The 144,179-nt window shown below is 42.9% G+C and overlaps 5 protein-coding genes and 1 pseudogene across 11 annotated transcripts in view; 2 read left to right on the forward strand and 4 right to left on the reverse strand.

The window, feature by feature from the left end:
* The first annotated feature begins 7,855 nt into the window (after nt 1-7,855).
* Nucleotides 7,856-21,286, forward strand: LOC124045249 (annotated as a pseudogene).
* A 3,878-nt stretch (nt 21,287-25,164) lies between these two features.
* Nucleotides 25,165-38,395, reverse strand: LOC124046409 (signal recognition particle 14 kDa protein-like). Of its 2 annotated transcripts, none has more exons than XM_046366751.1 (5): nt 38,266-38,395; nt 37,760-37,832; nt 28,181-28,293; nt 26,643-26,675; nt 25,165-26,483 (listed from the first exon to the last, which is right to left on the reverse strand). In XM_046366751.1, the coding sequence occupies exons 1-5, from the start codon at nt 38,287-38,289 to the stop codon at nt 26,394-26,396; spliced, it is 333 nt and encodes a 110-aa protein (XP_046222707.1). In that variant the 5' UTR covers nt 38,290-38,395; the 3' UTR covers nt 25,165-26,393. The 2 variants fall into 2 exon arrangements, with proteins under 2 accessions (XP_046222707.1, XP_046222708.1); XM_046366752.1 differs by having other exon boundaries at nt 38,287-38,347.
* A 74-nt stretch (nt 38,396-38,469) lies between these two features.
* On the reverse strand, nt 38,470-44,692 carry LOC124046408 (5'-3' exonuclease PLD4-like). Of its 3 annotated transcripts, none has more exons than XM_046366749.1 (11): nt 44,620-44,692; nt 44,454-44,529; nt 44,113-44,285; nt 43,776-43,959; nt 43,575-43,695; nt 40,290-40,417; nt 40,006-40,206; nt 39,644-39,783; nt 39,357-39,522; nt 39,167-39,263; nt 38,470-39,012 (listed from the first exon to the last, which is right to left on the reverse strand). In XM_046366749.1, exons 2-11 carry the CDS (start codon nt 44,526-44,528, stop codon nt 38,807-38,809), a joined length of 1,491 nt encoding a protein of 496 aa, XP_046222705.1. In that variant the 5' UTR covers nt 44,529; nt 44,620-44,692; the 3' UTR covers nt 38,470-38,806. The 3 variants fall into 3 exon arrangements, with proteins under 3 accessions (XP_046222705.1, XP_046222706.1, XP_046222704.1); XM_046366750.1 differs by having other exon boundaries at nt 44,454-44,545; nt 44,620-44,684; XM_046366748.1 differs by lacking the exon at nt 44,620-44,692 and having other exon boundaries at nt 44,454-44,611.
* Nucleotides 44,693-48,151: 3,459 nt separating this feature from the next.
* LOC124046410 (centrosomal protein of 170 kDa protein B-like) lies at nt 48,152-87,574 on the reverse strand. 4 transcript variants are annotated; one of them, XM_046366754.1, is made up of 19 exons: nt 87,318-87,573; nt 82,608-82,745; nt 70,958-71,047; nt 69,993-70,071; nt 69,355-69,413; nt 67,986-68,136; nt 58,237-58,350; nt 56,654-57,139; nt 55,562-56,574; nt 55,184-55,333; nt 54,539-54,656; nt 52,743-54,437; nt 51,247-51,475; nt 50,427-50,562; nt 49,732-49,869; nt 49,487-49,575; nt 49,074-49,167; nt 48,919-48,970; nt 48,152-48,775 (listed from the first exon to the last, which is right to left on the reverse strand). In XM_046366754.1, exons 2-19 carry the CDS (start codon nt 82,710-82,712, stop codon nt 48,549-48,551), a joined length of 5,025 nt encoding a protein of 1,674 aa, XP_046222710.1. In that variant the 5' UTR covers nt 82,713-82,745; nt 87,318-87,573; the 3' UTR covers nt 48,152-48,548. The 4 variants fall into 4 exon arrangements, with proteins under 4 accessions (XP_046222710.1, XP_046222709.1, XP_046222711.1 ...); XM_046366753.1 differs by having other exon boundaries at nt 87,212-87,573; XM_046366755.1 differs by lacking the exon at nt 55,184-55,333 and having other exon boundaries at nt 87,212-87,574.
* A 9,544-nt stretch (nt 87,575-97,118) lies between these two features.
* On the reverse strand, nt 97,119-140,810 carry LOC124046412 (RAC-alpha serine/threonine-protein kinase-like). Its single transcript, XM_046366757.1, has 14 exons — nt 140,619-140,810; nt 129,126-129,293; nt 109,123-109,251; nt 107,756-107,867; nt 107,515-107,641; nt 106,289-106,420; nt 106,097-106,162; nt 105,595-105,663; nt 105,310-105,435; nt 104,384-104,512; nt 100,607-100,821; nt 100,437-100,524; nt 100,204-100,306; nt 97,119-99,062 (listed from the first exon to the last, which is right to left on the reverse strand). The coding sequence occupies exons 2-14, from the start codon at nt 129,169-129,171 to the stop codon at nt 98,983-98,985; spliced, it is 1,422 nt and encodes a 473-aa protein (XP_046222713.1). The 5' UTR covers nt 129,172-129,293; nt 140,619-140,810; the 3' UTR covers nt 97,119-98,982.
* A 2,614-nt stretch (nt 140,811-143,424) lies between these two features.
* Nucleotides 143,425-144,179, forward strand: part of LOC124046413 (zinc finger and BTB domain-containing protein 18.2-like) — a 6,991-nt gene continuing 6,236 nt past the window's right edge. Inside the window, exon 1 of the mRNA XM_046366758.1 lies at nt 143,425-143,579. The gene's annotated coding sequence lies outside the window, so the exon portion shown is untranslated. The remainder of the gene's footprint in view (nt 143,580-144,179) is intronic.

Genomic DNA, 144,179 nt, shown 5'->3' on the forward strand with positions numbered 1-144,179 from the left:
CTGGCCAGGCCACTCAAGGACATTGAGACTTGTCCCGAAGCCACTCCTGTGTTGTCTTGACGGTGTGCTAAGGGTCATTGTCCTGCTGGAAGGTGAACATTCGCCCCAGACTGAGCACTCTGGAGCAAGATTTCAATCAAGGATCTCTCTGTACTTTGCTCCATTAATCTTTCCCTGACTAGTCTCCCAGCCGCTGAAAAATATCCCCACAGCATGATGCTGCCACCACCATGCTTCACCATAGGGAGTGTGCCATGTTTCCTCCAGATGCTTGGCTTGCAGGCCAAAGAGTTCAATCTTGGTTTCATCAGACCATATAATCTTGTTTCTCATGGTCTGAGAGTCCTTTAGGTGCCTTTGGCAAACTCCAAACAGGCTGTCATGTGCCTTTTACTGAGGAGTGGCTTCCGTCTGGCCACTCTATCATAAAGGTTTGATTGGTGGAGTGCTGCGGAGATAGTTGTCCTTCTGGAAGGTTCTCCCATCTCCACAGAGGAACTCTGGAGCTCTGTCAGAGTGACCAATGGTTTCTTAGTCACCTCTCTGACCAAGGCCCTTCTCCGCCGATTGCTCAGTTTGGCTGGGCGGCCAGCTCTAGGAAGAGTCTTGGTGGTTCTAAACTTCTTCCATTTAAGAATGATGGAAGCCACTGTGTTTTTAGGGACCTTCAATGCTGCAGACATTTCTTGGTACCCTTTCCCAGATCTGTGCCTGGACACAATCTGGTCTCTGAGCTCTACGGACAATTCCTTCGACCTCATGGCTTGGTTTTTGCTCTGACATGCACTGTCAACTGTGGGACCTTTTTATATAGACAGTTGTGTACCTTTCCAAATCATGTCCAATCAATTGATCTTCTCAAGGATGATTTAATGGAAACAGGATGCACCTGAGCTCAAATTCCAGTCTTATAGCAAAGGGTCAGAATACTTATGTAAATAAGGTATTAATGTTTCTTAATTTTGAATACATTTGCAAAAAAATTCTAAAAAACTGTTTACGCTTTGTCATTATGGGGTATTGTGTGTAGATTGCTGAGGCTGTAACAACAAAATGTGGAAAATGTCAAGAGGTCTGAATACTTCCTGAAGGCGCTGTATATCTTGATTAGATAAGCATGCTTTACGGTGGAGTTTACATGCGGAGTTCAGCGGGTGTCATGAGGACCGCCACAGGAAAGGAAGACCCAGAGTTACCTCTGCTGCAGAGGATATATTTATTAGAGTTACCAGCCTCAGAAATGGCAGCCCAAGTAAATGCTTCACAAAGTTAAAGTAACAGACACAGCTCAACAACTGTTCAGAGAAGACTCCATGAATCAGGCCTTCATGGTCAAATTACTGCAAAGAAACCAATACTAAAGGACACCAAAAGAAGAAGAGACTAGCTTGGGCCAAGAAGCACGAGCAATGGACATCAGACCGGTGGAAATTTGTCATTTGGTTTGGAGTCCAAATTTGATCATTTTGGTTCCAACCGCAGTGTCTTTGTGAGACGCAGAGTAGGTGAACGGATGATCTCCGCATGTGTGGTTCCCACCATGAAGCATTGAGGAGGAGGTGTGATGGTGCTTTGCTGGTGAAGCTGTTGGTTATTTATTTAGAATTCAAGGCACACTTAACCAGCATGGCTACCACAGCATTCTGCAGCGATATGCCATCTGATTTATGCTTAGTGGGACTATCATTTGTTTTTCAACAGGACAATGACCCAACACACATCCAGGCTGTGTAAGGGCTATTTTACCAAGAAGGAGAGTGATGGAGTGCTGCATCAGATGACCTGGCCTTCACAATCACCCGACCTCAACACAATTGAGATGGTATGGGATGAGTTGGCCCGCAAAGTGAAGGAAAAGCAGCCAACAAGTGCTCATCATATGTGGGAACTCCAACAAGACTGTTGGAAAAGCATTCCTCATGAAGCTGGTTGAGAGAATGCCAAGAGTGTGCAAAGCTGTCATCAATGCAAAGGGTGGCTACTTTGAAGAATATAAATTATATTTGGATTTTAACACTTTTTTTGGTTACTACATTATTCCATGTGTTATTTCATAGTTTTGATGTCTTCACTATTATTCTATAGCAGTAAAACAAAACAAAAATCCTTGAATGAGTATATGTGTCCAAAGTTTTGACTGGCACTGTATATATATACAGTGGGGCAAAAAAAGTATTTAGTCAGACACCAATTGTGCAAGTTCTCACACTTAAAAAGATGAGAGAGGCCTGTAATTTTCATCATAGGTAGACTTCAACTATGACAGACAAAATGAGAAAAAAAATCCAGAAAATCACATTGTAGGATTTTTAATGAATTGATTTGCAAATTATGGTGGAAAATAAGTTTGGTCACCTACAAACAAGCAAGATTTCTGGCTCTCACAGACCTGTAACTTCTTCTTTAAGAGGCTCCTCTGTCCTCCACTCGTTACCTGTATTAGTGGCACCTGTTTGAACTTGTTATCAGTATAAAAGACACCTGTCCCCAACCTCAAACAGTCACACTCCAAACTCCACTATGGCCAAGACCAAAGAGCTGTAAAAGGACACCAGAAACAGACTACGATTTAAAACTGCACATGGAGACAAAGATTGTACTTTTTGGAGAACTGTCCTCTGGTCTGATGAAACAAAAATAGAACTGTTTGGCCATAATGACCATCTTTATGTTTGGAGGAAAAAGGGGGAGGCTTGCAAGCCAAAGAACACCATCCCAACCATGATGCACGATGGTGGCAGCATCATGTTGTGGGGGTGCTTTGCTGCAGGAGGGACTGGTGCACTTCACAAAATAGATGGCATCACGAGAGAGGAAAATTATGTGGATATATTGAAGCAACATCTCAAGACATCAGTCAGGAAGTTAAAGCTTGGTCGCAAATGGGTCTTCCAAATGGGTAATGACCCCAAGCATACTTCCAAAGTTGTGGCAAAATGGCTTAAGGACAACAAAGTCAAGTTATTGGAGTGGCCATCACAAAGCCCTGACCTCAATCCTATTGAAAATGTGTGGGCAGAACTGAAAAAGTGTGTGAGCAAGGAGGCCTACAAACCTGACTCAGTTTCACCATCTCTGTCAGGAGGAATGGGTCAAAATTCACCCAACTTACTGTGCCAAGCTTGTGGAAGTCTACCCAAAACGTTTCACCCAAGTTCAACAATATAAAGGCAATAATACCAAGTACTTATTGAGTGTATGTAAACTTCTGACCCACTGGGAATGTGATGAAAGAAATAAAAGCTGAAATTCTGACATTTTTCATTAAAATAAAGTGGTGATCCTAAGACAAGGAATTTTTACTTGGATTAAATTGAAATTGTGAAAAACTGAGTTAGAATGTATTTTGCTAAGGTGTACGTTAACTTCCGACTTCAACTGTATATATACACACACACACATTCTTCACGCCCCTTGACTTTTTCCACATTTTGTTGTGTTAAAGCCTGAATATAAAATGGATTGTGGCCTGCATACAATACCCCATAATGTAAAAGTGGAATTGTTTTTCGAAATGTTTACAAATGAATTAAAAGCTGAAATGTCATGAGTCAAGAAGTATTCATCCCTTTTATGGCAAGCCTAAATAATGTGGTTAATTTGCATGGACTCACTATGTGTGCAATAATAGTGTTTAACATGATTTTGAATGTCTTCCTCATCTCTGTACACACTGTAAGGTCCCTCAATTGAGCAATGAATTTCAAACACAGATTCAACCACATAGACCAGGGAGGATTTCCAATGCCTCGACAAAGGGCACCTATTAGTAGATGGGTAAACATAAAAAGCAGACATTGATTATCCTTTTGAGTATGGTGAAATTATTCATTACAATTTGGATGGTGTGTCAATACACCCAGCCACTCCAAAGATACAGGTGTCCTTCCTAACTCAGTTGCTGGGGAGGAGGGAAAACGCTCAGGGATTTCACCATGAGGTCAATGGTGACTTTAAAACATGGCTGTGATAGGAGAAAATGAGGATGGATCAACTACATTGCAGTTACTCCACAATACGAACCTAACGGACAGAGGGAAAAGAAGGAAGCCCGTACAGAATAAAAAATATTTCAAAACATGCATCCTGTTTGCAAAAAAGCACTAAAGTAATACTGCAACAGATTTGGCAAAGCAATTAACTTTTTATCCTGAATACAAAGTGTTGTGTTTGGGCAAATCCAACGCAACATTTTTCTGAGTACCACTCTCCATATTTTCAAGCATAGTGGTGACTGCATCATGTTAGGGATAGGCTTGTAATCATTAAAGACTGGGACATTTTTCAGGATAAAAGAGAAACGGGATGGAGCTAAGCAAAGGCAAAATCCCAGAGGAGAATCGGGTTCAGTCTGCTTTCCACCAGACACTGGGAGATGAATTCACCTTTCAGCATGACAATAACTTGAAACAGCTACCCTGGAGTTGCTTACCAAGAAGACAGTGAATTTTCCTGAGTGGTGAAGTTACAGTTTGACTAAAATCTACTTGAAAATCTATGGTAAGACCTGGAAATGGTTGTATAGCAATGATCAACAACCAATATGACTGAGTTTTATGAAAATAATAATGGCAAATGTTGCACAATACAGGTATCGAAATCATGGGTTTGAATACTTATGTAAATTAGATCATTCTGTATTTCATGTTCAATACATTTGTAAAAATGTCTAAAAACATTATTTTCACTTTGTCAGTATGGGGGTATTGTGTGTAGATGGGTGAGAAAATATATTTAATACCTTTTCTATTCAGGCTGTAACACAACAAAATTTGGAATAAATCAAGGGGTATGAATACCTTTAGAAGGCACTGTATATATAATAATTAGTGTGCTTGTCAGCAAGAACAGTAGGCTGGGTTATTGTTATTTCTCATCCTTTTTTATTATTCCACTTCATCCCAAATTTGCTGGTGGAAATACAGTGCCTTGCAGAAGTATTCATCCCTCTTGGCGTTTTTCCTATTTTGTTGTATTACAACCTGTAATTTAAATGGATTTTTAATTGAATTTCCTAAAATGGACATACACAAAATAGTCCAAATTGGTGAAGTGAAATGGTAAAAATACCTTGTTTCAAAGAAAAATTCAAAAAATGATAAACTGAAAAGTGGTGCATGCATATGTGTTCACACCTTTTGCTTGGAAGCCGAAATAAGATCTGGTGCAACCAAGTACCTTCAGAAGTCACATAATTAGTTAGATTGCACACGGCTGGACTTTATTTAAGTGTCACATGATCTGTCACATGATCTCAGTAAATATACACCTGTTCTGAAAGGCCCCAGAGCAACATCACTAAGCAAGAGGCACCACCAAACAAGCGGCACCATGAAAACCAAGGAGCACACCAAACAAGTCAGGGAGTTGTGGAGTTGTGGAGAAGTACAGATTAGGGTTGGGTTATAAAAAAATATCAAAAACTTTGAACATCCCACGGAGCACCATTAAATCCATGATTAAAAAATGTAAAGAATATGGCACCACAACAAACCTGCCAAGAGAGGGCCGCCCACCAAATTTCACGGACCAGGCAATGAATGCATTAAATCAGAGAGGCAACAAAGAGACCAAAGATAACCCTGAAGGAGCTGCAAAGCTCCACAGCGGAGATTGGAGTATCTGTCCATAGGACCACTTTAAGCCGTACACTCCACAGAGCTAGGTTTTATGGAAGAGTTGCCAGAACAAAAGCAATTGCTTAAAGAAAAAAATAAGCAAACACATTTGGTGTTCACCAAAAGACATGTGGGAGACTCCCCAAATATATGGAAGAAGGTACTCTGATCAGATGAGACTAAAATTGAGCTTTTTGGCCATCAAGGAACATGCTATTTCTGGTGCAAACCCAACACTTCCAATACCCCGAGAACACCAGAGCAGCATCATGCTGTGGGGATGTTTTTCATCGGCAGGGACTGGGAAACTGGTCAGAATTTAAGGAATGATGGATGGCGCTAAACACAGAGAAATTCTTGAGGGAAACCTGTTTCAATCTTCCAGAGATTTTAGCCTGGGACAGAGGTTCACCTTCCAGCAGGATAATGACCCTAAGCATACTGCTAAATCAACACTCGAGTAGTTTAAGGGGAAACATTTAAATGTCTTGGAATGGCCTAGTCGAAGCTCAGACCTCAATCAAATTGAGAATCTGTGGTATGGCTTAATAAAGATTGCTGTACACCAGCAGGAACCCATCCAACTTGAAGGAGCTGGAGTAGTTTTGCCTCTTCAAAGTGGTAGGCATGTTGAGTAAAACAAATGATACACCCCCCCCCCAAAAACATATTTTAATTCCAGGTTGGAAGACAACAAAATAGGAAACATGGCAAGGGGAGTGAATACTTTTACAAGCCACTGTACGTATTTGAAATCAAATATACCTACTGTAACAACGTGTGTCGGTGGCAGGTAAGTCAGGCACAGGAGAATCGGACTTGGTATAAATGGAGCCGGTTAATAAACTTTAATAAACTCCAAAACCAAAAATACAACATAAATAAAAGTGGGTACAAGAACCCGTCGCGCACCAATACATAATACTCAAACATACAAACAAACAATCTCCGACAAAGACATGATGGGAACCAGAGGGTTAAATACACCACATGTAATTGATGGGATTGGAACCAGGTGTGAAGGAAGACAAGACAAAACCAATGGAAAATGAGAAGTGGATCAGTGATGGTTAGAAGGTCGGTGACGTCGACCGCCGAACACCGGAGAGGGACAGACTTCGGCCCAAGTCGTGACACCTACTTGTCTTTAAAAATAAATTACAAGAGGCTATTCATTTTTGTCGGCATTCATGTGTTACGTTCTATGTTGATTGTCAGTTATAAAAGTGAGACTAGACTATATTGAAATGTCTGTTACCTTAATTATTTATTAATTTTAGTAGTGTGCATAAGCAGCTAGGAAGAGATGGTAAGGGGACTCTCATTAGCCCTTAAACGTAAAATATCTTGCCTATGTATTGCATGATGACAAGTGTCAGCAACAAGTGTCAGCCTCAACCACCTTTAGATCTGTATTCAAGGTGGGGTACCTTGGAGAAATGAATGGTTATAGTTAACATTTTCAAACCCCCTGCACTTGGGAAACATACCCCCCTGCAAGTCTTTCTTCAAGTCCTATTTTAAAGGCATTGTTCATCCACATTAATGAATGTTATTTTATATTTTTCTTTACAAAATTCTTAGTGCTCTAATCTCTCAATGTTCATCTCAAAGTACACCAGATTAATGCATGTAGCTGCTGAAATTAAATTGTTCTTCTCCGGGGGAGGATTCCCCCATACACCTCTACTACAGTTCCACCTCTGGCTTTGGGCTAAGCCTCCAATGTCTTCAAATCTTGGAAACGCCCCTGGAAATATGATAGAAATATTATAAACCATGGTCATATTTACCTATATGAAGCCTATAAAATGCATACATAAAATGCATAGACTACTACAGTATTCATCGTTGTGCTTTTGGCAGTAGTTATGGGAACATTTTTTTACCCCTCCCCTCAAGATGACAGAAAATGAACTCTTACTACGAAGCACTCCTGCGCTCTGGATATCACTGAATCCTATTAATGCTGGATGGTGTAGCCCAGTTGTTTCCAATCTGTGTTCCGGGCTATTGTAGGTCGTCTGTGACTATTTTAGATGTTTTATAATAAATAAGTGAATTCTAATAACAGTTGGGATTATTAATGTTATAAGAAATTGTATTTTACTTTTCACAATCAAAATTGTTTATAATAATAAAAATAGCCTTTTAATGTGTTACATTCATTTCAAAAAAATTAACTGCTAAGATATTTTATGTAAAAAAAAAAAGGAATACACGAATCCCGGATCTTTTGATAGCGATTTGGTGGTTCCCGGAACGGGACATTTTGGGAACCTCTGGTGTAGCCTAGATTTACAGCCATACGCGCAAGAGGAGTATACGTGAACCATATGCCCGGGGAGCAGACCTTTCTCTCGGCAGTAATTCGGTTATTTTTGCGTCTGTTGTGTTATTACTAAAGTAGGTTACCTACATTTAAGTTAATTGTACTGTAGCAAGAAGAATGGGCTGCGCAATATCAGGACTGGCACCGAAAACACTTGGAGAGACAAAAACGGAAGAAGATGTTGCGCATCTCAACGAGAAACAAATCCAGATGATCAAGGAGTCCTGGACAGTTATCCAGGAGGACATTGCGAAAGTTGGAATTATTATGTTCGTCAGGTGAGATGTTTTGAATAGTTTTGTTTTAGTTATTTGTAAGCAAGTTAGATATTCGCTTTATCAAGACTGAACATTTTCATAATACACATCTCGCACATAGAAAGGCAAAACTCTTCAACACTATTGCTCTCAACTTCAAATAACAGAGATAAATACATTCCAGAAATGATTGAATAAATTGGCTGGAACAAAGACAGTTTGACCGCAGGGACTGCATGATACTGTAAGTGACTAATGCTACGTTTATTAACATTTATGACGTATTTGTATTTAATATGGATCCCCATTACAGCTACTCTACATTGTTTCCAGCAAAATTAAGGCAGTTATACGAAATTAAAAACATGACAATAAATACATTTATAACACACTATCTGTGTGGCCTCAGGCCCATACATGACTATAAATGAAAGAATATGCCAACTTCACATTACTAAAACTGTTATTACACAGTAGTTATTTGTCTGTGTGTGTTAATTATAGCTGCAATACATATGACTTTGTGGAAACAGTAGGATCAAAATGTAGGATCAACACATTATAATTGTTATATTGTATGAGAATTAAGCCCCATCATCTTAATAAAATTATGTCTCTCCTTGTGCTGCCAAAAAGCTCTCAAGGCATTTTAGGGAGAGACATTATTTGGTCCACAACAGAGAGGAGTCTCGGGGCTCAATGATTGAATGTGACTGTGACATTGTGCCTAACCTCTGCTCACAAGCAAGCAACTGTACATAGTCATATTCTTTAACCTCTGCCACATCCTTCTGCCTTGGGGCTTGGAGACTTTCATGAAGGGGTTGGAGGGTGTTGCCTCCCTCCCTCCCATCATCCAACATTACATCTCAATGTTGCATAACAAATATACAGCACCAGTCCTCTTCCCATCTACTGACCAAGACATTCACAGCAAAGAAAATACATTGCATCGAGCACAATGGCCAGCCTTTGAAATGTAATAGCTCGCAGACAGAGAAAAAAAACATGAATATTGAGTGCACAATGCATTCCTAGTTTGGTGCTAATGTAGTCAGACATTATGGCTGTTAGTGGAGAGAGATGGAGAGAGAGAGAGAGAGAGACCACCAGGCTCAGCACAGCAGATGGCTTCAAGCCCAATCAGGGCAACGTGTCCCTGGCCTGGAGGAGATCCAGAGAGTTGAAGAGATTGACCTTAGCGTGTTGGCCTGGGACCACTGGGACCTTCCTTTGTTTAAGGTCACTTCAAGGCCCCTAGAAACAAAGGCTGACCTTGGGTTATCAGCAAGGCTGTCCTCGGGTTAACAGCATGCACATTCAATTAGACCAGCAGCACTGTGAAGACTCCACCTTGTTGCCCTCCTCTTGGTCTCGTAGTACACAGAGCAGTGTCTCACCAGGGAATGTATTTTCTATAAGCTGACAGTGGAAATGTGATTGATGGACTGTACAGATCATGCTGTGTGTATGCTATGTGAGGAAATGTAAACTCTTCTATCAAAGGCGAGCCTTTGAAATACCTACTGCATACGAGAGAGCAGGAATTAGAATTCCACTTCCACTTCAAACCCCTCAAGTACAGGGAATACACTGCAGATCAAAGTGTCGAGCTCTTGAACCGTGGTTTTCTGTGTGTGGGAGAAAACGAGACCAGGGTCATTTCCCCTGTGCTCTCACATCAGCGAGGTGTGGTATGAATTACATTGTGCCTATAAAGTGAGAATGACATTCACAGTAAAGAATATGTCCTCTAACAGCTTTGCCCGGAATAGGACTCATCTCGAAATCCACTTATCTTGACATCCATTTCACCTAACCACAGAATTGTACAATTTATTCAGGTCTGCATTCAGTGCAGCATATGTCCAGAAAATGATTTTTTTCTTCAGCATGTATTACTTTGCTTCCCTGTTCATACTTTGTCATTCACTGTTGTTCTTTGACGGTTCTAGTAATTGTGGCATAATTCCATATCATTCATGTGTGAACTTAAGTCCCCTGAGACGTATCACTTATAGTACAAGGTTTATTGTCAGCCAAAATGCATTTAAAAAAAACATTCATTTTTAATGCAAGAACATAGCCACCATTCAGAGAGACCTATTCTGAAATCACCCCACACACACCTCTTCTCTGCTCCTATTCATTTATTTCAAGGGCCTTGTGTTTCTGACAGTAGCAATGGACTGAGATACAACTCTAAGTGTTAAATAAGGTTCTCTCACACACAGAGGCAGCAAAAGGTGCAAATCAAAGTGTATGTGCAAAGCTCTTATACCTCACTTCATAAAATGACTGACTAGACGGATGAGGGAAAACACAAAAAAAGAGGAGATGATTGGTTGATTACTATGAACATAATTAGCATTATAAAGCCAAGTAATTCATGCATGGTTCCTTTAGATCCTACAGAGCTTTAATGGAACTCACAGCAGGGTTTACTGATTTCGTGACTATATTTAAGGTAGACACCTCTGCTGGAAATGCTCACTGATAGTATTGCACCATGAGTTAAATCTCTTGTTAAAGGACCAATGAAGCCATTTTTATCTCAATATAAAATAACTTCTGGGTAACAATTAAGTACCTTACTGTGATTGTTTTCAATTAAAATGGTCAAAAATAAACAAAAATGTCTATTTAATTTCTCAAGCAAGACTTTTTATAGGACTTTCTGGGAGTGGTCTGAGTGGGGAAGGGGAAACTGAAAACTATCTGTCATTAGCAGAGAAGTTTGGAACTTTCTTTCTTATTGCTCTATTAAATAAGTTACCGCATGGTGATGTCACCAGACAGACCAAAACCTCAGCCCATCAAAACAGGCAACTATTTCCGGTGGTCATTTCAAACAGCTCTTACACTAAACAGACATGATCATAATTTTCACAATTTGATAGTAACCTCAGTGTGGAAATATATAAAACAGAGGAAAATCACGTTTTTGACTGCAGCGTAAAAAATGAAACGATTTACTAAGTCTGAATCAGGCCCAAAATGCATAAAATAAAATAGAAAATAGAAAAATTGTTTAAAAAAAACAATATATAGAACCATATCATGAAAGCGACAAAGTCTATGAGAAAGGCCATACATGAATGGGTCTGAAAGGGCAGGGGAACTCTTACGGCCAGATCACCACATCTGGGAACCGAATTATGACTCCTTAAATGGCAGGGGAACTCAATACAGGCAGCTCTATGAGGAGACGGACAAGTGGGTTTTACACCCCCTGGCACTGAGTGTGTTGATGTTGTGATTGCAGCCCATAGTAGGCCCAGAGCAAAGCAGGCAAGGACTGAGGGTTAGAGAGCAGCCACGACTGATAGCTGCAAGGGGATCAAAACGAACAATCAGATCTCAGAGATTCTTAAAATCACTGTGTGGATGAGATGTGATGACTTTAAACGCCACCTTGAAGATATTGACAAGGATAGAGACAGGCATGGCTTAACTAGAGGGCCATATTAACACTTACATTATTTTTTAAAAAGTGGATGACTTAAGAATTTTTTACTTGCTTGAACTCTGTTACGTAGTCAGTGGGAGAATTTGGAGGACGGAGGGATGTTTGTGTGTGGGCATGAATATGTCAGTTTGGTTAGGGCAGGCTTAATGAAGCTGGCACTTGTAGGCTCATGTCTGTTGTCTTGGTAACAGGTTATTTGAGACCCATCCAGAATGCAAGGATGTATTCTTTCTGTTCCGAGACGTGGAGGACCTTGAGATGTTACGAACCAGCCGGGAGCTCAGGTCACATGGCCTACGGTCAGTCGCCACACCACACCACTACAACTCTTAAGTTCAATACACTACAGCTGGGGTACCACAGACGGAATGGTATTTTTATATATATTTTTTTTTACATACATCTCACAATGTACCATCACTGATTACATTGAAGCAAACTAATGTATGACATACCGTAGAGATTAAGTTTCCTATTTCAAAGATCTGTCAACACTGTTTGTGTCCCTATATGAGATTATCATTATCTGGCTAGCTATTATCAGGTCTGCTGCCTGTGAAGAAAACACTTATCCTCCACATGCAGCTCCCAATGGTGTGTTTTCTCCATTCTGTTGTGTCACTGAGGTATGCTGAGCCTCTGTGTTTCTCCCCACAAAAGGCCAATAAACCTAATTAAGCCTGAGGACTCCACTTAATCAAAGGTATGAAGGCTACAGTGGCATTACAGGAGACAGACATGGATATGTACACTACATCTCCACACGGCCCTTTCGAGCTTATACTCCCAGGAAAAGGCCAAGTGCCCCTCAAATCACTTGCACAGGCATTAGTGCCAAATGTCCTCACCGGCCCACAGAGGGAGTACACCCATTTATTATTATTGTGCATATTTATCTTTCTGCATAAACTCTCCCTAACATGCTCTTCGGTGTAAAATACAGGCCTACGGGCAACAACGGAACCATGTTCAGTTTCAGCGTTTAATGTCGGAGAACAATTGTTGAAAGAGAGGATAAACTATGACTAAATGAATTGGATCACATTAAGTGCCCGCTGTATGATCAAATGATGGTGATAATCAAGGTGTGCCTGTGGGTCCTAATATCCAGGCCTGTGTTTCCTCTCAGAGTAATGTCCTTCATTGAGAAAAGTGTGGCCAGACTGGACCAGCTGGAGAGACTAGATGTTCTGGCTGTGGAGCTAGGGATGAGCCACTACCATTACAACGCCCCACCCAAATACTACAGCGTAAGACACGCACACTGACGATGCATCTTAAGCAAAGTTAGAGTTTGCATTTTGGGGGGAATACATGTATAAATCCCTATTCTGGTGTGATTTCTTTCCAGTATGTAGGAGCAGAATTCATCTGTGCTGTCCAACCCATTCTCAAAGAGAGATGGACCTGAGCTTGAGGAGGCATGGAAGGTACAGATGGGTTCAGTCTGGTTTCAGTATAAATGTTCAGGCACATTACATACCATTTGTAATTTGATTTAGGGATACAAATTGGTGCATTCACCTTATGACATCCAGTGTAACAATAATGTCCTTCATTGAGCGGGAGCTGACTTCCTCAGTGGTAGGGAGGCGAGCAGGCCAGAGGTGGATGAAGTGCCCTTGTTTGGGTGTAGGGCCTGAAATGGTGCCAGACTGGAAGCCAGTGGAGGCCAGATGGTTCCAGCGGATGTTGTAGAGCATGAACCTACAGGAACGGGCCACCGCCTTGATGTTGGTTGAGAGAGGGTGTTGTCCAGGATCACAGGGTGTTTCCTCTCCCGGGAGGAGGACACAATGGAGTTGTTGAGGTGGTGATCCGTCATCCACACTGATATGTCTGCCAGATGCAGAGATGCAGAGACTAGTCCCTTCCTGTGGAGCTAGGGATTGAGAGCCATTACCATGCCAGAACAGAGCCCTGGGGGACACCAGTGGTGAGAGCGCGTGGTGAGGAGACAGATTCTCGCCCACGCCACCTGGTAGGAGCGACCTGTTAGGACGCAATCCAACTCGGAGAGGGTGGAGAGGAGGATCTGATGGTTCACAGTATCGAAGGCAGCCGATAGATCTAGAAGGATGAGAGCAGCTTTCGTGATAGAGCAGTCTCAAGTCTTGAAACCTGACTGATTTGGATCAGGTCATTCAGAGAGAGCGGGAGAGCTGGAGGACGGGGTTTTGAAGGGATACTGGTCATTGTTGACATCCAGGAGATCCGGAAATGGTCTGGAGAAGAGAGGAGGGGGAGCGGGCAGGTTGTTGGGGACGCCGCCAAGGCGAGATTTACAGCGACCTTCTTTAAGACATCTGCAGGGGGGGGGGAGGGGCAGGATTCAGGAGGGAGGAGAAGGTGGCAAAGAGCTTCCTAGGGAGGCAGATGCTTGGAATTTAGCGTAGAAAGTGGCTTTAGCAGAGTAAAGGATGCATTGGAGACTTGGAGGGAGTTGCAATGAGGTTAGTGGAAGAACAGCATCTAGTAAAGATGAGGTCGAGCGTATTGCCTGCCTTGTGAGTAGGGGTGGAAGGTGAGAGTTGAGGTCAAAGGAGAGAGTGGAAAGAAGGAGGCAGAGAGGGAAAGAGTGCATAGACAGTTGGGAGGTTAATGTACCCACATCCCTATTCTGGATAAATGATGTGATGTTCTTTGACAGCATGGTATAGACAGATGGGTAAGGAGAGAGAGAGAATGACCACTTGGGAGAATCGGTGCCACCACCCCGCTGACCAGACGCTCTCGGGGTGTGCGAGAACACGTGGGCGGACGAAGAGAGAGCGTAGCAGTGTTGTCTGTGGTGATCCATGTTTCCGTTGCCAAGAAGTCGAGGGACTGGAGGGAGGCATAGGCTGAGATGAACTCTGCCTTGTTGATGATTGGCAGTTCCAGACCTGGAACTCCACGTGGGTCTTAGGGGAGGCAGCTTTCGTTTGTATGGTCTGTGCAGAGAGGAGAGAACAGGTATAAACAGACACATAGTTGACAGGTACGCTAATGCAAAGATTGGAATGACAAGTGGACTTCTCGAATGTTGTAGCAAGAATCTTATTGACTAAAATGATTTAATATGTAGGCCAGCTGGCAGTGGGTGCGTTGTTGACACTACACTGGGTGTCAATCTAGTGGCTCATGCAGTGTTGACGTTGCGTTAAAGAACGACAATGTTTCTAGGAATTCACCCAGTATAAATGACTAGCAGAACCCGGGTATAAATGAGCTAGCAGAATGCGTTGAATTGGTGAATCATGGGTGTAACCATGAATGCGACCGGGTAGTTGAGTTCTATACAGAAGACGTTGGCTAACTAGCAGAGTCACCTATTGTCCAAGGGGTCCCTTAGCTTTCTGCTGTGCCAGAGTTATTCACATCCAATGATTCATGTCAAGATGGAAATTATCACCAGCGGATGAGATGTGTTGACTGACATGAACATTTCAATTTCAATTAACCCAAAATGACCATATTGTGAAACCAGTGCATGGCTCTGTCACATCATGTAACCCTGCTTTACATAACTAACAAAGTATTATATCATACACTCTTAAGTACAATATACATTTCAGTACAATGTAAAACTGCGCTGTGTGTGCTACTGTGTACGATGTGAATAATGTTATTTTTTTGTTGATAGTCAGTGTTTTCTAATTAGTTTTATGGGTTACATGACTCCATGAAAACAATGGCTAATTTTACCGAGTGAACTAGCCTGGCTATTATAAATAAAATGAAATGAGTGAATGAAGCTCTGTATTTTATCATAACTGTTCCATTGAAACTGTCTGTACTTGCCTCTAGTGGATTCATGGAGAACTACCCTTAACTCCAACCTTGTGCTTTCCAGTCCTAATAAAAAGCAAATGAGTTACCTCAGGTTCGTTCAGCCATTCCTATGGGGTAAATGAGTTACCTCAGGTTCGTTCAGCCATTCCTATGGGGTAAATGAGTTACCTCAGGTTCGTTCAGCCATTCCTATGGGGTAAATGAGTTACCTCAGGTTCGTTCAGCCATTCCTATGGGGTAAATGAGTTACCTCAGGTTCGTTCAGCCATTCCTATGGGGTAAATGAGTTACCTCCGGTTCGTTCAGCCATTCCTATGGGGTAAATGAGTTACCTCCGGTTCGTTCAGCCATTCCTATGGGGTAAATGAGTTACCTCCAGTTCGTTCAGCCATTCCTATGGGGTAAATGAGTTACCTCCGGTTCGTTCAGCCATTCCTATGGGGTAAATGAGTTACCTCCGGTTCGTTCAGCCATTCCTATGGGGTAAATGAGTTACCTCCGGTTCGTTCAGCCATTCCTATGGGGTAAATGAGTTACCTCCGGTTCGTTCAGCCATTCCTATGGGGTAAATGAGTTACCTCCGGTTCGTTCAGCCATTCCTATGGGGTAAATGAGTTACCTCCGGTTCGTTCAGCCATTCCTATGGGGTAAATGAGTTACCTCCGGTTCGTTCAGCCATTCCTATGGGGTAAATGAGTTACCATTCCTATGGGGTAAATGAGTTACCTCCGGTTCGTTCAGCCATTCCTATGGGGTAAATGAGTTACCTCCGGTTCGTTCAGCCATTCCTATGGGGTAAATGAGTTACCTCCGGTTCGTTCAGCCATTCCTATGGGGTAAATGAGTTACCTGGTTCAGGTAAATGAGTTACCTCGGTTCGTTCAGCCATTCCTATGGGGTAAATGAGTTACCTCCGGTTCGTTCAGCCATTCCTATGGGGTAAATGAGTTACCTCCGGTTCGTTCAGCCATTCCTATGGGGTAAATGAGTTACATTCTCTATGGGGTAAAGAGTTACCTCCGGTTCGTTCAGCCATTCCTATGGGGTAAATGAGTTACCTCGTTCAGCCATTCCTATGGGGGAGTTACCTCCGGTTCGTTCAGCCATTCCTATGGGGTAAAATGAGTTACCATTCAGGTTACCTCCGGTTCGTTCAGCCATTCCTATGGGGTAAATGAGTTACCTCCGGTTCGTTCAGCCATTCCTATGGGGTAAATGAGTTACCTCCGGTTCGTTCAGCCATTCCTATGGGGTAAATGAGTTACCTCCGGTTCGTTCAGCCATTCCTATGGGGTAAATGAGTTACCTCCGGTTCGTTCAGCCATTCCTATGGGGTAAATGAGTTACCTCCGGTTCGTTCAGCCATTCCTATGGGGTAAATGAGTTACCTCGGTTCGTTCAGCCATTCCTATGGGGTAAAAATGAGTTACCTCCAGGCCATTTATGGGGTAAATGAGTTACCTCCGGTTCGTTCAGCCATTCCTATGGGGTAAATGAGTTACCTCCGGTTCGTTCAGCCATTCCTATGGGGTAAATGAGTTACCTCCGGTTCGTTCAGCCATTCCTATGGGGTAAATGAGTTTCCGGTTCGTTCAGCCATTCCTATGGGGTAAATGAGTTACCTCAGGTTCGTTCAGCCATTCCTATGGGGTAAATGAGTTACCTCCGGTTCGTTCAGCCATTCCTATGGGGTAAATGAGTTACCTCCGGTTCGTTCAGCCATTCCTATGGGGTAAATGAGTTACCTCCGGTTCGTTCAGCCATTCCTATGGGGTAAATGAGTTACCTCCGGTTCGTTCAGCCATTCCTATGGGGTAAATGAGTTACCTCCGGTTCGTTCAGCCATTCCTATGGGGTAAATGAGTTACCTCCGGTTCGTTCAGCCATTCCTATGGGGTAAATGAGCCATTCAGCCATTCCTATGGGGTAAATGAGTTAAGCCATTCCTATGGGGTAAATGAGTTACCTCCGGTTCGTTCAGCCATTCCTATGGGGTAAATGAGTTACCTCCGGTTCGTTCAGCCATTCCTATGGGGTAAATGAGTTACCTCCGGTTCGTTCAGCCATTCCTATGGGGTAAATGAGTTACCTCCGGGTTCAGCCATTCCTATGGGGTAAATGAGTTACCTCAGGTTCGTTCAGCCATTCCTATGGGGTAAATGAGTTACCTCCGGGAGTTCAGCCATTCCTATGGGGTAAATGAGTTACCTCCGGTTCGTTCAGCCATTCCTATGGGGTAAATGAGTTACCTCCGGTTCGTTCAGCCATTCCTATGGGGTAAATGAGTTACCTCCGGTTCGTTCAGCCATTCCTATGGGGTAAATGAGTTACCTCCGGTTCGTTCAGCCATTCCTATGGGGTAAATGAGTTACCTCCGGTTCGTTCAGCCATTCCTATGGGGTAAATGAATGGTTCAGCCATTCCTATGGGGTAAATGAGTTAGTTCAGCCAATGGGGTAAATGAGTTACCTCCGGTTCGTTCAGCCATTCCTATGGGGTAAATGAGTTACCTCCGGTTCGTTCAGCCATTCCTATGGGGTAAATGAGTTACCTCCGGTTCGTTCAGCCATTCCTATGGGGTAAATGAGTTACCTCCGGTTAGTTCAGCCATTCCAATGGGGTAAATTAATTACCTCAGGTTTGTTCAGCCATTCCAATGGGGTAAATTAATTACCTCAGGTTTGTTCAGCCATTCCTATGGGGTAAATGAATGGGGAAGAATGGGGTTTAGGGATAATCGCCAAAAATAAGGTCTGAGGTTAACACAGGAGATCTTATACGTTTTGATCTAGAAGATAATATCAGTCAGTTAACATGACCTTTATGAATTTTGAAGACTTTATGTGCTTGTTTTGAATACATAAATGCTTTAAAAAAATCACAAAAAAGGACGTTAGCTAATGAAGATGATCTCATAGAACAACATGTACAAGACCTCCATAAGCCTGTGTTTACCACAGACCTTTTTTGGGGTCTTTATTGACCCCACGCACAGTGGAGGATGGTTAGTGGCCAAAACATCTCCATGGATCACTGCTGGAGAATTGCAGACGTTAGTTGGGTCTTGGGTTCAGAAAGTCTCTAAAACTACGATCAGACACCACCTACGTAACCACAAGTTGTTTGGGAGGGTTACCATAAAAAATCCTTTGCTGTCATCAAACAACAAACTCAAGCGCCTAGTTTGCTGAACGTTACTGGAACTTTCAATGGGACTAGGTTCTACGGTCAGATGAGACCAAAATAGAGCTTTTTGGAAACAAACACCAGGGGTGGGTTTGGAGTAGACAGAAAGATATCCATGCAGAAAAGTACCTCATCCCCACTGTGAAGTATGGTGGTGGTTCTTTGATGTTCTTGGCTGTTTTTCTTCCAAAGGCCCTGGACAACTTTTTAGGGTACATGGTATCATGGACTCCATCAAGTATCAGCAGATATTAAATCAAAGCCTCTTCTAGGAAGCTTAAACTGGGCCTTCATTGGATCTTCCAGCAGGACAATGAACCAAAGCACACTTCAAAATCAACACAAAAATGGTTCACTGACCACAGAATCAAGGTTTTGCCATGGCCATCCCAGTCCCCTGACCTAAACCCCATAGAAAACATGTGGGATGAGCTGAAGAGGAGAGTCCACGAGCTTGGACCTCAAATCTGAAGGATCTGGAGAGATTCTGTATGGAGGAATGGTCTAAGATCCCTTGCCATGTGTTCTCCAACCTCATTACCCATTTTAGGAGAAGACTTAGAGCTGTTATCTTGGCAAAGGGAGGTTGCACAAAGTACTGAATGAAGGGGTGCCAATAATTGTGGCACACATATGTTTGAGAAAAATATTTTTTATGTTAGAAATGATTTTTTTCCTTTCAATTATTTTACTTTAATTGAAAGTTTGATTTCTGCAAATATTTTGAATGAAAGACCAAGAGGATAACCAATAAATATGTTTTTTTTTACAGCCTGTTTTGCTCATATTTACAAAGGGTGCCAATATTAGTGGAGGGCACTGTATTCATACCCTTTGACTTCTTTCACATTTTGTTGTGTTACAGCCTAAATTCTAAATGGATTAAAGAAATAAAACATCTACACACAATACCCCATAATGACAAAGTGAAAACGTGTTTTTAGATAAATACAGAAATATTGAATTAAATTAAGTACACCGTGTCAATACTTTGTAGAAGCACCTATGGCATTGATTACAGCTGTGAGTCTTTCTGGGTAAGTATATATTAATTTTCCACACCTGGATTGCACAACATTTGCCATTCAAATTTCTTCAAGCTCCATCAAATTGGTTATTGATCATTGCAACACAACCATTTTCAGATCTTGCCATAGATTTTTAAATAGATTAGAGTCAAAACTGTAACTCGGCCACTCAGGAACATTCACTGTATTCTTGGTAAGCAACTCAAGTCTAGATTTGGCCTTGTATTTTAGGTTATTGTCTTGCTGAAAGGTGAATCCATCTCCCAGTGTCTGATAGAAAGCAGACTGAACCCGGTTTTCCTTTAGGATTTTGCCAGTGCTTAGTTCCATTGTTTATTTTTATCCTGAAAAACTCTGTACTTAACGATTACAAGCATACACATAGCACGATGCAGCCACCACTATGTTTGAAAATATGTTGGGTAATGTATTGGATTGGATTTGTCCCAAACACAACACTTTGTAGTCAGGCCACAAAGTGAATTGCTTAGCCCCATTTTTGCAGTATTACTTTAGGGTCTTGTTGAGAACAGGAAGCATGTTTTGGAATCTTTTATTCTGTACAGGTATCATTCTTTTCATTCTGTCAATTAGGTTAGTATTGTGGAGTAACTACAATGTTGTTGGTCCATCCACAGTTTTCTCCTAACACAGCCATTAAACTCTAACTGTTTTAACATCACCATTAGCCTCATGGTGAAATCCCTGAGCTGTTTCCTTCCTCTCTGGAAACGGAGTTATGAAGGACGCCTGTATCTTTGTAGTGACTGGCTGTATTGATACACCATCCAAAGTGTAATTAATAACTGCACCATCTATTTTTTTCTACCCATCTACCAATAGGCATCCCTTCTTTGCAAGGCATTGGGAAACTTCCCTGGTCTTTGTGGTTCAAATCCAGTGCTCGACTGAGGGACCTTACAGATAATTATGTGTGGGGTACAACGATGAGGTAGTCATGAAAAAATATTTTTAAACACTTTTGTTGCACACAGTCAGTCCATGCAACTTGTGACTTGTTAATTAAGCACATTTTTACTCCTGAACTTGCCATATCAAAGGGATGGAATACTTATTGACTCAAGACATTTCAGCTTTTTAATTATGGGGTATTGTAGGCCATTGACAAAAACATCTCAATTTAATCCATTTTTAAAATAAGGCTGTAACACAACAAAATATGGGAAAAGTCAAAGGGTGGTATGACTACTTTCTGAAGGCACTGTATAAGGGTGGGAATACTTTGGAACAGATTTCCAAAATTAATAAACTCACCAGTTGGGGAACCCTGCATTCAGACACCTTGAATTGAATTCTACATTATTACAGGTATCCTCATAATTCCTTGTGTGTTTGTGAACCAGACCCTGTTCCTGTACCTGAGCAGGCTTATGAAGCAGGGCTACCAGGAGGAGACAAGCAGACATCACCATGAGGCAGCATCCTGCAAGGAAAGGCCAGAGAAGAGGAACACACCCAGATGAGAGTCCTGGCTATGGCTGGCCTCCACCCAGAGACTGTTGAGCATAGCACAAAAATGTGGCACGTGGCTTTTAGCTGTGTATATAGTGTATTTATCGCTTACAGTATTCATTTTCTACATACAGTTGAAGTTGGAAGTTTATATACACTTAGGTTGGAGTAGTTTTTCAACCACTCCACAAATTCCTTGTTAACAAACTAGAGTTTTGGCAAGTTGGTTAGGACATCTACTTTGTGCATGACAAGTAATTTTTCCAACAATTGTTTACAGATTATTTCACTGTATCGCAATTCCAGTGGGTCAGAAGTTTACATACACTAAGTTGACTGTGCCTTCAAACAGCTTGGAAAATTGTAGACCTCCACAAGTCTGGTCCAATGCCTAAAGGTACCATGTTCATCTGTACAAACAATAGTACACAAGTATACACACCATGGGACCACTCAGCCGTCATACAGCTCAGGCAGGAGATGCGTTCTGTCTCCTAGAGATGAACGTACTTTGGTGCGAAAAGTGCAAATCAATCCCAGAACACCAGCAAAGGACCTTGTGATGCTACAGGAAACCGGTACAAAGTATCTATATCCACAGTAAAAACAAGTCCTATATCGACATAACCTGAAAAGCCGGCTCAGCAAGGAAGAAGTCACTGCTCCAAAACCGCCATAAAAAAAGCCAGACTACGATTTAAAACTGCACATGGAGACAAAGATCGTACTTTTTGGAGAACTGTCCTCTGGTCTGATGAAACAAAACTAGAACTGTTTGGCCATAATGACCATCTTTATGTTTGGAGGAAAAAGGGGGAGGCTTGCAAGCCAAAGAACACCATCCCAACCATGACACACGATGGTGGCAGAATCATGTTGTGGGGGTGCTTGCTGCAGGAAGGACTGGTGCACTTCACAAAATAGATGGCTTCATGAGGTAGGAAAATTACGTGGATATACAGTGTCTTGCGAAAGTATTCGGCCCCCTTGAACTTTGACCTTTTGCCACATTTCAGGCTTCAAACATAAAGATATAAAACTGTATTTTTTTGTGAAGAATCAACAACAAGTGGGACACAATCATGAAGTGGAACGACATTTATTGGATATTTCAAACTTTTTTAACAAATCAAAAACTGAAAAATTGGGCGTGCAAAATTATTCAGCCCCTTTACTTTCAGTGCAGCAAACTCTCTCCAGAAGTTCAGTGAGGATCTCTGAATGATCCAATGTTGACCTAAATGACTAATGATGATAAATACAATCCACGTGTGTAATCAAGTCTCTGTATAAATGCACCTGCACTGTGATAGTCTCAGAGGTCCGTTAAAAGCGCAGAGAGCATCATGAAGAACAAGGAACACACCAGGCAGGTCTGAGATACTGTTGTGAAGAAGTTTAAAGCCGGATTTGGATACAAAAAGATTTCCCAAGCTTTAAACATCCCAAGGAGCACTGTGCAAGCGATAATATTGAAATGGAAGGAGTATCAGACCACTGCAAATCTACCAAGACCTGGCCGTCCCTCTAAACTTTCAGCTCATACAAGGAGAAGACTGATCAGAGATGCAGCCAAGAGGCCCATGATCACTCTGGATGAACTGCAGAGATCTACAGCTGAGGTGGGAGACTGTCCATAGAACAACAATCATTGAACTTTTTTGCAACAATGTTACGTTACGTTTGGCGTAAAAGCAACACAGCCCATCACCCTGAACACACCATCCCCACTGTTAAACATGGTGGTGGCAGCATCATGGTTTGGGCCTGCTTTTCTTCAGCAGGGACAGGGAAGATGGTTAAAATTGATGGGAAGATGGATGGAGCCAAATACAGGACCATTCTGGAAGAAAACCTGATGGAGTCTGCAAAAGACCTGAGACTGGGACGGAGATTTGTCTTCCAACAAGACAATGATCCAAAACATAAAGCAAAATGTACAATGGAATGGTTCAAAAATAAACATATCCAGGTGTTAGAATGGCCAAGTCAAAGTCCAGACCTGAATCCAATCGGGAATCTGTGGAAAGAACTGAAAACTGCTGTTCACAAATGCTCTCCATCCAACCTCACTGAGCTCGAGCTGTTTTGCAAGGAGGAATGGGAAAAAATGTCAGTCTCTCGATGTGCAAAACAGAGAGACATACCCCAAGCGACTTACAGCTGTAATCGCAGCAAAAGGTGACGCTACAAAGTATTAACTTAAGGGGGCTGAATAATTTTGCACGCGCAATTTTTCAGTTTTTGATTTGTTAAAAAAGTTTGAAATATCGAATAAATGTCGTTCCACTTCATGATTGTGTCCAACTTGTTGATTCTTTACAAAAAAATACAGTTTTATATCTTTATGTTTGAAGCCTGAAATGTGGCAAAAGGTCGCAAAGTTCAAGGGGGGCGAATACTTTCGCAAGGCACTGTAGTTAAAGCTTGGTTGCAAATGGGTCTTCCAAATGAACAATGAACCCAATCATACTTCCAAAGTTGTAGCAAAATGGCTTAAGGATAACAAAGTCAAGGTACTGGAGTTGCCATCACAAAGTCTGACCTCAGCCCTATAGAAAATATGTGGGCAGAACTGAATAAGCATGTGCGAGCAAGGAGGCCTACAAACCTAACTCAGTTACACCAGCTGCGCCAGGAGGAATGGGACAAAATTCACCCAACTTATTGTGGGAAGCTTGTGGAAGGCTACCTGAAACATTTGACCCAAGTTAAACAATTTAACTTTTTATGGCTGCCCTCCCATTAACGGGATAATTGTCATCAACAACCGCTGAATTGCATAGCGCCACATTCAAATAATATTACTAAAAATATTTATATTCATGAAATCACAAGTACAATATAGCAAAACACAGCTTAGCCTTTTGTTAATCTACCTGTCATGTCAGATTTTGAAAATGTGCTTTACAGCGAAAGCAATCCAAGCGTTTGTGTAAGTTTATCGATCGCTCAACAAAACATTATGTACACCTAGCATCAAGTAGCTTGGTCACGAAAATCAGAAAAGCAATCAAATTAATAGTTTACTTATGATGATCTTCGGATGTTTTCACTCACGAGACTCCCAGTTACACAATAAATGTTCCTTTTGCTCCATAAAGATTATTTTTATATCCAAAATACCTCCGTTTGTTTGGTGCGTTATGTTCAGAAATCCACAGGAAAGAGAGGTCACGACAATGCAGACAAATTCCAAATAGTAACCGTAATGTCCACAGAAACATGTTTAAACGTCGTTTTTAAATATATAAATCGATAATATATCAATCGCAACAGTCTTTTTCAGTCAGAGTGGGAAAGGCAATGGCTGCACAAACTCTGTTACGCATACAAAACGCAGCTGGCACCCGGCCATACAATGACGCAATGTTATCTTTCTCGCTCATTTTTTCAAAATAAAAGCCTGAAACTGTCTAAAGACTGACACCTTGAGGAAGCGATTGGAAAAGGAATCTGGTTGATATCATTTTAAATGGAGCAAAGGCAGGCTATGGAGCATGGAGTTTTCAAAATAGAAGCCAATTCCTGGTTAGATTTTCATCAGGGTTTCACCTGCAATATCAGTTCTGTTATACTCACAGACAATATTTTGACAGTTTTGGAAACTTGTGTTTTCTATCCAATACTAATAATAATATGCATATATTAGCGAGACTGAGGAGCAGGCCGTTTAGTTTGGGCAACTTATTCATTCAATCTACTCAATACTGCCCCCCAGCCATAAGACGTTAAAGGCAATGCTACCAAATACTAATTGTAAACTTCCAACCCACTGGGAATGAAAGAAATAAAAGCTGAAATAAATAATTCTCTATTATTCTGACATTTCACATTCTTAAAATAAAAGTCGTCATCCTAACTGACCTAAGACAGGGAATTTTTACTAGGATTAAATGTCAGGAACTGTGAAAAAATGAGTTTAAAAGTATTTGGCTACGGTGTATGTAAACTTCCAACTTCAACTGTAGCTTGTGTTATCAGCCTTCAATGTAAAGTTAAACGGCGTATTCCTTATTTCAACAAATCGCTGCCAGATTGATATTTATTCCAACAAAGCACTTTATATCTCATTTTACAGTAACAATTTGTATTCCTCAATGACATTGTGATAAACGATGACATCATTCATCTGACATGTGTGTTAAAAGCTGCAGCTGTGTGTCATTCACTGGAAAGTAATTATAATCCTTAATGATAATTATCATGGTTAGGTTTACACCCAGTAAGGAAAACCAAGCCTGTTGATTAAAAACTAAATTTATCAAGTACAAGGTTCTCTCTGTATCCATAAATCAAATATGCCAATCAGCCACCAGTAAATATACTATATTATTCAGAAGTTTCTAAATACTTTTCCCTTCACTCAATCTTCCATCACATGGCAAATACATCCTACAAATTAAGAGGCTGCAGCTTTTCTGCATTTGAATTGATAATACAACAGTACAATAGAGGTCTTACAATGTGTCAGCTAACTTTTGGATCCTCGCTTTACAGCTTAGCTTACAACTACGAATTTACCACCTTCATTAAGTGGACACATGAGTGACGAAGAACTAATTGGACCAATAAGGAACTCACCCATTTAATAATTTCTTCTTAAGTAAAAACAAAAACAATTCTGTATCTCACTTTCCACCATAAAATATAATAATCTAACATTTCCCGAATGGCAAAAGAAACATTCAGCCCCAACCCTAACAAATGTATTTGGCAGCTTCACTCGTAGTTAGTATATAGTTACACATTTAATCATCTATCCATAAATGGTTAAGACAAGGTCCGGTTGGAAAGTAAATCAGAACTTTAGTGAACATGTAATCAAATTGATGCATGCAAACTGAACTGACTAAATAGGTAGTAGTTAAAATGAAAACTATTTGAAAGGCATTTTATCAACACGCTCCATCCTTTCCGTGACTACATAAACGATGCAGCTCTCTGTGTAACTTGGATCCAAGCCAGAGATGTTGACATGGGGGTGGGGGGGTTGATCTAAAAAGGCAGCTCACTTATAGTATCCTCTGAGTGTTAAACTCCTCAGCTCTCCCTTCATCCCGATACCATTCACTGGCCAGGGAGGAGACACTGCTGTGTAAACAATGGCATGCTGTCAAAGCAGTCCCCAGGTGGAAGAATGTGGGCCGCAGCCAGCAGCAGGAAGGATGGGGGTAGAGATGATAGTTACGAGTGTTTGGAGGTGGTACAGGCAAGTCTGGGTTCCAGCCAGTATGCTATGAAAGAGTCTGTTGCTCATTGGGTGGCTTTGGTTTTCTTGCTTTTGCTTTTCTTGTCTTTCTTCTTAAGGCCGTCCATATGTGCTCTCAGGAGGTTAGAGTATGCCTGACAAGTTGAAAAGAGGAGTTTGTCAAGAGGAACGTGTTTAAATGATTTGCTAAATCATTTTTAGCATTACATAGATCTAGTCAAACAAGACAATGTGCATTCAGTGCTCCAGTGATGCATTTGTTACAAAAACCATACCACAATGTCAGTACCTACCATCTGGAACTTGATTACTTCTTTGGTGCTAACCTGGCGATAAAAGGAAAACTGATTAGCACTACTGTCTGCAAGGTATAGCAAATAATATGGATTTATTTCAACAGCGAAGTTAGAGTTCAACATCATAGTACCCTCAAAGCTAATCACTAAGCTAAGGATCCTGGGACTAAACACCTCCCTCTGCAACTGGATCCTGGACTTCCTGACGGGCCACACCCAGATGGTGAGGGTAGGCAGCACCACATCTGCCACGCTGATCCTCAATACTGGAGGTCCCCAGGGGAGCATGCTCAGTCCCCTCCTTTACCCCCTGTTCACTCAAGACTGCATGGCCAACCCCATCCTTAAGTTTGCAGATGATACAACAGTGGCTGCCTGCCATACAGGACCTCTACACCAGGCAGTGTCAGAGGAAGGCCCTAAAAACTGTCAAAGACCCCAGCCACCCCAATCATAGACTGTTCCCTCTACTACCGCACGGCAGGCGGTACCGGAATGCCAAGTCGAGGACAAAAAGGCTACTCAACAGTTTTCACCCCCAAGCCATAAGACTCCTGAACAGGTAATCAAATGGCTACCTGGACTATTTGCATTGTGTCCCCCCCCCCCCCAACCCCTCTTTTTACACTGCTGCTACGCTCTGTTTATCATATATGCATAGTCACTTTAACTATACATTCATGTACAAACTACCTAAAATTGGGCCGACCAACCAGTGCTCCCGCACATTGGATAACCGGGCTATCTGCATTGTCCCACCCACCAACCCCTATTTTACGCTACTGCTACTCTCTATTCATTATATGCATAGTCACTTTAACCATATCTACATGTACATACTACCTCAATCAGCCTGACTAACCGGTGTCTGTATGTAGCCTTGCTACTTTTATAGCCTCGCTACTGTATATAGCCTGTCTTTTTATTGTTGTTTTATTTCTTTACCTACCTATTGTTTACCTAATACCTTTTTTGCACTATTGGTTAGAGCCTGTAAGTCTACAACAGTTGTATTTGGCGCACGTGACAAATAAACTTTGATTTGATGTCAGAACACCCAAGAGCAATGGACAACATCTGATTACTAAGTAGACAGAATAGATTCCGACCCTACGCTTGCTTACAGCTGCACTGGGGTTGGATAGGCTTGCTGTTTACATTAAGCCACCACAGATCCGGCTCAGAAATCACACCTCAACCCAGGGATGTGAAATTGCATTGAACAACAAAGGAGCTGATTGGCTGACACTGTCATTACAAAATGGCTGTGGCTTATGCAACTGAGCATGAGGACGAAAAGGGCAGGTTCCTGAAAAACAAGCACTCTCGCACCGGTTCCACAGTGTCTTAATCGAAACAGGAAGTCTGTTCGACCCCAGTGCAGCTGTACGCAAGCGTGGAGTCTGAATCTAGTCTGGCTAAATACTAAGTAGAGATGTATGGACTAATTGCCTGACTAGGTAAGAAAAATATTTTATTCTAAAAATCAACCAAACCATCATAAATCCCTTCTTTGCCACATGTTGTAGACTGACCACTGTGCTGATTTTCTTCTTGCCGTCTGACGCTCTGAGTAGACACTTGTTGTCTGCTGGTTCATAACTCTCTGGGTGGCCTTTTCTGGGGACTGGTTTGGTTCTCCCGTCATCTGTAAAGTTCATGACAACAAACTACAGGTCAACAGGATTACTCACTGTAGTTGGACTGATCAGACAGCCTTAGATTCAATAACCCTGAAGCAACTACCAGCAGATAGTCACAAAAAATGAAAAAAAAAATACAGAAAAATAAATATTACACAATTAAAACATTTGCACTGAGAAAAGCACCGGGGATGGACAGCTTTCCCATAGAATTGTATTTTATATTTTGGGACATGGTAGCGCCTAGCGCCTCTATTTACGTAAATAACAACTCATGTCACTCAATTCAGTACTTCCTAGGTCCATGTATCAAACAGTTATTTCAGTTATATTAAAACCAGTCAATTCTGGAGTTCAACAGATTAGACCCATACATTTTATAAAAATGCAACAATAAAATGATTAAACTCAAGGGCAACAGAATAGCAAAAGTATTCCCAGATTTGATACATATTAATCAAACAGTGTTTATTAAACATAGACACAAAATACAAGAACATTTCTCAGTATAATACAATATGCAAAAAGACAAGATGTAGATTTCTCAATGGCTGTTGATGCAAAAATTGCTTTTGGTAGTCCTTGGAAGCACACAACTTCCCAGCTGAAATAATACATTAAATTAAAATATATAAATATCCAAAAGCAAAAAAATACCATAATGACAAAGCGAATATAGGTTTAGAATTTTGAGCCAAGGACTGAGCCAAGGACTACATGCTTTCTGGTAAGTTGAGGGGTGTTAATTCACCTGTTTCCATACATGTTTCATTTTAAAACATGTATCTTACAAAGGAGTTGTTTAACTGCTTAACTATTTATCTCTACTTGGAATTGTATTTGGGATTTTTTAACTCATTTTTTCCTAATCTTTACAGGAAAATTCCACAGGCACTATCTGATGTGTGGAGCCATTTCAATGCAGATAATGTAGAAGGAAAAGCTGTGTACATTTGCAAATACTGTGCCAAATCATATGTGAAAAATGCAACAAAGATACAGAATCATCTGGCCAAGTACATAAAGTTCCCTCGGCGCTCACAACAAGCAACCTCTGACAAAAGTCCATCTACTTCTATTCGAGGTGAAAAGGATGAATCAGACACCTTACGATAGCAACAGCTCATGGTCCTCCTGGAATCAGAAGTTTTTTTGACTCAATGGTGGAACATAGTCAGAGAAATACTGATTAATGTTTTGCTCGAGCTGTGTATGCAATTGGTTCACCTCTGATGCTCACAGGCAATGTGTATTGGAAGAGATTTCTGAATGTTCTTCGCCCAACATACACCCCTCCAACCAAACATGCTTTATCTACTAATTTGCTGGATGCAGAGTTAAAGCGAAAGTCAAGCAAATCATAGAGAAAGCAGACTGTATTGCAATCATCTCTGATGGGTGGTCGAATGTTCGTGGGCAAGGAATAATTAACTACATCTCCACCCCTCAACCAGTAATCTACAAGAGCACAGACACAAGGGACAACAGACACACCGGTCACTAAATTGTAGATGTGCTGAAGGCAGTCAACGACCTTTGACCACAGCATGTATTTGCACTGGTGACAGACAATGCTGGAACATGAAGGCTGCTTCGTCTAAAGTGGAGTCCACCCTCACGTCACACCGATTGGCTGTGCTTCTCATGCACTGAATCTGCTCTTCAATGACATCATGGCACTGAAAACAATGGATACGCTCTACACGAGAGCCAAGAAAATGGTTAGGTATGTGAAGGGTCATCAAGTTATAGCAGCAATCTACCTCACCAAGCAAAGTGAGAAGAATAAGAGCACCACATTGAAGCTGCCCAGCAACATGTTGTCATCATGTTTGACAGTCTCCTGTAGGGGAAGGAGTCTCGCCAAGAAATGGCCATATCACAGTCTGCCGATGTGGACTTCCCCATCAAGAGGATCCTCCTGGATGATGTATTTTGGGAGAGAGTGGTAAAAGCTGAAATCTATAGCGGTAGCCATTGCACAGATTGAGGGAGACAATACTATCCTGTCTGATGTTCAGACTCTGCTTGCAGATGTAAGAGAATAAATCCTTCCTGCCCTGCCCACATCACGGTTGCTCCAAGCAGAGTAAACTGAAGTTCTGAAATACAAAAAAAAAACATGAAGACTTCTGCCTGAAGCCCATACACGCCGCAGACTACATATGCTGGCAAGAGCATCCTCTCTGGTGCAGAGATCAACAAGGTCGATGGTGTCAACACTACCGTGTCTCGCCACCTTGGCCTGGATGAGGGCAAGGTTCTTGGCATCCTGGCAAAGTACACTTCCAAGCAAAGGCTTTGGGATGGAGATGCAATATGGCAGTCATGCCAACATATCTCATCAGCCACCTGGTGGAAGGGACTTTGTGGATCTGAGGCTCTTTCCCCTGTAGCCTCCATCATCCTTCAAATCCCACCAACATCAGCCACCGCAGAGCACAACTGGCCCTTGTTTGGGAACACACACACACACACCAAAGCACACAACAGGCTGACCAATACAAGGGTGGAAAAATTGGTGGCCATCTGGGCAAATATGAGGCTTTTTGGACCTGACAACAAGCCATCCATAACAAGGTTGGTAAGTGACAGTGAAGATAAGGCCTCAGTCTGATGTTCCATAGGTGGACATTGAGGAGGTCCAGGATGAAGACATGGAAGCTGGAGAGAAAGACAACCAAAAATTTAGTTTCTAGACTATCATTTTACAGATATTGAAAATGTTCTGGGGAGATGCGATGGATCATTGGGGATCATTCAATATCCATTTCCTTTGTTGTTCAGTGAAATTATCCCATGTGAAGAGTAAACTCAATTAAAGTTCAATTCAAAATGTTTATTTTATTTTATTTCAATTGGAAGGATTTCATCATTTGCAATTATGTCTACTTATGATAAGGGAAGAGGTTTTTGTTTCTGTCTCCATATGATATGGTAAATATATAAAATGCAAAAAACATCTACATTTAAATGTTATTAATATTAATTTGCATATATTTCCGTTAAGTCTATCGGAAAGTTTCCACCTCTGAATATTCCTCAAAATGTGCAACCTTATACCCAACAAGACCCGAGGCTGTAATCGTTGCCAAAGGTGCTTCAACCAAGTACGGAGTAAAGGGTCTGAATAATTATGTAATATGTAATATTACAATGTAATATTGTAATATACAATTATGTAATATTGTAATATAATGTAATATTTCAGTTTGTTTAATACATTTGCAAAAATGTCTAAAAACCTGTTTTGCTTTGTCATTATGAGGTATTGTGTGAATATTGAGGAGAAACAAAATGTAATTTATACAATAAGGCTGTAATGTAACAAAATGTGGAAAAAGTTAAGGGGTCTGAATACTTTCCGAATGCGCTGTACCTGACTAATATTGAAAACAAATGCCCCCTTAATAAAAAATATTTTTAGAAACTCAGGATATGAAATTAATGTGGAAAAACATGTAATGGCAATAGGAAAAATAACTAACGATCTACAGCAGAAGTCTCCAACCGTTTTCTAGCATGAGCTACTTTAAAAAAATGAACCGTCATAAGCTACTCTTTTTTTTCTCTAGCTTTCAAATAGGCATGTTCTTCGCTTCTCCTCTCTCCTGCAACTCTTCCCCAGGTCCTTAGTGTAAAAGAGAAAGTAGAGCACTATGTTCTTCAATATACCTGGTACAATAATGGTTACTAAACTACTAAGGGGGCCCTATTAAATGTTATTTTCCCCCAAAATATGCTTTATATTTTCCCAAATTAACTTAAGCTTTCCTGGTTCTAGATTTTGGGGGTTTTCACTCTTAAAATGAGAATTATTCATAGAGAAACAACACAATTGGATGTTCTGAGTCCATGTCAATGAATAAATCACATTTAGATTTGAGATAAATTTAGATTGTAGTGTAAACCCCCTTTAATCGCGCATCTGGCCCTTTAATTGCACATCTAGCGAGTGAGGAATGTGTGGTCTAAATTGCCGGTATAGCGGTGTTTCTGTGCTGCTGCTGCTCACTTAATGGCAAAGTGAACAAATAGCAAAGAATAGATACAAATTATATTCCTTCTCATGATATACTTCTGCCAGGTAAGCCTACTTTGCAGTTAACATTTAATATAAATGTTTTTGGGGAAAGTACTTCTGCCAACCCACAAGATGGTTATCACATCCACTGGCTACACACAGAGTGATAAACAAAAGCGCACACCACACAGACAGAGGGGCAATATTGTTGGAAATGAACAGGCAGATAGTGTTAGGTTTGGGTTTTTAAGCCAAGTGGCTATCCAGGGATGGTATAATCTAAATGTTGCTTTTTTTAGATAGTAGCTGGGAGCTTGCGGTGTCTGATACTTGTGAGATTTGTTTATGACAGTTTGCTGTGGAGCACGTGAAAATTGCATGCACTTTCAGAAATCCCGCTATGCCCTAAGACTAACCATCAAACAAGCAAAGCGTCAATACAGGATTAAGATTGAATCCTTCTACACCTGCTCTGACACTCGTCGGATGTGGCAGGGCTTGAAAACTGTTACGGACTACAAAGGGAAACCCAAACGCGAGCTGGCCAGTGGCGCGAGCCTACCACACATGCTAAATGCCTTTTATGCTCGCTTTGAGGCAAGCAACACTGAAGCATGCACGAGAGCACCAGCTGTTCTGGATGACTATGTGATAACGCTCTCGGTAGCTAATGTGAACAAAACCTTCAAACAGGTCAACAGTCACAAAGCCGCTGGGCCAGACGGATTATCAGGACGTGTACTTAAAGCTTCCGAGGACCAACTGGCAAGAGTTTTCACTGACATTTTCAACCTCTCCCTGACTGAGTCTGTAATACCTACATGTTTCAAATAGACTACCATAGTCCCTGTGCCAAAGGAAGCGAAGGTGACCTGCCTAAATGATTACCACCCCGTGGCACTCATGTCGGTAGCTATGACGTGCATTGAAAGGCTGGTCATGACTCACATCAACAGCATCCTCCCGGACACCCTAGACCCATTCCAATTCGCATACCATCCCAACAGATGACGCAATCTCAATTGCACTTCACAACACCCTTTGTCACCTGGACAAAAGGAACACGTGAGAATGCTGTTAATCGACTACAGCTCAGCATTCAACACCATATTGCCCACGAAGCTGCTTGTTTGTTACCTATGCATAGTCACTTCACCCCCACCTACATGTACAGATTACCTCAACTAGCCTGTACCCCTGCACACTGACTGGTACCAGAGCCACCTCCTGTATATCGCCTTGTTATTCTTATTGGGTTACTTTTTACTTGGTAAATACCTAGTTGGTAAATACTTTATTCTTCTAGAACGGCACTGTTGGTTAAGGGCTTGTAAAGTAAGCATTTCACAGTAAAGTCTACACTTGTTGTATTTGGCACGTGGCAAATAAAGTTTGATTTGATTTAAAGAGGAACAAAGGATGGAGGTAAGAACATTAACACCTTAGTTAAGAACACTATAACATGGAAGAAAATTAAACAGATTGTACAAAGAACCAATATTACTGCCTAAAAACACACCACTATGGAACAATTCTTGGATAGCTTTTCAGAATCCACTGATAAATTGACTCACATGGAAAACTAAAGGCATAGAAACCGTAAATGAAGTGGTAAAAGTAAATAAATATTTCCCTGCCAGAATTAAAAAGCAATTTTAGACTGACCAATGTAGACATTATCAAATATACTGTATGCAACATAAAAGTTTTATTTCACATAAGCTTTCAGGTCAAAATTGGGACATCAGAGCAAAATTGAGGGAATCTTATTTGAATCAGAAAAACATACTCTAAAAGATACTTTAGAAAAAAATGTAAGCTATTGGAACCAACAAATAAAAATAACTGATATTGGCACAAGATGTAGGGAGTGTTTGTTATATTCAAACTACATTACCATTAACAAAAATGTGGCTAACCCAGTATAAATTAATGTATAGAATGTATTATACAAGAGACAATTCAAATTATACAGCACCATGGCAAAGTCACCCTTCTGATGACCAGGTGGCGAATCGCATCTCTGCATGTCTGGCAGACATATCAGTGTGGATGACGGATCACCACCTCAAGCTGAACATCGGCAAGACGGAGCTGCTCTTCCTCCCGGGGAAGGACTGCCCGTTCCATGATCTCGCCATCACGGTTGACAACTCCATTGTGTCCTCCTCCCAGAGCGCTAAGAACCTTGGCGTGATCCTGGACAACAAACTGTCGTTCTCAACTAATATCAGGCGGTGGCCCGTTCCTGTAGGTTCATGCTCTACAACATCCGCAAACCCTGCCTCACACAGGAAGCGGCGCAGGTCCTAATCCAGGCACTTGTCATCTCCCGTCTGGATTACTGCAACTCGCTGTTGGCTGGGCTCCCTGCCTGTGCCATTAAACCCCTACAACTCATCCAGAACGCCGCAGCCCGTCTAGTGTTCAACCTTCCCAAGTTCTCTCACGTCACCCCGCTCCTCCTCTCTCCACTGGCTTCCAGTTGAAGCTCGCATCCGCTACAAGACCATGGTGCTTGCCTACGGAGCTGTGAGGGGAACGGCACCTCAGTACCTCCAGGCTCTGATCAGGCCCTACACCCAAATAAGGGCACTGCGTTCATCCACCTCTGGCCTGCTCGCCTTCCTACCACTGAGGAAGTACAGTTCCCGCTCAGCTCAGTCAAAAATGCTCTGGCTCCCCAATGGTGGAACAAACTCCCTCACGACGCCAGGACAGCGGAGTCAATCACCACCTTCCGGAGACACCTGAAACCCCACCTCTTTAAGGAATACCTAGGATAGGATAAAGTAATCCTTCTCACCCCCCCCCTTAAAATATTTAGATGCACTATTGTAAAGTGGTTGTTCCACTGGATGTCATAAGGTGAATGCACCAATTTGTAAGTCGCTCTGGATAAGAGCGTCTGCTAAATGACTTAAATGTAATGTAAAAAGTCATGTCGTAAGTGTAAAACTAACAATGACTCAATAATGAATGCATTCTGGGAGTGTTATAAAGTCAAAAGGTTATGAGCAGAATTAGAAAGCTGACTGTAGGAAGTTTTACAATGTAAATGTACGTTTAATCAGTCTTATCGGCATTTTTCAAGATATGGCATATAGGAGTGTGGTGAGATAAACAATATTGTCCAAACCATTGGGTGTCACTTATATCGAATAAGCTATTACTTAAATACTTGAAGTTAAATGATACTCCAATGTTGAGAGAATGGAAGAATCAAATGCTTTATTATTTAAATATTGAAAAAAGTCTGGCAACAAACAGAAACAACTTAACACAACATAAAAAGTCATATGCGGTAGTCTTAAAAGTATTAGAAACAACATTGGGTGTGGATACGTTGGGGACATTTGGGTCTGAACATATGTGATGTTATACATCTAGGTGGAAAGGTAGTACGGCTGTCCCAGACTAAAAAATATATTGTGTGACCGAAAGCCGACCAATTGATTGGTAGAAATGTTTTACAATGTATTTTTCCATATATAGACACACCCTATGTGTTTTAATGAAATCAAATATACGCTTGTCTGATGAAATACACCACAAATGACTCAAGAGGGAGCCAGAGATCAAGATAACCAGAAGCGAAAAACCTTAACCTAACCCCGACTATTCTCCTTCAGGTCCTACTGGCTTTCACAAGTTACTATCCTGAAGATGGCGTTAATAGGCTACACGAGGAGTTGGTAACCTTTCTCATGTGGAATGCCTACCGATCTGCGTGCCACTTATGGTTTTCTTATGCACAATTTCGTGGAACAGTTTCATTTAATTTATAATAACATCTTCATATCTAAAAATCATTGTCATGTGGTTAATCAAAATTCTATCCAAATGTAAATAAAAATGATACAAACCCAAAAAGTAACTTCTATTGCCAACTATGTAAAAAATAGCCTACACAAAGCAACAAATAAAAATACTGCAGCCTGCAGGTAGAAAATATCCTAAATATTGGCTACACATGGCCTTTCTGCAATGAATTTGAAACATTGTATCAACTATCAACTTGGCTCCAGCCAGAAGTTCAAGCTAGCAAACTTGCAACTTATAAAATATTCTGGGCCCTCAGAGTTTCCCGCGCCAGTATTTTCAACTATTGTCATTCTCAATGTATGTAAAAACAGACTTTGTTTGCTTGCTGTTTGAGGTTAAGAAAACATTACTTTGAGAAGCTCCACAGCTCATTAGTGGTGGTGCGTTAAACCAATCAGAAATACTATCAGATCCCCAAATGGGCACATTTATATGCCTACATTTGCACGCCGGCCAGGTAGCCTACCTCTATGCGTAATCAGTGCGAGTCCTTACTCAACATTCACAGTAGAGCTTCAAACAAAGACAATGACTAAAATTGACATAACTTGTAAATGTAATGAACCAAAACTTGTTTCGCACAAGTGTAGCATGGGTTGTGCGCTCTTCAAACAACATGTCCACTCTGACAATGATCATGGTAAAAGACTGGAATAATAATAATATATTGAAAGTATTAACATAAATTACCATAACCAAACAAAAACTGTAGATTACAAATTAACATTAAATATAAACTATTACTGATGATATATGCAATGGGGGAATTGATACACTAACAATCAAGGCAAACAATTCACACAATTAAGTTATGAAATAATGAACGTGCACAAATTGGCAGTAGAGTAATTTCTGGGGTGAGACTTGCATTTTAGCCTTACAGACCTTGGACTGTGCCATCCACCTGGCCTCAGCAATGGATTTGTTCACTGAGATGGGCGCGAATCAGACAGGCGTCTTGGTGCCATAAAAATATATATTTGCTACTGCTCGACTAAAAAATATCCCCGTCGACCAACAGCCAAACAATAGACCCGTCGACTAATTGGGGTCAGCCCTAAAAAAGGTATGCATGTTAAATATGCACTATGCAGAATCGCTACGCAATTTCATGGTTGCTAAAATTATAATAGTTTGCGTGACAAAACAAGCAAGTTATAGAGTATCATTTTACTGTCTAAACCACTCTGAAATATATTTTCCATAACCAAAAACATTGTATTTTCAGCTGTTTAAAGCTGGTGTACAAAACTGAAAGTAAGAGGCAAACATGTTACTTAACAGGAAGCATAGAAATAGCACACAACATATCTACCGTTTCTAAGAGACTTGCGTTCAATGAGAATGATAGTTCTATAACTCACATGTGTGTGAATTTGGTGGAGTCGCCCAAAAAGTAACATATTGCTGCTTTAAGTTTGTTTTTGTCTATGCATGTTTGCTTGTAAAAAAAAGCTGCTAAAAGTTAAATAAAATGTATAAATATCACTGTAAATGTAAACCTCTAAGGTTGAGCTCAAAAGAGGATATAGGCCTAATATGAACATTTCCTGGAAGAAATTAAGTATAAACTCGGCCACCAAATAACGTTAAATCACAGTTGACAAGATCTGAGCACTTACATTTCTTTAACGTGATGGCAACACTGCCTGTGGTCCTGCATTTCTGGAACAGCCGTGTCAGCTCCGTCAAAAACTAGAGGAAAATAATCAGATGTAATTTAGGTTCGTTAACAGTGTTATCAACTGTGGTGGTAGCTTGTAACGTTATGTTAATACTAGCCAACTGTCTAATGAGCTAACGTTAGCTACCTAACTCGCCGACATATATCCATGTGTGTGTAACGTCAGATATATTTTTTCGAACTCACTCTCTACGACCTAGCTATCTTGCTAGCTACTTCTAACTAAACTTGTCCAGTATTTCTTATTCTAAAGTTGACAACAGAAGCAATCCAAACGAATAGTTAGCAAATGCTAGCTATGGCGGCAGAGCAAGCTAGCAGGCAGACGTGGTTTATTTTCCACTTATGCCAATGCAGAATACTTATCAAACTAAACCAGTCTTCTAATAGTGACAGTATCTAACTAAGATGTACTACATTAGTCGATGGGGCTTTCTATCATACCGAGTCGTTTTCAAGTAGTACCATGATTCCCACTGCAATTCTGTAACTTCAGCTAGCTGGCTAGCCCGTCAGAAGCACACGTACTACAACATGAAATTCTGCTCCGTGACCTTTCAACTTACAAAGTACACGCTGAATAATTTACATTACCGCCATCTAGTGTAGAGGAAAAAAACACAAACCCTTGAATAAACTAGACAGAGCTCAGTCTTTTGCTGCCTTTATTTCAAATTAATGAACTTGTATAATACAATTTCGTTGCAAAAATAATGAGCAATAAAGTACATCACGAAACTGCATTTATCAGCTTGTGAAAGGTAACACAGTGAAGTATGAAACATTCCAAAAGTACATTTTCAGTAGGAAAAAAAGGTAACAAGTGGCCTAACAAACGATGCAAATCATGTGTTCAGTTGCAACGTCCCTTATAGAAACAACCCAAGGCTAGAAAAAGCAGCCAAACAGGCTTACTGTTATTTCCCTAAGCCATGCTTAAAGTAAACATTGTTCTAGCTAAGTGTATGGATGGTAGTCAAAGCACCTATACTTTTGAGAGTGCACAATCAAGGTGTTGGCCCAAGTCAGCAAAACATACAGTAAACTGAGAGTGCCAGTCCCTGTCAAACACTGCTCTGAGCTGCCCCTGTAGAGCCTGGGTCCCCCAGGGCCAGTTTGGTGTGTGTTGGGAAACCACCAGCCCCACTCCAGCTGTGGTGTTGAAGTAGTCAGCAGACCAGTTAGACGTCCCTGAGGGGCAGAAGGATTTGTAATTCAGGCTGTTCATTACATGCAATGCCTTCATATATACAACTGTATCTGTTCACAATAAAGTAGCATCATATTAAACTATTTTCTGATAAATATACTGTAGGCCTTGTTGTTAGACCTGTCTAACACTTACCAATATATGCCACTCTATCAGTCACCATGTATTTATTATGGTTTACTCTGGAGTAGGGAATCTCTGACTGGTTCCCTACTGGCACAATGGACAGTTTCTGAAAAAGAGGACAATCTGGCATTACAGTACAGAAAGGAAGACAACCACATGGTTGAATAATAATACCAGTAGGCTATATGTGTCTTCCTACCACTTGAATGCTGATGTTATGGGCAGGGTAATTCAGGGAGGCTAGAGACTGAAGGAAAGGTAGCATGGCTGGATCAGAATCACGTCCACAGCTGACCAGCAGACGGACCTTAACATTCCGCTCAAAGGCAGCTCTCTTTAATGCATCATCAATGGCCGACCAGTACCTAAAGGATGAATTAGAGGTTGATTAAATTCATCTAACAATAAAACAAGAAGGCAGAGTTGTAAGTAAAACTCAAGGGCGTATTGAAAAATGCTATGAGCCTGGTAGGACAGTAGGTTCACCTTTGAGGGTGTATGAAGCGTGTGGTGGGAAAATACTCCATGACTGCCACATCAATGAAGTGCTGCGCCCCTGATATCACTGAGAGGATGGCATTCAGGTCCTGAGTCCGAGATGTTGGGCAGAAAGAGGGAGGAGAACCCTGGGAGAGAGAGGGCAGACATGCCATGGGAAGAAAGAGGTATGTGAGGAGTAGAACTGGGATGTGATGGTCATTAGATGAGAAAGAAATCTCCATTCAACCTGTTATGTGTTGGACAATGGGCACGCTCTTTAATTCTTTCAGGTTTTATTCAGATGCTATTGGTTTTATGATCTGGGCCTTCAAAGCACAGAATGGGGAAGTGAAACAGAAGGGACTCACTGTAATGTAGATTTCGCTTGAAACATTATCAGCCTTCAGCAGCAAGGGATGCTCTTTGTTGATGGCAGTGTCATATTTGGAGGGCCAAGGGTCTGGGATGGAGCTGTTGAGATGACCCATCACCCAGTAGGACTCAAATATCTTTTGGAGGTCTTCAGCCAGACTGGAGCAGTTGTAGATCACCACTCCCAGTTCCTTAACCTAAGATGATAGTGCATTGTTACCTGTCATGACATGTAGGAGCAAAGCAAGTGGAGTCTACTATATCATCACTAGACCTTTACCTGTGTAAGAGCCCTCCAATCCATGTTGGCACTTCCTAGGAATATGTGTCTCCTATCAACAATCCAGAACTTGCTGTGGAGTACACCCCCAGTCAAACGCCCAAAGTGCACCTTTCTTACTTGGACTCCTACAGAAAACCAATGAAATTACATTTAAAGATTCAAATACAGTAGGATAATATACAAGGTACACTGGCTTCATAAACAAGTGCATCGATGACGTCGTCGCCACAGTGACCGTACGTACAAACCCCAACCAGAAGCCATGAATTACAGGCAACATCCGCACTGAGCTAAAAGGCTAGAGCTGCCGCTTTCAAGGAGTGGGACTATAACCTGGAAGCTTATAAGAATCCCGCTATGCCCTCCATCAAACAGGCAAAGTGTCAATACAGGACTTAAGATTGAATCATACTACACCGGCTCCGACGCTGGTCGTATGTGACAGGGCTTGCAAACCATTACATACTACAAAGGGAAGCACAGCTGAGAGCTGCCCAATGACACGAGCCTACCAGACAAGCTAAACGACTTCTATGCTCGCTTCGAGGCAAATAACATTGAAACATGCATGAGAGCACCAGCTGTTCCGGATGACTGTGATCACGCTCTCCGCAGCCGATGTGAGTTAGACCTTTAAACAGGTCAACATTCACAAGGCCAGACGGATTACCAGGATGTGTACTGCGAGCATGCGCTGACCAATTGGCAAGTGCCTTCACTGACATTTTCAACCTCTCCCTGCCCGAAATCTGTAATACCAAAATGTTTTAAGCAGACCACCATAGTCTCTGCGCCTGTTGGAGGAAATTATAGTTGAAATGACTAATTATGTATACATTCCAATCAGAACTGACTAGTCCAAATGCTATTATGTACTGTACATATATTAATTTTCTCTCTTGCTCCCATTCCCATTTGTATATAATATAGTCAGGAGTTTAGTAACAATGAAGGTCTGTTCCTTTGTACAAATGAATGAACTGTCTCCAGATGGCAGGGACGGACTATCTCTCCAGACTGTCTAGAATGCTGATTTACAGTGACTGACCTTGGCTTTAGGAGAGGAGGGAAGGCTCGAGAACTATAGGGCCTCTACCGGTGTCATGAAAAGATAGAACATTTAGGAAACGCTGACGTCATTTTCAGTTTATAACCTGTGGTGAAATGTGTATGTACCCAGTGCTCTCTTGTAATAAATGCTGTTACCTGACTTTTAAGACTGGTCTCGATCTATTTCATGCATAATTAATGAATTTACAACTCATTACTGAAATAGAGAGAGAGTGCGAATTTGGTTTTGGCTACAAAACATATAGGAATTTAGAATTCCTCTAACAGTGCCCAAGAACACTAAGGTAACCTGCCTAAATGACTACCGATCCGTAGCGCTCACGTTTGTAGCCATGAAGTGCTTTGAAAGGCTGGTCATGGCTCACATCAACACCATCATCCCAGACACCCTGGACCCACTCCAATTTGCATACCGCCCTAACATATCCACAGATGATGCAATCTCTATTGCACTCCACACTGCCCTTTCCCATCTGGGCAAAAGGAACACCTATGTGAGAATGTTATTCATTAACTACAGCTCAGCGTTCAACACTATAGTGCCCTCAAAGCTCATCAATAAGCTAAGAATCCTGGGACTAAACACCTCCCTCTGAAACTGGATCCTGGACTTACTGACGGGCCGCCCCCAGGTGGTAAGGGTAGGTAACACCACATCCGCCACACTGATCCTCAACGCAAGGGCCCCTCGGGGGTGCGTGCTCAGTCCCTTCCTGTACTCCCTATTCACTCATGACTGCACGGCCAGGCACGACTCCAACACCATTAAGTTTTCTGATGACACAACAGTAGTAGGCCTGATCACCGACAATGACGAGACAGCCTATAGAGAGGAGGTCAGAGACCTGGCCGTGTGGTGCCAAGACAACAATCTCTCCCTCAAAGTGATAAAGGTTAAATAAAATGGAAAAAAGACAAAAGGAGATGATTGTGCACTACAGGAAAAGGAAGCCCGAACACGCCCCCATTCTCATCGACTGGGCTGTAGTGGAGTAGGTTGAGAGCTTCAAGTTCCTTGGTGTCCACATCACCAACAAACTAACATGGCCCAAGCACATCAAGAGAGTCGTGAAGAGAACACAACAAAACCTATTCCCCCTCAGGAGACTGAAAAGATTTGGCATGGGTCCTCAGATCCTCCAAAGGTTCTACAGTTGCACCATCGAAAGCATCTTGACTGGTTGCATCACTGCCTGGTATGACAACTGCTCAGCCTCCGACCACAAGGTACTACAGAGGGTAGTGCGTACGGCCCAGTACATCACCGGGGCCAAGCTTCCTGCCATCCAGGGCCTCTATACCAGGCGGTGTCAGAGGAAGGCCCTAAAAATTGTCAAAGACTCCAGCCACCCTAGTCATAGACTGTTCTCTCTCTACCACACAGCAAGCAGTACCCGGAGCGCCAAGAGGCTTCTAAACAGCTTCTACCCCCAAGTCATAAGACTCCTGAACATCTAATCAAATAACCCAGACTATTTGCATTGCCTGCCCCCCCCCCCCCCCTCTCTCTTTTCGCTGCTGCTACTCTCTGTTTATTATCTATGCATAGTCATTTTAACTCTACCTGCATGGACATATTACCTCAATTACCTCGATTAACCGGTGCCCCCGCACATACTCTGTACCGCTACCCCATGTATATAGTCTCGCTGTTGTTATTTTACTGCTGCTCTTTAATTACTTGTTACTTTTATCTTATTATTTTTCATATTTTTTAAACTGCATTGTTGGTAAGCATTTCACTGTAAGGCCTACACCCGTTGTATTTGACACGGGACTAATAAAATTGGATTTGATTTGTTTCCCAACCATTGTCCTCCAGTTCCCCCAACAGTACACCTTTTCATTGTAGCCCTGGACAAATGCATCTCACTCAACTCATTGAGGGCTTGATGATTTGGGGCGGCAGGTAGCCTAGTGGTTAGAGAATTGGGACAGTAACCGAAAGGTAGCAGGATCGAATCACCGAGCTGACAAGGTAAAAATCTGTCATTCTGCCCCTGACCAATGCAGTTAACCCACTGTTCCCCGGTAGGCCGCCATTGTAAATAAGAATTTGTTCCTAACTGACTTGCCTAATTAAATAAGGTAAAAATACATTTTATTTTAGTCTGCATGTTGAATCAGGTGTGTGTGTCCAGGGTTACAATAAAAATGTCTACTGTAGGGGCTACTGGAGGACCAGGGCTGGTTTAAGGGATGTTTTCAGACCTTTCTGTCTCAGAACTTGTAGATCTGTGGAGTTTGTCAGCATAGAGGGAATACTCGTCACAACCCTCACTGATACGTTTCTGGAAGGCAAAGCTCCAAGCTGCTCCAGTATGTCCTTTCCCTGTTGATGACATTAGATAAAGTGCAGGCAAATTTACAGGGATGATTTTGCCTGCACTGGCTTTAAAAAAAATAACTCACAGGTAAGTCAGTGGAAGAGTTCATATTGATGTCATCACCGGTAAGAGTCCAATAGAAGGAAACCACATCGACTTGGTTAGTTGCCATGGACAGGAGATCTCTCCAGGCCTTGTCCACTGGGGTCCCAAAGGTTGCATTGTCGTCATATTTCATATACAGGGGAATGCTCTCCACAAGGATAATTCTGAGGAATTCACAACAGGACCTCTTAACTACTAGTCTTTGGGGATGATTACAAACGGGAAGCAAAGCACCCAATTCCCTTGAAAAAAACAGCACTGTTTTACATTGTCAATTGTGTTAAAGCAAAAACGTATACCGTGTACATGAAGCTCACCGGCTTTGCTCATCAGAAATGTTATTTTGATCTGTTCTTGTTTCTTGGAAGAGCTTGTCATTTTGGAAATGCTCTTCTTCTGTGCACTTGTCCAATATAGAAAAGGAGAGCAGTACACCCAAAGCAGTCAAACATCCCACAACCACAGCTATAGACACAAGCCGTTTTGAGCCCTGAGAGCACGGACACACAACCAAGTGTGATGTTTATGAAAAATGAGGACAGAAAAAATGGATTTCAACATAAATATGAACAATAGTTAGAACAGACTTCAGTTGTATCGACAGATAAGATTCTACTGAAAAGTTTGACAAATGCTTGACAAGCAACTCTTATCTTACCCTTCGGTTGGGAACATAGCTATCATGTAAAGTCTTGTAAGGAGAGGACATCTCTGGCACTAATGTTCCTGGCATCCTGTTGAAATTCAGACCTAAAATGTAATTGATCATCAATATAAATTTGAAAATACATTTAAACAGCATTTAACATACAAAAACAACTTACAGAATAAAGCAGGTGTCTACTACAAGGGATTTGTTTCTTCCTCTAATCCACAGAAACTGATATGAAACTAAGAAGTATGACATTGACTGTACACAGTAACATACATGGTTCCTGTTTTTTCTTTCATTTCTCTTTCTGACAGATCAGGACATATAAATACAATGACTTGTAAACCATGTAAATGTGTTGAGTTCTACAATATTAGGCCTACATCAAACAAGTGACTTTGGAATAAATATTATGAAGATGACAGTACACCACACAATGGATTACAAATCAGTTTATTACAAAAAATGGAATCCCATTTTCTAAATTATGCACAAAATGATACCTTTTTCAATAGATGAATTCTGGAAAACATCAATAAAAAATAAAGTGGAAACTTTTTTGTTTAGGGTACAAGAGCCAAACAACCAAAAAAACCAAACCATGGTGATGACATTGAAGGGATACGAACAGGTTTAACAAAATGGGACTCATGACTTACACCAAGGTATTTCTAATTTGGATGAAGAGCTGCAATGAATAGCACAGAGCCATAGCAATCAAAAGCTCAAAGAGACAGATTTAACTGAGCTCATACAAGTACTGTACTTTGTGGTATGAAACAATATATCCCAAAAGGCTTTGTGGCACTGAGGGAAATTGCGGTTACTACTTCATGGACAGCCACACAAACTGGTTAGAAAAGAGGAAAGCACTTGTGGTGGACTGCAGTCCTTTCATTTCATTGAACTTTCAGCCTCCTCTCATTCTGGACAGGAGAGCATTTATACAATCTTTAAAAGAATGAACACAACCCCATTAGTAAAACTGGGGGCTTAAAGTGTAGCTTCTCAGCATATTAGGTTGAAGGGTCCCAATGGTATTACAATAGTGCAAAATACTAGATGGAGGTCATCTCCAGATCAAACTTTTAAGATATGTACATACATTATAAAGACATGTTTATTTAATTTATAATTGCACAGAATTTCTGCTAATTGTCACTCCCAATTATAATTAGATTATAACAAAACAATGAACAGCATATGCATCTTGCTTTTGACACTTCACTTAATAGGCCTAATAAACTGGCATCAACAACACAGGAGACCAGGTAGTGTGGTGTGCTTAATGGAGGAGTGTACAGAAATAAAACTGGAGGAAATATATCTAGAAAGCAAAACTGTCAGAGAGCATTTGAGTCCGTAAAGTGTTCACTTTTGCTATAAAAAATAAAAGGAGAGCCGCACACTCTAGGAGCTCCGATGCAATCATTTCAGAACCAATGTGTCGACAGCCAAGCAATCTTCATTGGGGTATAATGCCAAACACTGCGGGTCACTGGTTTATATAGTTTGAAAGGAAACACACAAAAGCTTTTACTAAGACGTTTCAACGGTAAACTTCAGCAACATTGAAGCTACGGATCACAATTTACACTGAGAAAGGGGAATCAAGAAGTGAACAGAAAGTAGATATCGCTGACCACACTATGGACAGCTGTGCAATCAACTGACAGGTTGAGAATCAAACCTATCGGCAATACTAACAAACACTTTCCAAATGGCGCTTGCTGGTAGAAGTCCTGAATGAGTCCTGTGTTTTATTCGGTGTTAAAGCTTAAAATCTCTGGGCTGAGCTATGAAACTATTCACTCCAGACAGTTGGCTGTTGTCAGGTGGTTAAACCTAGATGTTCTACCGCACCACTAAGCCCCACTGCCCTGCCCACCCAACCATACATTCCACACAGATGTTCAGTTCTGAGAACAAGGAAACTTCTAATATCAGACATGAGGCAGACCTAATTGCTACTTTTGACTCAAAAGAATAAGGCACAAAACACATCTGATCATGACATGTTTCTACTGGCAACGTGAGATACCTTGTGAAACAGTGACTCCTAGACCCATTCTTACATTTCATCTCTAAAATGATTCAGTCTCTTTTAAAAGACCAGAAAAATAACATTCTTCTCTTAGCTCAAAGCAAGTGTCCAAGTGCCAACTTATAAACTCTTTAATACTATATAAATCATTACAATTAAATACTTGATATACATTCTTCAAGTCTGGTCCATAGAGATAAAAAGTGGTCAATAGAAAAAGAAAATACAGTGGGGAAGTCTTTGATAAACCCAGTCACTGGTTTATCAAGGGATCCTGGAGAACGCCTTTCTACTTATTCATACATTTCATCAATCAAAGTCAAAGTCCTATTTAATTGCATTAGTAAGAGATACTTAATTAAATAAAACATACTCAAGCGGATTTTAAATATACTGTGCTCTAAGTTCATTGCAGCAACACTTTCCCAATTAATGGAAATCACCGAAACATGTAAATAAAATGCATATAATCAAGTATGCTTTTGTGAAAGTGAGATCAACTGAGATAAGTATTCAGAACCCTTGACTTTTTCCACATTGTTACGTTACAGCCTTATTCTAAAATGTACTAAATTATATTTTTTCTCCTCATCAATCTACACACAATAACCCATAATGACAAAGCGAAAACTTTAAAAAAAAAGACTTTTGTGCAAATGTATAAAAGAAATAAACAGAAACCTTATATACATAATTATTCAGACCCTTTGCTATGAGACTCGAAATTGAGCTCAGGTGCATCCTGTTGACATCCTTGAGATGTTTCTACAAATTGATTGGAGTCTACCTGTGGTAATTTCAATTGATTGGCCATGATTTGGAAAGGTACACACCTGTCTATACAAGGTCCCACAGTTGACAGTGCATTTCTGAGCAAAAAAACAAGCCATGAGGTCGAAGAAATTGTCTGTAGAACTCACGATTGTATCGAGGCACAGATCTGGGTAAGGGTACCGAAACATTTCTGCAGCATTGAATGTTCCCAAGAACACAGTGGCCTCCATAATTCTTAAATGGAAGAAGTTTGGAACTACTAAGCCGCCCGGCCAGACTGAGCAATCGGGGGAGAAGGGCCTTGTTCAGGGAGGTGACAAAGAACCCAATGATCACTGACAGAGCCCCAGAGTTCCTCTGTGGAGATGGGAGAACCTTCCAGAAGGACAACCATCTCTGCAGCACTCCACCAATCAGACCTTTATGGTAGTGGCCAGACAGAAGCCACTTCTCAGTAAAAGGCCCATGAAGCCTGCTTGGAGTTAGCAAAAAGGCACCTAAAGAATCTCAGGCCATGAGAAACAAGATTCTCTGGTCTGATGAAACCAAGATTGAACTCTTTGACCTGAATGCAAAGCGTCACGTCTGGAGGAAGCCTGGCACCATCCCTACGGTGAATCATGGTGGTGGCAGCATCATGCTGTGGGGATGTTTTTCAGCAGCAGGGACTGGGAGACTAGTCCAGATTGAGGGAATGATGAACAATACAATTGTGCCAAGATTGTAGCGTCATACCCAAGAAAACTCTAGGCTGTAATCGCTGCCAAATGTGCTTCAACAAAGTACTGAGTAAAGGGTCTGAATATTTATGTAAATATGATATTTCCGTTCTTCATTTTTAATACATTTGCAAAAATTTCTAAAACCCTGTTTTTGCTTTGTTATTATGAGGTATTGTGTGTACATTTATGAGGGGGAAAAAACTATGTAATACATTGTAGAATAAGGCTGGAAGGTAAGAAAATGTGGAAAAAGTCAAGGGGTCTGAATACTTTACAAATGCACTGTATATGGCACAATAATGGCCTTGCCTTAAAGGGGTTTTCCCTCAGCTGAACTAACCAATGCATGAATTTAGTGTGTCTTCTACAATCTCCTTCTCACACAATGGCAGTTCAATACGCATTTCAGTTCTCTAGTAGTGTACACACAGTGCAGTAGTGTCATCGTGCAGTGGTGCCACAGTTGTCTCTAGCAGTACCCATTTCCCCCTCTCAAATCCACTCTCTCAACACCTGGGATTGTGGCGCAGCAGTGAAGAGGCGGCACTGTGTTCCAGAACCTCAGACCACATAGCTCTCTGCCTCTGAGGCCATAGCTGATCTCCTGACACTCTCACTGGACTTGGAGCTGGAAGAGGAGACCCCACCCTCACCCCGCTGGGAACCTAATGATCTCCAGTCTCTCGAAGGGGCCCTGGATGGCCTTACACTGGCTGAGGAGGGGGAGGTAGGAGTGGAGGTTTTGGCTGGCTCAAGGTTCCCACTGGGTTCAATGATGGTGTTGATGACTGGGAAGGGGACAGACAAATTTGGCACAAATCAACATCTGAAATGCTGAGGGAGAAAAGCAAATGACAAAAAAAATAAGCTTTTAAGTGATGCTTGTTTACATGGAGATTTTACTCAAGATTTGTGATAAAGGTGCACTTGCCTTCAAGTTGTCTCTGAACTCTTCTGAGCTCTTTGAGAATAGATGTGATTTCCTGAAATACAGATAGGCATTTTACACTGAAGAGGGAATTAAACAATGCAGCAAATCATCGGAAATACCTATAAACCTGGTCCAATAAGTCTGGAAATACCAACCTTGTTTGAGCCTTTCAGGACAGGGATGTCATTTTCAGCATTGATCTTTGCTTCAATCTCCTCCCAAATGTCCTGTTTGTTATGGAATAGTACCCTGAAAGCACAAAAAAAAACTAGCTCGAGTACAGACAAAGCAACCACGTATAAAATGAGGAATTACTAAACTGAATATCTGATGTCCCATATCTCCCTAAGGATAGACTATCTGCCCAACACAGCATATTATACTCACTTTCAGTCCATTAACCATGCTGGCAGGCTGTGATCACTCACTTAGTCATGCAGAGCTAACTGCATATCAGCGAGTATTAATACAACTTCTCATCTGGTTCTGGTATGAGCTGTGGGGAGAATGGCCTGACAAAGTATTGTGAACTTTTGCACATGCTTCTTGTCAAGCTAAACATTCTTACTTTATTTTCTCAGCTAGTTGCTCTGTGTTTTCTCGAATAGCCAGAGAGATCTGGGACACTGGATTCAGCATAAGGTCATCAACAACAACCTGGAGAGAGAGATGACAGACATTCAGTCAGCTCTCCACTTCACAAAGACAAGGCTGATCACCGCTGGGCTAAACAGAAACTTATCAAGATACAATCTATTTGCTTTTAAATTCTCAAAAGGGATTGAAATGGTATGAACAATGTTATTGTCTAACCTCTTCCTGGTTCCATCCTCTGTGCTTAGAGTTGTGTTCCTGCTCATTCATCATGGTCTGGTCGGGGTCCCCGGCAGCAGGTGAACCAGGGGGAGCTCTCTGGTAGTTCACACCAGCCTCAGGAATAGGATGGACCAACTGCAATACAACAGGAGCCAGACATTAGTTAAGGGTGGTTATGATATGTGCCAATCATAAGGTAACATATAGAAACAGAGCGATCAATATGAATCCATGGATACGACCCCATTATTGACAGCGGAATGTTTTGCATTGGCCCCAGATGTGAGAGCAACCAATTTAAATGTTGTTGTGAAAGTGAACTGATAAATCCGCACCTGAGAAGGCTGGGCAAGCCTGAGGAGATGACTGTGCTGTCTGATAGCATGGAGTGAATGGAAACTATTGGTTTAAAGGTTGAGTTGACGGTTGCTGATAATGGGCCTCTGTACGGCTATGTAGATATTCCATTAAAGAAATCTGCTGCAATAGCAGATTGCAGCTACAATAGTCATTTACAACATTAACAATGTCTACATTGTAATTTCTGATCAATTTGTCTTCTCCAGCCATTGTAACATAAACCAGTAAAGACAGGTACAGATATACTTTAATGGGTGCTATAGAAAATATATAAATTGAAAAGCTCTCCATCAGGCCCATAAGTGTTTGACTTGGCAGTGTGGTTAACATACCTCGTCCTGGATGGTCATGGTAGAGGCAGGTGTGTTGGCCTCCACTCCAGAAGAGCTCTGAGGATCAGTATCACCAGCCACGTCATGGATCTCCCTGGCCAGGATGGCCAGATCTTTAGCCAGGTCCTGACTCAGTCTAGAAGGGGAGAACAGACCAACATAGAGACACCTCAGGCACTCTTCCAAGAGCAAAAAAGTGTTGCAGTTTTGAAGCAAGCTTTCAGAGGTTTTACACATTTTGCCATGGGGCGGAGAGACATTTTTGCAATTTTATATGAAATGTAATGCTGTTTTTCTAATTTTGCCAAGGGGCAGAGATATTGTTTTGGCCATTTTTACAGCTAAGTTCTGTAATATCCCCACAAAATTGTCATGGGGTGGAGAGAATTATTTTACAGTTGTAAAGCCAATTTTCTGCAATTCTATACATTTTGCCATGACTAATGCCATGTTAATTATATCTGAGTGAGAGTGACTAACAAAATCCATGGGGGCTCCCTGGATGTCAGGGTCCCTGAGCACATGCCCTGCGTGCCCGGTCAGTATTTGGCAATGATAACTACATGTTTAGATGGCTTGCTAGACTGACTTACCAATCAAATAATTGCTAGCCATCATTGAGTGACTACTAATGGCTGACATAAAAAGAGAAAAAAATGCTGATGCACAAACAAATTTCTAACTCAATGTTGAGACGCCGATTGAGATCCTAAAAATAAATAAATAAATGTATATATATATTTTTTAAAGAGTCTGGTGCACCAAGAGGCCCTTTATGCCTGGAGCCAGCCCTGGTTGTCCCCCTGCTATCTCAACTCACTTCGCTATCTCAGCACTGTGGGAGGACCAGTTCTGGTAGGCGTCTCCCTCGTGACTCTCCTGGTCCGAGTCTCTTGAGCGGGCTTTGGGGCGCGGGGGGATGAGGGGCTGGGAGCGGGAGGCTGAGGGGGTCTGGGAGCGTTTGTGTTTAGGGGTGATCTGGTTACCAGAGTCATACTCCTCCTCCGAGGTGGAGGTATAGTCAGAGCCTTTCTGCCGTCGTCTGGAGCCTTGGAGCCATGAATTGGTTTGAACGGTGTTTGTAAGGTTAGGAGGATGAGGAAGGCAGGAAAAGACAGAGACACCATGAAAAGGACACCGCAAAAAAAACTACAAACCCCAGATATCGCAAAACACCCAAATATACCCCAGAGACCCATACAGAAGGGTTTTTGTAGAAGTGCTCATTCAGATGGTAAATGTACTGATGCAAGATCACAACCTAAGTCTTTCTGTATATGTTATTCATTAGGATTTCCTTTTATTCAAAACATTCACAACCTGAAATGAGCACTCAACCCAACAATAGTAATGGCTACTGTAAAAAATAGTAATGCTGTTGAAGACCATAGAAGAAGTCACAAAGTAAAGAGAAATGCAATTATTATCGCTCAAAGGATAATGTACGTACGGTATTCGACATCTGACCCACAATACTCTCATAATTTTCTAGATATGATTGAATGTTATATAATGATTATGAGAACATTGAGCAGATGGTATCCACTTTCACCACAGGTATTCTAGGGGGAATTCCACGGTAACAGAGTGATGCTGAGACTGATTTCACCTTAAAAGCTGTCAAACTAAAAACAATAATTGCAAAGTCAGACAGACCATACAACTCCACAGTAACAGAATGGCGGTTTGTGCTGTCATTCTGTTACCAAACTTTGCAACTGCACTGTTCTTCAACTAAATGTGTTTTTGTACGATTTTCTGTGGAAATTGTTAAGTCATTGTGCATTGAGTTGTATAGTTTATTTGAACTTTGCAATCATTGGGTTTTGTTTTGCATACATTTTAAAGTGAAAAATCAGCATCTGTTACCGTGAAATTGCCCCTGTAGAAAATAATTGCAGGGGTTATATTTAAATTACAAATCGAAATACAGCATAAGTGTTGTTAGTGAAGGTCCTTATTAAAAGCCAAAGGTCAGGGACCTTTAAACAATGGCTCATGAAACAAATCTCCAGAAGAATACAACCTAGGCTTGCCCCTTTGTAACTTGTTAGTTGAACTAATAGTCTCAAACTCACTTAAACCAATTCATCCAGATCATTAATAGCACTGGTCTCCTTTACACAAACCTACATTGTGATGCTTCCAATCCAGAAGTTGACATTTTTATGTTTCATTACATTTCTGAAACATTTCAAGATTGTCTGGGACATATTTAAACACTTAAGACAGATTTTTCTACCTGTAATGACCACTTTGTCAAAAGACTAATGTTATATCATATTTTGCAAAGAGTAGATTGTGTGTGTAACTCACTGGCTGTGCTGCTGGTGTATTTGGCACTGCTGGAGCGGCCGCGGGTGATGGGCTTGCAGGGAGCTCCAGAGGCCCTGCCTAGCACAGGCTTAGAGCTGGGTCTGGCGACGGAGGCTTTACGCCCAGAGCCGCTGTTGGACTCTGTGCTGCGGTTGGAGAAGCCTGTCCTGGGTGCGGAGGACTCTGTATCACTGGGAGTGGTGAAGGAGCTGGTCCTCTTCCGGGGCAGAGCCAGCATGTCCAGCCTGGAGAGCTGCTTCTTACTGTCCTGGGAGGCCTTGGTGGTCCCACTGGCCTCCTGGGAGATCCTGTCCGTCTCTGTGCCCTCGTTGTCGGACGCCTCGCCCAGGCGAGCCCGACGAAGCATGGAGGCTCTAGTAGGCCTTGGGGCATACATGCTGTTGGAGCGGCTCAGGGCCTGGGACACTTTGGAGGACTTAGAAGACTCCTCCTTCTGCAGGGGGGTGGTGTACTTCTTGCGTGCAGTGGGCCGGTAGCCCTCCTGGTCTGAGGAAATGGTATCAGGCCAGTAGGGTAAGCTGGAGCCCTGGGGGTCATCGCTAAGGTCCATGGAGCCATGTTTGCTCACACTGCGTCTCATCCCTAGCCTCCTGCCTGGTTCAGGCTTACTATCTCTGCTATCTTCTCCCTGAGATCGCTGCTTTTCTGACAGGCGATTATGGGCTGACGGCTGGCGACTGGGCTCCTGGGTGAAGGAGCTGGCAGAGGACCTCTCCCTCTGAAGGCCACAGGTGATAGAGGGCTTCTTAGATCTGGTCTTGGGTGTAGTCTGGTTGCTGCGCTGGCTGGCAGTGCTGGCTGAGTCCATGTCAGACTCCCCAGACAGTGTGTCATCTATGGGGCAGGGAACTACATCAGTCTGGGCCTGGAGCTTGGCCTCCAGGGCAGCCAGAGCGTCCTCAGTCTCCTTGAGGTAGGAGTGGGTGTCCTGGCTGCAGATACCTTGGAACACCTCAGCAGGGTCTGGGTCATTCTGAGCAGGCTGGCTGGAGATGTGGGGGAGTCTGGTGACCTGTGCAGCATCACTTGGCTGGTCCTTAGTGAAGCTCTCCTGCCTGACCAGAGACACTGAGATATCCTTGGGCTGGGGGCTGACTCTACCCTGGTAGTCCAGCTTGGGAGCTGACGAGTTGGGCTTCACAGTCTTCTGTGAGTCCTGTCCACCCCGTTGTTTGGTCAGGGTGGCTGTGGAGAACTGTGGTGTATTAGGAGGAGGTGGTAGTTTTCTCTCAGTCCTGGGCGTATTGGGTCTGGATCCCCGCTCGTCAGAGTCAATGTAGAATGATGTAGACTTGGGTGTGAGTCTGGGCCTCTCCTCTTCTCTGCTCGGAGATGAACTCTTGTCTGTCATATCTGGTGTGGGCGTCGTCCTCTGTTCTACGATGGAGCCGTCGTCTGACTTACTGGCATCACTCAGGCTGTCTGGGTCTAGGTCATCCTGTACAGACAGGTTGTGGAGTCCCTCCTGTGGACAGAGGGCTCTGGAGCTCTTCTCTCTGACATCATAGGTAGAGTAAGTGTCCTGATGGACAAGAATGCTGGGAGTTGGAGTCTCATTCTTCTCCACTAACGGTGCCTGAGGCAGAATCCGCCGTGTTCTGGAACTCTGGCCTTCTGATTCCACACTTTTGACGTTGCGACTGAGCATCGCCTGATAGCCGGTCCTCCCACCAACTGAATGGAAACAGAAGGATGCATTTTTTATGAAGTTGATAATCAGGACTATATCTCATTATCATTTCAAATTATGTGCAAATTCCCATCAGGTGTCTTACCTCCTCCTGACAGCTCAATCTGTGAGGGGATGTCGAAGAGGCCTGAGGAGGGGCCAGAGTCTGTGTAGCTGTCTGCCAGGCTGGCCCAGCGAGACACCCACTTAGAACCACCAGACACCTGCATGAAGGATCACTAGTTATTCATGTCACAACAGCAGTCAGTAAACACAATAACGCTTACAATACAAGGAAAAATAACACAATCCCGTTCGAGAAATTATAATTTACGCTTTAAAAATCTATTAGGGAAAAGACACATATACAGCTAGGGATGTTAGTGTCATTTTCAGATATAAAAAAATATCCTATGACAGCAAAAACATGCCAACCGCCACAAAGCCATTCCTATTCCTCAGATAGAAACCAAGGACACCACAAGAGAAAACCAGTTGGTCACATCCAAACCCAGCAGGAAGTAAAGAACTACAACACCAACACTCCCATAAACCAAAAGACACAACACAAAATCTGCGAGGGAGATAAGGAGAAACCGTGGAGAATCAAGAGACCAAAACATGCAGATTTGTGCTTCCCAGTTTATTGACCCAGTAGATGAATTAAATGACTGATTGATTGATTGATTGTTTGTTTGATTGCGTTAGCTCTGGGAATCTGTCACCACACGGAGGCTGGCTGGGGGTTTACCTGCAGCTGATTCTGTCCCTGCCCTGGAGCTGGCCTTAGATCCACAGAGCTACTCTCCCTACGCTCCTCCCTGTCCTGAGCCTTAACAGGCTTATATGCTGCTGCTGCAGCGTGGCTGGGCTGCTCTGGCCCCTCAACAACCCCAAACACCTGTCGGAAACAAAGCATGATGTGTGAATGCTGTCGCTCCAGGGCTGTCGGCTGCCAAGTCCTCTACGCTCCTGTGTGACACCCATGATAGCTTTTGTTAGATAGCATGGCTGTCGGATACTTAACAAGGAAGGTTCTCAGGCTGAAGCTCATGGCATGACAAGGTGTGATATTAAAACAAACTTGGAGAGATAAGACTATTACAGAGAGTAAGGCAAAAAGACTTGCCTGGTCTATCTTGCTGCGTGCCTCCACCACCTCTTCATCCTGGACCTCTGTCTCGATGGTGTAGGTGCCTGCTTCACTCAAGGCATCGTCCTCCTCATTCCCCAAGTTTCTGGGGCTTCTAACCTCATGGGTCCGTGCGGCCTCCAGGCTCTGTGCGGCCTCCAGGCTCCGTGCGGCCTCCAGGCTCCGTGCGGCCTCCAGGCTCCGTGCGGCCTCCAGGCTCCGTGCGGCCTCCAGGCTCCGTGCGGCCTCCAGGCTCCGTGCGGCCTCCAGGGTGTGGTTGACCAGGGATATTAGAGGGGCTTTCAGGGACACAGGCTGGTTGACGGTGGAGGTCTGAGTCAGATATGTGACAGGGGGCTGAGGGGGGCTTGGTTGGGTATGGTGGGAGTTGGGCACTGCTGCCATTTCTGTTGGTGGTGGGCTGATGGTAGGAGACACAGGTGAAGTCTTCCTCTCCCAGGTTGTGTTCATGCTCGGTCTAGTCTCCCGTCTGGACTCCCTCAGGAACTCAGCAGTGAAGTCCTGGGCCAGTTTAGACCTCCGGCCCACACTTCTAAAGGGCCTGGGCTGTATGGAGGAGGATTGGGAAGAGAAGCTAGTATTGATCCGATCCTCTGTCTTCTCCCGCCTCAGGGAGCCGGCCCTCTGGGGGCCTCCAGAGCCCGGGCCCTTCAGGGGTATGGTATACTGCTGGGTGGGGGAGCTGGGGCTCAACTTCTTCTCCAGCTTGTTCCTAAGGGCCGGGCTGTCGGGCTGGACTGTGTTGTTGGTGAAGGTCTGTGAACGCTTCTTGCGTGGATTGTCATCAAAGAACTCGATGACGAAGGCCTGCTGGGGGTCTTCTTTGCCCTGGCTCTGAGGAGGGGAGTGAGTCTCTGGAGGGGAGCTGGACAGAAGGTCCTCTGAGTCAGGGGGTGTGAAGGGTCTAGGGGGCTTTGACTGGATAATCTGCTTCCCGTTCACAACAGAATCCTCAGAGTTGCCCCGAGTCCCATCCTCATGGTGATGGCCTGACGATAAATACAGAAACATGTTAGCTTGAAAGCTCTGACAGTAACAGTGGATTCAGTGTATCATTGAGTCACTCACCTGTAGAAGCCTTGTTGTAGATGGGCAGGTCACTGTTGGTGCTGAAAATGTCCTCTGTCCGAGACCACCTCTGCATCAAGCGCACATCGCTTTGGTCCAGCCAATCAGCCACCTTGCTCTCTGCTGACATCACCTCCGTGGGTGCGGTGACCGCCTCCTTACTCAGGAGCTTGCGTTGCTGGCGGAAGGAGAACTTGGTCACATGGTCTTTGATCTTGATTTTACCCGGCATGCATTCATCAAACTCGATGGTGAAGGAGGCGTGGCTCTGCACCACAGGGGGTGTGGGGGTGGGGGCTGGGGGGAGAACAGGGACAGCAGGGGGGTCAGTGTCCTTAGTGGGAACCTCCTGGAGCTCCCGCTGCTGGAACTCCTTGGTGGGGATCTCAAAGTAGCTGGGCTCCCTGTGGTGCGAGTAGATGGGCCTGGCCTGGCTGTCTGGCAGGGAGCCATTGACCTCCTGTCTGTAGCTCTCGTTAGTATTCTCTGTAGGGGCAGACACAGGGGACAATATAGATAAATACTATACAGACCAATACTGTAAACTAGTGATTTTGGGGGGGCGGGGAAATCAATAACGTTGAATATCGCAATATTATTTTGGACGATATTATATCGATATTTGATATATTTGATATCATTAGCATTAGCTAGCGCTCGTGGGCGCCTAAACTCACACTTTCATTTCCCTGACTGATCAAAACTAGTTTTATCATTCTCTCTCATCTCTCTGCAGCAGACATATAGTGAGCAATATTTTTGGAACATCAAATCGTAATATCGAATCACAATGCACAGAATTGTGAGAATCATGAGAAACGCAGGACATATCATAACGGCACCTAATTATCATGATAATAACGTATTGTGAGGTCCCTGGCAATTCCCAGCCCTACTGTAAACTGCAGGCACAAAGGATATGCAGTACGAGTTGGGTAAGGGAAGGAATCACAGACACTACTCAAATGAAATATTAAATATGCAAAGGAAAACAAAATCACAGAAAAACTCTGCCAAGTATTCCCTATAAATCTGCAGCCACAAATAATAAGGTAGCTTGACTAAGTAAACAAACAAAAACATCAGCCAATCAATGGGTGCCAGGCCAGCTGGCCGTGAAGAAATCACTGTGGGAGCTTGGAGTCCAAAGGAGAGTGGTAATCTGTTCCAGCCAGGCTGGGCAGCATGAGGCTAACAGTCACCCTCCCTCCTCTCTCCTCCACCCTGTCCCCTGGTCTTACAGGGGTAATCCATTACGAGGCACTGCCCGCTGGCCTGGGATGGCCCTGGACCAACCTGGCTCAGTGTGACACTGGCAGCTCCTGGTCACTAGTCGGCACTACAGAGCTAAACACCATCCATCTCTCAATGGATGTATTGAAAACTTTTGGTGTGATGCATAACAAAGTATTATGCTTGCCACTCTAATCAAATACATTTGACTGTAACCTTTATCAGTTAGCACAGCTAATAACAATATTGAAGTGCCAGGCCTCTTTCAGAGTGACATGCTCCCTCTCACATATCCGGAGAAACAAATGAACTGATAGTATACTAATAGTAGAGAAGTGTTTGTTCAAGACCTGCAGGGTCCTCGTCTGGCTGCTGTCCTTCACCGTGTTCAGCATCATCCTCCCCCCACCACGACGGCTGCCCATACAGAGGAGTGGGTCTGGACACTGGAGCCTCGCTGGCCACTAACAGACACACACATGATAAGATACATGGACAGAGAGAGAACAGAGTGAGTACTGCAGCAACTGCCTTCATTTTGCTGGACTATAATAAATACCACAATTGAGTGATGTAATAGTCACATAGCAGAATGATTGCAAACCCTACAATGTCTGGGTTTTAAGTGAAGCTGTACATTGAAACATTACAAATAAGCGTAGCACAAACAGACACAGTGGATAATATTCTGCATTTTGTCCTACTAAAATGTTTCATCAATTGAATAACTTTGATAAGAATCAGCCATTGGCAAAGCAGATAGAGGGGCCTGGAGTTATGAGGTCACGTGATACACAATCCTCGGAGGAAGAGAATGAGACTGGACATGGTAATCCTAATCTTCACTAAAGGGGGGAGATGCAGAAATATAACAAATGAGAAGCTTTTCAAACAACACTGGTTTACGATGACTCATCTCTCCAGAGCAGAACATTGAGACGAACTGATAACCTTCCATGTACAGTATATGGTCATACAGTACTTGCTGCTGTCCTGCTTGAATGCATTATCACGGTTGAGCCATGTAGTGGTGGTCCCTAGATTCTAAAAGGTCACTTCTATAGACGCCAAAATACAGGTTGGTTCCACGCGCGTTTCCATATATGAGATGAGAGGTTGCTGACAGAGTTAAATTGATTGTCACACAGATTCTAGGTTGGTAAGTGGTTTATAATTCAATAACAAATAAACCAAAATATATTCTTTACATTTTCTTTCTTTTATATAAAATTGCACTAACAAACCATATGAATCTGTTTTTATCCATCCCCTACATCTGACCAATAAGGGCACTAGGGCAGATTTCCTGTCACCCTCAATAATGTGATGACATCCAACAGCTGGTTGGCAAGCCCAGGACACTAGCCTATATGGCATAAATCAGATTATCGACATGCCTGGTGTCTGTGAACTAAACAGACACATTAGGGCTCTCACACTGGAGTTGTAGTGCTTTGGTTTATTTAGGCCAAAGTGCTGTTGCCCAGGACACACAATAAGACATCAACAGAGAGAGGGAGGGAAACAGAAGGGCATGTCACTGATTCCATTTGGCTTACCCAATGCTTCATTTCTAGCTACACAGGATGGATGACACAGCCTAAAATGGTTTGTGGACTTTCTCTAGTGCTGCACTGAGTCATTTTAAGCTTTCCTATGTTGGTGTGTATCAGGAATGATGAAGCCGACTAATGAAAGACATGAAAATAAACTTTAAATTCAGAGCTCTTCTCAGGCAGTGGAAACCATAAGGATACATTTCCACATTACGTTCTACACTGAACAAAAATAAAACGCAACATCCAACAATTTCAAAGATTTGACAGAGTTACAGTTCATAAAAGGAAATCAGTCAAATTAAATAAATAAATTAGGCCCTAATCTATAGATTTCACATGACTGGGAATACAGACTTCCATTGGTTGGTCACAGAAACCTTTTTTTTTTTTAAAGTAGGGTGTGGGTCAGAAAACCAGTCAGTATCTGGTGTTACCACCATTTGCCTCATGCAGTGCAACATCTTCGCAAACATGCTCAATGGGTGACATGTCTGGTCAGTATGCAGGCCATGGAAAATTGGGACATTTTTAGCTTCCAAGAATTGTGTACAGATCCTTGTGACATGGGGCTGTGCATTACCATGCTGAAACATTAGGTGATGGCGGTGGATAAATGGCACGACATTGGTCACTGTTTGTTGTCCGTAGCTTATGCTTGCCTATACCATAACCCCATGGGGAACTCTGTTCACAACATTGACATCAGCAAACCGCTTGACCCCACACAACGCCATACTCTGTCTGCCATCTGCCCGATAAAGTTGAAACAGGGATTAATCTGTGAAGAGCACACTTCTCCAGCCTGCCAGTGGCCATCGAAGGTGAGCATTTGCACACTGAAGTCAATTACAACGCCAATCTGGAATGAAGACCCTTGTGAGGATGACGGGCACACAGATGAGCTTCCCAGAGACGGTTTTTGAGACTTTGTTCATAAATTCTTTAGTTGTGCAAACCCACAGTTTCATCAGTTGTCTGGGTGGCTGGTCTCAGATGAGCCCAAAGGCGAAAAAGTCACATGTGGAGGTCCTGGGCTGGTGTAATTACACATGGTCTGTGGTTGAGGCTGGTTGGACATACTGCCAAATTCTCTAAAACAACATTGAAGGTAGCTTAAGGCAGATAATGACCATTCAATTCTATGGCAACTGCTCTGGTGGATATTCCTGCAGTCAGCATGCCAATTGCACACTCCCTCAAAACTTGAGAACTCTGTGGCGTTGTGTTGAATGTCAAAACTGCACATTTTACAGCTACCTTTTACTGTCCCCTGCACAAGGTGTACCTGTGTAATGATCATGCTGTTTAAAATCAGCTTCTTGGATTATTTTAGAGAAGGAGAAATTCTCACTAACAGGGATGTAAACAAAACTGTGCACAAAATGTGAGAGAAATGTGCTTTTTGTATTGTATGGAACATTTCTGGGATGTTTTATTTCAGCTCATGAAACACTGGACCAACACTTGACATGTTGCATTTAAATTTTTGTTCAGTATATATTAAAAAGTACATGGCCTGTCAGGGTAGACTACAGTAGGCCAGACAAGGTCACCTCAGAGAGCCAGCAGGCTGCTTTACAGACAGCAGGAGAAGACAGACTCCACAGTCCACACCCTGTAAGACTTCAGGAAAAACAGACATTTCTGAGCCTCACAGTTTTGAGTCCCTGGACTGTCAACAGGGTGTGGCCTGTAGGGAACGGGACACTGGTCACCTCTCCAGTCCAGCTGCTTCAGGAGGAAATAAAGAGTCAGTCAGCAGCTACATTAACCCATCACATACAGGCAGAGTGGGATGAAGGCTGAATGTAAACATTTAAACTAAGTGTAAATGGCTGGAGGTCTGGCATGTCATAATCTTCTGACTGTCAGTAGTTAAAGCCACTAGTGATGGTCCATCCTTGCATTCCACTGCTGGATAATTGGTCTGGATGAACTGGATTACAGAGTGGGATCAGCTGGGTTAAAGGGTTTACTCTACTGTCATACAACATGGTTGATCAACTTAGTCATGGGAGCTATGACATCCAGTTTTAAGGATTGTGGAGCGAGACAGCAGTACTGCTTATGAAGAGTTACAGTATATGATCAATACAAGTAGGCTTGGCTGGCTTACACAACCAACTGACATACCCAAATTCCAAATCCAAGTCATCAAGGCTATGTACAGTATGATGACAATTCAAGAGAAAACATCAAGTGATCAGTGAATTGTGCGTAAAAATGTGCCCCAATCATTGGTAATAAAGAGCTCTTTTGTCAAGTAGAGTTCATGTCTGCATCTTGTAAATTTAAACTATTTGAGAGTAGTGTGGAAATTGCTCAGCCAACAGCAGCCGTGTGTGTTTTGACCCTGTGAATGAGACCCATTCAAAATGTACTGCTTGAACCTTCGATTCCCCTGTGCTATTTAGATGTTTAGCAACTTGCCAGACGTACTGACTGTGTTTGAACAATGAACATCTCCAAAATGGAGGGAAGTAGAGAACGTTGTCCGAAGAGCAAGAGCGGCCTCGGCTCCTGGGCCTAATGGAGTACCATACAAGCTCTACAAGGACGCCCCGGATGTTCTACGCTTTCTTTGGAGGCTCATGAGGATAGTGTGGCAGAAGGAAATAATACCAAAGGCATGGCGAAGGGCTGGTGGTGTGCTAATCCCGAAAGAGAAGGATGCGACAGACATCAGTCAATTCCGACCAATCTCCCTTCTCAACGTCGAAGGGAAGATCTTTTTCAGTATAATAGCACAGAGGCTGTCCACTTATCTGGAAAGGAACAAGTACATTGATACATCTGTACAGAAAGCAGGCATTCCTGGTTTCTCTGGTTGCCTGAAACATACTAGTATGATTTGGCACCAGATCCAAACAGCTAAGAAGGACAAGAGAGACCTCTATGTCATCTTCCTCGACCTGGCCAATGCCTTTGGCTCAGTTCCCCATGAACTCCTCTGGGAATCCTTCAACATTTTCCATGTACCAGAACCCATCACTACACTGGTAAAGGCCTATTTCCAAGACCTGCAATTGTGTTTCACAACACCTGACTTCACAACAACATGGCAGCGCTTGGAAGTAGGCATAATGGCAGGCTGTACAATTTCTCCTCTGGCCTTCACTATGGCCATGGAAGTCATCATCAGGGCATCGAGATGGGTGGTCGGCGGTGAGAGAACTAAGGAAGGGCTCCGTCTCTCACCTATCCGAGCATATATGGATGACATGACTACACTGACCACCACTGCAGCATGCACCAGGCGGCTACTTGCAAAACTGCAGGATAACATCAAGTGGGCCCGGATGAAAATCAAGCCAAGCAAATCTCGAAGCATCTCCATAGTCAAGGGACAGCTTAAAGATGTGAGGTTCTGCATTGGAGATGACCCGATACCAACGGTGTCTGAGCAACCCATCAAGAGCCTGGGTAGATGATACAACGAAAGCCTCCGGGATAAAGATCAAGTGCAGCAAGTAAGGCAGGACATCGCCAACGGTCTTGAGAACATCAACAAGACCCTACTGCCTGGGAGGCTCCAGCTTTGGTGCCTACAGTTTGGACTTCTCCCCCGGGTAATGTGGCCACTCACCGTCTATGAGGTCCCAATAACAACAGTGGAGAAGATGGAGCGAACCATTACCTCATACGTGAAGAAATGGCTGGGTGTCCCACGATGCCTGAATAACATCGGCCTCTATGGCAAAGGGGTCCTTGAACTACCTCTTACAAGTCTAACGGAGGAGTACAAGTGCTCTAAAGTAAGACTTCAGATGACATTGAAGGACTCCAAAGACCAGAACATTAGCAAGGCTGCACCTGCCCAACAAACTGGATGGAAATGGACATCATCCAAGGCTGTGCAGCAAGCAACAACAGCCCTGAGACACCAAGACACTGTGGGGAATATCCAGCATGGAAGAGGAGGCTTTGGCCTGGCAGCAAGCAAACAAATGTTCCATAAGGCAACAACATCTGAACGCAGGAAGCTGGTGGTCGAGGAGGTGCGCAGACAGGAGGAGACTGCAAGAAGTGCAAAGGCTGTATCTCTTGCTAAACAAGGGCAATGGACGCAGTGGGAAGGCCTGGAGAGGAGATAGATCAACTGGAGTGAGCTTTGGCAAATGGAGGCAAGCAACATCAGCTTCATCATAAGAGCTGTTTATGATGTGCTTCCATCACCAAAAAATCTACATCAATGGTATGGCGAGGACTCGACCTGCCCCCTCTGCCCAGCTCCAGCGACTCTCAGGCATATAATGACAGGTTGCAAGACCAGCCTCTCACAAGGCCGCTACACCTGGAGGCACAATCAGGTCCTCAAGAGCCTGGCTGCAGCACTTGAGACCAAGAGGAGTGTAACCAATTCATTACCTCCAAAAACAAGCAATCCCGTCAAAACAACAACATTCATCCGGGAGGGACAGAAAAGGCCCAAGTATCCTCTTACAAAGCCAGAAACTGGACACCTAGCCATGGCCCGCGACTGGAAGATGCTTGTCGATATTGGCCAGCAACTCATTTTTCCACCTGAGATTGCTTCTACCAACCTTGGCCAGACATGGTACTCTGGTCCCCTTCACGAAAGGCTGAGTACATCATAGAGCTCACAGTCCCGTGGGAAAACTCTGTTGAAGAGGCCTACGAGCGTAAGAAACTGAGTTACAGAGAGTTGGCAGCAGATGCAACTCGGCGTGGCTGGAATGCAAAAGTCTGGCCAGTTGAAGTGGGATGCAGAGGATTCATGGCTTCTTCCATCATAAGGTTGCTGAAAGAACTTGGAATCCATGGACAGGCTCTGCGGCAGACCGTCAGAGCAGTTTCTCAAGCAGCTGAAAGAGGCAGCCAGTGGATCTGGATCAAACGGAAGGACCCTTGCTGGGCTATAAATTCATGACGCCCCACCCCCACCTGAGAACCCAATTCAGATCCCTCCAACTTGAGGAGGGCATATGAGGTATGCCGTCAGCTGTATGGCTGGCTCAGGGAAGAGGACGCCCCTGCCTTGCATAGTCCCGTGGGACATCTTAATTGGGCATGGGACACAAGCTAAGGCTTGATCACCCTTTAGCTGGCCACCTTTGATGAGGGTGTTTAGTGATTAAAGGTCGAAACACCCACTGATTCGAAGGCACACTACTGAGGATGTGTCCCAAAAATTGACATCTTACCCCAGTCTAAGAAATAAACCTCCCATGCCACTCTGTCAACATCACGGCACATCTCATGCGAGTACATTCCATCTATTGGCACAATGGACAGTTTTTAACATCTCGTCTCGTGTTTTATGATTCTACAATTTTTGAAAATGAAGATAAAAATAAGATATCACTCATTGGAATCAGACAGTACATCCGTCATTGATTTAGGAACATAACTGCCCTGAAAATCATAATAAAGTAGAGCCCGACCAATGTGTTTTATCGGGTCCGATTCTTGGGAGACAAAAATTACTGATACAGACATAGCTGACTATGACAGCAGGGGGGGACATAATTTTCCCACATTGAATTCTCATGATTTGTCATCCAGAAGAGCATTTGACCTAAAACTATGCTTCAAATGCTGATTTCAAACATTGTGGCATTAATGACATCATGAGAAGGGTCACAAGTGTTCAGATAAGCAAGTGTTCAAATAAGCATGAAATACCATTTTATCATCCTATTTATTGAATATTAGTCGAATTATCGTCCGATACTAGGGCTATTACGGTGAACGCATTACCACCACATTGGTGGTCAGGAGTCATGACCACAGTCAAATTACACGTGACCGTTTAGTCAAGGTAACTAGGCTTCTTCAAGCTCTGATGCTGCCGATGGTCATTCGTAGCCTACCAAACTTGCTAACTGCCTGGTACTAATCACTGTGACATCAATGCATTTTTCCCAAAAAATTCAAATCAAAACACTTCATGAGAGCCAATGAGCACGTTGCGCAACATTTCTATAGACTCTGCAATTGCGAGAGAAAACAGAGTTTTGATAGCATCTATTAAAGAAGTGGAGGACCTATCATCATCATTCTATTGGCTTGGCCTACTATTTATTTCTCAAGTTCTTAATATTAAGCACATTGCTTTGCAACAGGAGTACATCCTACCTGGCTGGCATGAAAATGAACCACGGGAAAAGTGCTCTCCATTTGCTATTTAAGTGCATAGATGACATGTATTTATTTTCCCCATTCCCTTGAGTGCATGATAATGGTCCATTCTAAATCAAAACATATTTCACACATTATTTAGAATAAAGCTGTAACGTAATAAAATGTGGAAAAAAGGGATCAGAAAACTTTCCGAATGCACTGTATATGCTTAAAGTTATTTATGAAACTTTAGATGAGACATACGTTGGGTTATATGTTTTGATTTTTAATACATTCTAAGGCTGCATGATGCGACTCGAATGATGATGATTTGAAAAAACTTTCATGAAAGGCACGAGTTCTGCTTCGTTTCTTGTGCAGGCTGCACACAATTCATCAGTCTCTCATTCCCTATTTAGCAAGCCCTTGATAATATTCCAACCAGGCCTTGAATTTCCTGGCAGCATCCCCCTTGTATGTCCATAATGACCTCTAAAAAAATCAATACCTAATCAATACCTAGTTTCCCTGCAATAAAGTCCCGGCCACTAGGCGCACCGCCTCTGGATGAAAACGTTCTTGTTTGCTTATACAGTTTTATACAGCTTGTTGAGAGTTGTCTTAGTGCCAGAATCGGTTTGTGATGGTAAATAGACAGCTATGAAAAATATGAAAACTCTTGGTAAATAGTGTGGTCTACAGCTTATCATGAGAGACTAAATGAGGCGAGCAAAACCTTGATACTTCCTTAACATTTGATTTCGCACACCAGCTGTTATTGACAAATAGACACAGACCGCAACCCCTTGCCTTACTGGAGGAAGCGGTTCTGTCTTGCATGGAAAAACCAGCCAACTGTATATTATCCATGTCGCCGTTCAGCCACGACTCAGTGAAACATAAGATATTCAAGTTTTTAATGTCCCGTTGGTAGGAAAGTCTTGAACCCGAGCACATTCAATTTATTCTCCAATGACTGCACGTTGGCCAATAGAATGGATGGTAGAGGCGGGTTACCAACTCGCCGACAAATTCTCACAAGGCCCCCAGACCTGCGTCCCCTGCATCGGCCCCTTCTTTCATTCAAATTATGGGGATTTGGGCCTGGTCGGGTAACTGGAGTAAATTCTTCACGTCTGACTTGTTAGACCTCTAATGACTCCCCATCCTGCATGAGGGAGCGTAATCATTGCCTGACACGAATTAGCATAACGCAACGGACATAAATATTCCTAGAAAATATTCCTATTCATGAAAATCACAAATGAAATATATTGAGACACAGCTTAGCCTTTTGTTAATCACCCTGTTATCTCAGATTTTCAAAATATGCAAAACAACCAAAGCTAGACAAGCATTTGTGTAAGTTTATCGATAGCCTAGTATAGCATTTTGTCCAGCTAGCAGCAGGTAACTTGGTCACGGAAATCAGAAAAGCAATCAAGTTAAATTGTTTACCTTTGATGAGCTTCGGATGTTTTCACTCACGAGACTCCTAGTTAGATAGCAAATGTTCCTTTTTTCCAAAAATATTATTTTTGTGGGCGAAATAGCTCAGTTTGTTTTTCATGTTTGGCTGAGAAAATCGCCCGGAAATTGCAGTCAAGAAAACGGCGAAAAATATTCCAAATTAGCTCCATAATATCGACAGAAACATGGCAAACGTTGTTTATAATCAATCCTCAAGGTGTTTTTCAAATATCTATTCGATAATATATCCATCGGGACAATTAGTGTTTCAGTAGGACCGATGGAGTAATGGCTACCTCCTGTATTTTACGCGAGAATCTCTCTGGGGGCATCAGGTGACCACTTGCGCAATGTAGCCGCTTACGGGTATTCTTCAACATAACTGCGTAAAACTACGTCAAAATGCTGTAGACACATTCGGGAATACGGAGAAAGAGTAATCTGGTTGATAGCCCATTCACTGCTCAATAGGGACGCATTGGAACGCAGCGCTTTCAAAACATGAGGCACTTCCAGATTGGATTTTTCTCAGGCTTTCGCCTGCAACATCAGTTCTGTTATACTCACAGACAATTTTTTACAGTTTTGGAAACTTTTGAGTGGTTTCTATCCTAAGATGTCAATTATATGCATAATCCAGCATCTTGTCCTGACAAAATATCCCGTTTACTACGGGAACGTTTTTTTTTCAAAAATGAAAATACTGCCCCCTAGTCACAACAGGTTATTAAAGAAAATAATCTTTGTCCAGTTCGAGGAGAGTAATCGCTGTTCTGACATCCAGAAGCTATTTTCAGTCATAATGGCAGAAACATAATGTACAAAAAAAAACACAATTGGTGAGGAGCCCGTAAAACGTCCGCCATCTTCTCCGGCGCCATTCTTCTACATTTGCAGAGAAAATTCATAGGCCTGGTCTATAATGTAGGATAGCACCTATACTGTGGTCTCTAGAAGAAAAGGACAACAGGACTGGGCAAGATTACCTGCTGCGAGGGCAGCTTTACCCTCGGCTTTCTCCTGTTTGGAGCGAAATGAGTCTCTGGTTCTCTCTTCAGCATGCTGCCTCTCTTTCTCCCTCTTCCTGGCTTCCAGGGCCTTCATACTCATCTGCAGCTGGCTGGTGTACTTCTCATGCTAATAAACACAAAAGGGAAAACAGGGAAATTAAAAAGCCCCTACCGGACTATCACTCACATTCATTGATGACATGTACAGTGCATTCGGAAAGTATTCAGACCTGGTCGACCTGACCTGACCTTTTCCATATTTTGTTACACTATTCTAAAATGGATTAGGTTTCTACACACAATACCCCATAACAACAAAGCAAAAACAGGATTTTAGACATTTTAACCTTTTTTTAAATATCACATTTACATAAGTATTCAGACCCTTCACTTCACCCTTCACTTTGTTGAAGCACCTTTGGTAGCGATTACAGCCTCAAGTCTTCTTTGGTATGAAGCTACAAGCTTGGCACACCTGTATTTGGGGAGTTTCTCCCATTCTTCTCTGCAGATCCTCTCAAGTGCTGTCAGGTTGGATGGGGAGAATCACTGCACATTTTATTTTCAGGTCTCGCCAGAGATCGGGTTCAAGTCCGGGCTCTGGCTGGGCCACTCAAGGACATTCAGAGACTTGTCCCGAAGCCATTCCTGCTTTGTCTTGGCTGTGTTCTTAGGGTCGTTGCCCTGTTGGAAGGTGAACCTTCATCCCAGTCTAAGATCCTGAGGGGTCTGGAGCAGGTTTTCATCATAGATCTCTGGACTGGGATGTGCCTTTTACTGAGGAGTGGCTTCCGTCTGGCCACTCTACCATAATGGCCTGAGTGCTGCAGACATGGTTCCAAACTTCTTCCATTTAAGAATGGGGAAGAAGGCCACTGTGTTCTTGGGGATCTTCAACGCTGCAGACATGTTTTGCTACTCTTCACGAGATCTGTGCCTTGACAAAATCCGGTCTCGAAGCACTACGGACAATTCCTTCAACCTCATGGCTTTGTTTTTGCTCTAACATGCACTGTCAACTGTGGGACCCTTATATAGACAGGTGTGTGCCTTTCCAAATCATGTCCAATCAATTGAATTTACCACAAGCGGACTCCAATCAAGTTGTAGAAACATCAAGAATGATCAATGGAAACAGGATGCACTTGAGCTCAATTTGGAGTTTTATAGCAAAGGGTCTGAGGGTTTTCTCTTTGTCATTATGGGGTAGTGTGTGTAGATTGATAAGAGGAAGAAATATTGTATCCATTTCAGAATAAGGCTGTAACGTAAAACAAAATGTTGGAAAAGTCAATGGGTCTGAATACTTTCCGGATGCACTGTACATGTGGATGTTCTCACTTACTTTGAGAGCCTCCTCTGGCACCTTGTGTTGACTCCTCTCCAGGATGTACACATGAGAATGTGAAAGCAGAGTTAAGGAAAACATATTCAAACTGGAGCCATTGGGTTAGAATAATACATGTCACTGACACTTGCCATTTTGGGTAATTATTAGTCTGTGCAGTTCTTGAAGCTCTAACTTTCTGAGAACTCAAGACATGTGACATGTAGCATGCATGGTAAGTTCTGGTAAAGCATACTAAACGTCTACTTTAAGCAGCTTTTGTCCCAGTTATCGAAACTCATTTTCACTATTCGTGTTTTTCAGCTCAGAGGTTCAAGGGTCCAAAAGATTTTCAGTCCAGAGTTGGACATAATCCAAATCCCCTGACTCAAACCACAGGGAATTAACATATTGGGAGAGTTTAGAGCACAAACCAGAGAGGGGAAAAGAAAATGAATGTTTTAAATTCCTTTCAACCAGCAAGTATAGACCAAAGCCTTATGGAATTCAATTGTTTGTAAGAAACTAGCACAAGAGAGCACTTAGAGGTTGAAAAGTACACATCCTTCTGATCCAATCAAGAAAATCCCCAAACAATGAAGAATCAATAAAACAATAAAAGAATTACAATCATTATCAGATAATCAAAAGGATATCATATCCAAAGCGGATGACATCAGCGAGCTTCAGGGTGATGTAAGTCTGGTCTGGGATTCTCAGATCATTCACAAAAGTCTGGGGAGAAAAAGAGAAGTTTGTTTTGGTGTGTTTACATTGAAAGCTTCAGAAAAATCTAGAGGGTAATTATTTGTTTTCACAACAATCATGATTAGTTCAATACCATTGGAATAAAAACAGACACAGGCAACAGTGTCTGTCACACTGGCAACAGGTCATTAAATTGCTAGGTGCTGCGTGGCAGTTGCCTGTGAGTGAAATTGAAGCTATCCTACCTGTAAATTAAGTCATTAACGAGATTATGCAGTTCTGTAATGGCCATCTGCCCTGAGTAGGCTGAGAAAGGCACTCACACACCAGCAAAAGCTACACAACTTAATTACATTACACAATCTAAGTTACACACAATCCAGGGGTATAGATACTGTATCGCTTAGTGGAAGGTTAAAGCCTAACCGTGCTTAAAACAATGTACTGTAAGTAAGAGGGCTCACCACTATAAGTAGACTAAATAAAGAGAATTGTCAACGTAAAAGGAAACAGCCATGGTACATTTCAGTAACAAGCCTCTGATGTTAAGTTCTGCTCTGTTTAGAGTTGGCTGCTACAACTGCTGGTGCCAAGAGAAACACTACAGTGAAACAAAGGCCCGTCTTTCCCTCTCCTCAGTCCTGTGCTTGGCTGGAAAAGTGCAATGAAGTGGCAATAGTACAGGGGAAGGTGACAGGGGGAAGGAGGGAGAAGGGAACACCAGAGAAAAGGCCCAGGCCAGCAGAAAACACAGTACTCATTAATGCTCTAGCAACTGTCTCTGGCACTGAGAGAGGGCTCTTTTGTGCTAAGGCCTGAGGGACTGGTAGTGGTGCTCTGGACCCTCCAGAGAGGGCTGTGGCTGGCTGGATCCTTTATTCAACCTGTATGCAGGGGACATGATGAGACTCACCCCGTTCAGGCTGCCCAGGTCCTTCACCATGTGTTCGTCTGTGGCTGGGTCGTAGTTGACGACAGCATGCTGCTTGTCCACACTGCGCGACTGTAAAGCAACAGAGAACATACCTGAGCATCTCATACTGATGGGCAATGGCTAAGAAACTTCAGACTGGATACTGTCATGAGTATAAGCAGTAAAACAAAATATCCACACTGAAGGCAACATGCATGTACAGTAGATTACCATGCTCATAGTCAAACAGATAGGCCTTTGAGTTTGCTTACATTCTTGCAAATTATCCCTATTACTCCTAACCAATACAAGCCGGGTCATTATAGTACCCGCTGGTTGAAGACAACCCCAGTCTGACACTGAACAGGCAGAAAGAGCACTTTACACAACTCAACCAATCATCCCGGTGCTCAACAAGCCACCAGCCAGCAGGGCAGGAGGACAAGAAAGACAGCTCTACTGTAGTTCTGCTCATTAATTAATGGGCAGAACAAAAGCAGTAATTAAGGCAGGCTGAGCCACTCGCCTCTCTTCCACTCATTATTCACTCCAGGCCTCCTCTTCACCACAAAGACAGACCATTCACCCACCTAACTCGTTTGCAGAGTTATTACTGTTACTATCGTTCCTTCTTATTGTTGTCACATGCTGCATGTTAACCACAGTGGCAGTTGGTGCCATTTAATATTATGGAGGACACTTTTTTTATGAGCATGGCCTTATTTCTAATACAGGATATTGGATGACGGTCATTCTTTTTCCATTCACCCAGCTCAATGTAACAGATAGGTTAAGGCTAATACATGATAATACAATTTTCCCGATACCAATCATCAGGTTGTTACAACCTAGCCTACAAATTAACGTTTAACATTGGTGCACACTTGAGAGAAAAATTGGAGTCATCAAGGTGACAGACAGTAACGCATTCAATTTGCACACTCTTGCCTGCATCTAGCTCCTCTAGGGTGTAATCATTAGTCCAAAACAGTTGCAAAACTTTGTGTTTAGTAACCAAAACAAGTGTTTCTATTAGACAAATTCAGGAAGATGTCCTTCAGGGAGACAGACCATTGCAAAACAGTGTATTTTAAAACAGTTATTTGGTGACCTTAATATATTTAGTATAGTTTTATCTAAAAAATTATAACTTAATGTTTCACTATTTTTCTGAAGTTCAGAGTTGGATGGTCCTCCCCTTCCTCCTCTGATGAGCATCCACTGGTTTATCACTAATTTGGAGATTTGAGAGGCTCTCTCCTTTATGGAGTAGCTATTTTCCTGTCTCAATTAGCACTGGGCAAGGCAATGGCTAGTATGATTATCCTGCTTTGTTTGGTATTATCATCAACACTTTAAAAGTTCTACAGTATTGAGTAATTTCCATGTAAAAGGATCCATGAGCATCAATGTGAAGTTCATTGTAGCATATCAAAATTGGGTGTTAAATGAAAGCAAATCTATCTATCTATATATCTATCTATATATACACACACACACACATTACATAGTGGGGCAAAAAAGTATTTAGTCAGCCACCAATTGTGCAAGTTCTCCCACTTAAAAAGATGAGAGGCCTGTAATTTTCATCATAGGTACACTTCAACTATGACAGACAAAATGAGAAAAAGAAAATCCAGAAAATCACATTGTAGGATTTTTAATTAATTAATTTGCAAATTATGGTGGAAAATAAGTATTTGGTCAATAACAAAAGTTGTATCTCAATACTTTGTCATATACCCTTTGTTGGCAATGACTGAGGTCAAACGTTTTCTGTAAGTCTTCATGAGGTTTTCACACACTGTTGCTGGTATTTTGGCCCATCCCTTCATGCAGATCTCCTCTAGAGCAGTGATGTTTTGGGGCTGTTGCTGGGCAACACAGACTTAACTCCCTCCAAAGACTTTCTATGGGGTTGAGATCTGGAGACTGGCTAGGCCACTCCAGGACCTTGAAATGCTTCTTACGAAGCCACTCCTTCGCTGCCCAGGCAGTGTGTTTGGGATCATTGTCATGCTGAAAGACCCAGCCACGTTTTATCTTCAATGCCCTTGCTGATGGAAGGAGGTTTTCACTCAAAATCTCACGATACATGGCCCCATTCATTCTTTCCTTTACACGGATCAGTCGTCCTGGTCCCTTTGCAGAAAAACAGCCCCAAAGCATGATGTGTCCACCCCCATGCTTCACAGTAGGTATGGTGTTCTTTGGATGCAACTCAGCATTCTTTGTCCTCCAAACACGACGAGTTGAGTTTACCAAAAAAGTTATATTTTGGTTTCATCTGACCATATGACATTCTCCCAAATGCTCTCTAGCAAACTTCAGACGGGCCTGGACATGTACTGGCTTAAGCAGGGGGACACGTCTGGCACTGCAGGATTTGAGTCCCTGGTGGCGTAGTGTGTTACTGATGGTAGGCTTTGTTACTTTGGTCCCAGCTCTCTGCAGGTCCCCCGTGTGGTTCTGTGATTTTTGCTCACCATTCTTGTGATCATTTTGAGGTGAGATCTTGCGTGGAGCCCCAGATCTAGGGAGATTATCAGTGGTCTTGTATGTCTTCCATTTCCTAATAATTTCTCCCACAGTTGATTTCTTCAAACCAAGCTGCTTACCTATTGCAGATTCAGTCTTCCCAGCCTGGTGCAGGTCTACAATTTTGTTTCTGGTGTCCTTTGACAGCTCTTTGGTCTTGGCCATAGTGGAGTTTGGAGTGTGACTGTTTTAGGTTGTGGACAGGTGTCTTTTATACTGATAACAAGTTACAACGGGTGCCATTAATATAGGTAACGAGTGGAGTACAGAGGAGCCTCTTAAAGAAGAAGTTACAGGTCTGTGAGAGCCAGAAATCTTGCTTGTTTGTAGGTGACCAAATACTTATTTTCCACCATAATTTGCAAATAAATTCATTAAAAAAGTCCAGAAAATCACATTGTAGGATTTATTTTCTCATTTTGTCTGTCATAGTTGAAGTGTACCTATGATGAAAATGACAGGCCTCTCATCTTTTAAGTGGGAGAACTTGCACAATTGGTGGCTGACTAAATACTTTTTTGCCACACTGTACATGCATACACACACACACAGTTGAAGTCGAAAGTTTACATACACCTTAGCCAAATACATTTAAACTCAGATTTTCACAATTCCAGACATTTAATCCTAGTAAAAAATGCCCTGTTTTAGGTCAGTTAGGATCACCACTTTATTTTAAGAATGTGAAATGTCAGAATAATAGTAGAGAGAATTATTTATTTCAGCTTTTATTTCTTTCATCATATTCCCAGTGTGTCAGAAGTTTACACACAATTAGTATCTGGGAGCATTGCCTATAAATTGTTTAACTTGGGTCAAACGGTTTGGGGTAGCCTTCCACAAGCTTCTCACAATAAGTTGGGTAAATTTTGGCCCATTCCTCCTGACAGAGCTGGTGTAACTGAGTCAGGTAGGCCTCCTTACTTGCACATGCTTTTTCAGTTCTTCCCACAAATGTTCTATAGGATTGAAGTCAGGGCTTTGTGATGGCCACTCCAATACCTTGACTTTGTCCTTAAGCCATTTATGCCGGTCTTGGAGCAGTGGCTTCTTCCTTGCTGAGCGGCCTGGATATAGGTCAATATGAGTCCTATATGTCGATATAGGACTCATTTTACTGTGGATATAGATACTTTTGTACCCGTTTCCTCCAGCATCTTCACAAGTGTCTTTTGCTGTTGTTCTGGGATTTATTTGCACTTTTCGCACCAAATTACGTTCATCTCTAGGAGACAGAACGAGTCTCCTTCCTGAGCAGTATGACGGCTACGTGGTCCCATGGTGTTTATACTTGCGTACTATTGTTTGTACAGATGAACGTGGTACCTTCAGGAATTTGGAAATTGCTCCCAAGGATGAACCAGTCTTGTGGAGGGCTACAATTTTATTCTGAGGTCTTGGCTGATTTCTTAAGATTTTCCCATGATGTCAAGCAAAGAGGCACTGAGTTTGAAGGTAGGCCCTGAAATACATCCACAGGCACGCCTCCGATAGGCTAATTGACATCTTTTGAGCCAATCAGAAGCTTCTAAAGGCATGACATAATTTTCCTGAATTTTCCAAGCTGTTCAAAGGCACAGTCAACTTAGTGTATGTAAACTTCTGACCCACTAGAATTGTGATACAGTGAGTTATAAGTGAAATAATCTGTCTGTAAACAATTGTTGGAAAAATGACTTGTGTCATGCACAAAGTAGATGTCCTATCAGACTTTCCAAAACTATAGTTTGTTCACAAGAAAATTGTGGAGTGGTTGAAAATTTTGTTTTAATGACTCCAACCGAAGTGTAGGTAACCTTCTGACTTCAACTGTATATATAGAGAGATATTATTAGAAAATATTTCAACCATTTTCCATCCTAGAAATTAGGACTAAGCAAAAGCTTTGATTTCTGGTCAAAGAGATGGAAAATGGGTCTTAGAAAACATCTAGCAGAAAAAGTCTTTAAAGATATTAGAAATACATCAAAACACATATTTTAGAGGGTGATGTCCATAGACTTCAAAACAAATACTACAAACTGGCAGCTGCTTCCTGCTTCATATCTAAAAGGGGCTTATCCTACATAAATGCAATTTACCCTTTACAATTGAAAAAAGTGGAAATGATACAGGGCAGATTTACTTACTTATGCTCCACTCTGTATGGAAGTAAAAAAGCATTTGTATCAATTTATGCTCCTAACCCATATGACAAAGATGTTCTCCCTTCTGTAACCAGAAGCCTGATCAATTTAATGGGATTATACGCTTATTATTGGAACTGACATGAGTGCCATTATTGATGCTATGCTAGATAGATCTGAACCTTCTCATAGCTCATCACAAGTGAGTGCCATTATTGATGCTATGCTAGATAGATCTGGACCTTCTCATAGCTCATCACAAGTGAATGCCATTATTGATGCTATGCTAGATAGATCTGAACCTTCTCATAGCTCATCACAAGTGAGTGCCATTATTGATGCTATGCTAGATAGATCTGGACCTTCTCATAGCTCATCACAAGTGAATGCTTCCATTGCACTTAACCAATTTATTAAAAGATCTTAATGACCACTGGAGACTTCAAAATCACACAACTAAGGACTATACTTGCTTTTCTGTTAGATTTAAGACTTTACTATGTTTCAACATCTACTGATATTACAGGTAACCTGGAACTTATAAAAACATTACAGGCCATTCCATCTGATCATTCTTCTGTAAATTTAAAATCTTCCCAATTAAAAAATGTGCACTGAGATGGTTTAATAATACTTCACTACACGACTGACTTCCTTTTTCAGTTTAAAATCTTTTAAATTATTCAATTTAAAATATATTTTTAAAATAAATTATTACTCAGTGGAGGACTCAACTATGGTATGGTTAGCTGTAAAAGGTTTTATAAGAGGAAACTACACATTTTCCTCCCATTTCCAGAATGTAAGTCTTCAGAAGATCAGTGAATTGGAAAAGCATTGGAAAATGCAGGAAGACAACTACTCAGAGAGAGAAATTGGGATAAAAACAAGTAGACTGAAACGTAATGACCTGTTGCAACAGAGCAGAGGGTGTGACAAAAATACTGTTTAAGGGAGTAGGCCTAGCCACTTACTGGCACTGCAACTTAAACATGCTGAAACACGATCATCAATACAGCTATTCAGATCCCATATTAAGGGACTGATATCAGATCCTACAGAAATAAATAACTTTTAGAGCATATTAGTCAGTCATACAGTTCTTCAAATAGCTTGATACTTCTGCTTGTCGGCGGTTGCTGGAGAACCTTACATTGCCCACACTTTCTCAGGAAGGAACAGTTTAATTAGAGGAACCTGTCACTTATTCTGAACTGAAAGCTGCTCGTTTAAATATGAAGACAGATAAAGCATCTGGTATTGATGGAATACCTCCTGAACCCCTTCAACTTTTGGGATGAGCTAGGATCAGTTATTATTGAACCGCAGAGATATCAACACAGCTACTATATCCCTAAGAAAGGAAAATAACTCACAAATTGGGCAGATTTTCATCCACTCTGTTTAATTGGAACAGAAATGAAGATGTACAGTGCATTCGGAAAGGATTTAGACCGCTTGACTTCTTCCACAATTTATTACGTTACAGCATTATTCTAAGATTTTTTTAAATTTTAATTCCCTCATAAATCTACACACAATATCACATTAGGACAAAGCAAATACAGGTTTAAAAATGTATTAAAAAAACAAATAAATAAAATATCACATTTACATAAGTATTCAGACCCTTCACTCAGTACTTTGTTGAAGCACCTTTGGAAGCGATTACAGCCTCGAGTCTTCTTGGGTATGACGCTACAAGCTTGGCACACATGTATTTGGGGAGTTTCTCCCATTCTTCTCCGCAGATCCTCTCAAGCTCTCTCAGGTTGGAAGGGGAGCGTTGTTGCACAGCTATTTGCAGGTCTCTCCAGAGATGTTAGATTGGGTTCAAGTCCAGGCTCTGGCTGGGCCACTCAAGGAAATTCAGAGACTTGTCCCAAAGCCACTCCTGCGTTGTCTTGGCTGTGTACTTAGGGTCGTTCTCCTGTTGGAAGGTGAACCTTCTCCCCAGTCTGAGGTCCTGAGTGCTCTGGAGCAGGTTTTCATCAAGGATCTCTCCGTACTTTGCTCCGTTCATCTTTCCCCTTGATCCTGACTAGTCTCCCAGTCCTTGCCGCTGAAAAAGAGCCCCACAGCATGATGCTGCCACCACCATACTTCAACGTAGGGATGGTGCCAGGTTTCCTCCAGACGTGACACTTGGCATTCAGGCCAAAGAGTTCAATCTTGGTTTCATCAGACCAGAGAACCTTGTTTCTCATGGTCTGAGATTCTTTAGATACCTTTTGGCAAACTCCAAGCAGGCTGTCATGTGCCTTTTACTGAGCAGTGGCTTCTGTCTGGCCACTCTACCATAAAGGCCTGATTGGTGGTGCTACAGAGATGCTTGTCCTTCTGGAAGGTTATCCCATCTCCACAGAGGTACTCTGGAGCTCTGTCAGAGTGACCATCGGATTCTTGGTCACCTCTCTGATCAAGGCCCTTCTCCCCCAATTGCTCAGTTTGCCAGGACGGCCAGCTCTAGGAAGAGTCTTATTTAAGAATCATGAAGGCCACTGTGTTCTTGGGGACCTTCAATGCTGCAGACATTTTGGGGTACATCTCTCCAGATCTGTTCCTCGACGCAAATCCTGTCTCGGAGCTCTACGGTCAATTCCTTCGACCTCATGGCTTGGTTTTTGCTCTAACATGCATTGTCAACTGTGGGACCTTATATAGACAGGCGTGTGCCTTTCCAAATAATGTCCAATCGATTTAATTTACCACAGATGGACTCCAATCAAGTTGTAGAAACAAGGATGATCAATGGAAACAGGATGCACCTGAACTCAATTTCAAGTCTCATAGCAAAAGGTCTGAATACTGTAAAGGTAAATAAGGTACGTGTTTTTTATACATTTGCAAAAATTAATTTTAGAATACGGCTGTAACATAACAAAACGTGGAGAAAGGGTCTGAGTACTCTCCATGTGCCTAGAGAAAGTTATTAATAAGCTCATAAATCCTGACCAAACAGGGTTTATTAAGGGTCGTCAGGCAGCCGATAACAATCGCCGCCTGTTTCAAGTGGTTTCTGAGGCTTCCAATCTGGATAGCCTGTGTACTGTGTTTTCATTAGATGCAGAGAAAGCCATTGACCGCTTAGAGTGGGAATATGTATGGCTTGTTCTTGAACCTTTTGGTTTTGGGGCTAGATTTATACATATGATCCACACCATGTATGTGAATCATTTTATTATATCTACTGGCACTACCCATTCTAATGTATTTACCATACAATGAGGATGTAAACAAGGTTGTCCCACCTCCACTATACTATTTGCTCGCTCTCTTCAACCGCTGGCACAAAGCATACATCAAAACTCAGCTTCCTCACATATAAAAATCAAACAAACTGATCAAGCAATTGCACTCTATGCATATGACATACTGCTCTAAGTCGAAAATGCTAAGAAATCCCTCCAATCAATAATGTCTATTTTTACAGCATTCAACTCATGGTCTGGTTACAAGAGCAACTGGTCCAAATTGGCTCTATTACCTCAACTCAGCTATGGGAAAAATGCAACTACCAATCATGAACCCAGTGAATAAGCAAATACCTACTTATCCATTACCATATCCCCCTCTATTCACACTACTTGCAGGAAAAACTACTTACTGCCTTTCCTTCCAGTTCTCTGCTGCCAGTGACTGGAACGAATTGCAAAAAAATTAAATAAAAAATAAAATAAATCGCTGAAGCTGGAGACTTACATTTCCCTCACTAACTTTAAACATCAGCTATCTGAGCAGCTAACCGATCGCTGCAGCTGAACATAGTCCATCTGTAAATAGCCCACCCAATCTACCTAGCTCATCCCCATATAGTTTTTATTTACTTTTCTGCTCATTTATCACTCCAGTGGTAATCTGCTAAATTGTAATAATTGAGCTAATATTGCCTATTTATTGCCTTACCTCCTTACGCCATTTGCACACACTGTATATAGACCTTTTTTCTATTGTGTTATTGACTGTACGCTTGTTTATTCCATGTGTAACTCTTGTTGTTTGTGACGCACTGCTTTGCTTTATCTTGGCCAGGTCGCAGTTGTAAATGAGAACTTGGTCTCAACTGGCCTACCTGGTTAAATAAAGGTGAAATAAAAAAATTATACAGATAAGCATATGAGTTATGAGTTAAATTGCATACACACACTCCAATATGGCGTAATAAAGAATTCTTAGCATGTAGGAAACCATTTACAGTGCATTCGGAAAAGTATTCAGAGCCCTTGACTTTTTCATAAAAAATAAATAAAAAATGTAAAAAGTCTATGTGCTACAGCCTCATATCCAAACCGATGCGGACATGAGGCATGCGCCAGAAAATGTAGCCAAACTTTAAATGATACTTTTAATGACATAAATACGGGCTAAAAAGCCAGTCATGTTTGACAAATATAATGAAGGATAATTTTATATTTTTTATTTTTTTATTTCACCTTTATTTAACCAGGTAGGCAAGTTGAGAACAAGTTCTCATTTACAATTGCGACCTGGCAATTGTAAATAAGATAATTAACATTATGTTGACTGAATCAAGCCTTTGGACGTTACTCAAGGCACGGTTTGTTCATTTCAGATGGTCACAAGACCAGAGAGTGAAGGACAGTGCATATTCCGCACCGCACATCACCCACCTTGATTCTGAGTTTAGGCGGTCAGCATTTTGAAACTATTTAACCATAAACTTAATTGTTTAAAACATGGACGTTCTATGTCATTTTATGAAGCATGTCTTATCTTGTTTCAAAGTAGCCTAGACAAAATATGTCTTTAGAAATGTTGAGGGAATGATTTTATAAAAACTTAATATGGCATTGAAATCAGCATTTTTCTCATGATCTATTGGTTTTAACGTTATTTTAATTGTCCAGCCGGCAAAGGGATAATCCTCGTCATATTAGTAACCCTTGCTAGCTGAAGCACCTTCAGAGCTCCCCTTTCTTAATTTCTAACAGATATTTTCATATCTGTCACATGAAACGATTTGCGCTTGGGGTGAGCGTTTGAGAATTGTTTTCCCGCTAATTGCATTTTGGAACATTCGCGCATTGCCTATAGCCATGTACGCATTGTTGAGCTTTTAATATGAAGAAATAAAACATTACGATTTTAAGCTAAACAGTCTGATTGGTTGCATCAGCGTCCTTGCTTTAAAAATGTTTTTTATATGCAGTGGTTGTATGAATTTTGGATCAGTTATCCAAGAGTCCGTTTTGAACCATATATTTCTTTGATGATGGGACGCCATTACTGTCGAGCCCTGGAGAGCATTATTTTATAAAAACAAAAAGTATTTGTTTGTAATTGTAGCCTAATGGTGCAATATGTTACAGGCTACCAAGGGTGGCCAACCATACCCCAGGAGAGCCTTAAAAGGAGAGTGTTGTATTTTGAGACAGGCTTGAATATGAAAATAAGCCAATAGAAAGACTGTAGCCTACATTTGTCTGATTCTCTGTGGTAAAAAAAATAGTAATGCATTTTATTTTGTAAAGTGGCATGCTTGCATCATCCAATGATGTAAAAAAAGTTTGGGGAAAAAAAAACATGAGGGAGATTTTACTGAAATTATTTTACAAAACTTGGCATCTGCACAGTTCTTCCAGTAAATGTGTTTTTATACAATTTACAGTGTAAATTGTTAAAAGTTGTACTTGTGCATAGAGTTGTATGTATTATTACATGTTGAAATCAATATTTTATGTTTAGCATACATCTTAAGTGAAAATTCCTTTCCCATGGAATTGCCCTTGACATACAAAAAAAGTCTGGTCTCAAATAATAAATAAAACACCACTCAGTTACAACATTACCCCACTTTCCCAGAGGAATGTCCATTTATCTTATCTGAGACGAATGTGACCTCTGGCACCCCACAGCCGTTGCAGAGTGACGAATACAGTTTCTCTAAGGACTTCATGGCCTACTTGTTGGGCTTGTAGAGGCACATACTGTTCAGACAGACTTCTACAAAAAGAGACAACATCAAGGCCCTAAACAACTTTCATTTGAAATGGCTCCAGTTCCACATCTGTCAAAAAGCCAAACGGAATGCTCACATGACAGACAGTCACCAAACTTTGGTTTTTGTGGGTATTGTCATTTTACATTGTGCTGCAAATACAAAAACAAAAGACTGTACAAAGCCAAAAAGGGACAAGACTGAAATATGCTTGGGCTGTAGCACATACCAGACCAGAAAGCATGCACACTTAGAGAGATTATAAGTAAGCATAATTTCCAATAGGAGAGGCTGAGGTTTTGCTGGAGCCAGTGATGCCTGAATGTGGACAAGAGCAACTTTTCAATTCTACAAGCAGATGTGATGGGCTTGGCATGTTGAGCAAACCACAGACTGAGGAAAGTGTATAAACTATTTTGAAGGCAGTGTTCTTTTTTCCAGTGGCAAGAGCTAGAAGGCAAGAGTGAGAAGTACACAGAAAGAAACTCCCAAATGATTCCAAACAGCTATTAGAACCAGAAAACATGGAGAAAAATAGCAGGGTGGAATGTGTCAGTTGCATTTTGCGTTGACATTTGAGGGAGGCAATTCTCCCAGCAGGCACTGCTCTTAAAACACACACGTGCACAAATAAACACCTCTCACGTCACACAGGTCAACTCCCACAGATCTTTCGTACATTAATAAAACTTGCTTTCCTTGAGTCAGGACCCTAATATAGGCGTCATCCTTTCACAAGAGGGTGGATGGCCAGTTGATTGGCTAAGGGTCACATGACAGGTTGATGGCATTTGGTGTCTAAACAGAAGGTGCTGCGGATGTCATTCGCTACTCCCTAAAAACACACCACCTCCATACAGCTACGACTGACAGCGACTTTTCATAGCAGGTTAGGAGAGCATTTTAGCTAATCCTAACTCTTTTCCTAACATTAATCTATTTCTCCTAACTTGCTACTTTAAAGCCAGTTCTGGTAGTAGCTGTATGGAAGTGCCGTGTTTTTAGGGAATCTTGACGTCGTACACACCTGCAGCATGAGTTCGCACTCCTCCCGGCCCACAAAGATCATCTCCGGTGGCAACCGGTGTCTTGTGCCTGAGCTGCTGACCAGGAACCATGACGTCACACTCATCTTGGAGCCCCGACTCAGAGCCTTCTTAGCATCCTGGGAGGGGCAAGAAGACTTGATATATTAGTCAACATGTAGAACAGTAGATTCTTGTTGTCACCACATTCACTGCAATTCTGGTACCAAATTTGGTAACAACTCAATTAAATATTTTCAGATCTATTAACACAATCACCAGGAATTAAGATATAAAACTACTTTTTGTTTAGGAAATATTATCCCAAATATTCCCATTAATAAAAAAAGTGATTGAGTCTTACTAGCTAGGTTTCTATCCAATTGGTGACAGACTTTCATGTGAATATTCTAAATTCCTCCTAAAGATAAAACGACACAACAGTGGTAGGCCTGATCACCGACAACAACGAGACAGTCTATAGGGAGGTCAGAGACCTGGCCGGGTGATGCCAGAATAACAACCTATCCAAGACGAATGAGATGATTGTGGACTACAGGAAAAGGAGGACCGAGCACACCCCCATTCTCATCAACTGGGCTGTAGTGGAGCAGGTTGAGAGATTCAAGTTCCTCGATGTCCACATCAACAACAAACTAGAATGTCCAAACACACCAGGACAGTTGTGAAGAGGGCATGACAAAGCCTATTCCCCCTCAGGAAACTAAAAAGATTTGGCATGGGTCCTGAGATCCTCAAAAGGTTCTACAGCTGCAATATTGAGAGCATTGCCTGGTACGGCAATTGCTCAGCCTCTGACCGCAAGGCACTACAGAGGGTAGTGCGTACGGCCCAGTACATCACTGGGGGTAAGCTGCCTGCCATCCAGGACCTCTACACCAGGCGGTGTCAGAGGAAGGCCCTAAAAATTGTCAAAGACCCCAGCCACAGACTGTTCTCTCTACTACCGCAAGGCAAGCGGTGCCGGAGTGCCAAGTCAAGGGCAAAAAGGCTTCAACAGTTTTTACCCATTTACATTACATTTAAGTCATTTAGCAGACCCAAGCCATAAAACTCCTGAACATGTAATCAAATGGCTACCCAGACTATTTGCATTGTTTTAAATTTATTTTACCTTTATTTTACTAGGCAAGTCAGTTAAGAACAAATTCTTATTTTCAATGATGGCCTAGGAACAGTGGGTTAACTGCCTGTTCAGGGGCAGAACGACAGATTTTGTACCTTGTCAGCTCGGAGATTTTGAACTTGCAACCTTTCGGTTACTAGTCCAATGCTCTAACCACTAGGCTAGAGGTTGTTCCCCCCCAACCCCTCTTTTACGCTGCTACTACTCTCTTTTTATCATATATGCATAGTCACTTTAACTATACATTCATGTACATACTACCTCAATGGGGCCGACCAACCAGTGCTCCCGCACATCGGCTAACCGGGCTATCTGTAGTGTCCTACCACCCCCTCTTTTACGCTACTGCTATTCCCTGTTCATCATATATGCATAGTCACTTAAACCATATCTACATGTACATACTACCTCAATCAGCCTGACTAACCAGTGTCTGTATATAGCCTCGCTACTGTATATAGATTGTCTTTTTACTGTTGTTTTATTTCTTTATTTACCTATTGTTCACCTAATACCTTTTTTGCACTATTGGTTAGAGCCTGTAAGTAAGTATTTAAGTAAGCATGTTGTAGTGCACACAGCATTTAGTATCCACTTACGTTTTCATGCAACAAATACAAATCTAATGTTCAATGTGTTTCCAGCACATTTTCAACTCTACCAAGAGTTGTCACAAACTGTTGCACTAAATAACAAATGTACCTACTCTGGTCTTAGCACTTTCACTACAGCCAACAGCTTGCAGATACATTGCGGGTAGGCTCTGCAGGTAGGTTAGTCTAATTGATGAGATTATTAATGGTTAAGAGAATATTTTTATTTGTCAAACAGCAGTCTAGCATCGACCACCATGTCACCAGAACAAGATCCTTGACAGTTATTGGAAAGGAGCATCAAGCTCATTCTGCACACTTTCGTCACCCTATGAAGTTCATCATAACTTATTTAATCTGTAGCCGAATAAACTGCATTATTTCCCAAGTCGTAGTGCGAGGACCACACACCATGTCATCAAGTGACTCCAAGTTGACCTCGATATTTGCGCAAAAAGGTGTTTCCACCACCATTTTAGAGACACAAAATGATCCCACCACGTTGAACGAACAAATGACCTATCAGCATTTATAAAATCAGACCGAAACCTCCCGTTTCCATCACTGTTTTTTAAACAGTATGACTTTACTTGCATAAAAACTGTTGATGGAAACGTGGTTCATGTAATCAAGGTATGAAATGGTTGTATTGGAAAATACAAATCTCTTTTGGGCTTAGTTGTAGTCAATTAGCAGTGTACAAGTTATTATAATTATGTTCTGGTCCCCCAACCTTCCGCTCCGACAAAAATAGACCCGCGGCAGAATCTAGTTGTGTACCCCTCTTCTCAGGCACGTCTGGTTGTGTCATCAAGTGATGCTCATGCACACACCACACCCAACAAGGGCAGACAACACAAACAGTGATTCCTTCTTCAATACAGGCCTGGTGAAAAGGAGGAAATTCCTACATGTTTATGCCCCAATTTATTCTCCACAAAGCTGAGCATGACACTTACCTCCAACTGTTGCAAACACAGCAACCTACAGTCTACATGATTGAGTATCCATTGGATTTTCAGCGGTTAACGTCACCCACGGTTGACCGCGTGTGAACTACAATTGACACTATGTTCTCACGTTTAGAAACGTCAATAATCATCGCTTCACTTTTTGAAAATGATTTCTTGCTGATATGAAGGATACGTTCCTTAGGTTTCCAAAAGCGCACCGCAAGCAATGCATTTTAATGCCAATGAGTCCAACTAACGCTGCCGTGTTTTGGACTTCGAACCTCTTTAAAACATTTTGAGTTTGAGTTACAGACTTCTGAGTTGTACCATTGCATTAGTCTATTTCTTCTGCTTCTGTCTATGTGAATAACTGGGGATGAGTTAGAGCGGTGTTTGTGAGACAAGAGTGGATCCCGAAGGGGCCCAGGGCCCGAGGCCCTGTATTTTTTTTTTTTACAAAAACGTCTGTAGAGTCTGAATGGTTTGAGCTACAAACTATTAAAAATATCTATGAAAAACAGAGACTCTTAGGAACACGTAACATGTTTTGCTTTATGGAGCTCACAAGCTACACAAGAGTCATTAGAAGGTAAGTGGTTCTTCTACATAGATCATAGGAAATCCCAGGACAGTCTAATACTGTAATAAGCTCACACTGGAGTCTGACAGAAACTCCAAACAGTTGTCACTGACTATTTGGATATATATATTTTATTTTTTATTTTTTAACATTTGTCAATAAAACTCACAAATGTAACTGTTTGTGTCAACTAGTAGTGTATTGTACTTGTGGCCCTGGTTGCCCTGAAAAGAAAATGGTTAAACACTTCATTGTGAGGCTAAATATAAGGTCTGGACATGCAGATAAATGAAAACCCTATTTTTGCTGGGGTCTCTTTCATATCGGTGAGAAATAATAATTTTAAAAAAGTGAAATTACTACACACCTTTTATAGGGTTAGTGTTCCTTGAGGGGCATATATCCATGTTACAGCGTTTGTTAATGGAAGACAGACAGAAGACCACCCGTGCTCATTGGCATGACCAGAACACCTGTGTGTAAGTGTAACTGGGGAGGAAGTGTAGTTTGTCAACTGGAGGTAAACACATTATGGATCGGTGCAAAACTGCTACAGTAAGTCTCTTATTTGAAATATTCTTTCTCGCTGTAATGAAAGATAACGGGCATATCAGCATATGTTTGGAAGACCATTTCGTAAGCGATGATTGACGTTCATAAACGTTAAGTTTACACGGAGCCAAATATGGGGGAATGTAATGGCTGAAAACCCTACATACTGAGTAGAAGGGTTTTAGAGCTAGCTAGGTCTTATCAAGTTAGCATAGTTAAGGTACCCGAACAAACAGCCTAACTCCTCAGTTCTGATCACCTTTGCTGATATTAGTCCTACAATTCTGCTCAATCATGCAGCCAACATAAATTGCCGTTTTGCTTAAAATGACCTGCCATTCAACATTGGTTTGGAACGAGGTGCAATTAATTAAACGTATGGCTATGCTATAATACCAGAATGATCTGTGGTCAATGGATTGTACTGTAGTAACGTTAGTAGGCTAGTTGCTATCAGTCTCAGCCACTTTACTAACCAATAATTCCCATATTAATATCTGGAAAATGGTGCATATGCAATTCATCATGTCCAGCCATCTCACTTGTCAAACAAGCTAGGCCAGGTAGAAAGCTACAAAAGCATCAACAACAAAAAACGATTCTGAAGGTTACAATAGTTGTAACAACACTTAGCCAGCAGTTGACACTGACTTTATAGTGAGTTTGCAAGCAGACTGACCCTCCACTTTTAGCAAGCTAGCTATAGTAGCTGAATTATTTTATTTCGAAAGAATGTTGGGATTACTGGTCCGTTAGCTCCTTTCTCTGGTTAGTTAGTTACCTGTTTCAATTGAAGGCCAAACATCATCATACAGGAAATAGGATAGGTTTTCCCGAACGAGAAAAAAAAACAGTACTAGTTCACGACTCCCCCTTCACAAGCATACCTTTAATCCGGACTCTGCTTTCTCCAGAATAGTAGCCAGCGTTAATACAGCTGTAAATTATTATTTATTGTATCTATGTCCTCTTCTTTAGTAAAGTAGTTTCAAGAAACAATAATGTTAGCCCAGGTAAATGACGAACACACCCTCCCTTCAATATTTGACAAGCCGACGACAATGTACATTACACTTCCACCGCCACGCGTAAGGATCAACGTTCTCCAGACGAGTGACGCAACTAGTCAGTCCCACATGTCAACTCAAATGCTTAGCACCTGAACAAAAGAGAAGAGTAATGAAATATCTGAAGTTGTTAAATAAAAGCGCCATACAATTATGGGGTATTGTCCAACTTTGCTCAAAAATGTAGGGGATGAAAAATTATGTTTTTACAATTAATTAAATCATGTCACATCAAAGTAATAAATAGCAAAGTAAATGTAATTTTGTAATAACAGTTTTCGTGAAATTATGTTTCAGAAACGGTCAGTAATTTTAACTCGCCCACATGGAGACAGCGTTCCTATTAATATTAAATTACTAGATGCAGTTGATTTCAGCACAGTGTTCTTTCTGGTGGATGCAATGTAGTATGTAGACATGTGTGGAGTTATTTTTACTGTCAAACCCGAGAAGACTGGAAAGAAGGTTATTATATTCGCTATGTAAATTTTAGTAGCGTCATCAATCACTTTGATTAGCGTAACGGCAGCGACACTAGCTGGATCCTATCCACAATAAGATTTCCGGTTTTGGGATTTCCCTTCAAAATAAAAGTCCACCGTAAAATGTATTTGTATGATACGAAATCATTATTTTTTTTGTTGTTGTAGTTTTTCTTAGTGCATAATGTTAAAATTATGAAAAACAAAACAAAGGTAATTAACTACATGTGGGAAAAATCTAAAGAGAATCACTATTTTATATAAGCTTAAGGGGCGGCAGGTAGCCTCGTGGTTAAAGGGTTGGGCCAGTAACTGAAAGGTTGATCGAATCCCCGAGCTGACCGGGTAAAACTCTGTCGTTCTGCCCCTGAACGAGGCAGTTTACCCAGTGTTTCTCGGCTGTCATCGTAAATAAGAATTTGTTCTTAACTGACTTACCTGGTAAGAATATAGAATATTATGGAGTGGAGCTTGGAGCTTAAGTATATTAATGTCAAGAATATAATAATAGCCTACTGGTAAAAAACAACAACATATACAGTAAAAATCTGGACACATTGCAGGGTTTTTCTTTATTTTCTACTATTTTCTACATTGTAGAATAATAGTTAAGACATCAAAACTATTAAATAACACATATGTAGAAGAAGTGTTAAACAGATCAAAATATATTTTAGATTCTTCAAAGTAGGCACCCTATGCCTTGATGACAGCGTCATCTGGAATGCTTTTCCAACAGTCTTGAAGGACAGCACTTCACATCCCAAGCCATCTCAATTGGGTTGAGGTCGGGTAATTGTCGGTTGATTGTGGAGGCCAGCTCATCTGATGCAGCACTCCATCACTTTCCTTCTTGGTCCAATACCCCTTACACAGCCTGGAGGTGTATTGAGTCATTGTCTTGTTGAAAACAAATTATAGTCTCACTAAGCGCAAACAAGATGGGATGGCGTATCGCTGCAGAATGCTGTGGTACCGATGCCAGTTAAGTGTGCCTTGAATTCTAAATAAATCACTGACAGTGTCACCAGCAAAGCACCCCTAAACCACCACACCTCAACCCTCCATGCTTCACGATGGGAACCACACATGCGGAGATAATCCGTTCACCTACTCTGTGTCTCACAAAGACATTTGGACTCATCAGACCAAAGGACAGATTTCCACCGGTCTAATGTCCATTGCTCGTGTTTCTTGGCCCAAGCAAGTCTCTTCTTATTATTGGTGTCCTTTAGTAGTGGTAGTAGAAAATCGACCATGAAGGCCTGATTCACGCAGTCTCCTCTGAACAGTGTATGTTGAGATGTGTCTGTTACTTGAACTCTGTGATGCATTTATTTGGGCTGCAATCTGAGGCTGTTGCCTCTAATGAACTTATCCTCTGCAGCAGAGGTAACTCTGGGTATTCCATTCCTGTGGCGGTCCTCATGAGAGCCAGTTTCATCATAGCACTTGATTGTTGTAGCGACTGCACTTGAAGAAATTTAAAGAATTCTTGAAATGTTCCTGATTGACTGACCTTCAGGTCTTAAACTAATGATGGACTGTCATTTCTCTTTGTTTATTCAAGCTGTTCTTGCCATAATATGGACGGTCTTTTACCAAATACGTCCATCTTCTGTATACCACCCCTACCTTGTCACAATACAAATGATTGGCTCAAACGCATTACGAAGTTAAAAGTTCATTTGTGGAATTTCTTTCCAAGGCACACCTGTTAATTGAAATGCATTCCAGGTGACTACCTCATGAAGCTGGTTGAAAAAATTCCAGGAGTGTGCAAAGCTGTCATCAAGGCAAAGAGTGACTATTTTGAAGAAGCTCAAATGTAAGATATATTTTGTTTCGTTTTAACACTTTCTTCGTTACTACAAGATTCCATATGTGTTATTTCATAGTTTTGATGTCTTCACTATTATTCTACAATGTAGAGAATAGTAAAAAAAAATAAAGTTAACCCTGGAATGAGTAGGTGTGTCCAAACTGTTGACTGGTACTGTATTAGAGGTCGACCGATTATGATTTTTCAACGCCGATACCGATTATTGGAGGACAAAAAAAATCTGATACCGATTAATCGGACAATTTTTAAAATTGATTTATTTGTAATAATGACAATTACAACAATACTGAATGAACACTTATTTTAACTTAATATAATACATCAATAAAATCAATTTAGCCTCAACTAAATAATGAAACATGTTCAATTTGGATTAAATAATGCAAAAACAAAGTGTTGGAGAAGACAGTAAAAGTGCAATATGTGCCATGTAAGAAAGCTAACGTTTAAGTGCCTTGCTTAGAACATGAGAGCATATGAAAGCTGGTGGTTCCTTTTAACATGAGTCTTTGTCACACCCTGGCCATAGAGAGGCTTTTTATTCTCTATTTTGGTTAGGCCAGGGTGTGACTAGGGGAAGGCTGGTTCCACCATTGGGGTGCCAGGACATAGAAGATCTTGGACTGGGCTGAGCTACAGCTGTCCTCCTGTATGGGTGGGAGGGCCAAGAGACCAGAGGTGGCAGAACTGAGTACTCCGGTTGGGTTGTAGGGTTTGAGCAGAGGCTGAAGGTAGGGAGGGGCAGTTCCTCTTGCTGCCCCGTAGGCAAGTACCATGGTCTTGTAGTGATGCGAGCTTTGACTGGAAGCCAGTGGAGTGTGTGGAGAAGGGGGTGACATGGGAGAATTTGGGAAGGTTGAACAACCAGCAGGCTGCAGCATTCTGGAAGAATTGCAGGGGTTTGATGGCACAAGCCAGCCAACAGTGAGTTGCAGTTTTCCAGACGGGAGATGATAAGTGCCTGGATTAGGATTTACTCCGCTTCCTGTGTGGGGTAGGGTCGTACTCTATGGATGTTGTAGAGCATGAACCTTCAGGAGCGAGTCACTGCTTTGATGTTAGCAAAGAACAACAAGGTGTTGCCCAGGGTCACGCCAAGGTTCTTTGCACTCTGGAAGGGGGACACCGTGGAGTTGTCAACCATGATGGAGAGGTCTTGGAGCAGGCAGGCCTTTCCCGGGAGGAAGAGCAGCTCCGTCTTGTTGAGCTTAAGGTTGTGTAGCCGACATCCTCGCTGAGATACTTGTCTCCACCTGGGTGTCAGAAGGGGGAGAAGAAGAAAAGTAGCTGAGTGTCATCTGCATAGCAATGATCGGAAAGACCATGTGAGGATATGATGGAGCCAATTGACTTGGTGTAAAGATAGAAGAAGAGATGGCCTTGAACTGAGCCCTGAGGCACCTGGTAGGAGGGGCCTGCCAGGTAGGATGCAATCCAACAGCGTGCAGAGCCTGAGATGCCCAGCCCTGAGAGGGTGGAGTGGAGGATCTGATTGTTCAAGGTGTCAAAGGCAGCAGATAGATCTAGGAGGATTAGAACATTGGAGAGAGAGACCTCTTTGGCAGCGCAGAGAGCCTCCGTGACAGAGAAGAGCAGTCTCGGTTGAGTAACCCGTCTTGAAGGTTAGTGTCAAGAAGATCGTTCTGATAGTGATAATGAGAGAGTTGGTCAGAGACCGCACGCTCAATGGTCTCGAGAAGGGAGGACGGGATGGGGTCAGGCGAGCAGATTGTCAGGCGGCTGGACCTCACTAGTCACAGGATTTCATCTGGAGAGAGAGAGAGGAGAGAAAGAGTCCAAGGTGTAGTTCTGTGAGTGGGACCAGTGGATTCAATAGGCTGAGCCAATGAGCAAAGAAAAACAGCAAAAGTCTCATCGTCAGAAGATCCCATCCCAGGACATGATCACAGAAACTGATGAATACCGATACCTCTACAACATCCCATGGCAGCAAATGCCCAACCTCTCCAACCAGCCCCCACAGGTTTACCTGACTTCCCCAGCAGGAGGAGTACAGGTGCAGTGTGCCAGCACCATTAAGCTGCAGCCCATCGGAGGGTAGGCTGACCCCCCCCCCCCCCCCCCCCCCAATTGCAAGGAGAGTTCATTACCCTCGACTACATTAAATCAAAGGTAGTCAACTTGAGTGCCCAGATCACCGCCAGGGCCTCCCAGCTCGGTCAGGCCGTACTGATCCATTCCCCTGTATCAAGCCTGCTCAGTGAGGGTCCAGGTCCCTACAGTCTTCCAACCACCAGCTGTTCCAACCACCAGCTTTTTCCAACCAGCAGCTCCGGCTCAGTCTGCATCATCCACTGCTCTGGTCTTTTCTGGGTATCGGCCATCAGCTGCTCAAACTCAGTCCACCTACCAACCTCAGTCATCTGCTCAATCCTATTCATATGATCAACCGTGAACTGCACCTACCCAGCTAGCTTATCCTCCATGGACCAGTCCTCTCCAGCTGGCCTATCAGCTACTACCTGCTGCACCTCTCCAGCCAGCTCACCTGCCTGGACCCGCTTGCCTTCTTCAGCCAGCCCACCTGCCTGAACTTGCTGCACCCTTTCACCCAGTTGATCCTGCTCCCCATGCACTGGTACCTCAGTAACCTCCAGCCCAGCCTGTATGTACAACTAGTGAAACCACCTGTACCTAAGCCAGCTTATCCGCTCTGACTATACCTGCAACCAGTCTAGTCCACAACAGTGAAATGGGGTTCAAACCTCAAAATGGCACTGAACTACCTCTTTAACCCTCATACAGAACTATCAGTACACTACAAGTACAGGGTCCTCATGGAGCACCTGACACTGGATGAGGCCAGGCTGATAGCACAAACATGTAGACACTACCAGCAGCCCTACACTGCAGCCATGCAGGTCTTGCAGATGCAGTACAGGCAACCACACCAGCTGGCACAGAGTGAGATCGCTGCAATCCTCAATGCCCATGACATCAGAGGTGGGGATTCCAAGGTCTTCCAGAGCTTCGCACTCAAAGTAGACCTCCTGGTCAGCATGCTGAAATCCCTTGAAGGTCCCCAAGGCATAGAGCTGTCATACACAAGCCATGTGGGAGTTTACTCAGCAAACTCCCAAGGTACTACAGGGACATCTTTGTGGAGCACTTACAGGCACGGTGCAGGCTGCAGACAGGAGGTGTGGGGATGCTTTGCTGGTGACCCTGTGAGTGACTTATTTAGAATTCAAGGCACGTTTAACCAGCATGGCTACCACAGCATTCTGCAGCGATACACCATCCCATCTGGTTTGCACTTGATGAATCTGGTTGAGGGAACACAGTGTGCAAAGCTGTCATCAAGGCAACGGGTGGCTACTTTGAAGAATATCAAATATATTTTGATTTGTTTAACACGTTTTTGGTTACTACATGTTCCCATATGTGTTATTTCATAGTTTTGAAGTTTTCACAATGTAGAAAATAGTCAAAAAGAAAGAAAAATCTTTGAATGAGTGTCTAAACTTTTGACTGGTACTGTATATCTTAGTGCACAGAGATTGGGAATCAGTCGCCAGAACAGATCAAAAAGTTTATCAAAGACTGCAAGCGTTGGCTAAATTGTGGTCTTACTTGCCATGGGCAACGGTATACAGTGATTCCCTTACAAAAAAAAGATTGCTGTTTTGAAACTGCAGTCGATTGTGGTATATTGTAAGCGGTAGTTGAAGAATAACTGCAGTTACACTGCAAAATTACTGCAGTAAACAAAACTATTTTTAGGCAGTATTTTCAGAATACTGCACTATACCTGCAGTTGTACTACACTCTGACTGCAATCTTTTTTGTAAGGGTTTGCATTGGGGCCAGTGTACTGGGTGGAGTAAACGGCCAGCAACACTCTGTATTATTCATGGCCACGTGAAATTACGCCATATATAGATTCTACAGAGCCTACTAAGTACTCCCCACACCACTTTTACATCGGCACAAATTAAAGTTTCCTGTGCAGTGCTATATTTGTACCGTATTGTGTCCAAGCACCCCATTTGGTGCTGTTTTGACCACTGTAAAAGGCCAGCAACACTCCGTATTATTTATAGCCACGTGAAATTATGTCCATATAGATTCTACAGACCCTACTGATACTCCCCACATCCTATCGGCACAAAGAATAATTTATTCTCTGTAAGCCAATATACACTGCTCAAAAAATAAAGGGAACACTTAAACAACACAATGTAACTCCAAGTCAATCACACTTCTGTGAAATCAAACTGTCCAAATGTGCAAATGGAATAGACAACAGGTGGAAATTATAGGCAATTAGCGAGACACCCCCAATAAAGGAGTGGTTCTGCAGGTGGGGACCACAGACCACTTCTCAGTTCCTATGCTTTATGGCTGATATTTTGGTCACTTTTGAATGCTGGCGGTGCTTTCACTCTAGTGGTAGCATGAGACGAAGTCTACAACCCACACAAGTGGCTCAGCTAGTGCAGCTCATCCAGGATGGCACATCAATGCGAGCTGTGGCAAGAAGGCGCTACCAGGAGACAGGCCAGGACATCAGGAGATGTGGAGGAGGCCAGAGGAGGGCAACAACCCAACAGCAGGACCGCTACCTCCGCCTTTGTGAAAGGAGGAGCAGGAGGAGTACTGCCAGAGCCCTGCAAAATTACCTCCAGCAGGCCACAAATGTGCATGTGTCTGCTCAAACGGTCAGAAACAGACTCCATGAGGGTGGTATGAGGGCCCGACGTCCACAAGTGGGGGTTGTGCTTACAGCCCAACACCGTGCAGGACGTTTGGCATTTGCCAGAGAACACCAAGATTGGCAAATTTGCCACTGGCGCCCTGTGCTCTTCACAGATGAAAGCAGGTTCACACTGAGTACGTGACAGACGTGACAGAGTCTGGAGACGCCGTGGAGAACGTTCTGCTGCCTGCAACATCCTCCAGCATGACCGGTTTGGTGGTGGGTCAGTCATGGTGTGGGGTGGCATTTCTTTGGGGGGCCGCACAGCCCTCCGTGTGCTCGCCAGAGGTAGCCTGACTGCCATTAGGTACCAAGATGAGATCCTCAGACCCCTTGTGAGACCATATGCTGGTGCAGTTGGCCCTGGGTTCCTCTAATGCAAGACAATGCTAGACCTCATGTGGCTTGAGTGTGTCAGCAGTTCCTGCAAGAGGAAGGCATTGATGCTATGGACTGGCCCGCCCGTTCCCCAGACCTGGATCCAATTGAGCACATCTGGGACATCATGTCTCGCTCCATCCACCAACGCCATGTTGCAGCACAGACTGTCCTGGAGTTGGCGGATGCTTTAGTCCAGGTCTGGGAGGAGATCGCTCAGGAGACCATCCGCCACCTCATCAGGAGCATGCCCAAGCGTTGTAGGGAGGTCATACAGGCACGTGGAGGCCACACACACTACTGAGCCTCATTTTGACTTGTTTTAAGGACATTACATCAAAGTTGGATCAGCCTGTGGTGTGGTTTTCCACTTTAATTTTGAGTGTTTACTCCAAATCCAGACCTCCATGGGTTGATCAATTTGATTTCCATTGATAATTTGTGTGATTTTGTTTTCAGCACATTCAACTATGAAAAGAAAAGAAAAAAGTATTTAAAAAGAATATTTAATTCATTCAGATCTAGGATGTGTTATTTTAGTGTTCCCTTTATTTTTTTTGAGCAGTGTATAATGCATATACAGTGATTTGCATGGAAGGCATTTATTTGACCTTGGAACATGTTTTAAAACCCCAAATTAAAGCAAATGTCACTTAAATATGAAAACATATGAATTGTTAATGTTTAGACAATTTTTCATACATTAATAAACAGGTTACACTTTTCTACTACTGCGTGGGGGACTTTTATTTAGAAAATTCCGTGACCCGGAAGTACTGACGATCACTTTGTCTGAGTTACCTATCAAATATGTTCTGCTACTTTCCACTAGGTGGTGGTCTACCACTAAGTATAAATTGTCAGTCTCAAAATTGCAGTTGCTACTGTAGTAAACACCTGCAACTACTTTAACATAGTAACCAGATCACTATATTTACTTTTCCATAGCTTACGCAGGTGCAACATAACTACCAAGGGCTGAGTACATGGTATAAGTCCTAGAAGTTGGTTTAATCGCAGCTGGGTCCAGACTAGCTCACATTGACACCAAACCCAAAGACTTTGTTAGACTCCATTGTTAGACTTGATCCCTGTCCTTCCTTATCTGGCTTTTCTGAGGTTGTGACCTCTCTCTCAGGGCAACCCCCTTTTGTTTCCCTGCTCACATCGAAAGCAAAGAAATCTGTCCTCCTAGTCATTTACAACCACCAGTTTATTTTAATCTTCCTCTCAACATCTTAACACACCCTACTTTATTCTAGCCATTGAGGGCAGCCGTGTGAGGAGGGAAAGCACATCCTATTTATTATAAGGCCTTTTCTTGGAGCCCTCTTCCCATCCTTCCTGGATGTAAATGGCCGCAAGGGTTTGTTCTCCTTCATTAAACCTTACATGAAGACGTCAACTTTAGCAGGACACCTAGTCAGTTGCACAGCTGAATGCATACAACCAATCTCTTCCACATTTAACCCCGGGGAGCAGTTGTTGTGAGGTGGGTTAACTGCCTTACTCAAGGGCAGAATGGCAGATTTTTTTCCACCTTGCTACTAACCTTTGGGTTACTGTCCCAACACTCTAACCACTAGGCTACCTGCCGCCCAGGGATATATCTAAAGCATAGATGCGTTTTCAACTCTCAGAGATGATAATTGGAAAGATCGGTACACTGAGGTAAGGAGAAAGAGGTGGAGTCAGTATTTGACAAGCTCCCTACAACACATCCCAAGAGCGGGCAGAACCTCATTGCTAACACAGAGGTGCATTGTGGGTTGTGCAGCTGGAGCCAGGTGAGGAGCGGTTGTCAGGTGAGCCCCACACTGGGCACAACCATGGTCCTGTGGTGAGGAGCAGTGCTGCTGGCCAGACAAACAGACTGAGCCCTGGCTGTCAACATCTGCTCCAGAGACTGTACCATCTGGGTCTGGCCCAAAGGAGCTTCTCCTCCAGCTCTAACCAGCTGCAGATCGAGCCAGACAGACATGGACCTAAGCAATCCTGTGGAGGTACAGAAACAGGGCCAAGTCCAACCACTGTCATTAGGTTTATTCATCATTTGTTTCAGACGCTCGCCTCATGAGTTATTTTTTTCTTAAGTACTTCACTCAGCACAAGCTTGACTTGCTAATGCTTTGGATCTATGAAGCATATTAGAGAAGATAAATGTTCTGTAACGACTGAAAAAAAGACAAGTTGGCACAAATTGTTAAGACATTTTATATAAATTTGAAAGAAACTGTAAAAAGTGTACAACGGTTATACTATTTGTTTACTAAAGCTGGTGTCCTCAGTTTCCGGAATGGGAAAGGGCAGGTACAAAAAAATAAAGGTATTAAAGGCATTTCCCCATTTTTAGGGGGTGACAGCAAAGGGTGCACAGGAGGGGGCACAGCGCACAAGAATAAGTAACAATCCAATCAAGGAATTGAGGTGAAAATAAAAATGCTTTTACATTCAATAACATTAACTTCATAGTTATCAGTCCTCTGGAAACACTGCAGTTTCCCCAAAAAGCATATCCAAGATTCTCAGTTTATCTACAGCAATCTGTATAGAGGGTTTAATTACTCAAACAAGCCTTTAATAGTTCACACCTTTCAGAATTGACTAAAGTGTAACAAGTACAAATAAGTGTACAAATACATGTTTTGGGGCAGGAAATGGCATATCATTGGCACAGTCACTCGTTTTCTATAAATAACTCAGAACCATGTACCCTGATCCCTACCTATAGAGATCAAAGCAGACTCAACTTGTTTTCCCCTGAACCACAGCCCAGCTTGTTTATGGAGTAAGTCCTGAAGGACTGTATGTTGTTACAGTGACCTCATTGAGGCTGTAGTGAATACACTGGGAGGAAAACACCCAATACTGTGGAAGAGGAAAAAACCCAGAGACAGAAGATTCCCTGATTGGGCAGAAAGGATCAGTACCTGACTGGCCAGTTCAGAAAGAAACAGCCAAGAGTGTTTGAAACACAGCATTCAGACAGGAAGGCATCATGATCCAAGCACATAGTCCAGAGAGATTAGAGTAACTGTCTTTTCAAATGGGACAACAGCAAAAGGATATCCAATTGACCGTGTAGACACAGTTCTGAGATTCAGTGAAGGCAAGCTTGAACACATTTACATTGTATGCCTGCTCCCACAATCAGTTCTTTAAGTGTCTGCCATTGTATTGCACAATTTGTCATTAGCCTGATAATGGAGCGGAGCGCTCTGACAGAGGTCAATAGACCAGGTCATTCTCCCTTTGTTCTAGAATGTTTTGGGGCTCTAACATATATATATAACAATGATCTTTTGAGGAATGGAAGTCCTATGAGAATCAACCATGTTCTACAGTTAGGTATGCAGAATTATACATTTTATTGATTAGGTACATTCAAATGGCAGAACAACAGGTTTCAAAGTGTTGGTCAAATAATGATTAGTGTAATGTGAAAGTCCTGATAACAATATCTAAATATGATTAAACCTCCCACTACATGGAAAATTAAGTCATTGGTCATATTTTGTTGTTGCTGTTGGTCCACAATATGTCTTTGCCTTAAACAAAGAACATCAAATAGACATTTACATTTTACATGGCTAATTCCCATACAATCCTTATGGTCCCGTAAAATGTTCACTTGGTGAATAATGTGTGACAAATATAACAGGTGCTGACAGAAGCAAGGCAAATAGAAGTTTAGGAAAGTGTAGCCTGACCATTCTACATTGATATACCACATTGCTGCATTGCCACCCTTTTCCTATAAAGTGTGGTTTTATGAACATCAAGCCTGTCTGACTCAACTCATCAAGACAAGCAACACTGTAGTGTTATCTCTCACCATTAGAAAAGTCTTAAGAAGCCACAGAAACAACCAGTTTTTCATTTGTGTAGTATGAAGTATTTCCCCCTATAATTACCAAACTTGCAGATAGCAAATGCCTGTTCAACAATACTATATGCGACACTGGATGTTTAAAAAAAAAAAAGGATGGGGCGAATGTAGTTGGATGTGCAGTCTGGTAGGGTGAGGGGAAATGTTGGGACCAGAGGAATGAGAGGGGATGTTTAGGCTGTCCCACTCGCAGAGTAGGAGAACTGTGGGAAGTGGGGCCTCCGTTCGCTGTCAAACGACTCCATGCTGTCTTCTGGAATACATAAAAAGTGGGAAGGAAAGAGTGGGATGGCACAGAGAGAACTCAATTAGTGTATAACTTTAATCTGATCATCACATTTGTTTAATTCAATTTGTTCTTTTTCATCTCAGTGACGACAAAAAGCATGATGATTTAGTCCTAATACATAATGTACCTAGAACTAGCACATGGTGCAGTTCGGCACACATTGCTAGTGCTCTAGCACCACCATTTTGAGTAACACAGTGAACTATGGAATAACAGATGTTACACACACTTTCCAGAAGAGGGCACAAATCCCCCAGAGGAATTGAATAAGCTCTATGTAATTTGACCTCGCATTAATTGCACTGGGATAGGGAACATGAACCTTCCCCATTCTCAGTTCAATACTCACCTTTGAGAGTGCAATCTATACCTCTAAATGATGTTCAAACTTTTATTTCTTTCTCTCGTGGGATTTAATTCCTTGACTACTACAGTACAGATAGATATACAGTATCATCTACATCAAGGGCTATTTGCACGTGGAACTCTTACGGAGTGCACCTTTTAAAATGGTTGTTCAATTAATAGGTTTAAATCTACTGGGAGTACCCAAAACTTACATGTCCTAGGCAGTCTGATAGTAAGCAAAGATAGGACTGCATTTAAAGTAGAAACAAGGGGCATTCTCTCATAAGCCTGACAACAAGAGAAAGAATATTACAGTCCTCGATCAACATTCTATCTAAAACTAAACCATGTAGATCAGCTTGGGCTTTTCGTTTGGGACACTGAAATTCTGTAAACCCACCTCAAAATAAACAATTACCTTTGGAGCCATAATAAAAACAATTTAAAGTTCAGTTTAAAATCAACATTTTCAGAAGATCTCTGAAGAGTGGGATAGAAATGTCTGAGATTCTGAAACTCGGTAAGTGGTTGTCGTATTCTCAACAGTAATGACATTCTGAACCATGTGTGTCCCCAGTTTATTCTTACTGAGTCAGACTATGATCATCACAATTTAAACAAAAGCATTCCGGTCCAGTGAATCAGTGAAAAACATTAGAATGATGATCGTCTATTTGGGCTTGTAATTCTGTTCTCTGTGATGCGAGTCTGGTGTGTGTCTCCTGTAACGATACAGTGGCAGTGGGTGAGGTAGTACCTTGTCCGGGCGGTGTAATAGTGATGGTCTGTGCTGTGAACTCCTCGTCAAAATACCGCGTGTCTGTTTCGGAGGTAACCTGTGGCTTAAAAGGCGGGACCAGCTGTGAGAGAAGAGAGGACATCATGGAGCACATTGGCACATCTGTCCTGTCAGAGAGTGTAGACATTTGCAGGCCTGGTCAAATCTATTGGTTGTTCTCTGAAGTAATGGAAAGTGTTACACCGATTTACCTTCTTCTCATAAACATCTTGCCATTCAATCCCAGCAAAGAATTTGTGCTGCATGATCTCTTTAGCATCATTCTGTCCACCACCTAACCTGGAAGACACAGGGACCAAATGGACAGGAGTAACTAGAGGCCTTTTTGGTTGGAATGAGAAGGGAGGAGAGGCCTACTTACCGCTGCTTGGGGTCCTTTTTGAGCAGGCCTGAGAGCAGGGACCTGCCCTCAGGGCCCAGGGTGCGTGGGAAACGGATGTCTTCCATGAGGATGAGCTCAAACAGCTTCTCGTGGTCCTGGTTGTAGAAGGGCAGCCTACCACACATCATCTCGTACATGACCACGCCCAGACCCCACCAGTCCACCGCCCGGCCATAGTCATTGTCCTCCAGAACCTAGACAACACAGGACAACCACAACTCAATAGAATACAGCTTTACTAATACCACTATGGACAATTACACAATCATACCTGGAAGCATACAAGGACAGGACAATACTAGGGCTCGCAGGAGTTCAAATGTACGGTCAGCCCTATGACGGCATCAAAAGAGACACACATACTATACATTCTTGGTTTAGATCTCTGAAACCTATCTATAAGCTAAGTGGATGGACATTAGGTGAGTAGTGAGGTCAGCAGCTCTCCAGGCTGTATAAAGAACCCTAAGGCCAGTGCCCCCCCCCCAGTCTGTGCTTTCTGACCAGCCACAGCAAGCACCAACTCACATCTCACAATAGGAGCAGGGATAGAATTTCCCCAAGAGCCCTGCATATTTAATCACCAGAGGTCTGCAGTACACACCAACATCCCGAATGCACTGTATATCCAACCACACCACACCACAGCTCATAGTCATTTAGATGGAGGCTCACACACCATGGAAGATGACATGTTCACACGTTCTAATCAAGCTTCAGCTTTGTGCTGACCAACTGGGGTAGCCTGTTGAACGTCAGTACACTCTTCCATTTGTTACTATACAAGGCCTTCTGGGATGTGTCGTTGGGTCAACAGTACCGGAAGGATGTTGTAAGTGAAATCAAGTCACTGAGAACAGCTGTTCTTTAAAACATCAAAAGGTTATACGAGGTGAGATAGACCGGTCCAGGAATAGATTCATAGGTAAGGGGGCAGCCTAATATAATTAAATATGGACATGAAGGTACACAGACCCAGAAAGAGGAGGCAGGCAGAACAGATGGACGGACGTGGCCGTAAATAGAACAAAACCGGAGTGTGTTTTGTGGGTGGCGCGGCGTGTGTGTGTGTCTGAGGGGCACGCTGCTTGGCGCTGCGGTTAGGGGCGAGGAGGCCTCGGCGGGCAGGGGTAACCTGAAGCCGGCACGGTGCTAGGATTACTGGACCGTCTCTATTTCCAGCGCTGCTGTCGTGCGATTCACACCGCGAGACAGCTGGGTCTGCAGCTGCCCCATATACAGTACGTAGGAGAGCGCCACAGCTGTGAAGCTGCCAGGACCACAGGAGCCAAGCTCATCCCTCACAAGTAACCAGGGCTGCCTGGACCGACTCTGTTACACTGGCCCCAAGGACAGCACAGTGCAGAGTGGAGTGAGGGGAAGAGAAATATCCTCCACTTGATACTACTCTCCATCTTACTCTGGCCCTTTTTCTCCCTCTAAACACAAACACAGCTACCGTCCCTCTCTCAAACACATCACTAGCTCACATTATATGTGATTCCCTTCCCTCTCCTTAACTTCCTTGTTCATAACTTCCCCAATTCAACTTCAGTCATTACTGTTCCAATGTTTCTATAAAACGACCCAATTTCACAGTGCCTTAAGTGAAACTGGTTCCATGGGTGTTCTCTAGAGGAAGGTTTACAGTGCTGGGCTCCTGGCCTGTGGAATATTCCCAGACGTTACAAGATTCCTATGCAGCACACACAACAAGGTCATTGTTTACTGCAGAACAACCTGTAACACTGCCTGGCCCTGGCTCCATAGAGACGCTCTGCGGCGACCCTGTCTCCACGGAAACGCCCCCTGATGTCTCCGCTGCTGGAGTCTAGCAGAGCTGGGGCTGTTATAGGGTAGAATGTTAGTGTGTACAGAATGGCAGATGAAGAGCTGGGGCTGTTATAGGGTAGAATGTTACTGTGTACAGAATGGCAGATGAAGAGCTGGGGCTGTTATAGGGTAGAATGTTACTGTGTACAGAATAACAGATGAAGAGCTGGGGCTGTTATAGGGTAGAATGTTACGGTGTATAGAATGACAGATGAAGAGCTGGGGCTGTTATAGGGTAGAATGTTACTGTGTACAGAATGGCAGATGAAGAGCTGGGGCTGTTATAGGGTAGAATGTTACTGTGTACAGAATGGCAGATGAAGAGCTGGGGCTGTTATAGAGTAGAATGTTACGGTGTATAGAATGACAGATGAAGAGCTGGGGCTGTTATAGGGTAGAATGTTACTGTGTACAGAATGACAGAGGAAGAGCTGGGGCTGTTATAGGGTAGAATGTTACTGTGTACAGAATGACAGAGGAAGAGCTGGGGCTGTTATAGGGTAGAATGTTACTGTGTACAGAATAACAGATGAAGAGCTGGGGCTGTTATAGGGTAGAATGTTACTGTGTATAGAATGACAGAGGAAGAGCTGGGGGTGAATAAAACATGAAATTATATGAACACATTATGGTCATCCCTTTTTTTTATCATGTGCCTTTTGCTGGCCCTAGTGTGAGTGGGGGACATTATGATGAAATAGTCATTCATGCGCTGGTTGGTTTTTGTGATGATAGCTACTGTAGACTATGCCCTAGATCAGGACGGTCCTCGAAGAGAGATGAAGATGTCAGGTGAAAGCTCCATGGGAGAATGTTACTGAGGAGAAGTGAAGTAAGGACAACGTGCGTGGCCCTGGCTTTTCCCAGGTCAGGATAGGCATCCTGAACAGGGGTGTTCAGACTGTTGGGGCTTTTTAAAGCAAGCCTTAAGACTTATCTTTATTGGCTGGCCTACCCTTCATCCTATATTTTGATTGTTGCTTTTATGATATGGTTATATATATATATAAATTTGTGTTCTTTAAAAAAAAACATTTTTCCATTTTAACTTTAATTTTATGCACTTTGAGATTCATCTTGCTTAATGAAAAGCGCTTTACAAATGTAATGAATTGTTATTATTATCATCATCATCATCATCATCCCGGGCAGCGGTGGGCTAGAAGCAGCTGCAGCCAATGGGGACTTTTACCAGGGGTGGAAGCTCACGTTTCCTGAGGCACTGCCAACCCCCCCCCCCACAGCAAATTCCAAATGGCGGCTAAAAACAACGAGCCGGCAACTGTGTCAACATGGACACCCTTCTCCCGGAGAAAGAAATCCTACGGCAAGAGGGCTATCACACACACAATGCCCTATCGCGTTACATACACACCACTCAAACACACGTCACACCTGCACGCAATGGGGAGCAGCCACACCCCTGTCCTCTCAACCAACAAATATGGGCACACCCTGCCCTGCCCTTGTCACACTGCAGACTCATTAGCTCCGTGTCTTATACTGAAGATTAGACAAGCATTTAGGAACAGCTGTCCCAAAGCCACTCTTCCACATAGCTTGTATGCCTTAACAATATGCCCGACAACATACATTTATGATGTTGTGTGTAGTGGGATATATTCTCTGCGCCACAGTTCCTCTCTTCAAACAGTATTTAGTCTGTTAATCCTTTCAGGTACTTAGCAATTATGTGACTTTATTCTGTTCAGTTGATTTCAACTCAAAGTTGATACAGTGTACTAACAAGAACATGTCAAAAGTGTGTGAAACATCAGGTCTTTTCACAACGTCAAATTCTAAACATCTGAAGAGGAAGAAGGCCACATGGTTTGTGCTCCAAAGGCTACATCTTTATTGACTCAAAATGATAAGATTTAATGACCCCCATATTGGTGATTATACACAGTGAGAATACACTACCTCTGGGGCCAGGTACTCTGGCGTCCCACAGAAGGTCTTCATGGTGGCCCCGTCTGTGATCCCCTCCTTACACAGTCCAAAGTCAGTGATTTGTATGTGTCCGTCTTTGTCCAGCATCAGATTTTCCAGCTGAGGGGAGGAGACAGAATGAGACAGGAAGTATCCACATCAGCAGGGAGAGTGCCTATGTGAGGGTGTGTGATTGAGGCCCAGCTGATTTGGCTTCAGCTCAGAGGAATGAGTTAGCGATGCATTGCCTTTTAATATCAGTGTCCTCTCAGTAAACGTCACCTGGCATCTGTAACTCACACGTGACCAGTAGCACCAGGCCAGAGTCAGCACATCCTCCAATACTGCTACCATGGCATTTTCAGGAGAACCTTAGCAGGTTGGAAGCCTGCCTCATAAACCCATGGGAAGATCACAGGGAGGGGGGAACGAGGAGGGAGGGGGGCTATGCTGACCTGGCTGGTATAGTTTCATCAGCTGGAAGAAACAGGGCTACAGATGCCTGCCTCCCCTCCCTCCTAAAAAACAGTCATATACTACCTCTGGGCTTACGCTATGAACACAGTTCACTGAGTTTTTGTACTGGCCTCTTGCTTCTGGTAGGAACAAATTGCAGCTTTACAGAATAAGTTTGATGCCGGGGTAAAAGATGACTCAATACTCTTACACACTTTCCAAAATACAAAATGTCTAATTGTTGCCCATTTACATTAATGGTGAAAATAAAATAAAAATAAACGAGTGGAACAACTGTCCAGTCGGATATGTGGGTTATTCTTCTCCTCCTGTCATAAGAGGAGGTCTGGGCCTAAGTTTCCAGCTGCAGTGAGGCCTGAATCAGGGGGAGGTAGATCGATGCGCCCCTGGCGGACACTATTTATATCCCGGTCGGGGACTGACTGTGTTCCAACACCTACCTTCAGGTCTCTGTAGACCACGTTCCTCTCAGCATGCAGGTAGTCCAGCGCTGACACTATCTCCGCGCCATAGAACCGAGCCCGCTCCTCAGAAAACACCCGGTCCCGGGACAGGTGGAAGAACAGCTAGATGAGGGAGGAAGCGAGGGAAGGAGGGAGAGAGGGAGAGGAGACATAGGGAACAGGGTGAGCGTACACAGAAGGAGGGGTGGGAGGCGTTATTGGCTATTACTAGCTAAATTGGATCTTGTGTGTCAGGTGTTATTGACAGTTTAAAAAGCTTACCTCTCCGCCGTTCGCATACTCCATGACGAAACACAACCGGTCATGAGTCTGGAAGGAGTATTTCAGGCCCTGGAGATATACACTAATAACTTTAACTGCAATCAATGAAAAAATAAGCTTGCAAGTTCTCCAAAAGAAACCCAAGTCTTTGTTGATGTGATATCTGCCTTTGGGATATTACTGTTGTGTGCCAACTGCCCATTCACCACAGTGGGATGAACACAAGCTGCATGTGTTACCACTTAACGTGGAAGAGTTTGACATTGTGAGCCATCACAGACTTTGAGAAAGGTGGTTAACTGACAATGAAAGGTCTGGTGTCCTCAATAGAGGCCAAGTCTATTGCTGTGTTTGTAAACAAATGCTCAAACTCTCCTAGCACAGATTCAGCATCTCCCCCTGCATGGAAGCTCCCAGGCTGAAGTGGAGTGGCTCCTCAGAGTCTTTGTGGCCAGAGGAGAGTTTGGGTTAAGTGTATGGAATGGATGGAGGGGTCTCTCACCGTCAAGAACGGATGCTTGGAATTCTGGAGCACTCGGTTTTCTGTGAGTGTGTGTGCCACTTCATCCTGAAAGAGATCACAAAGAGTGTTTGTGCAACTCCCACAATGGATGCCGTTTAGGTATCCATGATCGCCCCCATGCTCTCTCTCTCGCACTCATGCTTCCTGTAACGGTCAGTGGCCTGTACTCACTTTCGCTACGATTACTTCCTTCTTCAGGATTTTCATGGCATAGTAGCGTCCTGTGGCCTTCTCCTTCACCAGGATCACTTTGCCAAAAGTGCCTTTTCCTAGGAGTTTGAGGTATTCAAAGTCGTGCATAGTCTATGAGCGAGGGGAGAAAAAGAGCCACCGGATTACAAAACAGCAGCTATAACAAACTAGTCAAAACATATAATCCCACTGACAACACGGAAGCATTACAGGTCCTTCTGTAGCTCAGTTGGTAGAGCATGGCGCTTGTAACGCCAGGGTAGTGGGTTCGATCCCCGGGACCACCCATACGTAGAATGTATGCATACATGACTGTAAGTCGCTTTGGATAAAAGCGTCTGCTAAATGGCATATATATATATATATATTAGATCATCCACTCCGCAATTTCCACTCTTCTAAAGGTGGGACTATATGCTGCAGTGGCTAATTTAACCTCTGACCCCCAGGGCTGGTGAGAATGTTGAAAACGGTTGTGTGGGGGGGACATCCAATCTGGTGCCCTTAGACCTTGTTTTCATGAGTTAACAGTACATGTGTGGTGATGAAACAGAGTGGACACACTATGTGGTGCTAAGCCTCCCAGGGCTGATGTCAGGGAGCCGTGTGAGTTGGGGTGAGGCAGGAAGGGCCGTGAGGAGCGGGGTGAGGCAGGAAGGGCGTGAGGAGCGGGGTGAGGCAGGAAGGGCCGTGAGGAGCGGGGTGAGGCAGGAAGGGCCGTGAGGAGCGGGGTGAGGCAGGAAGGGCCGTGAGGAGCGGGGTGAGGCAGGAAGGGCCGTGAGGAGCGGGGTGAGGCAGGAAGGGCCGTGAGGAGCGGGGTGAGGCAGGAAGGGCAGTGAGGAGCGGGGTGAGGCAGGAAGGGCAGTGAGGAGTGGGGTGAGGCAGGAAGGGCCGTGAGGAGCGGGGTGAGGCAGGAAGGGCCGTGAGGTGCGGGGTGAGGCAGGAAGGGCCGTGAGGGAGCGGGGTGAGGCAGGAAGGGCCGTGAGGAGCGGGGTGAGGCAGGAAGGGCCGTGAGGAGCGGGGTGAGGCAGGAAGGGCCGTGAGGAGCGGGGTGAGGCAGGAAGGGCCGTGAGGAGCGGGGTGAGGCAGGAAGGGCCGTGAGGAGCGGGGTGAGGCAGGAAGGGCCGTGAGGAGCGGGGTGAGGCAGGAAGGGCCGTGAGGAGCTGGGTGAGGCAGGAAAGGCCGTGAGTAGGGCAGGGACGCACCACTTTGAGTCTGGGTTTGGTCAGGTACATTTCCATGTCCATTGGGTCTGGGGAGGAGTCCATCATCTCCTCCTCCTCTTTCTGTAGACTGTCTGCTACGGCCTCAATGGCCTTCGTCCATTCTTCCCTGAGAGAATGAGAAAGGCGACGAGTTAGAGAGGAAAAGAGGGAGAGAGAGTGGAAGGGAAATTACAACACCTCATTTAACATGAGGTAATGCAGCCCAATCATGTAAGCTTGCCTCTCCTCGGGGGTCTCCACGTGGAAGGTGCGCTCGATAACAGTGGTCCACTGCAGGCAGCGGATGATGAATGTGTTGGGCTTGGGCCTCTCCGTCTTCATCAGCTGGCATTCTGGCCACATCCAGGGTGAGACGGCGCAGGAGGAGAGAGAGACCCGCAGTTACAGCCATTTATCTTTATCACCACCCTAACAGACACTGCAGGGACTGCCACCATACACAGGGAACTGAACAGGTGCACTATGGGTGAAGGGGGAAGCCCTGATCACAGATCTCTTCATACTGAATATTTTAACCTCAAGATTTGGTCATTACATGGGACTGTGACATGGACAATGTGAAATAAGCAGACGTTTTAATCAATTCCAGAGAATGTCAAAGATATAATATGGGTCACAGACGACATTCACTTCAAAATAATTTGCTTGAATCAAAGTTAGAATTCTAAGAGAGCAGCCAGTTTCCCAGTGCAGCTCTTTCACATAGTCAACATACTGTGTGTGCCAAAAGGAGACATGGAGGAGTTTGTCAGGATGTCTGTTAGATGGAGGATATGGGGCTGGGCCACCACTGAGCTCCAGCAGGGCCCTGTCAGTGTGGCTGTGTAGCCCAGACCCAACACCCCCCATCAGCAGCACCACACGGCCCCTCTGTGGGTCTACTGCAGGTCTGCTCAGTGACTCTCCCTCCCCGTACTGCTGATTGAGACAGTGCTACAGAGCAGCGCACAGATAAATAATTGAAATCAGCCAGTTAATAACTACTATAACTCAAGAGTGTCAGGAGGAAACGTTTTGTTTAACAAACAGTATGATGTCTAATTACTCTGTTCAATCATCTGCAGAGCCTGTCCCACTAACTTTCTGCCATCTAGGGTTGCTCTGCTTTACAGAGTCACAGCAGAGCAGTCTCTTAGACAAGACTGGAATTCACACATAGCCAGGGAGAATACACCAGGCTGTTTCTTTCAATTGTGCCAATTAAAGGTAAGACATTGGCATAGGAGCTACTGAACAGAATATAACATGTTTCTATGGGTGATGAAGCAATATACACCGAGTACACCAAACATTAGGAACATGAATGAATGGCACACATACACAATCCATGTCTCAATTGTCTCAAGGCTTAAAAATCCTTCTTTAACCTGTCTCCTCATCTACAATGATTGAAGTGGATTTAACAAGTGATATCAATAAGAAATCATATCTTTCACCTGGTCAGTAGTCTACCGTACATCATGGAAAGAACAGGTGTTCTTAATGTTTTGCATTCTCAGTGTAAAGCGCTATATGAACTTAAAATGGGTGAGGTAATGTAGATAGTGAGGTAATGTAGATAGTAGTCTTGAAAGTGTAGATACTCACGTGCTACTGAGAAGTTATTTAAAGGGGTCTCAAGTGCCTCAACATGTTGTGGTCGTTCCTTGTAGCCTATGAATGTACCATCAGTCTTGAGTAGAAAATACCTGGGCCTCCAGGTCTTAATGTACTCTCCTGCAAAGAGAGATGGACAAAATGGATGCGCATAATTGGTGTCTATAATACAATGTGCTGGTTTTACAAGATTCAATTTTTTTAGGATCCCATTAGCTGACGCCATGACGACAGCTATATTCTTCATGTTGATTGGTCTATGACAATTTAGCTGTGTGGTTTGATTTATGATGCACAAAGTTATTCTTTTCAAGGCGCCACCCTTATTTCAGTGGTGTGACCCATTTCCTGTGATCTAATTACCATGCCGTTCACTAAAATTACCATCTTTTTACCCATTTTCCACTATAGTAGGACAAAGCACGGACAAATGGCTGTTTTAGCCAGAGTCAGGACCCTTGCCTCGGCCTCTTGTGTCCCATACAGAGCTCCCAAAGGGATCCATCCCTTCCCCACCACTTCAATACAACACACCCACAGACTAATCTCTCAAAGGCAACAAAACTCAATTTATTCTGTGGATGGTTCAGGAAACGTTGTGCCAGATGTTCCCAAAACCGGAGAAAAAAACCCGCTTACGCACCATAAAAAAGGCAGTGGCTCACATCGGAGAGGGGCTTGAATATTTATATAGGAAAAGTGTAATTTATTTTTAATTATGGGAGCCGGGTATTAACCCCATGCAGTGCCTGAGCAAGCTGTCCTTAATTGCCCCATTTCCTCTGATACAGAAGTCTGGGGGAGGTGGAGATCAGTCAATGCCAGCGTCATGCTCCTCTTCTCCGCGAGCCTTGCCTGGCACAGTTAGGCCACAGGCTCCAGTCTGAGGAAACTGATCCCAGACCTGTCTGTGACGAGGCACAGACCGGGAATCCCTCTAACACGGTACCTAAATGACCTCTAGTCCACTCATCACAACTCATATAAACTCATCTTAGTGAGAAGAGGCCATGTCTATCCACATCACTAAGTGGATAGTACACCATATTCTAAAAGTCTCACCTCAAAGTGATTGTTAAACTGTCCGACTAGGAGAATGCCACCTGAGGGGATCGCTCAGATTCACTCAAACACCAACCATTACAGCATTAACACACACACAGAGTGTAAAACACCTGCTTTACTGCAACCTGCGAGGTGGCGGCACAATTCACAGCACTAGAGAAAACATCTGCCTCAGAGCACTGTATACTTTAAATTTCAATCTGCAGCAGATGTCCAACATGTTATTACGTCTGTTGCCATTTTTCATCATGGCAAGGGGAGGAGATTTTTCCATCTCCAACCTGCTGGCTAAGTGTTTTTACACCAAACGCAGCTCATTTAGAAATTAGTTAGACTTTGTCTGCCTTCAGATTGCAATGCTTACTGCTTGCATACAGAGCTGAGCTCACTATATCCTCGTTGAAAAACACACGGTGTGATATAGAGTAAAAGCTCTGTGGATTTCCCCATGCCTCTCCAATATGCTGCAATTACAGTGATGAGTCATTTGTCTATTTTACACTACATGGCTCATGAATCAACATTCACAACACTAATCCACACACACCGGTCCCCAGAGAATCCACATCGTCAATGTGATTTACAACTATGGGTCAATGGCAGCTTCACACGACTGACTGAATTCCTCGTTACATCAGCACAGTGGTGGGCATTGGTGAGGAGAAACAGAGATACTCCTATAAGGAGCAGGATCATGGGTGAGAAGCCAACAGTTTCCAACACCTGGACCCACACATCCAAGACCCCTTTCCAGACTCATGACAAACCTGAGGGACATTGTGTCCAGAAAAACACCCTCTCAGACCCGGTCTCAGCCCAGCCTTAAACTAAGGCCTCACTTCTGCCCCAGCTGGTTTGTCAGTCTATGGTGAGGTCTTGGTTGACCCATATCACCAAGCCCACCCCAGGCCAGGCTCAGAGCCCCTGGCAAGGCAGGCTGGGGACAGTATGTGCACAATGCAGAGGCAGCATAATGAGCCCCTACCTCCAAGCCTGCATCACCCCAGCACAGTGACACAGGAAGGGTTCGCCTAACACACTGGCAGGGCTCCGCTCAACTCTTTCGGGAAGAATACAGAGAGAGATTCAGGAAGTAGGCTAAGTATTGTTTGGGGTTTTCAACAATGATGCTAACTGGCTAAGTGATTACCTTAAATTGTGTAGAGGCCACAAACTGGCATCTAGACCATGGTCCCAACACAGAGAAGAAGAGACAGATGTTTGTTTATGTGCACGAAAGTACACTCTACAATGTATATGTCTATGTTTGAATGTACAGTATATCTGACAACAGCTATTTTTGCCCTCCCCACGCACAGAGGGCCTGCATGGGGCCTGGATTTGGCCTGCCAGCTCCTCTGACGCACGATGCCCACCCAGGCTGGCACGAGTTAGTGTCCACCATGCCTTGTGTCTGGAAAGCACCACAGAGACATTCCTCCACACAAAGCTTGGCTCTGTCACATGGCTCTCAACGAGGTGACGATGAATACACACTGTACCCTGTCACAGTGTCACTACATAACAACAAAGACAAGGTGATGATGAATACACACTGTACCCTGTCAGTGTCACTACATAAACAACAAAGCCAAGGTGACAGACACTTCATGGTCATCCTTCACTGTAATACAAATGGCATCTCAGGAGACACTAGCATGAAAAGACCAGAGAGTAGGGAGTTCAGTGAACTGAACGAGGTCATCATGGTGGAATGTGACACCTCTCCACCTAACCCCACCCTGAGACTCCACAGCAGGCTCGGGCCACAGCAGGCTCGGACCACAGCAGGCTCGCACCCACGCAGGCTCGGACCCCAGCAGGCTCGGGCCACAGCAGGCTCGGGCCACAGCAGGCTCGGACCACAGCAGGCTCGCACCACAGCAGGCTCGGACCACAGCAGGCTCGGACCACAGCAGGCTCGGACCACAGCAGGCTCGGACCACAGCAGGCTCGGACCACAGCAGGCTCGGACCACAGCAGGCTCGGACCACAGCAGGACTGACATTGGTGCAATTGGCAGAACAAAATTGTTTGTGTGCTTCTTATGCTCTTCCAAATAAAACAGTGGTGAAAACAATGGCTGTGAATGTTTAAAAGCCCTTCGATAACATGTATACTGCCAGTGTCTCCTATGAGACCGGTTCTAAAATGAGAAGATGGCCTCTGGTCTGGCTGGAGCGAGGACATCCTGACCAGCCATTAGTGTCCACATCCTGACTGGGGCCTGTGGAGTCATGTGACGGTAGAAATGCCCACATCCGTCGGTCTGTGTGCCCATTTCTGTTACCTGCAGTCTGCCCCCCCCCACCATGTAAAACAGCCATGACTCTGCTGTGTTTTCTATTTACATGCACTTCCCCTTTCCATTGTCACTTCTACTTTTTACAATGACCTTTTTCTAAGACTAAAACCCCAGCCCACTACTATACTGTACTTCACTGTGCTAATGTTATGTTGATGACATCCTACAGTGCTATCCCCACAACCTGGGACTGCAGGCTTATGGGATATGAGGCTATGGATGTGCAGACAACAGCAGCAGCCCACTGGTTGGCAATGAAATTACGTTGAACCAATGTGGACTAGATGTTGATTTGATGTCTTTGCACAGTGAGAGGGGATGCCAAGACTCATTCATAGACAAATGAAATTACTCACTAAGTATGTGTGCTTGACACACTATATTTTGACAGATTGGACATGTTGCAGGATAGAGAGTAAGAGAGGAGACAAAATGCTGACTAAGAAAAGGGAATCTGGGATAAAAGGAGTCCCCTGCTATCAACTCTATCTTCAAAGTCTTTCAGCTGCAGTAAACTAGCCCATTTCATCTCACTAGAACGTTTTGATTGTAGAAAACAGGAAACTGGACAGACAGCCTGACAACATAGCAGATAAGATCAAGAACTGAACAATCTTTGAGATGGGTAACTTTGACTACAGACTCATCCCGGAAACATATGCACAACAACAACCACAAGCAGGATCCATTTCCACTGTTGGAGCCTGCTCTACATTTGTTCCAGAGACGTCAGATAAAGTTATAGGAGCAAAGGATGTAGACGAGAGTACAAACTGTAAATGAATGAGATAAGGGAGGAGAGAACCAGAAGGTAGCGAGAGAGATGACTACATATCAAATCAAATCATGACTACATATGTTCACTACACACGTGTCTGAGAGCGTGAGTGAAGTCTATACGCGCATGTTTGTGTGTGTGTGGGGGGGGGGGGGGGCATGCGAGGAGCTGTCGGGGGCTGATAGAGTGTCTTTACATGACAAACAGCTGCTGAGGTCTGGGATGCACGCTTGGCAAAGTGGAAAATAATGAACAGTGAGAATCTGCCAAACACAAGAGAATTCATCTTTATTTGCCAACTGCTACATGGCTTTTGTGTGGACAGCCACAATGTTCCAGTGCCACGCCCTCCACACACACACTCAATGACTTACAGCTGCATAGACGGCCAATTGTCCAAATACTGTATATGGGCAGTTCCATGTAAAGCCCCATGAGCACCAACATGTGAAGCGCATAGGAGCACATCACATTTGGTGTCATATGAAAGCTAAGAGTATGAGAAATGAAGGCGTTTATACATTTTTCCACCACCAAAAGTTGTAATAAGCAAAAAGCTTTTGATTTCTGGTTAAACAGATGGAAAAAGGGATCTTAGAAAACATCTATCAGAAAAAGTCTAAAGAAGGTATTAGAAATACAATAACGTTGAGGTGAAGACCCCTGACAACTAATATCAACAGTTAACTCACAGAAGAGTTTTGTCTTCTGTAAGTTAAAATAAATATTGCCTAGTGTTGTCATTCTGTTACCAAAAAAAAAGCACATTTGTAAAGCCCCCCGTGCAGTCTTTGCAAATTATCACTGTATGTCTAATCAATAACTGTGTGTGTGTGTGTGTGTGTTCATTTAATGAACATAAATGCTAAATATATTTGTGAGTTATTTCCCTGAGTCTCCTTAAGCCCTTTAAATGCTCAGTCTAATCATTTGGGCATTAGGAAACAAATTTGAAGATATTTACATACACAGCCTGGATGCTCTCTAGAGCCCACGCACTTATCCAGATGAACTTTCATTGGTATATTATAAATCAGATCATTGTGAGGTCATGATGTGGGCCAAAAGTTCCATCCCACCTGAACACGAAAAGGGGAATATCATCATTTTCAAAATGTCAGTCGCATTTCAACCACATAGCGTGGAAATATCATTCAAATATTTTTTGATTTTATACATTTTTAACTGCACTTTTGGTATTTTATTAGGATCCCCATTAGCTGTTGTGAAAGCAGCAGCTACTCTTCCTGGGGTCCACACAAAACATGATATAATACAGAACATTAATAAATAAGAACAGCTCAAGGACAGAACTACATCAACATATCAATACATACACACTAGAGGTCGACCGATTAAATCGGAATGGCCGATTTCAAAAAAGAATGTGCGCCGATTTCCGATTATTAAAAAAAAATGCATTTATACCTTTTATTTAACTAGGCAAGTCGGTTAAGAACACATTCTTATTTTCAATGACGGCCTAGGAACTGTGGGTTAACTGCCTTGTTCAGGGGCAGAACGACAGATTTTCACCTTGTCAGCTCAGGGGTTCCAATCTTGCAACCGCACAGTTAACTAGTCCAACGCTCTAACCATTGTACTCCACGAGTAGGCTGCCCGTTACGCGAATGCAGTAGAAGCCAAGGTAAATTGCTAGCTAGCATTAAACTTATCTTATAAAAAACAATCAATCATAATCACTAGTTTTACTACTAATCCAGTTTAGCAGGCAATATTAACCAGGTGAAATTGTGTCATTTCTCTTGCGTTCACCCCACGCAGAGTCAGGGTATATGCAACAGTTTGGGCTGCCTGGCTCATTGCGAAATAATTTGCCAGAATTTTACGTGTTTTTTTTATTTTATCTTTAATTAACTAGGCACGTCAGTTAAGAACAAATTCTTATTTTCAATGACGGCCTAGGAACAGTTCAGGGGCAGAATGACAGATTTGTACCTTGTCAGCTCGGGGGTTTGAACTTGCAACCTTCTGGTTACTAGTCCAACGCTCTAACTAGGCTACCCTGTCGCCCCGCAATTATGACATACATGGAAGGTTGTGCAATGTAACAAGAATATTTAGACTTAGGGATGCCACCCATTAGATAAAATACCGAACCGTTCCGTATTTCACTGAAATAAACGTTTTGTTTTCTAAATTATAGTTTCCGGATTCGATCATATTAATGACCAAAGGCTCGTAGTTCTGTGTGTTATTATGTTATAATTAAGTCTGATTTGATAGAGCAGTCTGACATTCATGCGTTTTGCCAGCAGCTCTTCGCAAGCACAGCGCTGTTTATGACTTCAAGCCTATCAGCCTAATGGCTGGTGTAACCAATGTGAAATGGGTAGCTAGTTAGCTCAATGTACTTGAGTGGTCCAGCCAGAGTCCGGACTTGAACCCGATCTAACATCTTTGGAGAGACCTGAAAATAGTTGTGCAGCGATGCTCCCCATCCAACCTGACAGCACTTGCGAGGAACTGTAGAGAAGAATTGGAGGTGTGCCAAGCTTGGAGCGTCATACCCAAGAAGACTCAAGGCTGTAATCGCTAGGTGCTTCAACAAAGTACTGATTAAAGGAAAGGGTCTGAATACTAATAGAAAATGAGAAATTTCCGGGGGGGTTTTGTTGCTTTGGTCATTATATGGTATCGTGTGTAGATTGATAAAACATTTTTTTAAATCCATTTTAGAATAAGGCAGTAACTTGACAAAATGTGTAAGTCAGGGGGTCTGAATACTTTCCAAATGCACCATGCAGTACTTTTTTTGTACTGAATTATACTCTACTGAACACTACTGTATTGTACTTTACTATGACACCCAAACCTGTGAAACAGCTATCTATGATTGGTACAGATGTGGTCCGGTCCAGACCAACCAAAATTGGTCTTGTTTGTAGATAGAACTCATTAAAATGTAAAGGAGGATATTGCATATTTCTACCTTTGTGTACCTATTCAGGATACATGACATTCATAATTATGCATTTCTCTATAGTACAGATCAGAGGCCAAAGATGTCATTCTGTTACCATCATTCTGTTACTGGGTGTAAATACGCTTTACTTATTGTAGTTCAATAACCAAAATACATTTTTCAAAGTGAAGGTGTGAATCTTTGAATCTTAATTCGGTCACATAAAAAAAAGGAGATTTTACCATAATTCGGTTACCAAACTTTATATCTGAACTGAGTAAATGTGTTTTTGCATTTTTTTCTGTGGAAATTGTTTAAAAGTATTCCTTGCGCATATAGTTGTATGGTTTGTTTAACTTTGTAATCAATGGTTTTGTTTGGCATACTTTTTAAATTGAATATTGGAGTCTCAGCATAATTCTGTTCCCATGGAACTGCCCATATGGGAACGTGTTGTGTAGTTTTCTTCAGAACTGGTGCCATTACTGAATGTGTCTGATTGGTTGTGAGATGACACTGTACTTTAAAAGAGCTTTAAAAAAACAGACACATTCATCAAAAACATTCTACTTAACTTACCACGGTGAACAGTCTATTCTGACAAAAATAATTCACTCAAACTAATGAAAAGTTATCTAAAATAAAATCCAGATTGTACCTAGATACGGTTTTCAATATCAGTACATTGTAAAAGAAAGAGCAGGTGACCGATTTGGATCTACAATGAACAAAAATATAAATGCAACATGTAAAGTGCTGGTATCATGTTCCATTGCATTTTATCGATGGCAATTTGAATGCACAGAGATACCGTGACAAGATCCTGAGGCCCATTGTCGTGCCATTCATCCACCACCATTACCTCATGTTTCAACATGATAATGCACGACCCCATATAACAAGGATCTGTACACAATTCCTGGAAGCTGAAAATGTCCCAGTTCTTCCATGGCCTGCATAATCACCAGACATGTCATCCATTGAGCATGTTTGGGATGCTCTGGATCGACGTGTAAGACAACGTGTTCCAGTTCCTGACCATATTCAGCAACTTCGCACAGGAGTGGGGACAACATTCCACAGGCTACATTCAACAGCCTGATCAACTCTATGCGAAAGAGATGCGTCGCACAGCATGAGGCAAATGGTGATCACACTAGATACTAACTGGTTTTCTGATCCACGCCCCTACCTTTTTTTATCAAGGTATCTGGGACCAATGGATGTACATCTGTATTTCCAGTCATGTGAAATAAATAGAATAAGGTCTAAGGATTTTTATTTGAATTAACTGATTTCTTTATATGAACTGTAACTCAGTCAAATCTTTGAACTTGTTGCATATTGCGTTTATATTTTTGCTCAGTGTACATTAATACTACCATTTGACACAGAGGACATTCGCAAGTCAGCTTAGCTTAAGAGGCCTAGACAGTCAGTGTGTCATTGAAAAGAAGATTAAGGGAAAAATGTAAAAGGGAGAGCATGCTGTATAGAGTGTCAGAGGTTAGCTTGCGAGTCTGAGAAGCGTCATGTTCGCTCTGTCTCTACGTGACAACGGCAGGAATGTGAGGTCCCTGCTGCCACAGCTAGCTCTTTAATAAACACATCATGCAACATTCATCACACTGCAAAGGAGAGGCCAACCCCTGTGATCTGTCTGGCATCACAGGCACATAGAGTACAGACACAGACAGAGAGACACAGACACAGAGAGAGAGAGAGAAAGAGAGAGGGAGGAATGAGAGTGGAAAATAAATGTTAAGAAAGGGGAGAAGAGGTCAGACAAAACAAGCCCCTCTCAGCACAGTGCCCACACCCAGTGGTTGGACTTCCTGAGGGGGCTGCTGTGGTGGTTTTGTCCCTGCCTGGCCATCCATTCATAGTTTGGGGATGAGAGAGAAGAAGGGAGTCAGTGGTAACTGTGTGAGTGTATGTGTAGAGCTGTGGTTTTCAACCTGTGGTCTGCAGGTGGTCCACACACTATATCTATAGACTTAATTTAAAAAATATTTATAATTTATAGAAAGAATATATATATAAAATAAAAATCTTCCAAAATTAGTAACAGTTGCGAGTATTAATGGTATTTAATACATTTTACATTACTTTCCACAATGCCAATTGTTAATAATGATAAACCTTTAATTTGACAGTCACTGCTAAAATGGACAATTTGACAGCCAAGATAAAGGTAAAAAACAAAAATCTGCATCTCTGCGAATGGTGGTCCTGAAAAGCTTTTGACAGTGATTTGGTTGTCCAACGAATGGAAAAGGTTGGGAACCGCAGTTGTAAAGCACATCGGGAGGAGAAGGGTTGCGGATTAAGGAATTCAAACGCCAAAGCAGGGGGAGAGGGGTGTGTGTGTCTCTTTTGTTGGTTATTCCTCAGTCACCCCCTCCATCCCTTCAGCCCTTTTCTGCTGGGCCCTGCCTGTAGACTGCAGCTGCAGCCTACAGCCCTGCGCCCTGCATCTCAATGAGCCTCTGTGCCGCTCCAGAGGAGAAGGGGCTCCCTGATGGAAGGGTCACCACTCTGTACCACCACCCCAATACTGCTCCCATCCTCATCCCAGCCAGCCCCGGGACTCAGGGCCTCTGGGCAGCCCCTCTCCCCATGACCATATAAGGCAGACAAGGCTCACAACAGGCCCGCTCACATGCCAGGCTAAACCGCCCAGGAGTTTGGGCTCCTTCATTCTTTCTTTTCTTCCTGCTGTCCCCCTCTTCTTTTGTTGGCCCATCTCTTTCTCCCATGCAGCTGGATGGGACTGCACTGCCGGGGCTTTGGCAGCAGCCTCAACAGGTCGCAGGGAAGGGCCGCCTCAGCCTCCACTGCAGCCCTCTCTTCATCTCCCCCTCCCGCTCTGCTGCTGCGGCTGCTGCTGCTACAGGAAAAAAGGGGGGACACGGGGAGGGGGTGCGGAGTCTGCCCCTCTTTCTCACGCTCGTAAGAAAGCCCTCACTTCTTCTCCACAGCAAATGACACCTGCTTATTACCATAGACACACTGTGGGAAGTACACCCTGCTTTTCTGTGTGTGAAATTTGGCCCCTCCTTTTGGTAAACAAGCCGACCATGGATTAGTTAACGGGGTTACTGCATGACAAACAAATAAACACACATTCAGTTCAAATGAGTGCCAATTAACTTTAAATGACCAGGGAACAGTCCATCACTCTTAAATGATACAATCATGTATAATAAAAGGGGGACATTACATTTCTACCTTAAGGAGAGGTAAGGCCAATTCAAATACACTTGTTCGGGTATATCTGTCTGTGATCCATAATGACAAGTTGTCCCTGAGCCAGATGAGGCCCTACGTGTAATCTGGGTGTGTATCATGATGATGGTCTGATGAACGTGACAGCAGCCTGAACATACAGTCAGAGTCAGGCTCTATGGACAGCTGAGCAGCCCTGCCTGTCCACACTCCACCTCTCTCGCTGTCCCAGCTGCCGGGGAGAGCCAGTGATGTGATTGATGTCAGACTGGGAGCGCCACACCAGTCAGAAGCAGCTTCCGCCTCGGCTCTGTGTTGTCAGCAGGGTCATTATCCTGGCAAAGAGGGGGGGGGGGCGACTGGCAGAGGCAGAGAAGAAATGAGAGGATTAAGAAAGAGGGAGAGGAGGAAGAGAGTGGGAGTAGGAAGCAGGATATGGGGTAAAGAGAGAAAAGGGGGACAGAGAGAATTGAATAAAGAAAGTAAGTGACAAATACAGCGAGAGAGAGGGGTAGGGGGAGCACAGCCAGGAGCCACAGTTGTGGAGCAGGAGGATGTTGCACAGAAAAGTAAGCACACAGCGGGCTCACTGCGAGCGGAGACAAGTGACGGAGGTGGCTCTCCCTGGCCTCCTGTTCCCCTACCATCCAGCCTGCCTGTCGACAGCTGTACCCAGACAATGTACTTATCTCCACCACATTTAGCAGGAGGCTGCTTCCCATTACCAGAGCAGGGGGCCCTGCTGACACCCAGACACCAGGCAGAGCACTCCCCTCCTGGGGAGCGACCCTCTGCTGCTGCCCGACACTGCTTCTGGCATTTAAAGTTTGGTTACGGGTACAGTTTTAGCTAGCTGGGTGGCGTGAGTGTGGACAGGGCATAATGGCCGTGGGGCAGCCTCTGCTGCTATAGTGAGGTGGTGTGTGTGTATGAACAGGACCAGTGTGTGGCCTATGGCAGGCTGTAACCTAATGAAGGGTGTGTGTGAAGGAGGCGAGGCGAGCCTGTCGGTAAAGCTGGCAGCCAGACAAAGTCCTGGGGTGATCAGCATTGCAGTGTCATGAGACAGAGTTAATCAGTTGGGTCGGTTCCTTTGAAAAGCAAAAACAGAACACACCCAGTTCCCTTTTACTGCTTTGATACTGAGAAAATAGATCTTGAAGGATGTGTAAAAACAAGTTTCTAAATGGTGTGTGGTTGTATGAGAAGCAACCATATCAGGTACTCAAAAACGTGCATGCATGCTTACATAAAGTCGTGGCCAAAAGTTGAGAATGACACAAATATTACTTTTCACAAAGTTTGCTGCTTCATTGTCTTTAGATATTGGTCAGATATTAATATGGAATACTGAAGTATAATTACAAGCATTTCATAAGTGTCAAAGGCTTTTATTAATTACATGAGGTTGATGCAAAGAGCCAATACTTGCAGTGTTGACCCTTCTTTTTCAAGACATCTGCAATCTGCCCTGGCATGCTGTCAATTAACTTCTGGGCCACATATTGACTGATGGCAGCCAATTCTTTCATAATCAATGCTTGGAGTTTGTTAGAATTTGTGGGGTTTTGTTTGTCCACCCACCTTTTGAGGATTGACCACAAGTTCTCAATGGGATTAAGGTCTGGGGAGTTTACTGGCCATGGACCCAAAATATTGACGTTTTGTTCCCCGAGCCACTTAGTTATCAACTTTTCCTTATGGAAAGGTGCTTCATCATGTTGGAAAAGACATTGTTCGTCACCAAACTGTTCCTGGATGGTTGGGAGAAGTTTCTCTCTGAGGATGTGTTGGTACCATTCTTTATTCATGGCTGTGTTCTTAGGCAAAATTGTGAGTGAGCCCACTCCCTTGGCTGAGAAGCAACCCCACATGAATGGTCACAGGATGCTTTACTGTTGGCATGACACAGGACTGATGGTAGTGCTCACCTTGTCTACTCAGAACAAGCTTTTCTCCAGATGCCCAAAACAATCGGAAAGAGGATTCAGAGAAAATGACTTTACCCCAGTCCTCAGCAGTCTAATCCCTGTACCTTTACAGAATATCAGTCTGTCCCTGATGTTTTGCCTGGAGAGAAGTGGCTTCTTTGCTGCCCTTCTTGACACTAGGCCATCTTCCAAAAGTCTTCGCCTCACTGTGCGTGCAGATGCACTCACACCTGCCTGCTGCCATTCCTAAGCAAGCTCTGTACTGATGGTGCCCCGATCCCGCAGGTGAATCAACTTTAGGAGGACGGTCCTGGCGCCCTTTCTTGGGCGCCCTAAAGCCCTTCACAACAATTGAACCACTCTCCGTGAAGTTCTTGATGATCTGATAAATGGTTGATTTAGGTGCAATCTTACTGGCAGCAATATCCTTGCCTGTGAAGCCCTTTTTGTCCAAAGCAATGAAGATGGCACGTGTTTCCTTGAAGGTAACCATGGGTGACAGAGGAAGAACAATGATTCCAAGCACCACCCTCCTTTTGAAGCTTCCAGTCTCTTAATTGAACTCAATCTGCATGACAGAGTGATCTCCAGCCTTGTCCTCGTCAACACTCACACCTGTGTTAACGAGAGAATCCCTGACATGTCAGCTGGTCCTTTTGTGGCAAGGCTGAAATGCAGTGGAAAATGTTTTTGGGGGATTCAGTTTATTTGCATGGCAAAGAGGGACTTTGCAATTAATTGCAATTAATCTGGTTACTCTTCATAACATTCTGGAGTATATGCAAATTGCCTTCATACAAACTGAAGCAGCAGACTTTGTGGAAATTAACGTTTGCGTCATTCAAAACATTTGACCACGACTGTACATACACACCCACATAACAAAACAACCGATAATATGCCTGAACCGATGTATCGGGCCGATATCGGCCTCTTCTAGTCTATCGGCTATCAGCCCTTCTCTATCGGCTTAGCCGGTAGTCCCTTTACATAGCAACGCTGCTGCTATGCCAGCTACCTCTCACCGCCCGAACCACAAACACTGCTCAATGCCGAGGAATGTCTAGCTGGGGAGAAGGAAAAAAAATCTGCAGTAGCAGCAGGCAGCAAGCTAGCTCACTTCAACATGAATGTACAGTATTGAGAAATGGATGAACTGACAGTGACCACAATCAAACTTCTGTTTCAAATATTAGATTAGTTAAGTCATTAATAATAAGGCTTGTGTTGACATGCCCGGACATGCATGCAATATGCAAGCTAGATAAGCAGATACCTGTTAGCAAAGATTACGTTAACTAACACCTTCATCTGTGGTGTTAGCTAGCTATTAGCTACTATGCTAGAAAGCTGGCTAGATCATATCAAATTTTATTTGTCACATGCTTCGAATACAACTTGTCCCAGCTAGCAATGAGCAATCAGCCCAGTAGCGGCCGTTTCAGTCTACCGAAATTCTGCAGAATTTGTCAGCATCTTACCAGAATCCCCCCAGAAGTGGCCCGATGCAAATTTAAATACATTTAGTCATTTTAAATATTACACATACAAATTATACCCATCCACAAAAAAAAACATTTTCTGTCAGAGAAAACACCATGGTGACCGTGTCAGTGTGCATGCGCCTAGCCCACTACAGGAATCGCTACAGCGCGATTGGACAAGGACATCCCGGCCGGCCAAACCCTCCACTAACTCGGATGACGCTGGGACAATTACGCGTTGCCTCATTGGTCTCCCGGGCGCAGACAGCACAGGTCTCAAACCAGCATCTGTAGAAACGCAGTTTGCACTGCGATGCATTGTCTTAGACCGCTGTGCCACTTGGCTGGCTCCATCCATAAAGTTTTTCATTCATATCAAAATACTACACAGGACTATTAAAGAATTTCTTGTATTTTCTGATCACAGAAACAATGAGGATTTTTTTTAATGAAATTATGAAAAGTTAATTACATAAAGCAGCCAGTGTAATCATCTGCCAATCGGCCCAAGACCAAAATAATACATTTGGGCCAGATCTCAGTCCCAGAATCATAGCCATAAGTAATAGTGCCGAAGGCGGCCCAGACTCTGGCTACATGATGACGGCCGAGTCTGACCTACAGCAGAGTGCCCCTACCCTCAGCCGGAATCGGCCTAGATCCACTGTGCTAGCTGGGGTGAAGACCTTACAGTGAACTGTTTACTTACAAGCCCTTACCCAACAATGCAGTTAAGAAAATATCTAAAAACATTTATTTTTTTTAAAGAAAGAGATATGAATAACAACTAATTGAAGAGCAGCAGTAAATAACAATAACGGGGCTTTATACAGGGGGGTTCCGGTACAGAGTCAATGTGGAGGCTATATACAGTGGGTACCGATACAGAGTCAATGTGCGGGGACACCGGTGTTGAGGTAATATGTACATGAAGGTAGAGCTATTAAAGCAACTATGCATAGATAATAAACAGAGAGTAGCAGCAGCGTAGTAGGGGGGGGGGGGGCAATGCAAATAGTCGGGGTAGCCCTTTGATTAGCTTTTCGGGAGTCTTATGGCTTGGGGGGTAGAAGCTGTTTAGAAGCTTCTTGGACCTAGACTTGGTACTACACTACCGCTTGCCGTGCGGTAGCAGAGGGAACAGTCTATGACAAGGGTGGATGGAGTCTTTGACCATTTTTAGGGCCTTCCTCTGCCACCGCCTGGTATAGAGGTCCTGGATGGCAGGAAGCTTGGCCCCGGTGATGTACTGGGCCATACAAACTACTCTCTGTAATGCCTTGCGGTCGGAGGCAGAGCAGTTGCCATACCAGGCAGTGATGCAACCAGTCAGGATGTTCTCAATATTGCAGCTGGAAATATGTTTTGTCGTGCCCTCTTCACGACTGTCTTGGTGTGTTTAGACCATGATAGTTTGTTGGCGATGTGGACACCAAGGAACTTGAAGCTTTCGACCTGCTCCAATACAGCCCCATCTATTAGAATGGGGGCATGCACGGTCCTCCTTTTACTGTAGTCCACAATCATCTTCTTTGTCTTGATCACATTGAGGGAGAAGTTGTTGTCCTTGCACCACACGGTCAGGTCTCTGACCTCCTCATAGGCTGTCTCGTCATTGTCAGTGATCAGGCTTACCACTCGTGTCATCAGCAAACTTAAGGATGGTGTTGGAGTCGTGCTTGGCCGTGTAGTCATGAGTGAACAGTGAGTACAGGAAGGGACTGAGCATGCACCCCTGAGGGGCCCCCGTGTTGAGGATCAGCGTGGCAGATGTGCTGTTACCTATCCCTTACCACCTTGGAGTGGTCCGTCAGGAAGTCCAGGCTCCAGATGCAGAAGGAGGTGTTTAGTCCCAGGGTCCATTGTTTAGTGATGACCTTTGAGGGCACTATGGTGTTGAAAACTGAACTGTCGTCAAAGAATAGCATTTTCACATAGGTGTTCCTTTTGTCCAGGTGCGAAAGGGCAGTGTGGAGTGCAATAGAAAATTGCGTCATCTGTGGATCTGTTGATGCAGTATGCAAATTGGAGTGGGTCTAGGGTTTCTGGGATAATGGTGTTGTGACTCGCAGGTGTCCAGTCATGATTTACTCCATGGGATCACATCCAATAAGCATCAACCCAGTCAGTGTGACACAGAGAATAAACCGAACACCCCGCTTCTGAGGCAGGCTGGGTAAGTGAGTAACGGACTGCACACAGTGATGATGTTCTGGGAACATCATAAAAACCTGTGCTGGAGCTCTCTTTCTTCTCCTCTCTGCTTCCTCGCTCCCTCCCTCTGCTCTCGCCTCTAAGCCAGCTGAGCGTGCTACCCAAATTCAACAGTTGTTGTGGCCTTCGTTAGCCTAACGAGGGGGTCAGCTCTTTATACTTGTCAGAGAGCAAATGAGTCCAATGAACAAGGGCTGCCTGGAAGAGAGAGGGATAACGAGCACAGTACTGTTACACTTCACTGAGTTATTGGCCACGGCGCTCACATGGAATCTAGAGAACCTACAATCTGCCTCTGATGTTGGATGGTGCACTCCACCTTTGATGGAAACTTTAGACAAATAGGCTTTAGAAGAGCCCTTGAATGTAGCCACCACTAGAGGTATAATGTAAACTGTGTGGTTGGTGTCAAGGAGATCCAAAACATTTACAGCAGGGATCATCAACTAGATTCAGCCGTGGGCCATTTTTCTTCTTGGGCGGATGGTCGGGGGTCTGGAACGTAAAACAAATATTTTTACAAAATAATTTCAAACCTTAATTACATTTGGGGACATTGCCCTGAGTAGGGTGCAGTCTTCCGGATGGGACGTTAAAACTGTTGTCCTGACCCTCTGTGGTCATTCAAAATCTCATTGCAATTATTGTAGGAGTAGCTAAATTCCCCCAACATGGCTAGATAATCATCCCCTTTCATTCCTACTTGGCATATATCACTCCTCACCTCTCCACCTGATGTGTAGTGAGCGTTCTGGCACAAAAATGGTCACCGTGCATCACTGAGGTGGGTGCTACACATTGCTGGTGGATGAGGGGAGTTTCCCACCACTTTGTAAAGCATGTTGAGTACCTCAGTTGGTAGAACAGCACTATAAAAATCAAATGAACTATTTGTACAAGATCACATACATCTCTATTATGTGTGGAAATATTTGGGAATAGATTTCCAAAATTAAAAATCACTTGGAGCTGGTTTCCTGGTATTTTTACAGTCTTATGTCCAACAATGAAAATTCACCAACAAAAATATATATATTTTTGGCTAAATAAAACCACTCGCGGGCCAAATTTGATTCAAGGGCCGCTAGTTGGGGACCCCTGATTAACAGATTAGGTTATGGCCACATTGAGATTGTGTTCCAAAATCCTGGATGGAGCCAGTGGTTTTCAATGGGAGTCATCAATTGTCAGATGAATGACAACTGAAATGATTGTCCGACTAAAAATGCAAAATAATGACATATGTCAATGATGTAGTGGGAAGGCTGATGGAGTGGGAAGGTGTGGTCTGATGTTGGGCATCACCCGACTGAGCTGGGCCTAACTGGAACAAAGATACAGAACAGAACACACTGGCCGTTCTGTGGCTTAGACTGGCTGGAGTTTACTTTCTTTACTCTGCCATTGTCTGGCAGCAAAAGGGAACTACAAAACTGGATTACAGTCACATGCCCAAATGATGAATCAAACAGGAATCAGGGTTAGGAGGGTTAAGGGTGGTATGGATGTTCTCAGTACCCAGCCAGGCTAGACCTGAGCTGCTCCACTCCGTGGCGTGTCTGGAGCATAGAACGCAGTCGCGATAGCACGTCATTAAAGGGGCATTTCTGGGACACTGGGCAAGCCACAGTCAACAGCACTGCCACCTACCTGGAAGTCCCTTCAGAATGCTGCAGAAGCCTGCCTCAATCACGTGCCATCAAACATATACTGTAATGAGTTGTAGACATCAGTCCTGCCTTGTCCTGTGACTGCAGTCCACAATATTAAACAGTGCTATCATAAGACATGGTAGTGGTAGGGTTAGAGAGTCAAATCAAACTAAAAGGTTCACAGAATAAGGGCGGCTGGCTAATGGTGATGGCCAGCAGAAGCTCGTTACTGCATACTCAACTTCTGTGCTGTGGCACTGGGGTAGAGACGGGGTGACAGTGACGTGACATTAAAATCCGTTCTGTCAAGTAACGGGCAGCAAGCAGGCAGACGCCTTCCAATCAAAACAGAGTTGCTCTGGGTGACATTTTACCGGGCACAGCTGCTAGGGTATGACAGCATGCCAACTCCCCATTCCTGAAGGTTTGTTTATTTGTAGATTTTCTTTGTTCTTCAATAATTCAAGGTTAAGATGTGACTTTAGCTCAAGGAGTTTGTTTTTCCCCTCACCTGTCACTATTTGACATTTTACACTGGCAATCTTTCAGAAACCTCCCCGCTTCCTTATCACTCTGGCAAGGAATAGCGGAAATAGACATACTGTATGCCAACTTACCAAGTGTGTCAGTGAGGTAAAGATGTTAAAATCACATGCACGATGTAAAAAGAAATTGACCCCGTCAGAAGAACTAGACACCCTTAGAAAGATCCTCTTTAACTAACATTTGTTATTAAATCAGAACTCTTCTAAATGATGAACTTTGGTCCATATACTTCCAACAAGGCAAATGCTGTTTAATCTTTCCTTGTTATTTGTCTCGTTTGGTTTTTCATATATTGCCTCTGGTCATCCAGACAACATCTCTTACATCTGAAGGCATCAGACTGATCGGTGTTCCTCAACCTCTGGCCATGTCCCAAGAATCCAAGGGTGTCAGATATTGATTACCTTGGTGTTTTATGTAAACGAGAAGGCAGTAGTACTGAAACGACAAGTCAGTAGTACCTAGTGTTGCTCTCTCCACCCCAGGGAAGCATCGTCAGTGGTTGCATCAGTGTGCATGGGCCTGGGTCAGCCTGCGAAGCTTGCCTCGGGTGACTATGTTACGACACAGGGCCCTGCTGTGTTCCTGCTGAGGCCTTAGGGAGAGCATACTGCGTAGCATGCTGTTCCCTGGCTTACAGCCTCTGGGACTCTCCTCTCCTAGGGGGGAATTCCGACCCGAGTTAAGCGTATGTAAATGGACATGAATTCCCTTTTGATGTACTTTTATCTCTATGCGTATTCTGACTTTGAATTTAAGCTTCCGAATTGCACGCTATTCACCCCCTACTCGTTTGGGGTGGAGATCAAAGAAATGAAGATGTGGCAGAGGTGTGTCTACAGATACGGCGTATTCTGACCTTGACTTAATTCCCTCGTAACTCTACCACCTTCACGTGCAATGACATCATGAATAAGGTGAAACAACCTGTCGGTTCCAAGTGGAACCACATCTACTTTATTTCCCCCGCTAGAAATAACACTATTCTCCATGCACTATGAAAGCCAGACCATACATGGCAGAGTTTAAACCTGGAGCACAGTTCACGACAACTGGACCGTTGTCCCAGTTCCATGATAAGTGAGAATTGAGGGTAGATTAAAAGACCACTATAACCCCTATTGTACACTTTTCTCACCTTCCAATATTACATGGACTGAACAATTGAATATGGCAACTTTCAGGATGAATCAAACTGTATTTTTGATTCTAATATATTTTGTGCATAAAGGCTCTCCAAATAAATAAATAAATACTTTCCTAACCCTAAATAATATACAAGATTAGAGTATTTTTAGATCTAACAAGCAGTGCTAAAAAGAAGAACATGTGTATTTACATGGCTTTATTAATTGACCCCTAATATTCTGAACAGTTCTCTCAATATAGTCTGTCGAGAAAATTCTAATTAAAATAGGAGGTACACTAAATGTAATGGGATGACATTAGATAAATGTACTGAGAACCCTATTGAATGAAAACTCCACAAAAATAAATCTGTTGGCCAGCAAGTGGGAGGGTTTTCAGCAGTTGAATTAAATGTATTCAGCAAGCGCAAGGGAACCACACCGGCAAAGGCCGTTACACACCTGCATAAGGTAAGTCTGAATACCGACTCCAGAGAAGTGCATAAGAAAGGCGTGCGTAGGAAAGGCATACATTTGCTGAGTCTGAATCTGGCCCCTAGTGACATGTTCCCCTGTCTGTCTCCTGAGCCTGTGTCCCTGATCCCACTCTGTGCAGGAAGATTCCCTTTTACCCAGTGTGGGGGGAGCTATAGCTCCAGCTGACTTTGAGCGGCTGTGTGTATCTAAATAAAGAGTAAAGCATCTGTTGATGCAGGGAAATGGTCCAAACCCACTCACCTCTTTTGTGCAGCCATCCCTCCTTCACGATCGCCACATCGGTCATGTTGGTGTACAGGTTGGTGTGTCCAGGGTTGTGATAGGGAGAGACACAGCTCTGTCCCCAAATGTTCTGCGCTCAGGCCAGGGCAGGAGCCTGGAGTCTAGGGCCGTCTTTTCACCAGTTACCTATTAGTGTCAAAGGAAGAATAAAGCTTAGCCTCATCTGGACAATAACGTTAACCCCCCAGTGAACATCCGTGCAACTCAGTGAAAACAAGTTGGTCTGTACAGACAGTGGAAAATAGTTGTGGTGGGTACTACTCCAGTTCAACATCACTCCAACACGAGGATCTAGTCAGAACCTCCGACTCCACCACAGGGGAAACCACTTCTAAACGAATGACAAAGTCCTGTGACCAGTGGAAGGGCCTGCAGAAATCCCCTTTCGCTGCCATTTCAGGGGGGAAACCTGTTACACTGTCAAGACAACCTTTCCATCCCGTGAAATGGAATAGAAAGACATCCTTGAGCTTTATGTGGATTCAGAGCACAATCAATTCCCATGCCTTTTACAAGATAGCCAGCGCCGTTGAGGGAGCCACAGATGACTCTCATACCATCCACTGAAATCTACTTATCCTCCAGAGCGCCATCACCCCATCATCAAAAAAAGAGGACAGCTAACGTGACCTCATCACTTGGTGACAACAACAGGAAGCAGAGTGGATATTGACAGGCTGGGAGTTAGTCCCATCTGAAAGGAGCCCTGGGCCGAATACTGCACATCCCACAATAAGCCAACCTGATAGGTCCCTTTCACATCCATTGAATTGTTTACAAATCTTTATGAGAGAAGCAATATTCATTGGAAACACAGTGTTGGAATTAGAGGTCGACCGATTAATCGGAATGGCCGATTAATTAGGGCCGATTTCAAGTTTTCATAAAAATTGGAAATCGGTATTTTTGGGCGCCAACTTTTTTTTCTACCTTTATTTAACTAGGCAAGTCAGTTAAGAACACATTCTTATTTTCAATGACGGCCTAGGAACGGTGGGTTAACTGCCTTGTTCAGGGGCAGAACGACAGAGTTTCACATTGTCAGCTCAGGGGATCCAATCTTGCAATCTCACAGTTAAATAGTCCAGCCCAATAACGACCTGCCTCTCTCTCATTGTACTCCACAAGGAGACTGCCTGTTACGCGAATGCAGTAAGCCAAGGTAAGTTTAATGCTAGCTAGCAACTTATCTTGTAAAAAACGATCAATCATAAATCACTAGTTAACTACACATGGTTGATGATATTACTAGATATTATCTAGCATGTCCTGTGTTGCATATAAGTATCTGACTGAGCGGTGGTAGGCAGAAGCAGGCACGTAAACATTAATTCAAACAGCACTTTTGTGCGTTTTGCCAGCAGCTCTTTGTTGTGCGTCAAGCATTGCGCTGTTTATGACTTCAAGCCTATCAACTACTGAGATGAGGCTGGTGTAACCGAAGTGAAATGGCTAGCTAGTTTGCGCGCGCTAATGGTGTTTCAAACGTCACTCGCTCTGAGCATTCTAGTAGTTGTTCCCCTTGCTCTGCATGGGTAACACTGCTTCGATAGTGGCTGTTGTCGTTGTGTTGCTGGTTCGAGCCCAGGGAGGAGCGAGGAGATGGACGGAAGCTATACTGTTACACCGGCAATACTAAAGTGCCTATAAGAACATCCAGTATCAAAGGTTAATGAAATACAAATCGTATAGAGGGAAATAGTCCTATAATAACTAACTACAACCTAAAACTTCTTACCTGGGAATATTGAAGACTCATGTTAAAAGGAACCACCAGCTTTCATATGTTCTCATGTTCTGAGCAAGGAACTGAAACGTTAGCTTTCTTACATAGCACATATTGCACTTTTACTTTCTTCAACACTTTGTTTTTGCATTATTTAAACCAAATTGAACATGTTTAATGATTTGTTTGAGGTCAAATTGATTTTATTTATGTATTATATTAAGTAAAAAATAAAGTGTTAATTCAGTATTGTCATTATTACAATTTTTGTCTTTTTGTATTTATTTTCTGTAGTTTTTAAAATCGGCCGATTAATCGGTAACGGCTTTTTGGGGGGGGGTCCTCTAATAATCGGTATTGGCGTTGAAAAATCATAATCGGTCGACCTCTAGTTGGAATCAAATGTATTCAATTATTGCAGTAGCACATTGTTCTCCAGTCCTCTCTGGTGGTGGCTGGGACTGTCATATTTGGTAGAGACAAAGCTCTGAGGGAAACTGACAGAGCAGGCCTGTCCACTGGAGCAGAGTAGACCACATTGAGATAATTTCAAACTGTGATCACAAACCTAGACCAAGCCTCTGCACTCTCAGACGTCGCTACTGTGGGCTGTGGAAAAGCTGGGACACCGCCAGGACTCAGCCACCACTGCAGCCACTGAATGAACCCAGTACCCTGACAGCAGGTCACATGGTCCAGCGGGCCCCGCCTGCCTGCCTTGCTCGCTCACTCTCCCTCCCTGCCTGCTTGCCTTTCAATCATTCATCATTCTGGCTATTGCTCCAGGGGCCACCCCATTCAATGCAAATCAGTGTCATGCAGCAGGGAAGCCACACACAGAGCCAGAGAGAGCCAAAAAGAGAGAGAGACCTAACACACTTAAATTAAATCAAAAACAGGAGCATTTTACATCTGGCTAGAAATAAATAAGGAAATGATCTCAACAGAGAAGAATGTCCTCCTGTTTGCTACCTATAGAATCCCCATACTTCAATGAATCCATTTCTCCATTCTAGGGGGGGAGCGTAACAATTTCCGGGCCCAGGGACCTTGTACTAGTCCGTGGTGAACTAAAAGCCATAACTGGATAAGAAAAACTGACACCCTCAGCACACAGGGGGGACAAACACCTACCTGAAAGGGACAGCATTCCATTCCCCATACTCCCCCCTAGACACAACTACAACAACCTAACCCCCCAGAATTGGTCACAACTCCTGCAGCTCTGTTGCACACTGACTATGTACATAGTGAAAGCTATTTTTTGAGGGGACTCTTATGGTAGTACTAGGTACACCTACAGCTCATCCCTTGGCAGCAGTACTACAGTCTACTTTATCAGACCTCAACCCAGAATCTCTCAGGGGGTTCACAGTCAGTCCACTGACACCCCTATCAGATCACAGCAAAATCACAGCCTACTTGAACAGAGCAATACTCAACCATGAGGCATCAAAGCCCAAACAACTGGATCCTATAGATCACATATGTCAGAGTCAAGGCCCGCGGGCCACATCCGGCCCGCGAGAAGGTTTTTTACGGCCCCTGGGATGATCTTGATTTATTATTAGAACCGGCCCGCAGACCGCAGCAAGCCGGCAGCCCGCAGATCTTTTACACGCACCAATACTACATTTCCCACAATGCAACGGTGACGCACCGAGCAGTAGGCTGCTTCATTTCAATATTTATTGGCACAGCAGTTGTCAGCATCACAGTAAAATTAACTTTCAGATACCCATCAAAAATGGCAAAACGGAAGGTGGACACTGAGAACCGGGGGTTTCAAACAAGGTGGGAGTCGGAGTATTTGTTCACGGAGGTAGCTGGAAAACCTGTGTGTCTTCTGTGTGGAGAAAGTGTGGCGGTACTGAAAGAGTATAATCTGAGACGACATTATGAAACGAAACACGCGGACAAAAACAAGAATATGGACATGGAACAAAGGCTACAAAAGGCAGAGGAATTAAAACGAGGCCTCAAATCTCGACAGGCTCTGTTCAAAAAAGCCAAATCACAAGGCCAGGCTGCTGTCAAGGCCAGTTTTATTTTGGCAGAAGAGATCGCTAAATCAGCCCGGCCATTTACGGAGGGGATTTCATCAAAAACTGCATGATTAAAGTTTGTGACGAAGTTTGCCCAGAAAAAAGGCAACTCTTTTTAAATGTGAGTCTGAGCAGAAACACCATTGCCGAGAGAGTAGACCAGTTGTCCATCAATCTAAAAGAGCAGCTTGTGAAAAAGGGAAAAGATTTCATTGCATATTCCTTGGCTGTGGATGAGAGCACCGACATTTCTGACATTGCCCAGTTGTCAATTTTCATCCGCGGAGTGGACTCCAGCCTAAGCGTGACAGAGGAGTTTTTGGCTTTACGTCCTATGCATGGCACAACTACGGGGCATGATTTGTATGAAGAGGTGTCAAGATGTGTAAATGAGATGGAGCTGCCTTGGGAAAAACTCGTGGGTTTGACAACCGACGGAGCACCTGCGATGTGTGGACACAGGAGCGGACTGGTGGCAAAGATACGGGAAAAGATGCAAGAGGAAAACGCGACAGGTGAGCTGACAGCTTATCATTGTATCATACACCAGGAAGCGTTGTGCGGTAAAGCCTTGAAAATGGAGCATGTAATGAGCATCATCACGCGCACAGTTAACTTTATCAGAGCCAAAGGTTTGAATCACCGCCAGTTCAAGGCATTTCTGACGGAGTTAGAAACGGAGCATGGTGATTTGCCTTATCACACAGAGGTGCGATGGCTAAGCCAGGGAAAGGTGCTTCAAAGATGTTTCGAGCTTCGTGAGGAGATTTGTCTGTTCTTGGACAGCAAAGGGAAAGACACAACACAACTCCGAGACGAAATGTTTCTGTGTGAAATGGCTTTTCTGTGTGACATTACGAGTCATCTGAATGCAATGAACTTGCAGCTGCAGGGTCGGGATCGTGTCATCTCTGATATGTACAGTACAGTGAAGGCATTTAAAACCAAACTGACTCTGTGGGAGACGCAGATGCGGAAAGAAAATTTGAGCCACTTTCCCAGCTGCCAGACCATGAAAGAGAAGCTCTCTACCAGTGCGTTCCCGAGCGCACAGTTGGCTGATAAAATAGGTATGCTTGCCGCTGACTTTCGACGCCGATTTGCTGACTTTGAAGCACAAAAAAGCAGGTTGGAACTGCTCGGTAACCCATTTGCTGTTGACGTGGAAAGCTCACCACCAAACCTCCAAATGGAGTTGATTGACCTCCAATGCAATGATGCACTGAGGGCAAAATATGCGGCAGTGGGTGCTGCGGAGTTCGCCCGTTTCCTCCCGACACAATGCCCCAGCTGCGCATCCAGGCTGCTCAAACGTTGTCTATGTTTGGCAGCACATACCTGTGTGAACAACTGTTTTCTTTGATGAACTTGAACAAAACATCACACAGAAGTCGACTTACTGCTGAACACCTCCACTCAATTCTGAGGATTTCCTCAGCTCAGAGCCTTACCCCGAACATTGATGAACTTGTGGAAAAGATGGGACACCACCAAGTATCACCCTCAACCTCAAACAAGTGAACATTACTGTGCAATCACATATTTAGAGTTTTTACTCAGTTCAAGTTTAAAAGTTAAAGTTTAATATTTGTTTTCACTGCATGTTACTTCTCCTTAAACAAAGTGTTGTTTTTGATTAATAGATTTTTGCACTTTATTTTATTGTATTTCAATCCAATTAAATTTTAAAAATATTTCAGTTGAGTGGATGATAGAAAATTGCTATTATTGTTTTTTTCTTTGAAGTAAATTTAGCCCACTTTTGCTAAAATAGAAAATATAGGCTACTGATGGTGCCTTGAATACCGGTTTCTTTCATTTAATGTTCATGTTATGGGGATTTTTATATAAAGGAAATTTGTCTTTTGTGTCTGTTGAAAATTAAAGATTACTGACAGAGCCATAAGAAAATATTGCTTTATTTATCTGATCATATTGGAATATATTTGTTAGGTTTTCAGTAGGTTCAATTAGGTTCACTAGACTATATGCGTCATTTAAAAAATTTTCAATGAACATTCGAACAGTCCGGCCCTCGGCTTGTAGCTAAATTTTTTATTTGGCCCTCCGTCCATTTGACTTTGACACCCCTGCTATAGATGGAAGGATGATATCCAATCCAAGAAAATGTCCCCAAACATTTCCTGGACAAAATGTTTCCCTGCAATAGTGAAGGTATACACTTAACAGTAAGAAAGCCTGAACAGTATATTTGACATGACAGCTTAACATATCAAATTGAAAAATATTCAAGGAGAAAACCTAAGAACATTTACAATGAGAAAGGGTTTGCTGTAGCGTGCAAAAACCTAGGAAAGAAATTGAGAAACCTATCCAACCAAAAACACAGCTACCCAGAAAACCATAACATACGCCTTTAATATGGGAAAACACTAGAACAGTAGAGCCTTTCCATTGAAAAGGACCCAATGAGCAACAACATCTGAGGTTCACAGAAGCATATCAAATTGGGTGTAAAATGAAAGCTAAGAGTTTTGGGAAATTAAGGTATACAGTGCATTTGGAAAGTATTCAGACCCCTTGACTTCTTCCACGTTTTGTTACATTACAGCCTTATTCTAAAAATAATTATATTTTTTCCACCCTAAATCTACACACAATAATTACAAAGCAAAAACAGGTTTTTAGTAATGTGTGCAAATGTGTAAAAAAAATAATCAGAAATCACATTTACATAAGTACGCAGACACTTTACTCTTTGTTGAAGCACGTTTGGCAGCGATTACAGCCTCAAGTCTTCTTGGGTATGACACTACAAGCTTGGCACACCTGTATTTGGGGAGATTCTCCCATTCTTCTCTGCAGATTCTCTCAAGCTCTGTCAGGTTGGATGGGGAGCATCACTGCATAGCTATTTCAGGTCTCTCCAGAGATGTTTGATCGGGTTCAAGTCCGTGCTGTGGTTGGGCCACTCAAGTACATTCAGAGACTTGTCCCGAAGCCACTACTGCATTGTCTTGTGTGCTTGGGTTGTTGTCTTGTTGGAAGGTGAACCTTTGCCAAAGTCCTGAGCGCTCTGGGGCAGTTTGTACTTTACTCCGTTTATCTTTCTCTCGATCCTGACGAGTCTCCCAGTCCCTGCCGCTGAAAAACATCCCTAATGCATGACGCTGCCACCACCATGCTTCACCGTCATGATGGTGCTATGATTCCTCCAGACGTGACGCTTTGCATTCAGGCCAAAGAGTTCAATCTTGATTTTATCAGACCAGGGAATCTTGTCTCTCATGGACTGAGAGTACTTTAGGTGCATTTTGGCAAACTCCAAGCAGGCTGTCAAGTTCCTTTTACAGAGGGGGGGGGGGGGGGGGGGGCTTCCATCTGGCCACTACCATAATGGCTTGATTGGTGGAGTGCTGCAGAGATGGTTGTCCTCCTGGAAGGTTCTCCCAACTCCACAGAAAAATTCTGGAACTATGTCAGAGTGACCATCAGGTTCTTGGTCACCTCCCTGACCAAAGCCCTTCTCCCCCCGGTTGCTCAGTTTGCCCTGGCGGGCAGCTCTAGGAAGAGTCTTGGTGGTTCCAAACTTCTTCCATTTAAGAATGATGGAAGCAACTATGTTCTTGGGGACCTTCAATGCTGCAGAATGTTTTTTCTACCATTCCCCAGATCTTTGCCTCAACACAATCCTGTCTCAGAGCTCTACGGACAATTCCTTCGACCTCATGGCTTGGTGTTTGCTCTCACATCCAATGTCAACTGTGGGACCATATATAGACAGGTGTGTGCCTTTCCGAATCATGTCCAATCAATTGAATTTACCACAAGTGGACTCCAACCGAGTTGTAGAAACATCAAGGATGATAATGGAAACAGAATGCACTTGAACTCAATTTCAAGTCTCATAGCAAAGGGTATAAATAAGAAATCTGTTATAAATTTCTAAAACCCTGTTTTCGCTTTGTCATTGTGAGGTATTGTATGTAGATTGATGAGAATCATTTTTTCCATTTTAGAATAAGGCAGTAACCTAACAACATGTATAAAAAGCGAAAGGGCCTGAACACTTTCCGAAGGCACTGTAGATAAACATTTCTAACATTTACCCATCTGAAATATTAGGCAAAGGTAAAGGCTTTGATTTCTGTATTAACTTCTCTAGGGTAGGGGGCAGCATTTGGATTTTTGGATGAAAAGCGCGCCCAAATTAAACTGCCTTCTACTCAGGCCCAGAAGATAGGATATGCATGTAATTAATAGATTTGGATAGAAAACACTCTAGTTTCCAAAACTTAAAATAATGTCTGTGAGTATAACAGAACTGATTTGGCAGGCAAAAACCTGAGAAGAATTAATTCAGGAAGTAGGATTTTTGTTGTTTTAGTTTTCTAACCAATGCCATTACAGTATCCATTGACTTAGGACTCAAATTGCAGTTCCTATGCATTCCACTAGATGTCAGTCTTTCGAAATGGTTTCAGGCTTGTATTCTGAAAAATTAGGGAGTAAGAGCAGTCAATGAGTGGACGCTGCTGTGTCACAGAGCTTTTTCATGCGCGTGACCGAGAGAGTGCTTTTCTTGTTAACGACATTATTGTCCGGTTGAAATACTATCGATTATTTAGGCTAAAAACAACCTGAGGATTGAATATAAACACCATTTGACATGTTTCTATGAACTATACAGATTAAATCCAAATTGTTTGTCTGCCTGTTGTGACTGCGTTTGAGCCTGTGGATTACTGAAGAAAGCGCGCAAACAAAACTGAGGTTTTTGGATATAAAGAGAGACTTTATCGAACAAAAGGAACATTTATTGAATAAATGAATGTCTTCTGTAAACATATGAAGATCATCAAAGGTAAGTGATTCATTTTAGCTCTATTTTTTGACTTGTGTAACTCTTCTACTTGGCTGGTTACTGTTTGTAATGATTTGTCTGCTGGGCTATGTTCATAAAAAATCGTACGGTATACTTTCGCCGTAAAGCATTTAAAAAATCTTACACGTGGTTGGATTCACAAGAAGTTCATCTTTAAACCTATGTAAAATAGTTGTATCTTTTCTGAATTTATATAATGAGTATTTCTGTATTTGGTGCTCTGTAATCTCACTGGATGTTGGCCTGGTGGGACGCCAGCATCCCACATACCCTAGAGAGGTTAACCGATGGAAAAGGTGTCTTAGAAAATATCTACCAGGAAAAGTCTTAAGACATCAAAACACAATGCTGACGTTAAGACCCCTGGCAACTATCAACACTTATATTTACTGTTGGAGAAATTGTGGCTTGTTAGTCCATTACCAAAAAAAAACTAATTTCTTTCCCTCATGAGGAGGGAGAATAATGAAAGTTTGCTGAAGTAACAAGTAATGGTAGACCTACCAGTTAGTTATTTTGATTTTACTGATATAAATTTGGTTAGTGAGCAAATCTCATAATTCTGTTACCAAATTGATAACAGAATGACCAAAAAAGCCTGTGCAACCAGTACTAGCTCCAGGTAGCCACTAGTTTTGTCCTTGCCGTTTGCGCTTATTTTCCCAAATAAAAATTGTAAACTTAAGTTTACAAAAATAAAATTGCTTCTGCAATTTTGACACTCCAACAACAAGATGAGAACAAAAATTAATTTAGATTTTTTTTCAGAATTATTAAAGAAAAGTTCAAGTGTGCCAATATATTTGTCCGCAACTGTGTCGCTTTGCCATTTTACACTACTCCAGCAGAATTTCTATGAGGAATTCTTTAATGTGCGTGCAATACTTATTTTCCACCATAATTTGCAAATAAATTCATTAAAAATCCTACAACGTGATTTTCTGGATTTTTTCTCTCTCATTTTGTCTGTCATAGTTGAAGTGTACCTAAGATGAAAAATTACAGGCCTCTCTCATCTTTTTAAGTGGGAGAACTTGCACAATTGGTGGCTGACTAAATAGTTTTTTGCCCAACTGTAAGTTCAGATTTTTCTGGCAATGTGCGCAGCCATCTTTGGCTTTGTTTATTTGCATCTTATAGTGAATGGGCATTGAAAAGTAGTAGAAATTTGGTCAATCCACCCAGGCCTTGATGTTAACGTCCAGAAAGAGACAGGTCTGGACCAAATTTGATCCTATCAGATGTATGTTTCACAAGTTTGGGTAGCACAGCACAATACTGTAGTGAGTAGAGCACAGTAAAGTATACAGGACAATACAGTACCGTGGGAAGAGCATAATAGAATAGAGTACAATAAAGTAGAGAAAAATAGTACAGTAGTGTAGAGTACAATATACCATACTTTACTGAACTCTACTACACTATACTCTACTGTGCTCTGTTTCACTGTAATGTCAAATTGTGAAACATTAGGAGAATGACATTCATATCCATAATTATGCATTTCTTTGTAGTACATATCAGGGACCAATGATGTAATTCCGTTACTGTAATTCCATTACCAGGTGTAAATCCAATTCAGTTCAATAAACAAAATGTTCTGAATCGGAAAGGCAGCAACTCTAACATTCACCTGTCTCCTCTGCAAAAATCTAACAATTGGTTACACTTCATCAGCATCTTGTATCTGCACATGGAATTCCAATCTCATTATATGCTGTTGGTGCTGACTTGAGGGCTTGAAGTTCAGAATGTAAACAACTTGCTTGCAGCCACATGGACAGAAGCAGTGTTGTGACTGTGACAAATAGAGACTGGGGAGAAAATGACAGTCATATGATGTGCATTGAGGGCCAGGCAATGTGCAGATACTTCACACTGCTGTTCTCTTAACTCCTGTGGCATACAGGCCTCAGACTGGGCACAATAAGCCTGACTATGTAAGGGCTGATTTCAAACAGCATTCCACAGATTCTGCATTCAACTGGTGGCACGTTTGAGTCAACGGGGGGCGGGTGTCAGCATCTCCCAGGAAGGACAGGGTCAAACAGTAACAACATCACTTCACCAGCCTCAGACCAATGTCACAAGCTGCTGCTGTGCTTTGTATCAAGGTGTAACGTTTCAGGCATCGCAACATTGTAACAATGCAACACCGTGGCTGACTACCTTCAGATAATCCAAATGTAAAATATCGTGGAACTTGGAATGAAGCTAGTAAAATCTGTCATCTCGTGTGACATACAGAAGAGCAGATTAGAAAACAAAATAAATTGTCTTGACGAACGTTCAGAGAAATGAATGACTGAGTTGCAGTGTTGCACTGGCCACCCGCACAAACACAACATCAAAGTTTGTTTTTAAGGCCCCTTGGATAGTCATTTAAAATGTCCATAAAGTTCATTTAGAAAACTGAGAGTTCCTGTAGTAGGTGACTTGTATGAAATTAAAGTGCAGTGAAAACGTCACAAACATGTCCGGCCTGCCTTGTAGGCCGTCGCAAAGGCTGACATAAGCGTCCAGTTCAAAAAGCTCCCAATAAATTGCAATGTTAAAATAACCCATTTTAGTATTGTTTGAGGCACAACCTCTACTAAAGGTTAAAGTTTTAACACTTCACTTCACCAGTAAAAAAAATAACTACACCCGGGAATAAACTGTATTCACGAATGGACTTCAATTTAGGCGCACATTTAACGATTTTAGACTGGATATGGGGCCTAGCAGGGCAGCGTGAGTGAGAGTAACCGCATCCTATGTAATACAATGGGACCTACCCTCTAGTAAGCAGTCGACCTCACAGTCAACACGAGAAACAAAATGTAGGCATTTACCTGGACAGGATTTCAATAGTGTGTCCGTTGCATTATAATGAGCTGTTTCGTCGATTTACTTAGTTGATAAATCCTTCAATAATCTGGACAAAACGTGCTCTCGTTTACTCCGTTTTCCTCGCCTTTCTTCCACTACACCTCCCAAACGTTCTGCCTACAATGCATCTGTGGCATCCCCCAGGTCCTAGCTCCGTGTTTCCCGTCAGCGATCCACAGAAGTGGCTACACAGAGCCTCGCATAGGCCAACATTAACATAGGGTACTCTAAAATATTCTGAATATATGCTTTTTTCCTCTATATTTGGAGATAATGAATATGTGTATATAGGTTGAGACATCAGAGGCATCCCATTCTAAAACGTATATTGTTTTGCTTCATTTTCACATAATTTCACCTGTTGTCACTTTGACAGTGTTGTCATCAATTTGATCAGCTGGTATTGTATAGCCTAGTCCACAGAATGCTTGTACAGAATACTTGTCCACATCATTTATTTATTTGTATTTAACCTTTATTTAACTAATCATAACTAATTCGAAAATTATAACCAACAGTTAGCCTATCTGGTCAAATATCATAACGTTCTGATCCAATGAGAATGTATATTGTATTTGCACCATGTGTTTCTTATTATATGAACAAAGGTTCATATTAATGTATTGCCGCATATGATACAACCAGTCCTATGTTTATCATTAGACATATTAATGTGCTGCCTCCAATAACACACTTGTTTTGACAGAGACTTGTTGAAAGGTTGCGTAATAATTGAGTAATATCACAACGGCAGGCGGGTGGAGGAGGATGGGGCTACTGGCAACCCTCTCCCTTTGATGAAGCATTTATTGACCCCTGCCTCGCCCTCCAGTTCTGTGCCATTTCCCCTCATTGTCACTTGTACTGTAAATTAAATCTTCACAATTTGAAACAGGGCTGACCATCTGTAGGCAATAACCTCATAGAAGCAGGGCTGACCGACTGTAACCAATAACCTCCTGTTGTTGTTTATCAGTGATGACTTCGTCCTCCCTGGATTGAAACTTTGCCCTAGTGGAGAGTAGTGTAGTGTGGTATCCTACCATGAGATGTTACTGATCTCTCTTTCATAAGGTCAAAGGACAATGTTTAGTTTGCTCTACCAGACAAGCATAAATCTTGCTTCCTCACTGCCTGTTTCTCTTTTCCTCTTTCCATCTGTTCAAAAACAAAGAGAAAAAGCTAAGCAGACAGTGTACCTGCTATCTGACATAAGCTATTTATGTTTCTGTATAGCTATTGACTCACATACTTTGCTTAGCATTAAATCATTTTTTAAATCAGTTTGGTGCCAAATGATATGGTTTGGAAAAACTTGAATACGGCATTCAATATTTGAGATAATGTAAAAGGATATATAGGAGCATCGAAGTGTACAGCTTCTATGTCAAAGCAAAGGCTCGGATCAAGAGAAAGGATGATTTTCATACAGTTAACTCTGCAGTGTCAACCAATACAATACCATTCATGATAAAACAAAACAAAACCACAGTTGCTTTTTTATTAGTATAACAAATTGTTTGACACAAATAGTAAATAGTAACAATTAGGCAGAATGCTTAAAATGTATAAATCCCTCAAGTAAACAGTGGTCATTTACATCCAGCCCCCTGATGAGCCCATTGGTCCAAATGAGTGATATGGTTCAACTGTGCCTGGCTGAGCTGGCTGCAGAGGAATGCAGGGTCTTTGTCTGAGTGAGGAGTGGTTCTGGGGGAGAATGCTATTGATGATCACAGAGAGGAGGAATTAACCTCCAGAAACCTCTCTCTCTCTCTCTCTCTCTCTCTCTCTCTCTCTCTCTCTCTCTCTCTCTCTCTCCTGACCAGTGCCTGACATTTCTCGTCACATTACTCATTCCCCTCTGTGTCAAGGGGCAAAGAGTAGCCGCAAATGGCCCTTCAAAACACACAACAGCTGGAACATAGGGCAAAGATGACTGAAGCAGTTGCAGGGTGGGTAGGGAGGGGGACACAAGATGAGCAGCTGCACCTTGAACCCCCTATCTGTACTGTGCATTATAAACTCCAGCAATTTAAATGTTAAACAAATGAGAAACTTCTTTACCTCAACATATGTATTTAGAAAATATGTAATTAGAAATCCATTAAAGGGATACTATGGGAGACCATTTTTTGTTCTCTCAGATCAGAATATTTAGCTTCAAATTATGATCAACTATTATTTCTTCACCTTTTAAGCACAGAAACGTGAACACAGCCATAGATACTACGCTAAAAAGTCCAAATTGCAATTAGTCAGAAAACACTATTCTAAAATGCTCACTGCACATGCGAGCGGTTTCATGGACAGAGATAGAAATATCCATTTGAAATGTTGAAAGAGGGGAGATCTACAGAGAACAGGGGAGTGCATAGGAGAGTGTCTTTATAAAATATTTGCCTCCACATAACTGTGGTGGGATTTGGCCTATAGGCTACTTTGAAGTAAGGTAAGACATGGCTCATAATATGAAGTAAAACTTCCAGGTTTATTGTTCTGACTCCTTCTCAGATTCAAATATATAGAACCGGAGCATAACTGTCTCTTCCATATAGACAAGAAAGACATTTCTCAAAAACGTTGGCACATATTAAGCACATAAGTCTTTCAAAGCGTCAATCAATTCCCAGGTGGACATATTCCAGAAAAGGGAGATGGATTTAGGTCAAATTGTGTTATCAAGGAACATTGCTACTTGCTGCCTCTGTGTGAGTTCATGCAGTCGTACAGAACGTATTGTGGTCGGCGTTATCGCGAGACTGGTCCATTAACAACCTGCTTGACACACAGCACTGAGTGCAGCTTGCCTGCCTGGGTCGAACTGAGCTAAAGAAACGACAGGAGAAGCTGCGAACATCTGGCCTAACATCATGAAAGGACCTCGGAACATTTAGAAAAACACGGTGACTTGGCAAATATCTGTAAGTATTGCGTTTTGACAATTAAAATGTTGAAACCGAAAGTTATAATACACTACGCTACCTCCGTGCAGCTCAGTTGGCTTGGTCAGCGACAGTTGCTGAGTTCCTTTGCTGTTAAAGGCTTCATGCCATGCATTACGACCATGTAGGCTTATCTTCCTGCGTTCTTGTCTGCTTGTAGTTTTCCTTACGTTAAAACAGGCCAAACTAGTGCGCGTAAAGCAAATTTTTGATTGTATGGTCGGGTTTATTATAGGTGAGACCTAATTAAAAGTATGATATGGACATTGATGTTTATGCTTTTCGTCTGGTCTATTGCTATTTTATTTACTTTAAATGTTGTTACACTAATATAAAGGTTTTTTTTGTATATAAAGTATGTTTCACCAGTGCGTAAATTGAACAACGGCTGTTATAAAGTTAACCACATTGACTGTTGTCAAGTGTTTTTTTTTGTCACTTGAATAATAGGCGAATTGTCGGAAAAAGTTTTATATTTTAGTGCTGGGACTGATGCAACCTCTGAAACAAGTTTCTCTTTTGTACGTTGCTCGATTCGGAGTAGGTTAACATATGGTAAGGGGAGCACAGCTGGAGGTA

This window comes from Oncorhynchus gorbuscha, linkage group LG10 (genome assembly GCF_021184085.1).
Source record: "Oncorhynchus gorbuscha isolate QuinsamMale2020 ecotype Even-year linkage group LG10, OgorEven_v1.0, whole genome shotgun sequence".
NCBI lineage: Eukaryota > Metazoa > Chordata > Actinopteri > Salmoniformes > Salmonidae > Oncorhynchus > Oncorhynchus gorbuscha.

What these genes read in the sequence shown, in the direction of transcription:
- LOC124046412 (XM_046366757.1), bottom strand. Translation starts at nt 129,171, where the DNA reads ATGACCGATGTGGCGATCGTGAAGGAGGGATGGCTGCACAAAAGAG. An exon ending in GGGATGGCTGCACAAAAGAG is followed by an intron (nt 109,252 to 129,125) that starts GTGAGTGGGTTT and finishes CTCTCTTTGCAG; the next exon opens with GAGAGTACATTAAGACCTGG. An exon ending in CAGAGTACCTGGCCCCAGAG is followed by an intron (nt 100,822 to 104,383) that starts GTAGTGTATTCT and finishes TGTGTTGTCTAG; the next exon opens with GTTCTGGAGGACAATGACTA.
- LOC124046410 (XM_046366753.1), bottom strand. Translation starts at nt 87,241, where the DNA reads ATGATGATGTTTGGCCTTCAATTGAAACAG. An exon ending in CACAGTGCTGAGATAGCGAA is followed by an intron (nt 50,563 to 51,246) that starts GTGAGTTGAGAT and finishes CTCCCCTTCTAG; the next exon opens with ACTGAGTCAGGACCTGGCTA. An exon ending in TCCTGAAAGGCTCAAACAAG is followed by an intron (nt 48,971 to 49,073) that starts GTTGGTATTTCC and finishes TCTGTATTTCAG; the next exon opens with GAAATCACATCTATTCTCAA.
- LOC124046409 (XM_046366751.1), bottom strand. Translation starts at nt 38,289, where the DNA reads ATGGTACTACTTGAAAACGACTCG. An exon ending in TACTACTTGAAAACGACTCG is followed by an intron (nt 37,833 to 38,265) that starts GTATGATAGAAA and finishes ATTTTCCTCTAG; the next exon opens with TTTTTGACGGAGCTGACACG. An exon ending in AGAAGAAAATCAGCACAGTG is followed by an intron (nt 26,676 to 28,180) that starts GTCAGTCTACAA and finishes TTTTATCGCCAG; the next exon opens with GTTAGCACCAAAGAAGTAAT.
- LOC124046408 (XM_046366748.1), bottom strand. Translation starts at nt 44,597, where the DNA reads ATGCTGTTTAAATGTATTTTCAAATTTATATTGATGATCAATTACATT. An exon ending in ACAAGTTCTGAGACAGAAAG is followed by an intron (nt 40,418 to 43,574) that starts GTCTGAAAACAT and finishes GGTTTTCTGTAG; the next exon opens with GAGTCCAAGTAAGAAAGGTG. An exon ending in CAAGCGAAATCTACATTACA is followed by an intron (nt 39,784 to 40,005) that starts GTGAGTCCCTTC and finishes TCTCTCTCCCAG; the next exon opens with GGTTCTCCTCCCTCTTTCTG.